Here is a 121,896-nt window from a genome sequence, read left to right on the forward strand (position 1 = left end):
AAGTATGGAAGACCGGATATTGATCTTTTTGCATCCAGGTTAAACCACCAGTTATTAAGGTATGTATCATGGGAACCAGATCCTGGGGCAGAAGCTACAGACGCTTTTTCTCTGCACTGGGGGAATTGGTTCATATATGCATTTCCTCCTTTCTGCCTCATCAATCGGGTACTAAGGAAAATTCAACAGGATTCGGCATCTGGGATTCTCATAGTACCTGATTGGCCTACTCAACCATGGTTCTCGGTGATACAGGATATGGTTTTGGAACCATGTATGCACTTGAAACATAGTAATAAGTTGCTGGTGCATCCAGTAACCTACGATAGCCATCCGTGTTATAAATATATTAATTTGTTGGCTTGTAGACTTTGAAGGAACCTCTACGAGACATGGGGCTATCCAGTAGAACGGTGGATATGATTACTGCATCCCAAAGAAAGTCAACTCAGAAACAATACTTATCTCACATTAAAAAATGGATTAATTACTGTTGTTATAATCATCTGGACCACAGGGATAAGAATGTGCCAGCAGTGCTAGAGTTCCTCACTAGTCTGCACTACGAAGGACTTGGGTATAGCACCATTAATAGTGCGAGAAGTGCTTTATCTACCTTTTTGTGGCAAGGATCAGATCACCTGTCAGTGGGGTCTCATCCACTGGTAATAAAATTGTTGAGAGGAATCTTTAACACCAGACCTCCGAAACCTAGGTATACCCAGATCTGGGATGCAGGAGTGGTCCTCAACTTGCTTAGAACTTGGTCGCCGGCCACAGCATTGACGCTGGACATGTTAACTCGGAAAATGGTTATGCTGATGGCGTTGGTTACGGCACAGAGGGTCCAGTCACTGCAAAAGTTGAGACTGGATAGTTTCTCTAAGATGGCAGGACGGTTGGTCTTTGTTATACAGGAGTTGGTTAAACAGAACAGACCAGGATCAGCAGGACAAGTCCTTGAATTTCTGGCTTACCCTCAGGACGAACGTCTCTGTGTAATGACACATATTTTATTGTATATTGAACGGACTAAGGCCGTTAGAGGCAAAGAAATGGGGCTGTTAATCAGCTATAGGAAACCTTATAAAAGAGTGTCTACTCAGACTATTTCTAGATGGATAAAATATGGTTTACACAAGGCAGGAGTGGACACTAATGTTTTTAAATCTCACTCCACCAGGGCGGCAGCTACATCCGCAGCAAAACGCCTTGAGGTCTCCATGGACCAAATCCTCAGGACGGCAGGATGGTCGTCGGAGAGGACATTTGAAAGATTCTATAATAAACCACTTAGTGGTATAGAGTCGTTTTCGGGGAAACTTTTAAGTTCCGTGTTATAATTTATCCCTGAGGAATAAGGGTTATGATTTGATTTAATAAATATGATTTATTGTTACGTTATACAATTTGCATTAAGTTTCTGGTTTTTGAAATCATTAACAATTTCTCCCAAACTACCAAGGCAGTTGTGAAGCATGGACTCGGATTTCCAGGGCGTGAGGTCACAGAGCTTTGAAATCTTCATGGAGTCCCTCACGTGACTCCGAAGTAAAATAGTAAGATTAAACGAGAACTTACCAGTTTGAAGTTTGATCTGTATTTTATGAGGAGGAACGTTGAGGGAATACATGCCCTCCGCTCCCACCCTCATAGGGTCAAATCTGGAGCTGGTATCTCTTTGTAATCTTGCTATTTTAGGTCAATATTGGGTATCTGTGACCTCACACCACTGCTTTGAAGGATGACACGCATGCGCTGTGGGCGGGCTTCTTCATGTATTCCCTCAACGTTCCTCCTCATAAAATACAGATCAAACTTCAAACTGGTAAGTTCTCGTTTAATCTTACTATTCTTGCAGCATATTGATTTAAGAAAAGAAGCATTTGGTTTTTTCACACTTCTTTGGAGATTTCAAGATACTGACTAGAATTTACGCAGGATCCAAACCATTTTGGAGTAGCAGGAGTCCGAGGTTTGCAATGTCATTGAGACCAGCATTTATTGCTTAACCTTATTTGACCTGAAAAAGGGGTAAAAAGCTGCATGCTTGGACTACTGCAGAAGCTCTGCTGAAGGTACAGTCACAATGCTGTTGCCAGGGAGATCCAGGATTTAGACCAGTCACGATGAATGATCAGCAATATATTTTTTAAGTCAGGAGGATGCTTGACTTGGACGGAAACCTGCGGGTGTCGATGGTCTCTTGCGGCTGTTGTCTTTGTCCTTTATGATGGCAGACTTGGGCATTTTGGAGGAGCTGTTGGTGTGGCCGGGGCATGTTTGTGGTAATGTGCTTGGCAGCAAAGCTGCACTGGCAGCAGCAGCAATGAATGTTGGGGCTCCAGGCAGGCAGGCTCACAGGGTGTCAGGCTTCCCAAGTCATGTTGGAGAGATTGAGAGAAGTGGGGAGTATTCCTTATATTCCAGGTCCTAATGCCCTGGACATGCACCTTTTTTCTCCAGTGGGGGACATCATGGCAGAAGGAATAAGGAAAGGGCACAGAGAGGGAAAGCTTGTGCTTGTTGGATGTTAATCATCTTAGTGTCAGGCATTGCTCCATATCTTCCTCAGAGCAATGTCCTTGACTAACCAAATTCAACCATTTGAACATCCTACCGAGGCTGTCTGTCAACTAGGCTGATTGCTCAACATAGGTGAATGTACATATTCACCAGTGGTCTCCTAATATCTGCTCCATCAAAAGCCCTCACCTGAATTCTCAACATTGGATGTGTAGAAAAGAACTGCAGATGCAGGTTTATACCGAAGAAAGACACAAAGTGCTGGAGTGACTCAGAACGGGTCAGGCAGCATATGTAGAGAAAATAAATGGGTGACTATTTGGGTTTGAACCCTTCTTCAGGCTGCGATCTGAAGAAGGCTTCCAACTCAAAAAGTCACCCGTCCTTTTTTTCCAGAGATGCTCCTTCACCCGTTAAGTTACTTCACCACTTTGTGTCTATCTTCAGCATTGAAGTTCATTTGTAACCTCACCTTTCCTTTGGACCTCCGTTTTCAACTGCTGCAACCGAGGACATCACTGTTATCTGTGGTTAACAGATGGTAAAATCTACTGCCAAATGTAATTGTTTTCTATGAATTATTCATTCTTCTCCTTCTTGCGTATGGCGTGCACAGCCGAAAGTTGTAAGACAACTTGTTCCGTTTGATCTTCTGTTTGTGCACGCCAGGTTGATTGCATGCGTCGAAACAGGGCGGACCACGTGAAGGTTGCAATCTCCCACCCCATTTATTCATTCATGTGATGTGGGAGTTGCTAGAATGTTGCCAGTCATTGCCAGCATTTATGTCCATATCTTAATTACCTCTGAACTGAGGAAACAGTTAAATGTCAGGTGTTGATGGGTCCCAGGTCATTGTTAGTCTAGGCTGCTTAGAAAAAGAGATATCCTTCCTTGAAGACCCGGGTGGCGCAGCGGAAGAGCTGCTGCCTTATGCCTCTGTCCCACTTAGGAAACCTGAACGGAAACCTCTGGTTTCCTTGCGGTTCCCGGAGGTTTTTGTCAATCTCCCTACCTGCTTCCACTACCTGCAACCTCCGGCAACCACCTGCAACCTTCGGGAACCACACGGAAACCTTGGGTGGGGCGCAAAGTCTCCAGAGGTTTCCGTTCAGGTTTCCTAAGTGGGACAGGGGCATAACAGCGCCAGAGCCCCTGTTTCGATCCTCACTACGGGTGCTTGTCTGTACGGAGTTTGTACGTTCTCCTCCTGACCTGCATGGGTTACCTCCCACATTCCAAAGACATACAGGTTTGTAGGATTGGTATAAGTGTAAATTATCCCTGGTGTGTGTCGGTGCTGTTAATGTGCGGGGATCATTAGTCAGTGCAGCCTCGATGGGCTGAAGGGCCTGTTTCTGCGCTGTATCTCTTTACGAAACTGAACTCCATGTCTAAAGGACATTAGTGAACCCAATGGGTCAGGATGCCAATCCACTAATTTCATGCTTATGGTGTCTGAACATGTTGTTTGGAAGTTCCAGGCTGATTTAATTACTTGAATTTAAATTCCCAGGTTGCTATTTTGAGAATTGAGCTTGTCTCTGTGTCAATCATCTGGGCTTCTTAACTGCTATGCTGCACTATCCTTGTTGTGTTATTTTTCATGCAAGAGAAGGAAGTGAGAGATTTTTGATTAGTTTAGTTTAGTTTTAGTTTAGGGATACAGCACAGGCCACACCGGGTCCACGCCGACCAGCGATCCCCGCACATTAACACTATCCTACACACACTAGGGACAATTTTTACATTTACCAAGCCAATTAACCTACACACCTGTATGTCTTTGGAATGTGGGAGGAAACTGAAGATCTCGGAGAAAACCCACGCAGCTCACGTGGAGAACGTACAAATTGCGTCCAGGCAGCACTTGTAGTCGGGATCGAACCCGGGTTTCCGGCGCTGCATTCGCTATAAGGCAGGAACTCTACGGCTGCGCCACCATGACGTGTGAAGGGTGTCAGGGGTTACGGGTAAGAGCAGGAGAATTGGGTCGAGAAGGGGAGATAGGTCAGCCATGATTGAATGGCGGCCTGGACTTGGTGAGTCGAATGGCCTAATTTGCCCCTGGAACATAAGAACTTGTGAAAGTGAGTGACTTGGGTGATGTGACTGTCATGGTTAAATAGTAGGCAGTGTATAAAAGCTATGGAGTACTGTCTGCATCTGTGTTACAACTGTGAGCACGCAATGGAGCTAATGAACATTAATTATAGATGTGTGGGAAGGAACTGCAGATGCTGGTGTAAACTGAAGATAGACACAAAAAGCTGGAGTAACTCAGTTGGACAGGCAGCATCTTTGAAGAGAAGGAATGTGTGATGTTTTGGGTCGAGACCCTTCTTCAGGGGTCCATGTCCTTGTTCATCAGTCAATGAAAGTAAGCATGCAGGTACAACAGGCAGGGAAGAAAGTGAATGGCATGTTGGCCTTCAAACAAGAGGAGTTTAGTATAGGAGCAAACAAGTCCTACTGCAGTTGTACAGAGCCCAAGTGAGACCAGAGTATTGTGTGCAGTTTTGGTCTCCAAATTTGAGGAAGGCATTCTTGCTTTTGAGGGAGTGCAGCGTAGGTTCACAAGGTTAATTCCCGGGATGGTGGGACTGTCATATGCTGAGAGAATGGAGCGGCTGGGCTTGTATACTCTGGAATTTAGAAGGATGAGAGGATATCTTATTGAAACATATAAGATTATTAAGGGTTTGGACATGCTAGAGGCAGGAAACATGTTCCCAATGTTGGAGGAGTCCAGGATCAGGGGCCACAGTTTAAGAATAAGGGGTAAGCCATTTAGAACAGAGATGAGGCAAAACTTCTTCACACAGAAAGTTGTGAGTCTGTGGAATTTTTTGGAGGACGATTCTCTGGATGCTTTCAAGAGAGAGCTAGATAGGGTTCTTAAAGATAGTGGAGTCAGGGGATAAGGGGAGAAGGCAGGAACCGGGTACTGATTGTGGATGACCAGCCATGATCACATTGAATGGCGGTGCTGCCTCGAAGGGCCAAATGGCCTACTCCTGCATCTATTGCCTATTGTCTATTGTCTTCAGACTTGAGTGGGTAGAGATGGCCGGTTGTGAATGATTGTGGTGTGAAGTATTGAACCTTGTGGGAGGCTAATCGTTCAGTCAGTGAGATTTAGCATTTGAATTAGTACTCATTCAGTTTTAACCAGACATGTGATGTGATGGTTTTTGTTTTGACTGTGTATCTCGCTACTTGGCATATGACTCCGGAATATACATGTCCTAAAAAATCCTGTTACCATCTTTCCGGTCTTTCCAGGGTGTTGTGTCCCTGAGTTGCCACCTTCCCTGTCAGGCCCAATGCCACTGAAAGGATGCACTTTACCACATTCCATCTCCTCCACTCGGGAAATGCACAATAATGGGGACCACTCTCTTTCATGTGTGGGAAGGAACTGAAGATGCTGGTTAATACTGAAGATAGACACAAAGTGCTGGAGTAACTCCTAACTGGAGTCAGGCAGGATCTCTGCAGAAGAAGGATGGGTGATGTTTTGGGTCGGGACACTTCGTAACAACATGAGTGTTGCATGGTGACGCCTTACAGTGGCAGAACCCTGGGTCCCCAGTTTGATCCTGACTATGGGCGCTGTCTGTATGGTGTTTGTACGTTCTCCCTGTGACCAGCGTGGGTTTCCTCCGGGATCTTCGTTTTCCTCCCGCACTCCAAAGTGTTAATGTGCAGGGATCGCTGGTCAGTGCAAACTCGGTGGGCCAAAGGGCCTGTTTCTGCTCTGTATCTCTAAATTGATCTGCCAACAGTCATAACAACTTGAAATACATGAAACATGAAATTAAAGTGACAAGCGGAAAGAATTGGGGATGCGCAAAGATTGGGGTGGGGAGGAGTCAGTCTATTCCTCGACAGAAGGGGAGAAGTTGTACAGTTTGATAGCCACAGGGAAAAAGGATCTCCTGTGGCGTTCTGTGCTGCATCTTGGTGGAACCAGTCTGTGGCTGAAGGTACGCTTCAGGGGAGAGTGGACTGTCCCCTGTGGTGCCCCTGTGTTGCTTGCTGCCATGTCCGAGACACAGTTCTGTTGGCTGACATATTGTGGTCATCCAGACAGGTAGACCACGAGGCCCACTGAGTTACTCCAGCACTTTGTGTCTATCTTCACTCTTCACTCTTCCATATCCTATCATAAGTGTTTTTCCAAGCTGCATTTATTGCCACATTTCCTTTTGTCGGGTCGTTCTGCAACAATGCATCTCCCTGTTATGAGACGTGGCTGGCTGTCAGCGATAAATTTGCATCAACTCGTGCTAGTCGCTCGGTAAATTGAGCCCCCTGTTGAAGTGCTAATAAGATTAACAGCATCATTAGCACTGGCTGGTGCTGCAGCGCCCACCAAGTCCGCATCACCCAGCGATCCCCACACATTGACACTACCCTACACAAACTAGGGACAATGGTGAATCGAAGATAGCCAACTAAGTGTCATTTGTAAAGTTAGAAATATCAATACCAATACCAATACCAATATGTGGCGTCAAAACTTTACGAGTAACTTCTCAATATTGGGCATGTGTCATTAGAGATCATTGATGATAAGGTATCAGTAGTGTTCAAGGAATATTCTCTGGATTGTGTGATCCAAGATGTCTATAATCCCTTTGCTTCCACAGATGTTTCTTGACCTCTGAGTTCCTGCAGCAGTTTGTTTTTTTTGTTCAAGATTCCACCATCTGTAGTCTCTTCTGTCTCCAAGATGTGATCTGGTTGTAGTTACAGTAATATTAAAGCTACAGTTTGCCTTAGGTGGCACGGTGAGAGCTACTGCCTTACAGCGCCAGAGACCCGGGTTCGATCCTGACTACAGGTGCTGTACGCGGTTTATACCTTCTCCCCGTGACTTACATGGGTTTTCTCTGAGATCTTTGGTTTCCTACCACAATCCAAAGACGTACAGGTTTGTAGGTTAATTGGCTTGGTATAAATGTAAAATTGTCCCTAGTGTGTGTAGGATAGTGTTAGTGTACGGGAATCACTGGTCGGGGCAGACCGGTGGGCTGAAGGGCCTGTTTCAGCGCTGTATCTCTAAAGTAAACTAAGGTAAACTAAACTAATATGCCTCAAGTACCTCAAAACTAGCGGCTGTCCATAATAATAGCAACAAAAATAATACTGGAATGTATACCTCAGATGCTGACGTCTGAAAGGGAGACCTCACCTCATGGAGTGGAGAAAAGGAACATCAGTTCAAAAACTATTCATACTTTGAATTCGTTAATGTTTTGCTTTTAAAAAAGACTCATGGATGACGAGTGTTTCTAGTTATTGGGAGATAAGCACGTTGATAATAAATCTCAAAACTTCACCCATTCCTTCTCTCCAGAGATGCTGCCTGTCCCGCTGAGCTATTCCAGCTTTTTGTGTCTATCTTTTTTAATAAAAACATATTTCAGGACTCATGTTTCTTCCAGCGAGTGAGGCAGAAAATGAATTGAGGAAATCGGGGGAGAAAAGAAATGTATGTGTTTTTTGGTAAGATTGCTAATTCTGAAGCTTTTTTTAATTTCCTGAATTGCGATTGTATAAATATACTGTGAAAAATCTCATGAATGAGTAGTATGAAAGTATTTTATATTCTGAAGACGTTTTAAGTTATGTGGAGGCAAGACAAAGATATTCAACGTAACATATTTATGATGACAACAACTTTCCTTATTGACCACGAAATACTTTTCTCACACGTGCAAACTTTCTTTGTGCTTTTGATGTGTAAAAAAGGGTTAATCAATACTTTTTTTTCTATTGCTAGTGCTGGAATTTAATGACCCACTTCTTTAGAGCATTTGTTTTGAAAGAAATGGGAGGTAACGTCATTGGTGAGTGTAAGGGCATAGAAAGTTCAGAGAGTCGCAGGTGTCAGAGGTTTGTGGCACAGCAGATAGTGCAGCATTTGCTCACAGTTATTGGGATAAAATGAGCTCAGTCGAGAAACTGGGAAGTTTGGGAATCACACCCAAGAGGAGAAAGCAGAAAGAGGAAGAACTTTGTGGTTCGCACTGTCAATATGAAATAAGGTTTCAAGATCTGCTCATATATGTTGTGGAAAGAAAAATGGGATCGAGCAGAAGAATGTTTCTGATGGATTTAGCACGTAAGAAAGGATTCAGAGTCGCTGATATCATGAGGTACGGCTTTGTGAGGCTCACTTGGCACTTTCTAGGTGGTGTTCGCTTGAGGTTATACGGGAGGAGACGCAAATGCTCATCAGTTAAACTTCAAAACTTTATAGTATAAAATTGAAAAATATTTTTAAAATCCGTGCAAATGTACAAGTTCAAATTCAAGTTCACATGTATTGTCACATGCACCAATTACGGTAGTGATATTTGAGTTACCATACAGCCATACAAGTAAAAAGAACACAATACTTGATAGAGTTTAACATAAACATCTACAGAAAAGGCATTACTTCTGTTTAATTGTAAATTATTTGATATATTTTGTAAACCAATGTATGTTCCATTGTCAATCTTACAGAAAGTGAATTATCCCCTGACTATAATAATAACTGTAAAATAACAATAATAATAATATATACTTGTTTTTCAAATAGTTGAAGAAGATAGGTACATTGTGCGCGGCACAGTAGCTCAGCAGGTTATGTTCCTATCTCGCAGCTGTTGAGACCCAGATTTGGTCCTGATCTCTGGTGCTGACTGCGTGGAGTTTGCATGATCCCGCTGTGATCACATGGGGTTGACTGAATTGCTCAAAGAACCAGCACACAATAGAAGGGCCAAATGGCCTATTAAGAAAAAAAAATTTTTGGAAATATGAAAAATGTTCAACATATTTATGATGTTATCAGCTTTCCTTTATGACCAGGAAATATTTTTCTCAAAAATACAAACTTCCTTCACATTTTTGATGTGCAAAGTAACACTCAAAATCCAACAAAACATTCAAATCTGACAAAGGGTGTATATATATCTTGAAATATTGGTTCGTTTTTTCTCTTTCCACAGATGCACCCGAGCCTGCTGAGTATTTCCTGTATTTTCTGTATTTAATTTATCATTCATGTTTGGTCATTATAGTTATGGATCCATAAATTAGATTGGACCTGATATCTAACCCCCAGATTTACTTTTCAAAACTGGGTTTTAGGATTAGGAATAATTCTGGAAATTGTACTGAATTGTATTGAATTACAAGGAAATATTTTTCCAGTTCAAGTTCAAGTGAGTTTATTGTCATGTGTCCCAGATAGGCCAATGTAATTCTTGCTTTGCTTCAGCACACAGAACATAGTATGCATTTACTACTATGAATGTTCATACACAAAAAAAGGCAGTTTAATTTTATTTACCAGCTTTTGTGGAACGTAATAAAAAAAACTAACCATGCCAAACATCGCTGACATAAGCAGCAGATCAGTTATGTTGCCGATAACTATGTTGGCAATCATCCATTGTATTGCAGTTATTCAACATCTTCTGAGCAGTGTTTTCTTCTGAGCAGTTTAGCTTGTTGCCACAATGCTGTATTCTCTGCCAAATATAACCACAAACATAAGTCGTACAAAGAAATGATGGTACCAAACCAGATGTCAAAATCCCCAGTGATACCAAGGGTGTATGTGACAGGAAGATAGAGCTTAATTATTGTAGATTATTTGTCTCCAAATAAAACCACAGGAAGAAGATCTATGACATTTCAAACTGTAATGTTACACATGAAGTATTATTCCAAACTGAAACAATTATTTTTTGATGTCAATTTTACCATCTGTTAATCAAGGTAATTTAAGCAAATGTAATCTCGATAACTAAGGTGATTTAAGTAACCATGTACAAGAATGAGGATATTTAAATGTGTGGGAATGAGGCAGACTCAATATTCTGATTCTTTGTTTTCCTGAAAATGTTACTATTTATGAGGTTTATCCGGGGTGTGAGAGGGTCATGAATGGGAGTTAAGGGCCTGTCCCACTTACATTTTTTCGGCGACTTGCCAGCGCCCGGCGTAGTCGCAGCAGGTCTCCGAAATTTTTCAACATGTTGAAATTCCAGCGGTGACCAGAACAAGGTACGATTCTTTAGGCAACTACTCACGACCATGCAGGCTTCACCCCGTGACATTTCACAAGGGTGTCACCTGTATGATCGTGAGTCGTCTCCTCAGTCACCCAAAGAGCGTAGCGTCTTTCTGGTCGCCGTGTTGAAAATTTTCGGCGACCAATGACGGGTACCGGCAGTCGCCGAAAAAGTCATGTAAGTGGGACAGGCCCTTCACAGTGAAGTGGTCACACCTGAGTTTCAGGTAAGGACATAGATTGATGACCAGATAAGGGAAACATAAAAAGATAGAAAATAGAGGCAGGAGGAGGCTCTTCGGCCCTTCGAGCCAGCACCGCCATTCATTGTGATCATGGCTGATCATCCACAATCAGTAACCCGTGCCTGCCTTCACCCCATATCCCTTGATTCCGCTAGCTCCTAGAGCTCTATCCAACTCTCTTTTAAATTCATCCAGTGAATTGGCCTCTACTGCCTTCTGTGGCAGAGAATTCAAGAAATTCACAACAACACTTTTTCTCATCGCAGTTTAAAATGCCCCCCCCCCCCCTATATTCTTAGACTGTGGCCCCTGCTTCTGGACTCCCCCAACATTGGGAACATTTTTCCTGCATCAAGTCCTTTTATAATTTTAAATGTTTCATTTAACTCTCGAGACTGACCAGAGACCACAGTCAGTGATGGTAGGTGACAACACCTTCTCCACGATAATTCTCCACACCATAGCCCTGTGATGGTGCGTTCTCAGTTCCCTGCTATACTCACTATACACTCATGACTGTGCCGCCCAATCCAGCTCTAACTGCTTCAACAGCTTTAAGCAGTAGCACCACTTTGGTGGGCTGGATCATTGATGAGCCAGAGTACAGCAATGAGATAGAGAACTTATTAACATGGTGCCAGGACAACACCCTCTTCTGTAATGTTAGTAAGATGTTTGCAGATAGTTGTGGATGTTGCCCAGATCATCACGCAAACCAACCTCCCTTCCGCTGCCTCGGCCAGGCCACCAGCATAATCAAGGACCAGTCTCACCCTGGTCATTCCCTCTTCTCCCCTCTCACGTCAGGCAAAAGGTACAGAAGTTTGAAAATGCACACCTCCAGATTCAGGGGCAGTTTTTTCCCAGCGGTTACCATGCAACTTAATAGCCCCCTCACAAACTAGAGTGCAGTCCTGACCTCCCTTCTACCCCACTGGAGACCATCAAACTATCTTTAATCGGACTTCATTAATCTTTATCTTGCACTAAATGTACCCTTTATCATTTATCTGTACACTGTGAGTGGCTCGATTATAATCTAGCATATCATCTTTGATTGGATAGCATACACCAAAACGGTTTTCATTGTAGCTGGGTATACATGACATTAATAAACTAAAGTAAATTAAACTAAATGAAGGAGCTAGTAAGCAACTTTCGAAAGTGTGGTGGATTACATGTCTCAGTCAGTATCATCGGTCCAGTGGAAATGGTTGAGTGAGTTCAAGTTCATTGATGTAAATATTACCAACGATCTCTTCACGGATAAACCACAGTAAGGCGAAAGCCAAGCATTGGCACTGGAGACTGAATCTGGCTGTCTCCAATGGCTTGATTGTATTTATGATTTAATTGGATAGCATGCACAACAACGCTTTTCACAGTACCTCTGTACTGGTGACAATAATCCTAATCTAAACCTTGCATGTGGTTACTCAAATGGAAAGCACTCCCACGTGGAGGAATTAACTGGGGTTTTGATTTCATCCAAATGACTAACTTCCCTGTACCCTTCATTGGGTAAAAACAAAAGGGCCTCTTTTATTGAATGCAAAATTAACTGAAAGCTCTATTGAGAGTAAAATTAGATTTTTGGATGTGGGGTTGGACAATTTCGACTGATAAGCTGAAAATAAATGACTTTAATAGCTGTGAATCCTTGGTACCTGTCATCACGGAAGGTTGTGGATGCTCAATAAATGTATTTATCATGAATGCATTCTTGGGATAATGGGACGTATCCTCATGGTTTAGGATGGCTAAGTAGAGTGTTGACTTTAGCAACTGCCAGACGCTACATGTAGGTAACGTTCAACTGAAACCCTCGGCAACAAAAGACAAGAAGTCACTTTAGTGAAAGGGATTTGCTGGCGTCTATCATGGCAATGAATGCCAACTGTTTGAACTAAAACCTTGTTGTCTTAATAAAGGTTTTCATTTTCACTTTTAATGTGAGATACTCATGCTTCTGAAGCCTTTGCTTCTTAAGCTTTGATAGAGAGCGAGAAAGAAAAATGGCTTTTGTAATGTGAGAGAAAATAAAATAAAGAAAGGAGCTGAGGAGCCACATTTCATCACTGGTGACAATTCTATAATGCTACATCAAAATAAAGTCAAGGCATACACCAATGGAGACATCTAAATCAATAAAATAAATTTATGATTTATGGGCTCACCAATAAGTTTAGGAAACATAGTTGGATATCGATCTTTAGTTCTCATCGCATAGTGCCAACTATTTAATTAACCCACTGCATCAGTGTTTTCTTTAATGATCCAAATATTTATCAGGAATAACAAGCATGTATTGGCTTTGCATATTTACAGAGACATTTATTATATCTTAAAAAAAACAGGCTGAAAATCTCTGTACAAATATGTTCTGTTCCCATGTGAATTATGGACAGGTTGCAAGTACCGTGTAAAGAGACTTGACATTTCTGTACACATCGTTTATAATACTTAATGGTTTAGTTTAGTTTAGTTTAATTTGGTTTATTGTCACGTGTACCGAGGTACAGTAAAAAGCTTTTATTGCGTGCTATCTAGTCAGCAGAAAGACAATACATGATTACAATCGAGCCATTTACAGTGTTTAGATACATGATAAAGGAATAACGTTTAGTGCAAGGTAAAGCCAGCAAAGTCCAATTAAGGATAGTCCGAAGGTCACCAATGAGGTGTTTAGTTGTTCAGCATTGCTCTCTGGTTGTGGTAGGATGATTCAGTTGCCTGATAATAGCTGGAAAGAAACTGTCCCTGAATCTGGAGGTGTGCATTTCCACACCTCTATAATATTTGGCTGATGGGAGAGGGGAGAAGAATCGCCAGGGTGCGACTCGTTCTTGATTATGCTGCTGGCCTTGCCAAGGCAGCGCCAGGCATAAATGGAGTTAATAGAAGTGCTTTGTGTAATATTCTGGGCTGCGTCCTCAATTTACTGCAATTTTGTGTGGTCTTGGATGGGGATGTTTCCAAACCAAGTTGTGATGCATCCTGATAAAATGGGTGACTTCATGGTTATTGGTAAAGTATTTAGTATTAGGGATGTTCATCAAGTTCGAGTAACGTGTGGAAGGGATGCCATTGTTCAGATACCATCCAGTTGCATATTCTTATCCGTGAAGGACATACAGTAAGTGAAACAGCTGAAATGTTGTGACAATCTATGAGGTCTACAGTCATCGCTAGTGAGGGTATTTGAAATATTTAAATAAATCTACATTTCTTAAAAAAAAACTATCAATGGAAGTGACTGTAGAACTATTAGATTGTCAAAAAATATCTGGTTCACTGGGTGGGGATTGAAATGGTGGTTCCTCATCATTTGATGCTAGTCTAGTGCTGTACGCACAATGCTATGGTGGGTTTCTAGTCAGCCTTGTGATGATTGTTTATCTGTAGGGGCATGTTACCTGTACACGATCTACATCAGGACCTACTGGGGATATGACATCCAGTTTGATTTGCTTAGAATGAATGAATGAATGAATGTACGATTGAATAAATGAATGAGGTGATATGATGGATTTGGAAAGGATAAAGAGCAAGACCACTGGATAAATCCCTAGATTAAAGTGTCCTAGCTGTCAGGACATGTGTAATTGGAATGCAGTCTACAACATGACAAAGAGAAAAGATTGTGTTAAGGTTGAACATTCTTTCCAGCGTAATAGGTGAGAGATCATGAACTGTGTAAGGCCAGTTAGTTTGGAACTCATATGGGGCATTCTTCACGGAATGACAGTGGTCATTCAGAGGAAGTTGGTGCCTCTTCTGATTAATGATCATTCCTCAAATTCCTTTGAGTGGGAGTTGAAACCACCTCCAGCTGGATTGGAGACCTTCGCAGTGACAGGCAGGTTCTGCGAAAATATGCAGCATGAATGCATGCATTAGACTGGTTTATCATCAACTGCGACACGGTGGCGCAGTGGTACAGTTGCTGCCTTACAGCGCTTGCAGCGCCGGAGACACGGGTTCGATCCCGACTACGGGTGCTGTCTGTACGGAGTTTCTACATTCTCCCCGTGACCTGCGAGGGTTTTCTCCAAGATTTTCAGTTTCCTCCCACACTCCAAAGACGTACAGGTTTGAGGTAAATTGGGTTGGTATGAATGTAAAAATTGTCCCTTTTGGGTGTAGGATAGTGGTCGGTGTGGACTCGGTGGGCCGAAGGGCCTATTTCCGTGCTTTATCTCTAAACTAAACTAAAGGGGCTGTCCCACTTGGACGACCTAATCTGCGAGTTCTTGCGAGTTTGCCCTTGACTCGTACTCGCAGCATGGTCAACATGAGGCCGTAGGAGGTCTTTGTGACTCTCCTTCATGCTTGAAAGTGGTCCCCGTGTGCTCGAGGCCTCAACTAGGTCGCTGCATATTTTTCAACATGCTGAAAAATGCCCGCGAGTAAAAAATAGGTCGCCATGAAAAAAATCACCACTGTTTTTACTCGTAGGTTTAGTCGTACTAAGTCGTAGTAGGTCGGCATGTTAGTCATGGGTAATCAGGGGGTAGTCGAAGGTAGTCGTAGATAGTCTTCATCATAGTCGAAGGGAGGTTGAAGGAGATTGAAGGAGGTCGTCTTCACTCTCCACTATTCGGTGTCCAATTTTCCCGAAGTTAGTCGTAGCTAGTCGTAGCGGGTCTTCAACAACATAGCCGAAGGACGTCTTCAACAAGACATTTTTCAAACGCTCCTAAACTCTTCTGAACTCGCCAATTAGGTCGCCCAAGTGGGACAGCCCCTTAAACAAAATCATCTGATTGAAGGGTAATTTCTAAGCAAATTGTGGCAGGAAGATCTGTTCATGGATTTTTAGAGATTTGATTAAATCTTTGATTTAATTGTGCCGTTTTGAATCTGAGATAAGGATCCAGTTAGCAAAGGCAGCAGAGAGTTCTCACCTGCAGCAAGAATTCATACAGTTGCACAAAGAGCAGCGCTCATCCCAAGTCTACCATCGGGAACAAGGTGCAGGAACCTGGGAACCATTTTCTTTGTGTTGAAGAACGGTTTCTTCACTTTAAACAACTGGTTCATGCACTGCCCTGTCAGTCCTACCCCAGCAACAAGCTACTATGGACTATGCACCACTAAGCCCACACAACACACTTTGGCCTGAACTATCTTGGCTGTGTTTACCTACGATAACTCTGAATTGATTGTATATTTATTTGTGTAGGAAGGAACTGCAGATGCTGGTTTACATCGAAGTTAGACACACAATGCTGGAGTAACTCAGCGGGACAGGCGGCATCTCTGGAGAAAATGAATGGGTGACGTTTTGGGTCGAGACCCAAAGAGGGGTCGAGATCTGAAGAAGGGTCTCGGCTGGAAATGTCACCCATTCCTTCTGTCCCCAGAGATGCTGCCTGACCGGCTGAGTTACTCCAGCCTGTTGTGTGTTTATTTATTGTGTTGTTGCATTCAATGTCCCTGTAAAGCTGCAGCAACTAAGAACTTTATCGGTCTGGTCCCATCACACAAGACAATTAAATACTCTTGATCTCTGGAGCAGCAGCAGCAGCAGCAGCAGCAGCAGCAGCACAGGCCTTACATTAGCATCAAGGCCAACAGGGCCACCAGGAGCTGCCCCTATCAGCAGGAGAGTAGCAACAGCACCAGGAGCACCTAGAGGCCCTGTGCCCATCACCAGGAGCATGCACAACAGGACCAGGATTAACAGCAGCAGCAAGCCTTTAGTTTATAGATACAATGCCGAAACAGGCCCTTCGGCCCACCGAGTCCACGTCGACCAGTGATCCCTGCACACTTACACTATCCTACACACAATAGGGACAATTTACAATTATTCCAGGCCTATTAACCTTCAAACCTGAACGTCTTTGGAGTGTGGGTGGAAACCGAAGATCCCGGATCAAACCCACGTGGGTCACTAGGAGAACGTTAAAGCTCCGTTCAGACAAGCCCCCGTAGTCAGGATCGAGTCCGGGTGTCAGGCGCTGTTAGGCAGCAGCTCTACAGCAGCTCTACCGCTGCACCACCGTGCCGCCCAGCAGATGTACCGGCATCAGTATCAGCAAGAACAGTGATGTAATGCACGCTGCGGAAGCACCAAGAAGATGAGCAGATTCTACGCCGGAAGGATGAGCGGCAGCAACAGGCCTTGCACCAACAGAAAACACAGGCCTACACCTGGGGCACAGGTAGAAGGTCCAGGCAGAAGCAGCAGAGGCAGCAGTAGTGCAGCACCAGCAGAGAACACAGGTCTGCACAGCCGCACCTGAGGCCCGGGGACGAAGGTCCTGTATCAGCAGAGTTGCCCCCGGGAAGGGCAGGTCTGCACAGCCGCACCCAGATGATCGTCTAGCAGCAGAGGCAGCAACAGTTGGAGGGGTACCAACCTCGTACTCTGTGCCAGCTCAGTACCAGCCTCGGCAAGAATAGAAGCAGCAGCAAACTGGAAGCCAATTCAGGACAACCATGAGCATTTTGAGTATCCAAGCAGGACCTTCCAGCTTCAATATCAAATCTGCTGATGTTCTTATTATCCCCCCCCCCCTCCAGGCTCAGCTCCAATTCCCTGCAGGCAATGAGCCAGGGGACTCTAGGGGTTAAACACACATCGCTGGAATCCCAGCCATCCATATTCGCAGTTACTTTGCATCTAGTGTTGATCTACCCTGCATGTAGTTTAGTTGATGGCTGCATTTGATGCACCATGCAGACGGGCATTGCTTGCATAAGCAATGCCAATATTTCTTGGCCTGCTGCAACATGGCATGTTCAGGATGGAATAGACCAACCCCGCTGGAATTGTGCTGAATGGAACATGGGTCAGCCTCATCTTCTGCTTCATGAAGACTGCTCATCAATAACCCCGAGACACTCTTCATCATCAAACTGAGCTGATTTTGAGTCGGAAGGAACTGCAGATGTTGGTTGTAAGCTGCCCCAGCAAAATATGACTTGCTGTTGTTCCGGGTTGCTAAACAGTGTAACTCCCCCTCCCATTCGCACGCCGACCTTTCAGTCCTGCGCCTCCTCCACTGCCAGAATGAGGGGAAACACAAATTGGAGGAACAGCAGCTCATATTTTGCTTTGGCAGCTTACAACCCAGCGGTATGAAAGTGATTTCCCTAAACAAGTAATCCTCGCTTTCCCTCTCTCTGTGTCCCTTCCCCACCCTCTTGATTAATTTTACTGTTTGTCTGCCTTGTTGTCACCTTCCATTCATCCACCAATAAACCATTTTACATATCCTTGAACATCATCTGCTTTGATCTGTTCTTTTTCACACCGAACACATTCTTTGTATTCTTCCATATCTCGTTTCCCTCTCCCTTGACTCTCAGTCTGAAGACTGGTTTCATCCCTAAACGTCACCCATGCCTTCTCTCCAGCGATGCTGCCTGTCCCGCTGAGTTACTGCAGCAATTTGTGTCCATGTTGCGCTGACTTTGAAATTCCTATGGGATCTAACGTGACCTTTCCACGACTCATTCCTCTTTGAATTTCCTCACACGTGACGTGTCGGTCACCAAGTGAAACTGACGTGTGAATAGTGGAACTGTTGTGTGGTCTACATGAGTTCTGTGTCTGTGAGCGATATCCTCTATGGAATCATCATTGCCGTATGCAATCTGGATCCAATTCATTGGCATGTCTAAATGCACTGCAGGAAATCAAAGAATAAATGAAAGGAGACAAGGAACGAATATTTGAGGTTGTGATTATGTGGATCATTTTATTTCACTCAGCACTGACATCAAGTCAACATGAATAAGTAACCTCCACCAAGTGGCAGACAGCTACGGTATTTAATTCATTCTCCAGGTAGCTAGAAAGATCCCGTGTCTTCACCAGGCTGAGTATGGGCAGCAACCCAGTACTCATACACCCCCTCATTCACACACATTCCTAGAAATTGAACTTTGCAACAGAAAACATCATCGTTTTTATAGTCTGAAGAAGGGCTTCGACCCGAAACATTGCCTATTTCCTTCGCTCCATAGATGCTGCCTCACCCGCTGACTTTCTCCAGCATTTTTGTCTACCTTCGATTTTCCAGCATCCGCAGTTCCTTCTTAAATAGTTTTTATTTTGTTGCGGTTGATAACTCTCGCAATACCTGAAGACCTGATGTGTTTTCTCTTTTGCTCTTGAGCAAGTTCAATATGGAAGTCACCTCAAGAACAAATCTTTGGATAAAATGCATTTTTAAATGTATACTCTAAATTAAGTGCATCTGGCTTCCTCTCTGCCTCCACCATCTCTACCCTAGACATATTGTATTAACTAAGATAATCTGAGCACTTAAATCCTTCACATTATCTGTTGTATAATTTGTTATGCCCTGCCTGAAGCCTCTTTGTTTAAACCTCTTTGACATTGGGACTCTCCTGTACTCAAAATCACTATGTGCCAGCTCTCTGGCACTCAATCTAATGTAACTACCATTTGGTGTTACATGGGCACCAAACTCCTCAGATAGACACAAAATACTAGAGTAATTCAGCGGGATAGGAAGCATCTCTGGAGAGGAATGGGTGAAGTTTTGGGATAACATAGAACTTGGTTAACTGATGGTCGGTGTGGATAGTAGGCTGAACGGCCTGTTTCTATACTGTTTTTCTAAATTGAACTAAACTAAGCTCTGTGGCAGAGCTAGCATCTGCTGCTGTAAGGCAGCAACTCTACCACTGTGCCTCTGTGCCGCAGATAAGAAAAGCACATCAGTTAAAGAAATATGGAAAAGTGTAGTGAGTTGGTTTGTATTGTTTGTGAATGATAACTGCAAAGAAAAAAGCTATTTGTGTTGTTCTTCCCTGGTGCATTCTACTCATGATTTATTTGCTTTTAATTTATTAGATGCCAGTTAATTTAGTAGAAAATTAGTATTGAATCAAGATGGCCTTTATTTATCCCTTGAAGATCTGACATTCTGACTGCTTCAGGTGCGCTGCTCTGGAAAGGTGTGAAACTGGAGACATGCACGGACTACAGACTTTTAATTATAGAGATGAATAACCTATTTTTAAATGATGATACAGAAGGACATATTTTCAGGACTTTGCTATCAACAGGGAACATTGCCTGCCAGCTGTGCATATAAAGAAATCAGAATCATGCACCACTTCATCTTTCTCTTTGCATGGTTTGCTCCGGCAACGAGCTGGCACAAACCTAATGTGTCAAATGGCTTCCTTCTGTGCTGTGAACTTCTAAACTTCATGGTCCTGTACCTGGCAACATTCCCCGCTGACACTGTGGAATGGGGATTTTATTTCAACATCAGATGTAATTTGCATGCTTGTCGTTCTATCTGTGGAACACTATGAGAGGGGTAAGTAGATGAAAGATAAGTTTTTGTTTTTTATTTTGGAAACATCGACTGAATAAGTGAAGGTACATGAAGTGCCGCAGCCTAGGCTTCGAGCTGTTTAAGTAATGAATTCGGGAAGGATTTAGAGCACTATGGAAAGAGCAGTTCTCAAAAAATCTCCTTGGCATCTGTCTACCTTATATCGGGGCACTGTTGCTGCTTGGGCACTTTGGAGTTAAAATGGGAAATTAGGAAAAAACAGAATTTGTTCCTTCCACTAGGAACCACCATGACTCCAGAGATGGACACAAAATGTTGGAGTAAAGGGCCTGTCCCACTTTCACGACCTAATTCAAGACCTTTTGGACTCGTGGACATTTTTCATCATGCTTGAAAAAACGCCCCGACCTACTTGATGCCACGAGAACCTACAACTAGCATCACAGCCTGCTACGACCTTCTTACCACCTCCTACGACCTCGTGACGACCTTGCTGCGAGTATGAGTCAAGGGCAAACTCGGCAAAGGTTGTGAATTAGGTCGTGAAAGTGGGACAGGCCCTTACACACAGCGGACAGGAATTCCTTCTCTCCAGAGATGCTGTCTGTCCCGCTGAGTTATTGCAGCATTTTTCATCTATTAGCGGTGTAAAGCAGCATCTGCAGTTCCTTCCTACACCATGCCTCCAGCAGGAATGGGCTTCAAACACTCATACTGGTATATACATAAAATACTCTGACAGCTCTTCACAAATTTGTGATCCCTATTATCAAGAAAGACAATAATAGCAAGCACAAGACTCCTTCCAGATCATGCACTATTCTATTTTGGAAATAAATTGTCTTTCTTTCGTTGCTGTGGGTTTAAATCCTTGATCTCTCCACTTCAAAGACAATAGCGGTTCAAGCAGATGGTTCCCCATCACCTTCTCAAGGGCAATTAGGAATCAGAAATGAACACTGCTCCTGGCAGCTATGCCCACATCAGATAAATGACTGCATTTAAAGAAGGAATCGAAAGCCAATATATATTGATGCTCCCGACATGAAAAATGTGTGTCTCATGGACTCTTGTGTAAGTCAGATCTTACGTAATTTAGAAACAGAAGTGCTACTGCACAAGCATAAATTTACCATTCAACACGGAGACCACATGGGAGCTCCATCGCAGAGACCACGGGGGAGGTCTGACATGGAGACCACATGGGAGCTCCGCATGGAGCCCATTGAGGGAGCTCCATCGCAGAGGCCACGGGGGAGGTCTGACATGGAGGCCACATGGGAGCTCCGCATGGAGCCCATTGAGGGAGCTCCATCGCAGAGGCCACGGGGGAGGTCTGACGTGGAGACCAAGTGGGAGATCTGACATGTGGGCATCAGTGGACTTAAAGAATGCTTACGTAATTACAAGTTTATGTAAGTCACCTATTATGTAAGTCGGGAATTCCCTGAATTTGAACATATTAGTACATTTAAAATAGTATAATTTGCTAATATTGTATAATTTGTTTTCCATGCCAGATTATATATTTGGATTTGAAATATAAAATAAATTATGTAAAAATAATGAATGTTCTCATGCAATAGCAGCATAGCAGTAACAACAGGTTGCTAGACTCTATTTACATATATGTTGGGGGGGGGGGGGACTGATATATTAATGAGATGTTTTTTTTTTATCTTTTAATGTAATTCAGCATTGAAACAAACCCTTTGGCCCAACTCATCCATGCCAACTAGGTTTTATAGTTCAGCAAGTCCCAATTGCCAGCAGTTGGCACATCTCCCTCTAAACCTTTCCTAGTCATGTAGCTATGTGAATGTCTTTCAATTATTCTCATTGTACCTGCCTCCACATTGGCTTGGTAGGAATGTAAATTGTCCCTAGTGTGTGTAGGGTAGTGTCAATGTATGGGGATCACTGGCCGGCGTGGACTCTGTGTACCGAAGGCCCTGTTACCTCGCTGTACCTCTACACTAAACTAAACTAAAACTTTCATAAATTGTAATCCAAATGACTCATATGGGTGACAAACAACAGTGGACCCGACGCAGGCAGCTGTCAGCAAACTGCAGTCCTCTAATCAGAAAGACCATTCTTCAGCGTTGGCCTTTGACACCTTTCACCAAGCCTGGAGTCCAGTTGGTTGTCCCTCTGAATCCCATCCAGCCACATGCCCACCACTGATGCCAGGCTCATTTGTCTATAGTTAACTGACTAGTCTTTGCACCCCTTCCTAAAAAGAGGTACAACTTTAACCACCCTCCATTTTTTGGAACCTTACCATAGCTAAAAGTGTTGATACACATATCTCTGCTGGACCCCCCGTGGTTTCTTCCCTAACTCTCACAATATCTGAGGATACACTCAGTCAGGCCTTGGGGATTGATCAAGACAGGCAGCATCTCTGGATAGAAGGAATGGCTGGCGTTTTGGGTTGAGACCCTTTTTCAGACTGGGTCTTGACCCAAATCGTCACCCAATCCTTCTATCCAGAGATGCTTCTTGTCTTTGCTTCTTGTAGGAGCAGGGAGGTTCTACTGCAGTTGTACAGGGTATTGGTGAGACCACACCTGGAGTATTGTGTACAGTTTTGGTCTCCAAATCTGAGCAAAGACATTCTTGCCATAGAGGGAGTACAGAGAAGGTTCACCAGTCTGATTCCTGGGATGTCAGGACTTTCATATGAAGAAAGACTGGATAGACTCGGCTTGTACTCGCTAGAATTTAGAAGATTGAGGGGGGATCTTATAGAAACTTACCAAATTCTTAAGGGGTTGGACAAGCTAGATGCAGGAAGATTGTTCCCGATGTTGGGAAAGTCCAGGACAAGGGTTCACAGTTTAAGGATAAAGGGGAAATCCTTTAGGACCGAGATGAGAAAAACATTTTTCACAGAGAGTGGTGAATCTCTGGAACTCTCTGCCACAGAAGGTAGTTGAGGCCAGTTCATTGGCTATATTTAAGAAGGGGGTTAGATGTGACCCTTGTGGCTAAAGGGATCAGGGGGTATGGAGAGAAGGCAGGTACTGGATACTGAGTTGGATGATCAGCCATGATCATATTGAATGGCGGTGCAGGCTCAAAGGGCCGAATGGCCTACTCCTGCACCTAATTTCTATGTTTCTATGTTTCTGTGTCCCGCTGAGTTATTCCAGCATTTTGTGTCTATCTTTAGTGTAAACCAGCTTCTGCAATTCCTTCCTACACCTTACGGATTCATCCCCCTTAAGGGCCTGTCCCACTTAGGCATTATTTGCGCGTCATTTACGCGACATCATTTACGCGTCCCGACGCACGACGCGACATCATTTACTGGTCACGCGCGCGTGGAGCGTGGTGTAATATGGTGGCGTAGGCAGTGACGTGCGATCGCTCGCGGCGCCCCAGGACTTTGGGATTCACAAAATCTTCGCGCGCCACCTGCGTGACGTGCAAATGACGCCCAAGTGGGACAGGCCCTTTAGTATTCATGAAGACTGCCAGCATCTAGTCCTTTATAATTTAGATGTAGTTAAAAAAGAATCACTACTCATATACGTCCCCACAATACCTTCGCTTCCTTGACCTTCTTCACAGTAACTACAGATGAGAAGTACTCACCTAACTCCTGGCCCATCTCCTGTGCGTGACACTAATGTGACTATGTTGATCTTTAAGGGGCCTTTTTTCTTCTTTGTTACTTTTTGCTGTTAATATTTCTATGGAATCTCTTAGAACCTTTCTTTATCTTGCTGGCTTGAGCTATCTAACGTCCTCACTTTGCCCCAATTATTCTCTTAAATATAGTCCTACATTTCTTGTATTCCTGAAGCGACTTGTTTTATCCCAGTTGACGATACCTGACATATGCCTCCTTTTCTTAGACTTGATCCTCAATGGCAAGGAAGATACGATAGTGCCATTTAAGAGATGTTTGGATAGACATATGGTTATGTCAGGAAAGGAGGGATATGTTCCGTGTTCTATGTTCCATGTTCCATGTTCTGTGTTCCATGTTCTACAGTATGTTCCATGTTCTATGCTCTATGTTCTATGCTCTATGTTCTATGCTCTATGTTCTATGCTCTATGTTCTGTGTTCTGTGTTCTGTGTTCTGTGTTCTGTATTCTATGTTCCGTGTTCTATCTTCTGCATTCCGTGTTCTACAGTATGTTCCATGTTCTATGTTCTGTGTTCATGTGTTCTATGTTCTATGTTCGTGTGTTCTGTGTTCTGTGTTCTGTGTTCCGTGTTCCGTGTTCCGTGTTCTATGTTCTGTGTTCCATGCTCTATGCTCTATGTTCCATGTTTTATGTTCTGTGTTCGTGTGTTCTATGTTCTACGTTCTGTGTTCTGTGTTCCGTGTTCCGTGTTCCATGTTCTGTGTTCTGTGTTCTGTGTTCTCTTTTCTGTGTTCCGTGTTCCGTGTTCTGTGTTGTGTGTTCCATGTTGTGTGTTCCGTGTTCCGTGTTCTAACCAGCATCGCTCAGTCAACTTCTGCAAGTTCCTTTCTAATACACTCAAAATTGGTCTTGCCCAATTGCAGACTTCAACATGTGGACTAGTCCTAACTACTTCCATAATTATTAAAAAACAACTATGTTCGCTGGTTCCATTATGTTCCCCCAATGACATTTCAATCACTACCCAGACTTATTCCCTATTCAGAGGTCCCATGTTTCACTCTCTCTAGTAAGGACCTCTGTAGGTTGTTTCGCAAACCTTTCCTGCACATCCTTAAGAAATTCCACCTTGTGCAAGCCCTATGCATTATTGGATTCCAAATCAATATGAGGAAAGTTAAAATCACCTACAATTACAAACCTATTGTTCTTACAGCGATCCATGCTCTCTGCATATTTGTTCCTCTAATTCTTGCTGACTATTAGAGGTCCTATCATACAATGACTTCAAAAAAAATCATCACTTTTTTCCTTTGTTCCACCCATATAGCCTCATTGGATGATACACCAAGAATATCGTCTCCGAGTACTGCTTGGATGTCCGCCCTTATCAAAATCCCCCCCCCCCCCCCCCTCCCCCTCCTCTCCCACCTGCAACTCTACCATACCAGTAGCTTTGCCAATCCTGGTCTTCACTGAGCCATATAATGAATGAATGAATCTCTTTATTGTCATTGCACATGGTACAACGAAATTTAAAAGTCAATCCCACGGTGCGATTCACAAGAGCAATATTTAAAAATATAAGAAAAGGTAAAAATATATACATATTAAAAAAAAATTACAGATAAATAACAATAGCAGCTGAGGTAGAACCATTCAGTTGAATGTGAGTGTTATTTCTTATTTTGCATTGTTAAGTTCACGTATGGCTATGGGGTAGAAGCTATCTCTGCGTCTGTTTGTGCGAGTTTTGAAAGACCTGTACCGTCTGCCAGAGGGCAGCAGGTGGAACAGGTTGTGTCCAGGGTGGGAAGGGTCCTTTAGGATGTTGGCTGCCCTGCCAAGGCAGCGAGAGCTGAAGATGACTTTCAGGGAAGGCAGTGGGCAGCCAGTGATTTTTTGTGCGGTGTTGATGACCCTTTGAAGGGCTCTCCTGTCCGCTGCAGAGCAGCTGGCATACCATGTGGTTATACAGTACACCAGCACACTCTCGATGGAGCAGTGGTAGAAGGACACCAGCAGCTTCTCCTCCAGTTTGTTTTTCCTGAGGATCCTCAGAAAGTAGAGTCGCTGCTGGGCCTTCTTGACTGCTGTGGTGGTGTTTGTAGTCCAGGAGAGATCCTCCGTAATTTGTGTGCCCAGGAATCTGAAGTCTGAGACCCTTTCCACACAGTCCCCATTGATGAATAGGGGTTTGGGGGCTGCACTGTTCTTACGGAAGTCTATGATAATTTCCTTTGTTTTTGTGGTGTTTAGGATGAGGTTGTTGTCTGAACACCACGCTGCCAGTCTTTGGACTTCCTCCCTGTAGGCTGTCTCATCTCCTCCTGAGATACGTCCAACCACAGTCGTGTCGTCCGCAAACTTGACGATGGAGTTGGTGGAGTGGGCGGGGGCACAATCGTGGGTGTAGAGGGCGTAGAGGAGGGGGCTCAACACACAGCCCTGTGGGGAGCCGGTGCTGAGTGTGATGGGGGTGGAGAGGTGATGGCCCAGTCTGACGGTCTGGGGGCGGTTAGACAGAAAGTCCTTGATCCAGAGGCAGATGGGTTGGGAGAGTCCTAAATCCATGAGTTTGGTGACCAGTCTGCTGAGGATGATGGTATTAAAGGCGGAACTAAAGTCAATGAAAAGCATCCTCACATAGCTCCCCTGGTGTTCGAGGTGGGTCAGTGCAGTGTGAAGAGCAGTGGCGATGGCATCCTCAGTGGACCTATTTGATCTGTAGGCAAACTGGTGTGGATCGAAGGTGGGCGGGAGGCTGGCTTTGATGTGCTGCTGGACCAGCCTCTCGAAACACTTCATGATGACTGGTGTGAGAGCGACCGGTCGGTAGTCGTTAAGGCCGCTGATAACAGGCTTTTTTGGTAGTGGGATGATTGTGGCAGACTTCAGGCACGGTGGGATGATGGATTTGGACAGGGACAGTGTAAAATGACTTGATTCCACACAGAGTCTTTTACTATAACTATTTATTACATTTACTAATACACACTATGCAATAGCTGTCCGTGGTCATCACTGGAGCTAGAGAGCGAGCTAGAGGTGGGGACACTACAATTATACTGGAGACAATGGGGAGTGGTTAGTGGTGGGGAGGTCACTATGTTAAAGGAACATGCACTGATCTACAGACAGGTTGAAGATTTTCGTGAAGACCTCGGAGAGCTGGTCTGCACATTCCTTCAGAACCCTTCCTGTCACGCCATCCGGGCCGGCAGCCTTCCTCGGGTTCACCGCCCTGAGCACCCGCCTCACTTCATGCTCCTGCACAGTGAGGGTGTAGTTGTTGTTGTTAGGGGCTGGTGGGAGAATGGTGACGATCTCTTCTGGTTCTGCCTCGAAGCGAGCAAAGAAGCAGTTCAGCTCCTCTGCCAGTGAGGCGTGGCCGTCGGCCGTCGTGCTGTTGCTGGGCTTGTAGTTGGTGATGTGCTGGATGCCCTGCCACACCCGCCGTGGATCGTTGTTGTTAAAGTGGTCCTCTATCTTCCTCTTGTGGGCCGCTTTGGCATCCCTGATGCATTTCTTCAGGTTGGCTCTAGCAGCGCTGTACAGGGCTCTGTCGCCAGACCTGAAGGCGGTGTTGCGGTCCTTGAGGAGAGTTTGGACCTCTTTTGTCATCCACGGCTTCTGGTTGGGGTACACCCGGATGAAGTCTGTCGACGGTGACGTTGTCAACACAGTTCTGGATGTAAAAGAGTACCGTGGATGTGTACTCCTCCAAGTCCTGATTTCCAAAAATGTCCCAGTTTGTCCTTTCAAAGCAGTCCTGTAGCTGTGAGGAAGCTCCTTCAGGCCAAGTTTTAACAGTCCTGGTGGTGGGTTGAGCTTTTCTCCTGAGGGGGGTGTATGCTGGTGCTAAGTGAATGGATAGGTGATCCGACTGGCCTAAGCGTGGTAGTGGTGTGGCTCTAAACCCCTTCTTGATGTTTGAGTAGGCCTTGTCTAATGTATTTTCTCCCCTGATTGCACATTTGATGTGTTGTTCAAACTTGGGGAGAACTGATTTTAAGTCTGCGTGATTGAAATCACCAGCTATGATATGGGCTGCTTTGGGGTAGGTGTTCTCTTGTTTGCTGATAGCGCTATGGAGGTAGCCTAGGGCTATGCTAGCATTAGCATCCGGTGGGATATACACAGCTGTAACTATGACCACGGTAAACTCACGTGGAAGGTAGAAAGGCCTGCATCTAACTATCAGGTACTCCAAATCAGCAGAACAGTGTCTGTCTATGATTGTGGTATTTGTGCACCAGTTGTTATGAACGTAGATGCATAACCCCCCTCCTTTGCTCTTACGGGAGTCTTTGTTTCTATCCCAGCGAAACGCTGTGCGGCCTGCTAGCCCAATGGCTCTGTCCGGTACAAGTGCGTATAGCCACGTCTCTGTTATTAGCAGAATGCAACTGTCCGCGATGAATTTGTTTGCGGCGACCTGTAGTCTTAGTTCGTCCATTTTGTTGGTGATAGATCTGGCGTTGGTGAGAATGATGCTGGGTAGTGGTGGTTTATGTGGTTGTTGCCTTAGCCTAGCGAGTAGTCCGGACCAGCGACCACGCTTTTGCTTCCTGTGCCTCCTCCGTCTCCGGCGTTTGCTGGGGCCGACAACAATCCACGGAGAGCCCGGTGTCCTGGCTATCTCCTCTGGTATGTTGCGTGAATGCAGAAAAACGCACTTAACTGCCTGTTTACACTGTAATCCGATAATCAGAAGATCCTGTCGGCTGAAGGTGAGATTCGCACGACAAAACGTAACATTGTCAAACAGACATACAAACAAAAACACACCAAAAAAGCACCGAAAGGGAGAGCTTCGAGCCGCTGCGACTGTGCGCGCCACCATCTTGCCGCCATTCTCCTGGCTGTCACATTCCAGTCCCACATAGTAGGGACAATTACGTAGAACAATATATGTAGAACAATTAGGGGCCGGTGTGTAGGAGCCATTCTTGCTTAGGCTAGTTACTGTAAGCATATTTTATTATTGTGTCTAGAAATTTCTTGCAGAATGATTTTGTACGCTTGGGGTGGGCTTTTGATACGTTGATGGGTGTGACATACATGGGATCAGGCAAGCGAAACCACAGGGAGCGGAGCGGTCAGATGGACTGGAGCCAGTACGGGAGAAGGAATACAGTTTTTACCAGTTCAGATTGTAACAATGGAAAGCTGAGATAAAGAGGATCTGGAATGTTTAGTTTTTGCCTGTACAACTACTTCAATGAAAATCAATGAAGCTGGAAAGAGAGACTGGAGGATTAGTTTTTGTTATCGACTGTGTAAATTCCACTCCTCCCTGACTGTATAGTAACGGCAATTATGAGTTGGACATTGGAAAAGTTTAAACTTGCCATTACATAATCCATGTCCTGAGTTCTTGAATTTAAATAACTGCAGTTTACATTAATTCCACCTTCCTTTCTCCTTGTCCACTCTATTGAACTTCCATTAACTTCTACATCAGACTCTATTTGCCTATCTGCCATACTATCACTTTGGGTCCCAATCTTCCTGCTAGACTAATTTAAACGCTTCCAAGTAGCACCAGCAAATCTTCCCACAAGGATGTTAGTGCCCCTCCAGTTCAGGAGCAAATTGTCCACCTTGTACGGGTTCCAGCTTGGCTAGAAGAGCGCTCAATGATCAATATACTTGGAACCTTTCCCCATGCATCAACTCCTTCCCCACAGGTTTGTTGGAACCATCTTCCTAATCCTTGCCTCACTAGCTCATGGCACAGGGAGTAATCCACAGATTACAACCCTAGACGTTGTGCTTTTCAATTTACTGCCTCGTGCCCAATTCTCTTTGCAGGCCCTCATCTCTCTTCCTACCCTATGTTGTTGATACCAATAGAGACCATGACCGCGGGCTGCTCATCCTTCCCTTTCAGAATGTCTTGTACCCGAGACATCCATGACCTTGGCACCAGAAAGGCTGCCCCCCTTCCTCTTTCAGAACTTCCTGTCTGTGCTTGTCCAATCTTTGTCCTACTCGGTTTTACAGCAGAACCAGGTGTGGTGCCAGTGATCTGGCCGCAGCAGCTATTGTTCACCCTGGCTGCTATAATCCCACCACCCTTCCACCCTCAACAGTATCCAAACTAGTATAGACACAAAATGCTGGAGTAACTCAGCGGGACAGGGTGCATCTCTGGAGAGCAAGAATGGATGACATCGGGTGACACTTGTTTGAGAGGGGGATAGCCACAGTGTAGCCGTGAACTACCCACCTCCCTCTCCTGGTGGTTACCCAGCCCGCTGTCTGAATCTCGAACTGTGATCACCTTCCTGAAACTACTATTATCGGTCTCTCTGCCTTCCGTATAACAACAAAGTGCTCATTTTTATTTTGTAAATATCTGGTAACTATAACTATTCAGTCAAACATGTTCTTGGACCTTGATATTTGTTGATTATTTATCTTTAGAAAACTTTAGTACCGTAAAGATTGCTGATTTCAGTTCATGACGCGGATAGATCTACATCTCCGAATACAGATTTGAAAAATTCTCTTTTAAGGGGCCTTCTATTTTTTACTTTCGAGCCTGCACCTCATTCTTTTTCATTTTTTATATACACAGTATTCACCTGCCTTTTTACCCCCTGACTCACAAGGGCCACATCTAACTCCCTTTTTCCAATGATTTTCCTCTTTACCCTCTGTGGCTTTTTCCAGAGATTGTCTCTGTGTGAAAAAAGTTCTTCTCATCTCATTTTTAAAGGCTTTCCCCTTTATCCTTAATCTGTGACCCCTTCTCCTGGACTTCCCCAACCTCGGGAACAATCTTCCTGCATCTAGCCTAGTACAACCCCTTATGGATTACGGTAGTTACATAATTGGCATCCTAAAATTAGGTTCCACTGTACTGTTTTAGAGAGTATAAACCAAGTAAAATAAATAAATAAATAAATAAATAAATAAATAAATAAAAAGAAAACTTTGTATTGGCCTTTAGAAAATCAATTTTGTGCTGGTCTTTGGCGATCAGAGGTAGTGCTGGCAGTTTATTCCAAGATCTTGCTTAAGGAAGTGGAGAGTACAATTATAATGGTGTATATGTGAAAGACACTGATGTGGTGGAGAAGATGGTGAAAATGTGTCATTCATACTTGGGAGAGAGTGAAAGGGGCCAAAACAAAATTAGGAAATGAAAGAGGAAATTCAGTGATGAAGACAAATGAATGAGGGCGAAAAAGCATAAGTGGGGTTGGAAGAAAGGAAGGCAAGTGGCAAAATAGTAAGCAAAGACTTTTACTTGCTACTGGGGAAATGTGAAGAGACATTAGTTAGCATTGTCCTGTAAATAGAAGTCAGTTAAGTCTGCAGTAGTGCTAGTAATTTGGGCTGCAGAGACAGATAAACAAAGACTGAAAATAAACATTCATTTCTGTTTCCTTCCTGATAAAGATTGGATAACTAAAATGGAGTGAAGATGCCGCACTGTTCTGCTTGATGAGCAAGAAATTATATTTAGCGGGTTTCTTAGTCTGCCATTATTCTGCTTTTCTTCATGTTAATTATCAAGCATTTGAATATTTTTTTTAACCATCATCTGCTAAATATGGATCTTTGCGAAGCATTAATCTGCAACATTGCCCAATCATCTTTTCCAGTTCTAGCATAGCATGGCCTCATCTAAATTAAAATCATGACTTGTGTGCAAAATGCAGGCTGCAGCTCAGGTATTCTTCCTGGTTGGATTGCTTCAGCAACTTTTAATTCCAGGAATAAGAAATTGTATTTTTTATTGTGTAAGAAACCTCGATAAGTTTCACAGATATCGAATTGAAGATCACAAAATAAAATAAACCTGTAACTTACAGAGATGTATAATATCACGAGAGGAACAGATCGGGTAGATGCACAGAGTCTCTGGTCCAGAGTAGGTGAATTGAGAACGGACTTAGGTTTAAGGTGAAGGGGAAAAGATTTAATAGGAATCTGAGGAGTAACTTTTTCACACAAAGGGTGGTGGGTGTATGGAACAAGCTGCCAGAGGAGGTAGTTAAGGCTGGGTCTATCCCAACATTTAAGAAGCAGTTAGACATGTACACGGATAGGACAGGTTTGGAGGGATATGGACCAAACATGGACAGGTGGGACTAGTGAAGCTGGGACATGTTGGCCGGTGTGGGCAAGTTGGGCCAAAGAACCTGCTCCTACATTGTATCACTCTATGACTCTAACTGTTTCCATTTTCTTTCGACAGTGATTCAGTCACACATATTGTAACTGAGAATAACTCCTGGAATGAGATTTGCGACTGGATTCAAACCCAGAAGATGTCAGATGCCAACAAGTTGAATTTACTTGATATCTCCTGGTTTACAGATAGTATGGGTGCTGGAAAACCTGTGGACATAGAGGAACGGCATAGAGTGCAGGTAAATTTACTTTCCCTGCGAGATATATAATACTCTGCATGATTGTTTTATCACATTATTCTGCACTCTACTTTTTAATAAGAATAAAAATAATTGATTTACATCTTTTATATAATAGTTGCATTTCCCTTATTCAAGTAAGTTGATATTTTAAGGTGTATGATGATTCATAAAGTAGATTCATAAATTTATGGCAAAGAGGAACCTATCCAATTAGCATATTATCCAATATATTGCTTTCCCGTCTCGATCCACTTCCTAACCTAGTCTGTTGCCTTGTTTGGTTATGATATATTATTGGCTCATCCAACTACTTTTATCTTTGATAAATCTTTCAACCTCAATTGTCATACAGCAAAAACATTTGAAGATGGTGGTAACAATAAACACGTGAACTGGAGGAGGACCATTATTCTTACAGGGAAGTTTGCCAGTACTGCTCGCTAGGGTTTAAACTGGAAAGGCAGGAGGAGGTGGGGGTGGGTGAGAGTCAAAGTAGTAGGTCAGAAATTGGAAAGAGTGATAGGAAGATATATGTTAGGACCAGTAAGTCTTAAAGGAAGGACAGGCAGGGAGGGGTGAAAGAATATGGTGATGCTGATGGGCTGAAGTGTATTGTTTCAATACATGGATATTATGGAGAAAGCTGATGAACTTAGAGCCTGGATCAGTGCTTGGCACTATGATGTTGCGGCCAGTACAGAAACGTAGTTGGAAGAGGGACATGACTCACAGCTCAATGTTCTGGGGATTCGTGTTTCAGACGTGATCAAGAGGGAGGCACAAGTGGTGGAAGATTTGTGCTACTAATCTTCAACATTGTCAAGTGAGGATTTACGAGAGGATTCTTCAACAGAGGCAATATGGATAGAGTTTAGAAATAAGAAAGGTGCATACGCTCTAATATTATAATGAGGGAGTACAGCGTAGGTTCACCAGGTTAATTCCTGGGATGGCGGGACTGACATATGATGAAAGAATGGGTTCTGGGCTTGCATTCACTGGATTTAGAAGGATAAGAGGGAATCTTATAGAAACATAAAATTCTTAAGGGATTGGACAGGCTAGATGCAGGAAAAATGTTCCCGGTGTTGGGGGACTCCAGAACCAGGGGTCACAGTTTAAGAATAAGAGGTAGGCCATTTAGGACAGGTGAGGAAAAGCTTTTTCACCCAGAGAGTTGTGATTCTGTGGAATTCTCTGCTACAGAAGGGAGAGGAGGCCAATACATTGGATGTTTTCAAGAGAGAGTTAGATTTAGCTCTTAGGGCTAACGGAATCAAGGGATATAGGGAAAAAGGGATATGGGTGACTACATATTGATCTGTTTATTTATTTATTTATTATTTATCTATCTATTTTCTAGTTATTTATTTATTTATTTATTTCGAGCAGAATAAAAGAATAAAAAGTAAGTGTGAAACAGCATACAAAAAACAAAACAAGAATATTTATAAAGTGTCATAAACAATATCTATAAATAAATGAAATTGTATGTGTCTGAAAAGGAGCCAAAGCTTATTAATTCCCACCCCTTATTCAACTGCTTATAATTATCTTATAGAAATTCAGCAGCTATATGTACACCATTTGTACACCAGCAGCTATATGTACACCAAATTATTTACATTTATACACTAATCAAATATTTACAGAGCCATACAAAAAAGAGACAAAAAAATAAAAAAGAAAAGAAAAAAATCCTCATATACTATACATTGTCTTATTCTTATATACAACCCATTATATTCATATTCATATATATATATATACACACATATATATATATCTGTATATCTGTATATCTGTATATCTGTATATCTGTATATCTGTATATCTATATCTAGATAGATAGATAGATAGATAGATAGATAGATAGATAGATAGATAGACAGATATATCTATATATTCATATATACAACATATGACATGTTGGAGCTGGTTAAAGACCAGTTGATCAAGGTTCAGAACCGGCATGTTCCAGTGAGAGGGAGGGATAAGGATGGCAAAGGATTGGTCAACAAGGAAAAGGAAGTCCGTGCATGGTTGAAGAGGATGGAATCATAGAGGGCCGTTTATGGAATATAAAGCAAGGAGGAAATAACTCAAGTAGGTGGGGTCAAGGAAAGAGCGTTCATGTCGCAGCCCTGTTTCCACCAATCTTTCCACCACCGCGCACAAGAGCACAAGAAGCGACAAGACGGACACCATTGTGCAGATGCCGAGAGGTGTGTTCAGCTTTGGCTGAACAACTTCTAATCTTGTATGTGGAATCGATAAGAAGAAGAAGACTCAAGCAGGTGACTAGAAAAGAGCCAAAAGGGGCCTCAATATAGCTTTGGCCAGTCAGATAAAAGAAAATCCCAAAACCTAATCTTAAAATGAGGATCATCTTAAAATAAGACACCAATCTTAAAATGAGGGTAATTGGAGTGAGGGTAGAACCACTCAGGGATCAAGCAGGGTTTTTTTCACTTGGAGTCCGGTGATATTAACGAGGTACTAAACAAATATTTTGCATCTGTTTTCACCAAAGAGAAGGACGTAACGGACAATGAGATCAGTGTGGACAATAATAATATGCGGGACATTTTGAGATTAAGAGGGAAAAGGTGTTGGGATTCATGAACATCATTAAGGTGGATAAATCCCCAGGTTATTGAGGGGAGCAAGAGGGGAGATTGTGTGAGCCTTGACGAATATCTTTGCATCTTCTTTAGCCACACGTGAGGTTCTGACGAACGGTAGAGTAGCTAATGTTGTTCCTTTCTTTAAGAAGGGATGTAGAGAGAATCCACAGAATAATAGGCTAGTAAGTCTCAAGTCAGTGGTAGGGAAGACATTGGTGAGGATGCTGCAGGATAGAATTTACTCCCATTAGAAAGAGAATGGTTCCTGACTGAAGAAGGGTCTCGACCTGAAACGCCATCCATTCCTTCTCTTCAGAGATACTGCCTATCCTGCTGAGTTACTGCAGCATTTTGTGTCTATCTTCAGGTTAATTTAGGACAGTTAGCCTAGCTTTGTACACAGCAGGTCTTGTCTTACTAACTTGAAGGTAATTGATGAGGGGAGGGGGATGGATGTTGTTCACCTGGATTTTTGTTAGGCATTTGATAAAGTTCCCCATGGTGGGCTGATCAGAAGGTTTTGGTGCATGGGATTAGCAGTGACTTGGTCGTATGGATTGTCAGAACTGGCTTACTAGAAGTCTGAGAGTTGTGGTGGGTCGCCCGCTCCCTCCCCTTAGTCCACTTATCCCTTCACGGACGGCGCGGTGGCGCAGCGGTAGAGTTGCTGCCTTACAGCAAATGCAGCACCGGAGACCCGGGTTCGATCCTGACCATGGGTGCTGTCTGTACGGAGTTTTTACGTTCTCCCCGTGACCTGCGTGAGTTTTTCTCCGAGATCTTCGGTTTCCACCCACACTCCAAAGACGTACAGGTATGTAGGCTTGGTAAATGTAAAAATTGTCCCTAGTGGGTGTAGGATAGTGTTAATGAGCGGGGATCGCTGGTCGGCGTGGACCCGATGTGCCGAAAGGGCCTGTTTCCGTGCTGTATCTCTAAGCTAAACTAAACAAAACTAAATCACCCCCTCCCTAGATACTTTTTCCTGCAATCGCAGGAGATGTAACATCTATCCTCATACTTCCTCTCGTACCTCCATCCAGAGAACCCAGCAGCCTTTACCTGTGAGACAGAGGTTCACGTGCACCTCCTCTAACCTCATCTATTGCATCTGATGTTCACAATGTGGCCTACTGTACATCAACAAGACCAAACATAGACCTGGCCACCATTTTGCTCAACCTGCCAAGGCCTAATGGATCGCCCGGTTGCTATTCATTTTAACTTCTCTTGCCATTCCCACACTATCTGTCCTGCATCTTCTCCATGGCATCTCCTCCATTGAGGCCATGCATAAATTAGAGGAACAGTACCGTATATTCCGCTTGGGTAGCTTACAACCCTATGGTATGAACTAAATTCTCCAATTTTAAGTAATTGAAAACCCTCCCCCTACCCTTTCTTCCCCTAATCCCCCCCCCTCTTTCACCTCCCCACCCTTCCCTTGCGCCACCTGAACTCTCACCTACGCCTCCTCTCCCCTTCCACACACATTTCTTCCTCTTGCTTCACAATTTGCAACTTCAATCGTTTTGTCACACACCTTCTGTCTTTTCATCACTGGCCTTTGTCCAACCATCCACCTGTCAAGACCCCACCTCGCCTGTACACACATTACTTTTTAGGCTTTGTCCTGCCCTTTTTCTCTTCCAGTTTTGTCAACCCCTACCCAAAATCAGTCGAAAGAAGGGCCCCAACACAAGACATCACCTCTCCATGTTCTCCAGAAACGCTATCAGACGCACTGAGTTACTCCAGTACTTTGTGTCTTTTTTGGTCAACCAGCATCTGCAGCTCCTTATTTCCACTCCCCAGTTACCTTTCAACCTGAAGCCTTAATTCACTTTTAATTTCACTGATTCAGGTTGTTCATCAACCAGGATATACAAAGTTTTCTCTGAGGTACTTAGGATGAATCCACATGTATCTCCATTGAAATCCATTTTTATTTTATTTTGCCTGAACACGTAATCTATTAAAATTGCTTTATAATTTAATACTTTCAATTACACTGCTTCCAATGTGCATACTTGACTAGGTAGGTTTCTATCCCATAATCATTTACAAACATGTTGAATTGTTGCAGCCTCAACACAAATTGCAGTGTAGTCACATTTTGCCACTTTGAGATCCCACCTATCATTTTTCCATTTGCCTCCTGCCGCTGAGGCAATTCTGAGATGAATCACTAATTTGCCTTCTATTGTATGATTTGTAACTTTAGCTATGAGTTTCTTATTTACTTTTAGTTTTTAGTTTTAGAGATGCAGCGCGGTAACAGGCCCTTCGGCCCACCGAGTCCGCACCGACCAGCGATCCCCGCACATTAATACTATCCTACGCACACCAGGGACAATTTACATTTATACCAAGCAAATTAACCTACAAATCTGTACGTCTTTGGAGTGTGGGAGGAAAGCGAAGATCTTGGAGAAAGCCCACGCAGGTCACGTGGCGAATGTACAAACTCCGTACAGACAGGAGGAGACTGAAGAAGGTCCATCTGTCTCCTCAGATCCTGGTGAACTTCTACCGCTGCACCATCGAGAGCATCCTTACCAACTGCATCACAGTATGGTATGGCAACTGCTCTGTCTCCGACCGGAAGGCATTGCAGAGGGTGGTGAAAATTGCCCAACGCATCACCGGTTCCTCGCTCCCCTCCATTGAGTCTGTCCAAAGCAAGCATTGTCTGCGGAGGGCGCTCAGCATCGCCAAGGACTGCTCTCACCCCAACCATGGAGTGTTTACCCTCCTACCATCCGGGAGGCGCTACAGGTCTCTCCGTTGCCGAACCAGCAGGTCGAGGAACAGCTTCTTCCCGGCGGCTGTCACTCTACTCAACAACGTACCTCGGTGACTGCCAATCACTACCCCCCCCGGACACTTATTATTATTTATTCAAATCATTTGCTATGTCGCTCTTCCAGGGAGATGCTAAATGCATTTCGTTGTCTCTGTACTGTACACTGACAATGACAATTAAATCTGAATCTGAATCTGAATCAGACAGCGCCCATAGTCGGGATCGAACCCGGGTCCCTGGCATTGCAAGCGCTGTAAGGCAGCTACTCTACCGCTGCACCACCGTGCCACCCGTATGACTTCTAAAAATCAACAACATTATCAATTAATAACAACATCTGCAAAAGATTCCATCGTGCTTGTCTCGCATGTCATACCCTTCACAAATCCTTGCTGTTTTACTCTGATCAACTGGAAATGTTCAAGGTGTTCAGTTGCTCTATTCTTAATTATCTAACATCATGACAACAGATGTTCGGCTAAATGAGCTATAATTCCTTGCATTCTTCCTCTGAACAAAACTCAGCCCTTCTGTCTCCTGGAAGTCATGAAGCTCAGATTAGATCCCGGCTACTAGCATCCCAAGTGATGATGCAAATGATTTCATATTCCACGTTAAAAGCAATTTCTTCAAGCTTCAGTTTGAGTAGTTTGTAGTTTACAGCAGATTCCTGGTCTAATGAGAATTTCTTTTTTTTCCCCCTTCCAAGTCTTTTAAAGCCATCAACATATTTCCATTATTAATCACATGATGATACTGACATTGATATTTACAATACTTTGTTGCATATCATTCATTTGTTCTATAATCTCTCTGTATCACTGCCTATATCTCTCATAAGATCATATAATTGTAGAAGAATTAGGCCATTCGGCCCATCAAGTCTACTCCATCATTCAATCATGGCTGATTTATCTTTTCCCTCCTAAACACTTTCTCCTGCCTTCTCCCCATAACCTCTGATACCTGAACTAATCAATAATCTATCTATCTATGCCTTAAATATATCCACTGACTGCCTCCACAGCCTTCTGTGGCAAAGAATTCCACAGATCCACCACCCTCTGACTAAAGAAATTCCTCCTCGTCTCCTTCGTAAAAGAACGTCCTTTAATTCTGAGGCTATGACCTCTAGTCCTAGACTCTCCCACTAATGAAAACATCCTCTCCATATCCAATCTATCCAAGCTTTTCACTGTACTGTATGTTTCAATGAGGTCCCCCCTCATTCTTCTAAACTCCAGTGAGTACAGGCCCAGTGCCGTCAAACGCTCTTCATATGTTAACCTACTCATTCCTGGGATCATTCTTGTAAACCTCCTCTGGATCCTCTCCAGAGCCAGCACACCCTTCCTTATATATGGTGGCCAAAATTGCACACAATATTCCAAATGTGGCCTGACCTTATAGAGCCACACCATTACATCCCTGTTTTTGTATCCCTGTTTTTGTATACAAAGCCTCTTGAAAGAAATGCTAGCATTAAGTTTGCTCTCTTTACTACCGATTCGACTTGTAGACTAACATGTTGGGAATCCTGCACCAGCACTCCCAAGTCTCTTTGTACCTCCGATTTCTGGATTCTCCCCCCATTTATTTTATAGTCTACGCCTTTATTCCTACTAACAAAATGCATGACTCCACACTTTGTTACACTATATTACATCAGCCACTTCTCTGCCCACTCTCCCAACCTGTCCAAGTCCTTCTGCACAGTCCCTGCTTTCTCTACACTATCTGCTCCTCCACCTATTTTCGTATCATTCACCAACTTGGCCACACAATCTTCAATCCCCTCAATCATTAATATACAATGTGAAGAGCAGCGAGCCCAGCAACGACCCTTGCGGAACTCCACTAGTCACTGACTGCCATCCAGAAAAAGCCCCCTTTATTGCCACTCTTTGTCTCTTGCCATCCAGCCAACCTGCTATCCATGCTCGTATCTGCCCTTTGATGCCATGGGGTCTCATCTTCCTTAGCAGCCTCCTATGTGGCACCTTATCAAAGGCTTTCTGAAAATCTAGGTAAACAACATCCACTGAGTCCTTTGTCTGTCCTGCTATTTACCTCTTTAAAGAATTCCAGCAAATTTGTCAGGTAAAGCCTCCTCTTCACAAAGCCATGCTGACTTCAGCCTATTTTATCGTGAACTTCTAAGTACCCCGTAACCTTAACCTTTATAATGGACTAAAATCTTACCAACCTCGGAAGTCAGACTAACCGGCCTATAGTTCCCACTATTCTGCCTTTCTCCCTTTTTGTACAGCGGGGTAATACTGGCAATTTTCCTATCGGCTGGAACCACTCCTGATTCGTTTGATTCTTGAAATATCACTATCAATGCTTTCCACAATCTCTAATACCACCTCTTTCAGAATCCTAGGGTGCATTCCATCTGGTCCAGGTGACTTATCCACCTTCAGCCCTTTCAGCTTCCCAAGCACCTTCTCCCTGGTAATAGCCACTCCACTAACTACCACCCCCTGACTCTCTTGAATTTCAGGCACGTTGCTGGTGTCATTCACTGTGAAGACTGATGCAAAAAAGCTATTCAACTCCTCTGTGATTTCTTTATTCCCTATTATCACTTCTCCTGCATCATTCTCCAGCAGTCCAACGTCCACTCTTGCCTCTTTCTTACTCATTATATAACTGAAGAAACTCTTGCTATCCACTTTTATATTATTGGCTAACTTACCTTTGTATTTCATCTTTTATCCCCGTATTGCTTTTTTAGTTTCCATCTGCTTTTCTTTACAAGCTTCCCAATCCTCTGGCTTCCCACTAATCTTTGCAATGTTATATGCCTTCTCTTTTAGTTTTATACTGTCCTTGACTTTTCTTGTCAGCCACAGTCGCCTCTTTCTCCCCCTAGAATCTTTCTTCCTCTGAAGAAGGGTCGCGACATGAAACGTCAACTATTTCTTTCCTCCAGAGATGCTGTCTGACCCGTTGAGTTATTTCTACATTTTGTGTCTATATTTGATATTTAGCACTCTAAAGGAATACCTGAATCATGAGAATTTGTATATTTATACTTAGGACATTCCTCGGTTCTCACTTCATTTATTAAAAATCCTGGAATGAAAATCATTTGCTTCTGTTACTGCGGTTAGGCTGGTAATAATATTGATTTCGCTGTCTCTGATTCAAAATTAGTTAACTTGGAATATCTCATATGTTTTCCTCTATCCCTACTTGTAGAAAGTAACTGATGAACTTGCCCACATTTTGCCACAGATATAGTCATAGAGTCATGCTGACTATCAGACACAAGGAACTACACCTGCTGGTTTACAAAAAAAGACGCAAAATACTAGAGCAACTCAGCTGGTCCAGCAGCACCTCTGGAGAACATGGATAGTCGACATTTGAGTTCAAGACCCTTCTACAGTCTGAAGAAGGGCCCCGACCCGAAACATCACCTACCCATCTTCTCCAGAGATGCTGCATGACCTGTTGAGTTACTCCTGCATTTTTTTATTTTGTTGACATTAATCCCTGCCTGCATTAATTTGATGTCCCACCATGCCCTGCTAAGTCAAGTACCTGTCAAGATGCCTCATAAATATTGTTACTGTCCCTGTCTCCACTACCTGCTCTGGCAAGTGATTCTAGATAAGCACAACTCTACTTGCGATAGGTTTACCTCTCAGATCCCTTTAAACCTCCCCTCCTTCTCACACCAATGCCCTCAAATGTTGTATACCATTATCATGGGAAACGGACACAGGCCAAGGGGCCATGAACCTTTCTTCATCGATGGAGAGAGTAAAAAGCCTCCTGAACATCTCTGCACCTCTGAAGATATGACCTGGACTCAATACAGTAATACAATCACAAAGATAGCTCATCAATGCCCTTAGTTCCTTGGACGTTGCTGAATACTCAATCAAACTTCTACAAGTATCAGGTAGAGAGCATACTGACTGAATCATGGGCAGGTTCAGGAACATGGGAGGCAGCAGAAAGTGGCCATTTCCCAGTACATTACGGGAACTATCCTCCCCACAATGAATGAATAAGTTTATTGGTCAAGTGTTCACATACAAGGAATTTGCCTTGGTGCTCCACCCGCAAGTGACAACATGACATACAGTGACAGTTAAGAATGATACATAAAACATTGTTGATTAAACAATTAAAGTGATCTACAGGAAGGGCTGTCTCAGAAGGCAGCAAATATCATCAAAGACACACATCAACCTGACCATGCCCTCGTCTCGCTGTTGCCTCTGGAAGATGATACAGGAGCTTAAGAACTGTTATCTCCATGTTGAAGAACAGATTCTTTCCATCAATCACCAGAATCACTCTGCACAACCATAACTCCAACCCTTTCTCAGCAATGAATGACCAGGGATTGCTGTAGATTGCATGACATGCTTTGACATATAGACGGCGGAATGCAGGAGTGGAGCGCCATTGTGTATGGCAGCTCTCCCTGCAGTCCGCCCTTTCACCCTTTTTTATTTTTATTTTTTGTCCTGTTAAAAAAAAATGTTACTTGGAGGTCTTTTATGTGGGGGGTGGGGGAGGGGAAAGGGGAAACTTTGTTTTCTAGTCCCTACCTGGTCGGAGAGGCGGCTTCCCTCCGAGCTGCTTCTTCGCCCCTTCCTCGCAGCCTACCATCGGACTGGAGCGGCGTTTCCTGTCTGGACCGGCCGGGACTACAGCTTCAGCGGCGGCACAACACTATCAACAGAGCGGGCGATGCCTTACTGGGTCGCCGTGCAGTAAGCTCCGGAGGGCTGTGACTGCTGACTCCAACATCGAGGAGCTGCGGTCGGCTGGATTTAAAACACCGCGGAGCCTGGGATCTCTTGCCGAGATCGCCAGAGTCGGAGCTCCAGCCAGCGCGGCCTGTCGACTTCGGATGCCGCGGTCTCCGGGGAGGGAGCGGCCGCTCCAGACATTTTCCAAGCCGCCGAGGAGTGTTCACCCGACACCAGAGTTGCAGCTTTTCGGCAAGAGGGCCTGGAAACATCGGACTGGCTGCGGAGGCTACAAATAGGCCCCGACCTCAGGTGTTTCACAGAGGAAGAGGACTAAACTTTTTGATGCCTTTCCCCACAGTGGAAAATGTTGATTCTGTTGTGGGGGGACGTTCATGTTGAATTCTATAATTGTGTTGTGTTCTTTTTTTCTTATTTTTAATTTTTCTATGGATGTACGGAAACTTAATTATTTATTTTATGTAAAGCACTTTGGTTTAAACGCGAGTTGATTTAAACGTGCTATATAAATAAAATGTACTTACTTACTTGGCCAACATTATTATGGTTTGGCTACCTAATATGACTGATCATTTATTGTATTACTGTCTATTATATTTTTATTTGTTGTGTATTTGCATTAATGTACCTGTAAAAGTGCATCTAGTAAGAATCTATTTGTTCGGTTCCTGATGCATATGACAATTGAACACTCTTATTGACTATGCCTCTCATAATTCTGAAATACCTCGACCATATCATCTCTCAGCCACCTTCACTCCAGGGATAAAAGGACAAGCCTGATCAATCTCTGCTGATAAAGTTTCCAATCCAGGTCAAAATCTTTTTGAATCTTCCCAATGGTGACATTGATGATTACAATCTGGCCGATAGCAAGTTAAAACTTGCATTTTGTTAGGGCCACTTGGTTCCGGATCTTCTCACATATTCTCTCCTGCCACTGACTCTCAATTGGACCGATGAGCTGAATCCCAGGTCTGAGGTGAGAATGACAGCACCTTATATCAAAGGTATCAAAGGTAGACAAAAATGCTGGAGTAACTCAGCGGGTGAGGAAACTCTATGGAGCGAAGGAATAGGTGACGTTTTGGGTCGAGACTCTTCTTATAGCATTTGGCTTGTCATTGTCAAAGGCACCTTGGAAAACTGAAGTCAATGGTATCTGGGTAAATGCAAGTAAATCTAATGACCACCACCATCGATTCTCTGCTTACCGCATAATCTATCCGATTCACTCGAGACAATTAACTAGATTAAGCTTTACTTTGTAACTCCTTTGTAAGCTTATTGTATGTTCATTAGACTCACTTTATAGGATTGTGATTTGTCTTCCTTTTGTAGTTAAAGGATCGTGACAAAGAAGAAATCCCTGTAATAGATACTTTCACAATGAAATTGTACATTTCAAGACACAATGAGGTACCCCGCATTCATAGTTAAGTGGATCAGTGCCTTTGTTCATTTATGGTATTGATATTACTTTGAATAAGTATAACATTTCATAAAAGATATTAAAAGTATCATTAAGGATGCTGTGAAACAAATTATATACTATCAATAAATACCAGTCAATGGTACTGTAAAATGGGAAGCATTTAGAGACAGAATCTGTTACAGCAAGAATGTCTGAATGAACCACCATCTATTTCATGCAAGAAAATTCAATTTAAAATTCATCAAAATGTTTACAAACCAGAACATCAATGTTTCTAATATTAAATAATTGTGTCATAAAATAGTACCCACAATAGTAGACATTAAATCCTTCAAGGCTGTAATGATTTTCCTGAACCACAATCAGTTAGTCCCCTTTTCATGCTCTTTCTCTGTTTCTAAGCAGTGTTTCTCTCCTTTAAACATATATCTAATTATGCTTTGAAAGCTAATATTAAATCTGAATCCAATAGTCTATAACAGCGTTTCGTAACCCGGGGGTCATTTGGCGTTTTGCCGGGGGTCATGGAGGGGTCATAAATAACATATCAATTTGTTGAGCCCATTTTTAGGAACCAAACAAAGGTACATACCACTCACAGCATTTTGTTTGCGTATGTGATTACGTATACGCACACGAACCGTGTGTGTTGTGAACCATGTCTTCCAAGACGTGCACGTATAGTGACGCATTTCTCAAGTTCGGCTTCACAAACATTGTTCAAAAATCTGTGGTCAGGCTGCAAAGTGTTATCTGTGCCAAGGTTTTGAGCCACGTGAGCATGAAGCTCAGCAAACTGAAGATCCATTTGGAGTCTTGTCACAGTGACCTAGCGGCGAAGGGCGTGGACTATTTCAAATGAAAAGAAGCTGCACTCAAGGGTTCCCGCATCGATTCGATGGGTCACTGCAATCATCAAAATGAAGCCACGCTGGAGGCTTCATACCGGATTGCTTATCGAATCGCACAGACTAAGAAACCTCACACCATCGGTGAAGAGCTTATCAGGCCATGCCTTCTCGAAGCAGTGAAGTTGGTGCTGGGGGAACAGCAGTCAAACAAGTTTTCAGGCAGATTTCCCTTTCGAATGACACAGTCAAAAGTCGAATCTCGGATATGAGTAATGATATTCTGCCGCAAGTAGTGAGCGCTGTGAAGAGCAGTCCAGGGTATTCACTGCAACTGGACGAGTCAACAGATGTTGCCTAATGTTCCCAACTGCTAGTCTACGTTCGTTACCTCGACGGAGAAGCCATGAAGGAGGAGTATCTGTTCTCGGAGCCATTGGCCACTACCACGGGGAGAAGATGTGTTCAGAATGCTGGAAGCCTTCCTCATCAAACATGAGCTTGGCTGGGAATGATTTTTCAGGGGGTGTCCAGATGGGCCACCTTCCATGGTCGGATGCAGATCAGGCTTCAATGCCTTCGTGAAGGATGTTGCTCCTCATGTCTCCTTCACCCACTGCATGATACATTGCCATGCTTTAGCGATGAAGACTCTCCTTCCTGGTCTTCGAGAAGTGATTTCAGATGTGGTGAAGATTGTAAACCACATCCAAGGGAGTGCAACAAACTCAAGAATCTTCAAAGCGATGTGTGGCGATGAGGCCTAACATCTAGGACAGGGGTTGAAATCAACCGGCCCTCAGGTGTATTTTTTTTCAATTTGTTTTTGTGACCTGGAAACTGCAGCCAGTCCCGTGGCAGGTGAGCTGACCTGGGAACTGCAGTAATTTCTGGGGCACGCAGGCAACCTGGGCACTACAGCCAGACCTGGGGCAAGCAAGCTGACCTGGGCACTACAGCCAGCCCCAGGACAGGTGAGCTGACCTGGGAACTGCAGCTAGTCCTGGGCTATGAGATTCCAGGAGCTGGCGGCCTCCAACTGGAATCGACCTTGAGAGCTCCGGTCGCTGAGCCTGTGGACCTGCCATCGCGGAGCTGGCTGACTTCGGAGGCTGTGGTGGTGGTTTTGCTGCAACATGTTTCACAAAACATGGGAGGGATTGTCCCCCACCTCTCCATAGATGGGGGGACATCCTCCCCCACCCCCCCCCTGCCTTCAGGATTTCCCCCCATCCAAGATAATGACTCTCCTGGATGCTACGCCAGATGCTGAATGCCACTTCCACGAGGAGATCTCAACCCAATTAGAGAATCCATCAAACGTTACTTACCCGGACTGGACGCCCGCTCTCGTGATGAGTGAATCGTCTGACCCTTTTCCTGTTGAAGACGGTGTCATCAGCGATACTGACGTGGCTGCGAGGGTTGAATTTTACTTAATTTGTGAAGGTGCGCAGCTCAAGAGAGACTTCATGGAACAAGAGCTCGCCACGTTTTGGTGAAAGTGAAGGACTGCCCTGGTCTTTCGAAGAGGGCCCTGACCCTATTGGTCCAGTCCACCTCAACCTATCACTGTGAGGCTGGATTCTCAACCATGGTAACTCTGAAAACGAAGGCACGCAATAGGCTTGTGATCGACGCTGACATGAGCATTCGTCCTCATTTTGATCGCCTGATGGTTGTGAAGGACTTTCAGCCATCCCATTGACTGAGTGTTGGCAGACATGTTTTAATAATTCGGGCTCTTTTTTCAATTTTTGTTCCGGTGTCACGGTACTGACCAAGAATGTCTGATGAGGTCGTGGGGCCAAAAAGGTAAAGAACCACTGCTCTAACTTCATAATTCACAACTCTTTTTGTCTCACACCTTCTCTCTTATCATCTCTGGCCTTTGTCCAACCATCTACCTATCAATACCCTCCCTCACCTGTATCCACCTATCACTTGCCAGGTTTTGTCCTGTCCCACCTTTTCCATCCCCCCTCCCCCCGCCCCCACACACAATCAGAGAAGAACGGTCCTGACCAAAAATGTCACTGGACTGTCAAAGCTGCCACAGTCAGACATGAAAACAGCTTTTTTCCACGAGCAGTAGCTCTACTCAACAGCCAAAAGTCTGTAGCCTCCTTTTGCTCTGGTATTTTATTTCATGCTTCACATGTTTAAATTATAATGTTTTATTTTTAATTGTCTACTGTATATCGTGTTGTTACTTGTGAGCAAAGCACCAAGGCAAATTCCTTGTATGTGTACATACAAGGGTAATAAAATGTATTCAATTCAAATGTGTTTATTCAATTCAATTCTGGGTCAGAGGTGACCAGTACAAGAGGGGTGGGTTGCAGTTGAACAGGAGGGCACCCATTATCCTGGCAGGCAGGTTTACTAGTGCTACACGAGTGGGTATAAACTAGATTGGCGGGGGGAGGGGGGGATCCATAGCAGGAATGAGGAAGGAGAAAGGTTGGAAATCATTGTGGACTGTGATGAAAGACAGTTCAGTGGACAGAATAGGCATGACATGGAGCAAGGGAGGACTGTTGGATTGAGTTGCATTTATTTTAATGCAAGAGGCCTGATGGGTAAAGTGGATGAACTCAGGGAGTGAATGGGTAGGTCCTACTGGGCCGTTGTAACCATTATGGAAACCTGACTAAGCAAGGGGCAGAAGGTAGACAAAATTGCTGGAGAAATTCAGCAGGTGAGGCAGCATCTATGGAGCGAAGGAAATAGGCAACGTTTTGGGCCAAAACCCTTCTTCAGACTGATGTAGGGCAAGGTAGGGGGAGAAGAAAGGAGAAAGGATGAGGAGGAGCCCGAGGGCTGAGGGAAAGCTGGGAAGGGGAGGAGACAGCAAGGGCTACCGGAAATTGGAGTAGTCAATGTTTATGCCGCTAGGGTGCAAACTGCTCAAGCGGAATATGAGGTGCTGCTCCTCCAATTTCCGGCGGTGCTCACTCTGGCCATGGAGGAGGCCCAGGACAGAAAGGTTGGATTTGCAATGGGAGGGGGAGTTGAAGTGCTGAGCCACCGGGAGATCAGGCTGGTTAATGCGGACCGAGGGGAGGAGTTCGGTGAAACGATTGCCATTAGCTTACACTTGGTCAGACAGGCAGCTAATGTTCCAGGGTACAGGTGCAACAAAAGAGACAGAGGTGGGGGTAAAAGACAAGGGGGTGTTGCTTTATTGACAGAGGAGAATATCATGGCAGTAGTCTGCGAATACATTATTGATGGGTCCTTTGTCATATCATACAATGGTGGCCGACTAGGAAAAGGGGAGATGCAGCGAGACCTGGGTGTCATGGTACACCAGTTATTGAAAGTAGGCATGCAGGTGCAGCAGGCAGTGAAGAAAGCAAATGGTATGTTAGCTTTCATAGCAAAAGGATTTGAGTATAGCAGGGAGGTTCTACTGCAGTTGTACACAGTCTTGGTGAGACCACACCTGGAGTATTGCGTACAGTTTTGGTCTCCAAATCTGAGGAAGGACATTATTGCCATAGAGGGAGTGCAGAGAAGGTTCACCAGACTGATTCCTGGGATGTCAGGACTGTCTTATGAATAAAGACTGGATAGACTTGGTTTATACTCTCTAGAATTTAGGAGATTGAGAGGGGATCTTATAGAAACTTACAAAATTCTTAAGGGGTTGGACAGACTAGATGCAGGAAGATTGCTCCCGATGTTGGGGAAGTCCAGGACAAGGGGTCACAGCTTAAGGATAAGGGGGAAATCCTTTAAAACCGAGATGAGAAGAACTTTTTTCACACAGAGAGTGGTGAATCTTTGGAACACTCTGCCACAGAGGGTAGTCGAGGTCAGTTCATTGGCTATATTTAAGAGGGAGTTAGATGTGGCCCTTGTGGCTAAGAGGATCAGAGGGTATGGAGAGAAGGCAGGTACGGGATACTGAGTTGGATGATCAGCCATGATCATATTGAATGGCGGTGCAGGCTCGAAGGGCCGAATGGCCTACTCCTGCACCTAATTTCTATGTTTCTATGTTTCTATACTATGTTTGCATATTCGGTTGTAAGCATGTCATTGTTCTATCTGGGACATAAAACACTCTTGACTCTCTTGACCCCCTAAATAGTCATCAGGAATTTGAAGATTCCTGATGACTAGTTGAAGGTGGTTGCTGGAGGTTGCAGGTAGTGGAAGGTCTTACCTGCAACCTCCGGCAACCATTTTCAACTAGCATCGCAACCGGCTTTGACTAAAAAATTACTGGTTTTTAAAACAGCAACCTATTTTTAATCGCGGCCGGTTTTGAATTTTTTTAAATAATCGCCGGAACCTAGAAGAAGTGGAAACCACTTTCGACCATTAGGGAGACTGACAAAAACCTCCGGGAACCGCATGGAAACCTTGGGTGGAGCTCAAAGTCTCCAGAGGTTTCCGTTCAGGTTTCCTAAGTGGGACAGGGGCATTAGTGGAAATGGCTTGGGGACAGTCCGTATTTCAGTCGAGGAAATGACGAATGTCCTAAAGCGTATGAAGTAACACAAATCTATTGGGCCTGATCAGAAATATCCAAGGGCACCATGGGAAGCAAGAGAAGAAATTGCAGGTGCTCTGGCTGAGATATATGAATCATCATTAGACACGAGTGAGGAGCTGGGAGACTGGAGGGTGGCTAATGTTGTGCCTCTATTAAAGAAGGCTGTAAGGTAAAGCCTGGGAACTACAGACCAGTGAGTCTAACATCTCTGGTAGACGAAGATTAACAAATTGCTCATAAAGTTGAACAGTGCAGGACGATGATGGCTTGGTGTTCATTTAACTTCTCTCTAATAATGGTGTAGCTAAGGAACAACACAAGCAGGTGGGTAGGCCCATACCATAACTGTTGATTCCTCTACTGATACCTGCTGAAGCAGGGGTAAAGTACCAAAACCTCTCTTCCCAGCCATGGGGAAATATCACACCCTTGCTTTGCAGGAATTTGCCTTAAAAACATGTCACATTCTGCAAAGGACAGAATATGCTGACGAAATTGACAATAACATTTTATTTTTTGCAGTTTTTAATTTATTTAATATCTAATGTGGAATTTCTTTCCTGCTGTTTGGAAAATCAGGTGTACAGTCTGAATTTTTGAGTAGCTGATAACTTTTTTTTCTGAAACCAGCATGCTCTAAAATGAGTAAGTTGACGTCTTCATGCAAGTGGCTGCCTGCCTTCGTGCCAAAAATATAGACAACTGCTATCAACTCTAGTCTGCTTCACTGCACAAACCATCTGGTGCCACAAATCCCAGTCCCATAGTTTAAACATAATGGAAGAAATGAAATACACAGCAGACAACAAAGTATTGTGCAGAGTTCACAAATCAAGCAAACCAAAATTGATGAAAATGTTCCTGGCTGAATCATAAATAAACAAATCCTAATACAGCATCTAATCCTGTTTAGAAATACATTAACAGTTGGTAAAGGTGCACATATTCATTTAGTGACAAATCTCCAAATTACAAATTCACATTTTTTTTGGTGGTGAAATTCATTGCTGCTCAATGATAATTCATTTTATTTGATATAATTACCAACGAGCAGCAGAATTCAGTACCTGCTATTTCTATATTTATTTAACATCACATTCATTGAGAATTCTGACAGCGTAATTGAGAACCATTGAGGACGTGTTCTATTCTTAATTCCAAATTCTGACATTAAATCCCTCTTTCCTAATGAATTGTGGCCCGTCTCAAAAAATGTGTTCTAATATGTTCTTTGAAAAGGGATTTTTTTCTGTGTAATGTTTTGTGTGCAAAACTCATATTCTGTGCTTAAGTGGTTGTTTGGGTCTCTAGTAATCTCCCATATACATTTATTTACCAGTGCAATATTTACAAAGGTAATGGGGCAAACTATAACATGGAAGTGCCCACATTTTCGACTGCCTTTAGGGTTGTGAAATGACAGCAAATTGATTCTTATTAGACATGAAGTGTGGCAGGTACCAATTTGTTATACTGATTTGACATCTTTTAATTGGAGGTACCGTCTTTGGAACATATTCGGCTGAACATAAATGAGCAGCATTAAGTACAGATTTTTTCCCCCCAAATACCCACTCACAGGGACTATTTAAATTGTAATTAGAATTCAATACACTTTTTGGGCTATCCGTGGTTGCTTCAAGTTTGAAATCTGTAAATAAGTGCTGGTATTTTTTTTTGGCTACTTGCAAACTTTCTACCCAGTTTGCCTGCCAGTTGACCCAACACATAACAGCACTGATTAGATCTTAGGGTGGCACAGTGGGACAGCGGTAGAGTTGCTGCCTCACAGCGCCAGGGACCCAGGTTCGATCCCGATGTCGGGTGCTGTCTGTGTGGAGTTTGCACGTTCTCCCTGTGACTGCCAGGTACCCTCCAGGTGCTCCGGTTTCCTCCCACATCCCAAAAAGGTGCGGGTTTGTAGGTTAGTCGGTTGCTGTAAATTGCCCCTAGTGTGTAGGGAGTGGCTCTTCTTATCATCACAAGATTAGAAATCGTTCAGCCAGAGCTGAACACACTTCTCGGCATCTGCATACAATTGCACTTTGCGCTTCTTGTGGTTCTTGTGCGTAGTGGTGGAAAGATTGATGGAAACAGGGTCGTGACGTGAATACTATTTCCTTGACCCCAGGGAGTGAATGCGAAAGCGGGATAACATAGAACTAGTGTTAGCGGGTGATTGATAGTCCATGGGCCGAAGAGCCTGTTTCCTTGCTGTATCTCAAGATTCAAGATTCAAGATAGATTTAATTGTCACGTGTGCCTGATGGCACAGTGAAATGAATTTCCATACAGCCATACAATAAAAATCAACAGGACACAACACACTATAGGGTTTGACATAAAACATCCCCACACAGCAGAATCAAAGTTCCCCACTGTGTGGGAAGGCACCAAAGTCAGTCTTCTTCCTCCACTATTCCCCGTGGTCAGGGCTTCCCCAAGCCCTCCGCAGTTGCCGCTACGGGCGGCCCGATGTTCAGGACCGCACGCCGGGGTGTTAAATGTCTGACGTTGGGGCTGCGGGACGTCTCTAAACGATATTAAATTAAACTAAACTAAACAAAACTAAACTAAATTAAATCTTCCTTTTGGAACTGAGCATAACTGTGTGAATGAATAGAGACCATTGAAAGCACACAAGGCGAGAAGAGAGAAGAGATTCCAGCTGGATTACATGCCTACCTACAGTGGTCAAGCAGCCAACTCCTTCTTGAACACCAAAGGACTACGATTCCAGATGTCTGCATCAAGGTTGCACTGAAATTTACCCTCTACTGCATCTTGAAGTTTATGGCGGGACGTATTGCATTGCCAGTGGCTGTAAAGATGACGAAATGTGATATCTGAAGAAGGGTCTTGACCCGTAATGTCACCCATTCCTTGTCTCCAGAGATGCTGCCTGTCCCGCTGAGTTACTTGTAGATTAGCCATATTAGCTTGCGTTTACTATATCTATCACCACACATATTATGCATGCTGCACATTCCATATGTAGTCCAGTCCGGATCTTCATCCCTACCGGGACTATTGATAATGGTACATCACCATCTCACGGTCAGACTTGATGCTGACTACGGAGATGAAAGCATGTAATGTTTCCTCCGCTTGTGTTACAATGAAGACTAGGAGTTGTTACTCCTGTGTATGGGTCTCATTACACAACGTGGTGTCAGAAGTGAGATAGTGTGGTTGTTTAATGGCAGTGTTTAAAACTTTAGGATTGATACAAATCCGTATTTCTTCCTTGTTCTTTTTTGTTGCTACAATCATGGTTGAGACCCAGTCCGATGGATCAGCAACAGTAACAATCACACCTAGAGCCTCCATCCTGTTGAGTTATTTTTGAACGCGACCCCGCATGGCATGGGGAACCCGGTGGGCAGGACGGACAACTGGCATGACTTCTGGGTCAGCCGTGATTGTGCACTTGATGGGAAGCTTGCCAAGCTTGTCGTCAAAGAGATCTCCGTATTGTGAGAGAAACTGTTGAGTGGAGCCATGTGCGGGAGACAGTTGATGAACCGCTGTACCAAAGGTGACCAAGCCTAGGTCATTACAAGCATCAATGCCTAGCAGAGAAGTCATTTTCTCTCGGTCAATAAAGAAGTTCAGATTGTATATACATGACGGTAGGTGGCACTGTAACTTGACTCTTCCAACAGGGTGCATCGCATCTCCCCCAAAGGGGAGTAATGTAGCAGTAATTTGTATTCCGAATCCTGTGGAGCTCAGATAAGGATAGGACATTGCAACGAGCTCCTGTATCGAGTTTAGCAATAACATTCACTCCGTTAATGAGGAGGGTGACCATGAGATTGCGGTGTTTACAAGACAACTCCGACAAAGAATGTATGTTAATACTTAGTCCATCAATAGCAGGCAGCACATTCTCGTTAGGTAGAGGGATTGCTGTTGGAGTTACGTGAGAAAGTTCTGGCTGTAGCAGGTGCACAGATTGCTTTGTCTCAACTCTGTTCCCATGCAAGCAACAGCAGCGGATGAAGTGATTTCTATGTCTATAGTAATGGCAAATCTTTCCAAATGCAGGGCATTGTTCGCGAATGCCAACATGCAAACCTCCACAGTTCCCACATTTATTGATAAATCCGGCATTGGATCTGCCAGGCACTTCTGCAGTCCTGTGCGGTGTGCAACAGTTTGGCACCACACCAAGCAATGCAGTCACTTCTCTCACACCCAGTTCTGGATCTCCCATGGTCCACTGTGCCAACTGACATTTTTGATAGGCATGGCAAACATTACCTGGTCATAGTTGACTCGTACTCCGGATGGTTTGAAATTGATCTTCTCCATAGCCCCACCTCTGCAGTGGTAGTCCAGAAGCTGGCACGCCACTTCTCTGTGCACGGGGCTACCTATCAACTAGTTTGCAACAATGGCAGTCAATTTACCAGCCAGTACTTGAAAGACTTTGCTAAATGCTGGGACTGTCGTCACATCACCAGTACCCTTGAATACCCACATGCAAATGGGTTTGCTGAACGTCTGTCAGGGATGCCGAACAAGTGATGGAACGATCCCACAGAGCAGGATCAGACATTTTCCTAGACTTGCTCAACCCGTGCAACATCTCCTGTGACCCTGTACTGTGTTCACCTGCCCAGCGCCTGATGTCTGGTCAGACCCGTGCCACATTACCTGTGGCAAAACAGACACTAATACCGCAAGTTTGCGCACTGTATTTCATCACCAAAATGACTAAAACCTCCAGCTATCACATTAATCATTTCGAGGCGGGGACACTTCTTCAGACTAAAGGGTGTGGTAAATAATGATAGTGGCCTATTGATATCACACCTAAGGAATAATGTGATGTCTGAGGAAGGGTGCCGACCCAAAACATCACCCATTCCTTCTCTCCAGGGATGCTGTCTGTCCCGCTGAGTTACTCCAGCTTTTTGTGTCTATCTGTTGAAGGATTGGCATGATACAGACATCACTATATCAGCCAGGCACCACCAGTCAGTCGATATAATCTCTGAACTGCGCTGTATGGGCAATGGATCATGACAACCCACGATCCTGGAGAAACTCAGCGGGTGCAGCAGCATCTATGGAGCGAAGGAAATAGGCAACGTTTTGGGCCAGAACCCTTCTTCAGACTGAAGAAGGGTTTCGGCCCGAAACGTTGCCTAATTCCTTCGCTCCATAGATGCTGTTGCACCTGCTAAGTTTCTCCAGCACTTTTGTCTACCTTCGATGTTCCAGTTTTTTCTTCCAATAATGAAAGTTACACTGGGAAAATATCTCTAAATTTTAACTGTATCAGATGGGAATTATTTTGTTTGGGAAGTGATGTCAAAGTTATGTGGTGTCTGCAGGATGCAGGCCAAGTGCTTTGTTTGGCAGGCGAACCAGCTCATTGTTTATACCTTGTCAAGGATTAATTGGCAATGTAAACCTGATGGAGGTGTTGATTGCTATTTAATTCAGTTAGTACCATGATAGTTCATGCTGATTTTGATTGGCAGCCAAAATGTTGCACCGATGGCATGATATCTTTTTATAATTCATTGTGAAGACGGTTTAAAAATAGAAAGCCCGTCAGCTAAGATTCTTCCCTAATTTTTCATTGGTTCATTGTAAAAATTGAGAGCCTAATGACAGATTGAATGGTACTAATTTCTCAGGTAAAATTTCATGATGAACTGGTTAAAAATTATTGAACAGAATCTTGGAACCATCTTTGCTTTGAATTAGAAAATATAAATTAAATTGTTTCCCGCATCCTCAAAGGCTTGCTGGTGGGGTGACTTTGTATGATAAATGATCCCAAGTACAGATGGATGAGAGAAGGTTCAGGGGAGAGTTAATAGGCTAATCAAGGCCGGTGAGAAATATTTTGTAGAAGGGAATTAATGAGATTGGTTGGCGAGCTGTCATTGACTTAATGGGCCGAATAGCCTCATGCACGATGGCACTCAGGCGTAGCACCAGAGACCCGGGTTTGATCCCGACTACGGATGCTGTCTATACGTAGTTTGTACGTTCTCCCCGTGACCTGCGTGAGTTTTTTTCTAGATCCTCGGTATACTGAGACGTACAGGTATGTAGGTAAATTGGCTTGGTAAATGTAAAAAGCGTGTGTAGGATAATGTTAATGTGCGGGGATCGCTGGTCGGTGCAGATTCGATGGGCTGAAGGGCCTGTTTCTCTAAACTAAACTAAACAAAAATAAAACTAAACAATGTCAAAATGAAATATGACATGAAAATAATATTTGTTGAACTTTATTTGCTAAGATTTTTTTTTGCTTTTATGATTTTAGATCACTCTAAATATAAATTGATACATTTTTGTATGATATGCAGCAGTGAGATGCTTCCTGACAATGGGAAAAGATTTGATAAGAAGAACAATTATACTAACAGAGCTCATTTTGTATTCTTGGGACATGCTCAGGTGCTTTAGAGACTACGATTTAAAGCATTTAACATTACAATGAAACCTCCTGTATTTTCTTTTATCCTAATCTATTTCTAAAGTTCGAATTATATTAGGCACAGGCCTGCCTATTAGCAGAACAACAGCCTCCTGTTGTAATGCTTGGGCAGCAATAGGCAAGGATACCTCTGAATTCTTCAGAATATTTTCCCAAATAGTCAGAGCCAGAATAACGAGGGAGATAATAATGTAGTCATTCTCTAACTCTTAAAGAGATGAAGTCATAGTCATAGAGTGATACAGCCTGGAAGCAGGCCTTTCAACCCAACTTGCCCACATTGGCCAACTGCACTAGTTCCACCTACCCACGTTTGGTCCATATCCCTCCAAACCTGTTTTATCTATGTACATCGTCCAACTGTTTCTTAAATGTTGGGATAGTCCCTGCCTCAACTATCTCCTCTGGCAGCTTGTTCCATGCACCCCCCACCCTTTGTGTGAAAAATTCACCCCTCAGATTCCTATTAAATCTTTTCCCCTTCACCTTAAACCTATGTCCTCTGGTCCTCGATTCACCTACTCTGCCCGACCAATTCCTCTCATGATTTAATACACCTCTATAAGATCACCCCTCGTCCTCCTGCGCTCCAAGACTTAGACTTAGATCCTTTATTTGTCATTCAGATCTTTCGGTCTGAACGAAATGTCGTTGCCTGCAGCCATACATGTAATAATAAACAGCAAAACACACAATAAACACAAATTAACATCCATGCTGGGAATAGAGTCCCAGCATACAACCTCTCCCTCAGACCCTCCAATCCTGGCAACATCCTTGTAAATATTTTCTGTACCCTTTCCAGCTTGACAACACCTTTCCTATAACATGGTGCCCAGAACTGAACACAATGGTTGCTCAATTATTCTTCATTTGTTGGTCACCATCCAACCAATTTTACAAAGTCCCGACAATGCCCAAATGCTTCCACAGTTCTTTCTATCTAACTTGATGCTGCGATTCTTTACTTTGGACTGTTTCTGGTCTTCAATGTTTTTGTTTTACAGTCGTCACAAATGTCACATTCCCTGTGCTCATTAGACCAAGGTGCTCAAAGTCCCTCGGCAATGTTCCAGGTCTCCTAGGGATACACTTCAATGTAGAGACAGATCCAGCTGGATACCAAAATACATACCTTCATTTCAGGGCCAACCCTGATGGTAAAACGTCATGATTCCACATATTATTACTTGACAAAAGCTACCTTGGTGTTTGGAGTAATCTGCCTTATTTTATACTGTGTGATATATGTTACAAGTAGAAGCTAGAAGGAGATGGAAGACTCTTTTTTTTCTAAAGTGCAAGTGAAAATTCTATTTTTCAGTTGTGTTTTATCTATTATCCCAAAAGGATTCCTTGATTCTTTCACATTACCGTTGAGACAAAATCATGAAACGAGTGTTAGAATCATATTATTTTCTGCATTATTGTGGATCTTCAACTCTTGAACAATGTTGTGAGCAACATGCAGGCTTCACAGTATTCATTAGCTGAGTGAATGAATTCATTAACCCAGCTGATGACTGCTGTGAAGTCTGCAAATACTTGTTACCAGTATCGTACGTTAATAATTCAGCGGTTCCTATAAGAAACTAGACACCTTTATTTGAACTAACACCAAATTTGATTCACTTCCATTTCTGTCCCTCAGGTGCAGAAGACACAACTGCTTCAGTCAGTTGCACCATCAGCATCATCAGTCTCACACGTTTCTCGATATGCCTGTCAGAGGAAATCGACTCTCGACAACAAAAACAAGATTTTTACGGTAAAGGTCATCAGTTGTTTTTGTCTAATTTCTGACATTGGCATATATTAGCAAGTTGAGTAAAAAAAATAGTTTCTTTGTTAGCTTATTGGGAGACTGGTTTTAAATAAGTTGCAGATTCCACTGTAAATAGGCAATGGCTGATGACTGCTCCACACACCTCAAAAAGACTATAGCAGTCAAAGCCGAGGCTTTCCAAATATGTACCACACTTCATTTCACAAAAGTGAGAAAACGCACACCTCCAGACTCAGGGACAGTTTCTTCCCAGCTGTCATCCTACCACAACCAGAGAACAGTCGTGAACTACTATCTCTGATAATTGTCTCCTTACACTGTTGTACTTGTGTATGGCTGATTGTACTCATGCATGCTATGATGTCACTGGATAGCGCACAAAGTTATTCACGGTATCTCAGAACGCATGTCAAAAAACCCCCCCAATATCAGTACAAAGAATGGCCTATTTTAGTGACTAAAGTGCATTTTGTGGGTGATACAAACTCTTGCCACAATGTGCCAGAGGGGTGGGTTGGAATGTTGTCGATTGTATTCTTTGTCAAAGCGGACTGCTTTGTCCTGAACGGTGACACAAGAGACAGCAGATGCTGGAACCCTGAGCAAAAACGGTGTTGATCCTCATGAGCATTGCTGGAGTTGAACTCATGGTGGAAAGGCTTAAGGGTGAGGAGTGGTGAGTCTTTTGCTCCAGGAAACCCCGCCTTTGACTTGTGTTTGTGGCTGGTGCAGTTGAGTTTCTGTTCGAGGTGAGCCCCAATATGTTAGTGGTGCAGTACTCGGTGATGGTAATATTAAGAAATGTCAAGCATTGATGGTTAGACTCTCTCTTCTCAGATCTGGTCATTCTCAGTTACCTTTGTGGAGCAGATGTTATCTGCCACATGTGCAGCTCGGAGGCACAGCGGTAGAGTTGCTGCCTTACAGCGCTTGCAGCGCCGGAGACCCGGGTTCGATCTCGACTCCGGGTGCTGTCTGTACAGAGTTTGTACGTTCCCCCCGTGATGGCGTGGGTTTTCTCCGAGATCTTCAGTTTCCTCCCACACTCCAAAGACGTACAGGTTTGTAGGGTAATTGGCTTGGTATAAGTGTAAATTGTCCCTAGTGTGTGTAGGCTAGTGTTAACGTATGGGGATTGCTGGTCGGTGCAGACTCGGTGGCCTGTTTCCGTGCTGTATCTCTAAACTAAATAGCAGGTTAGGTTTTCGTGCACACAGTCATAGACTTGCTGGATTATAATGGAAGGAAGATAATTGATTAAACTGATGGAGGTAGTCAGCCCAATGCATTGCCCTGAGAATGTCATGGGCTGGGATGATTACCTCCAAAAAACATCATCACTGTCATTTTGTTTTATGCATGGTATTTTGGCAACATGTTCAGCACAGACATCGTGGGCCAAAGGGCCTGTTTCGGTGCTGTACTGTTCTATGTCCTCTGTTCTAAGTTAGGACCAAAAATTGGCACTTCCATTTAGGACAAAGACCAATGTTGGAATTGTTGAAAGTTGAACCCTTGGAGCATCACAATATAAATATACAAACCAGAGACAACAAAAAGAAGCAGTTAGACAGGTACATGGATAGGGCAGGTTTGGATGAAAATATGGACCAAATGCTGGCAGGCGGGACTAGAGTAGCTGGGACGTGTTGACCAGTGTGGGCAAGTTGGGCGAAGGGCCTGTTTCCACACTGTATCACTCTATGACTCTTTGACTCTAACTAAGGACAAGGACTGGACAGGATTTACTTTTACATTGAGTAGTGTCATAGAGTGATACAATGTGGAAACAGGCCCTTTGGCCCAACTTGCCCACACCGGCCAACATATCCCAGCTACACTAATCCCCCCTGCCTGCTCTTGGTCCATATCACTCCAATCCTGCCCTATACATGTACCTTCCTAACTGTTTCTTAAACGTTGGGATAGTCCCTGCCTCAAATACCTCATCTGGCACCCACCACCCTTTGTGTGAAAACGTTACCCCTCAGTTTTCTATTAAATCTTTTCCCCTTCACCTTGAACCTATGTCCTCTGGTCCTCGGTTCCCCTACTCTGGGCAAGAGATAAATGAATACATAAAAACAAAATGGGAAGCAGAATTAAAGATTCAAATAACAGAAGAAGAATGGTATCAAATGTGTGAAACACAATGTTCATCCACAAGCTCACTAGTATGGAGAGAAATTTGCTGGAAGAATCTATCTCACTTTTTTATAACACCCAAAATAAAAAGCAGACAACTTGCTGTCCAACAACACTGTTGGAGGCTGTGTGGGAGTATGGAGGCAGACCACTCGCATATTTTCTGGAACTGTGTAAAGATAAGGCCATACTGGGAAAATGTTAATGCAGCTGTAAAAAATATCTTGGGTTATAAAATCCCAAATACCTGCCCTGTGATGTATCTGGGGCGTATTAAAGATATTGTAAAAATAGAAGATACATATTTGATTACAGTTTTGCTTGCAGCAAGTAAGAAGGCCATTACCAGGCAGTGGCTTAATGAAAAAAGTCCAAAACAGGAACAGTGGTTAGAAATTGTGCGAGACATCTTTAATATGGAGAAATTGACATATTCATTGAGAGTCAAGGAGAATTCATTTGAGAAGATCTGGGAAAAATGGACCGTTTATTTGAGCCATGACACCAATTAGATAAATGCCGAGCTAGATATGGGAAGATTGCATTATATAGAACTAGATGGTATGTTTGTATGAATATTGAATTATCACCAGATAACTAATCAATGTAATGTGTTTTTTTTTTTAAATTTGGTAAGTGATCCACATGGTTTTATTCCAATATTTAAATTTATTTATTTACTTTTTTTTTCCCCTATCTACTTTTTTAAAATAAATTTTGATTGCTGTTTCTTTGTTTTATTTATGGTGATGGTGTTGCACTGTTTTGTATATATCTCTTAAAAATTAATAAAAATTTAAGTGAAAAAAAAAAGAATACATTTAACTTTTTATGCTCAGCTCACCAATGCTTTAGTGTCCCAGTGTCCCAGAGGACAACAAGGACCAGGCTTGCATCCAACTAGTTCTGGAGTGCAGAAATAAGCTTCAGCAACTGTGGGGATCTCAGAAGGAAGCTGAGATGGATCAACAATTCGACACATCTGACTGAAGGCTTCAGCTTTGCCTCCAGCACTCACATGCTGAGATTCAATATTGGCGATGACGGGGATATTCAGGGAGCCACCCCTCCTGTTAGCATCTTGATTGCTGCTACCTTTCACAATTGATGCGGCAGGAATGCAGACATCCATTGATTGTGATACCTCTTAGATCTATCTGTTACATCCTGCTTTGATTTTTACCAATCGTGTTATCCTGCATTGCATTTGCACCAGATTGGCACCTCATATTCCAATCTACTGTGTCTACATGTGTTTGGCACTGTTCCTTTATGCACTTCGACTCTCCTCATTCAACAAGGAGTGATCCTCTGTTGCGATAATAATGTTTGAGTGTTATGCCAGGTTGAGGCTAGAGTTCATGTTGGTGTCCATCTCTGCTTCCACCAATGGTCCAGAGCATCTGTTTTAATTGAGTCTATCGCATTCATTGCCATTCTAGTGCTGCATAACATGATGGAAGATGTCCTTGCTATGAGGGTTCATAACGTCAAATGTGATAGGAGCATTATTAGGACATTCAGACCATCAAGTCTACTTTGCCATTCAATCATGGCTGTTCTATCTCTCCCTCCGAAGCCCATTCTCCTGCCTTCTCCCCATAACCCCTATCACCTGCTCTAATCAAGAATCTATCTATCTCTGCCTTAAAAATATCCATTGACTTGGCCTCCACAGCCTTCTGTGGCAATAGATTCCACAGATTCACCACCCTCTAACTAAAGGTGGATATTTGTGTCCAAAATTAAAATATTCTACCAGTTCCGTTTTTTAGTTTAGTTTATTAACCATATACCAATTACAGCACGGAAACAGGCCATCTCGGCCCTACAAGTCCGTGCCGAACAATTATTTTCCCTTAGTCCCACCTGCCTGCACTCATACCATAACCCTCCATTCCCTTCTCATCCATATGCCTATCCAATTTATTTTTAAATGATACCGACGAACCTGCCTCCACCACTTCCACTGGAAGCTCATTCCACACTGCTACCACTCTCTCAGTAAAGAAGTTCCCCCTCATGTTACCCCTAAACTTCTGTCCCTTAATTCTGAAGTCATGTCCTCTTGTTTGAATCTTCCCTGTTCTCAAAGGGAAAAGCTTGTCCACATCAACTCTGTCTATCCCTCTCATCATTTTAAAGACCTCTATCAAGTCCCCCCTTAACCTTCTGCGCTCCAGAGAATAAAGACCTAACTTATTCAACCTTCCTCTGTAACATAATTGTCGAAACCCAGGCAACATTCTAGTAAATCTCCTCGTGTACTCTCTCTATTTTGTTGACATCCTTCCTATAATTTGGGCGACCCAAAATTGTACACCATACTCCAGATTTGGTCTCACCAATGCCTTGTACAATTTTAACATTACATCCCAGCTTCTATACTCAATGCTCTGATTTATAAGGCTAGCAAAAGCTTTCTTTACCACCCTACCAATATGAGAAGCTTCAGGGAACTATGCACGGTTAACCATATAACCATATAACCATATAACAATTACAGCACGGAAACAGGCCATCTCCACCCTTCTAGTCCGTGCCGAACACATAATCTCCCCTAGTCCCATATACCTGCGCTCAGACCATAACCCTCCATTCCCTTCCCATCCATATAACTATCCAATTTAAATCTGGTTTTCCCAGATCCCTCTGTTCAACTGCATTCTTCAATTCCTACCATTTACCATGCACGTCCTATTTTGATTTGTCCTGCCAAGGTGTAGCACCTCACATTTATCAGCATTAAACTCCATCTGCCATCTTTCAGCCCATTCTTCCAAATGGCCTAAATCACTCTGTAGACTTTGGAAATCCTCTTCATTATCCACAATCTTGGTATCATCTGCATACTTACTGATCCAATTTACCACACCTTCATCCAGATCATTGATGTACATGACAAACAACAAAGGACCCAACACAGATCCCTGAGGCACCCCACTAGTCACTGGCCTCCAACCTGACAAACAACCATCCACCATTACCCTCTGGCGTCTCCCATTCAGCCACTGTTGAATCCATCTTGCTACTCCTGCATTTATACCCAACAGTTGAACCTTCTTAACCAACCTTCCATGAGGAACCTTGTCAAAGGCCTTACTAAAGTCCATATAGACAACATCCACTGCTTTTACCTCGTCAATTTCCCTAGTAACCTCTTCAGAAAATTCAAGAAGATTAGTCAAACATGACCTTCCAGGCACAAATCCATGTTGACTGTTCCTAATCAGACCCTGTTTATCCAGATGCTTATATATATTATCTCTAAGTATCTTTTCCATTAATTTGCCCACCACTGAGGTCAAACTAACAGGTCTATAATTGCTAGGTTTACTCTTAGAACCCTTTTTAAACAATGGAACAACATGCGCAGTACGCCAATCCTCGGGGACTATTCCCATTTCTAATGACATTTGAAATATTTCTGTCATAGCCCCGGCAATTTCTACACTAACATCCCTCAATGTCCTAGGGAATATCCTGTCAGGACCTGGAGACTTATCCACTATTATATTTTTCAAAAGTGTCAGTACTTCTTTTACTTTGAAACTCATAGTATCCATAGCTACTCTACTAGTTTCCCTTACCTCACATAATTTAATATCCTTCTCCTTGGTGAATACCGAAGAAAATAAATTGTTCAATATCTCCCCCATCTCTTTTGGCTCTGCAGATAGCTGTCCACTCTGTCTCTCCAATTGACCAATTTTATCCCTTGTTATCCTTTTGCTATTAATATAGCTGTAGAAACCCTTTGGATTTACTTTCACCTTACTTGCCAAAGCAACCTCATGTCTTCTTTTAGCTTTTCTAATTTCTTTCTTAAGATTATTTTTACATTCCTTATACTCCTCAAGCACCTCATTTACTTCATGCTGCCTATAATTATTGTAGATCTCCCTCTTTTTCCGAACAAGATGTCCAATTTCCCTTGAAAATCACAATCACTACCTTGTGCTTACTACTAATATCTGCTGTCTCCTTACATATTTGCTCTTCCAATTCTTGATCCCCATTTGGCGGTCTATAATACACCCCTATAAGTGTTGCTACACCTTTCCCACTTCTCAGTTCCACCCAAATAGCCTCCCTAGATGAGCCCTCCAATCTATCCTGCCAAAGCACTGCAATGCTGTAATATGCTTCACCTCCAACTAGCAATGCAATTCTATCCACCCTCTTGCTACCTGGAATATCTAATTCCAATCATCACACCTGAAGCTACGAAATCCTGGATAATAATAATATTTAATTAATAATAATCTTATCCCACCTGCAACCATTTTTCAACTGATCGACCCCACAACATCATACTTCCAGGTGGGTGAAGTGTCTATGCCCCAAGGACACTCTACAGTATCATCCACCCGGCTACCTTCCATCGCCAGCTGAACACTTAGCCCATTGCGCCATCTGTCGTCCCTCAACATCATACTTCCATGTGTCTATCTAGACTCTAAGCTCATCCACCATTCTTACAATGCTCCTAGCATTAAAATATGCACATTTATGAAACCCCCTGCCTCTTATTCTCTGTTTATTTCCTTTTTCTTCTTTCAGGCAGTAATCCTGAGATTGTTACCTTTTTGTTCCTTTTCCTTAACTCTCCTCCCAACTCCCTAAATCCTCCCTTCAGGACCTCTTCCCTTTTTTTACCTATGTCATTGGTACCTATATGTACCACAACCTCAGGCTCCTCTCCCTCTGATTTCAGGATATCTTGGACGCGTTGAGACACATCCGAGACCTTGGCACCAGGGAGGCAGACCACCATCCTGGTCTCCCGACTGCGTGCACAGAATCGCCTATCCGACCCCCTAACAATAGAGTCCCCAATTACTATTGCCCTCTTCTTTTTGTCCCTACCTTTCGGAGCAACAGGGCCAGTCTCTGTGCTGGAGGCCCGTCCGCTGTTGCTACCCCCGGGCAGGCTGTCACCCCCATCCGTACTCAAACAGGAGTACTTATTTGCAAGGTGTACTGACATTGGAGTACTCACTTGTCCCTGCCTCTGCCCCTTGCCCTTCCTTAGCGTGACCCACATGTCTCTCTCCCGTGGTTTTGGAGTGACCACCTCCCTATAATTCCTCTCTATGATCTCCTCACTCTCCCTGACCAGACAGGGGTCATCGAGCTGCTGCTCCAGGATCCTAATAGCCTTAGGAGTCCCATCTCGATGCACCTGGTGCAGATGTGGATGTCTGGAGGACCATCCGACACCATGACCTCCCACATCTGACATCCAGAACAGTACACTGCATATTATTGTCACCTACACCAAAATACAGTGAAAAGCTTATGTTTGCCTGCTATCCAGTCAAAAGCAAAGACAATCCATGAATACCATCAAGCTGGCCTCAATATCTAATTGAAAGAGTGGTGAAGGCCATGTTTGATAAGAGGTTTGGGAAGTTTAGGTCATCCTTTTATGACATTAATCAGCCCTTGGAGCTATTAGATGTAAGCTTGATATCATTTGGAGCTTCCTGGTCTTTTAATCTCACAGAGTTGAACGTTCTTTCAAAGGCATAAAGAACCCCTACCAGTACTGTCTGGAGACAGCATCAATTATTCATTGGCTGGTTGATTCTCCTGGTCCCTGCTGTGATCCTACCCATTTTGAGTACTATTCCATCTGTGAAAATGTTCTGTTATATTCAGTGAGCGTTCAGGCTGCTGCTGAGGTTTTTTTTAGGTGGCCTCAAGCTTGAAGCAAGTTGTATGAAAGAGGAAGATTGAAGCACGCTGAGAGACTCGTCATCGATGTCTTCAACCCTGCCAGTGACTGAGCAATGGGCCTTTCAGGAATGATCTGGACGGTGCCCTCCATGGCAATTGAAACAAAAACGTCGCATCTTTCCCTGCAATGGTTTTTGTTGGCTCCGGTGTTGAGATGTGAGCACAAGGCTCCAATATTGCTGAATGCATGCGGCTTGAGGCTAAGTTGAAAGCAAGAATAGTAGATGCGAATCTTCATTGATTAATGTTGTTGCGCTGCATGAATTAAGCGCTGAGAGAGGGCAGTGGTGCAGTTTGTGGACGATCACATTTGTAAATGCAAGGGGAAAATATATTTTTATAGGATCTGAGGGGTATCTTTTTCACACAAAGGGTGGTGGGTGTATGGAACAAGCTGCCAGAGGAGGTAATTGAGGCAGGGACTATCCCAACATTTAAGATATAGTTAGACAGGTCAAGACATGGACATGGACAAGACATGTTTGGAGGGATATGGACCAATTGCTGGCAGATGGGACTAGTGTAGCTGGCCTATGTTAGCCGGTGTGGGCAAGTTGGGCTGAAGGGCATGTTTCCACACTGTATCACTATGACTCTATGATGAATTGGCCCTGACTGCACCGTGTGAGATTGTTAAATCTCTGTTGCTCAGTATACCAACATTGACCTCTGTTACTTCTCCTTGCCATATGTTTTTGATGGCTAAATTATTTAATTCTCACTGTCTCCAAGATCTATTCCAGTCCTTCCACAATTGTTCTTCTGAACACCCAACCGCCCCCCCCCCCCCCCCCCCCACCCTTCTCCCCCACACACACCAATTTCTTAAATTGAGACCCCCCCCCCCCCCCATTTTTGTTTCTCAAGAGTTGCACTGATTCTCCCCAAGAGATTGCTCTGTATCTCAGGCCTTCCATAGAAACACAGAAACATAGAAATTAGGTGCAGGAGTAGGCCATTCAGCCTGTCGTCATCGTGTGGCGTTGCGCACGGCAGCCACGCCTGCAGTGCGTTTGTCATTTCACCCTTTTTGTTATTTTTAGCCTGTTTAAAAGTATGTTTTTGGAGGTTTCTATCTTTTTATCTGGGGTAGGTGTGGGGGGACCGTTTCTCAGTCACTTCCTGGTCAAGGATGCTTCTTTTTTTTTGAGCTCGCACATCTTCATCCACATCCCCCCCCCCCCCCCCCTCGCGGCCTACCATCTAGATTGGTGGGGCCTTTCCTGCTAGTGCCCAGCCAGGGCTTCAGCGGCAGCACAGCACTGAAGTACCATCGCGGATCCCTTACCGGGGATCGCCATTTTCAGGCTCCGGAGTGTTGGGCCTGCGGCTTTAACATTGTGGAGCTGCGGTTTGCGAAGCTTCTAGCCGCGGGCGGTGCTGACTCTAACATCGTGGCGTCCTGGGAACTTTTGCTGGGGATCGCCAGTGTTGAATCTCCGCCCAGCTCGGCCTGTGCATTTTGGAAGCCACGGTCTCCGGTAAGAAGTGGCCGATTCGGAAACTCCAAGCTGCTGAGAGTGTTCTTCCATTCCGACGTCGGAGTTCCGATCATCCCGGCGTGAGGGCCTGAACATCGGGCCGCTGTAGCGGCGACTGTAGAGGGTTCAAAGGCCCCGACTACAGGTGAACAATGAGGAAGATTACTGAACTTTGTTGCCTTCCCTCACAGTGGGAAACGTTGATTCCGCTGTGTGGGGATGTTCATGTTAAATCCTATCGTGTATTGCGTTCTTTTTATTCGTATGGCTGTATGGTAACTGAAATCTCACTGCACCAATTGGTGCATGTGACAATAAATGTAACTTGAACTTTTGAGCCAGCACCGTCGTTCAATATGATCATGGATGATCAGCCAAAATCAGTACCCCGTTACTGCTTTCTCCCCATCTGCCCTTGATTCCATTAGCACTAACAGCTATATATAACTCCCTCTTGAGTACTGGGAAAGGAAGAATACTGCTATCATTATTAGTAACACTAATGAAGATTTATTGTGCTGGGATGTGATACATCTCTTTGCATTTATGTGCGGGAAGGAACTGCCGATGCTAGTTTAAACCGAAGATAGACACAAAAAGCTGGAGTAACTCAGCGGGTCAGACAGCATCTCTGGAAAAAAGGAGTAGGTGATGTTTCAGGTTGAACTCCATCTTCAGACAACCCTTGAATGATTGTTATGTTGGAGCAACATGCAGCTATAGAATAGATGGGTCACAGGAACTGTAAAAGGTATTCCACTTCCATGCAAAAAACAACAATACTGCAATAGACAATAGACAATAGGTGCAGGAGTAGGCCATTCGGCCCTTCGAGCCAGCACCGCCATTCAATGTGATCATGGCTGATCATCCCCAATCAGTACCCCGTTCCTGCCTTCTCCCCATATCCCCTGACTCCGCTATCTTTAAGGGCCCTATCTAGCTCTCTCTTGAAAGCATCCAGCGAACCTGCCTCCACCGCCCTCCGAGGCAGAGAATTCCACACTCACCACTCTCTGCGAGAAAAAGTGTTTCCTCGTCTCCATTCTAATTGGCTTCTCCTTATTTTTAAACTGTTGCCCCTGATTCTGGACTCCCCCAACATCGGGAACATGTTTTCAGCCTCTAGCGTGTCCAATCCCTTAACAATCTTATACATTTCAATGAGATATCCTCTCATCCTTCTAAATTCCCGAGTGTACAAGCCCAGCCGCTCTATTCTCTCAGCATAAGACAGTCCTGCCATCCCAGGAAACCTTGTAAACCTATGCTGCACTCCCTCAATAGCAGGAATGTCCTTCCTCAAATTAGGGGACCAAAACGGCACAAAATACGCCAGGTGTGGTCTCACTCGGGCTCTGTACAACTGCAGAAGGACCTCTTTGCTCCTATATTCGATTCCTCTTGTTATAAAGGCCAACATGCCATTCGCTTTCTTCACTGCCTGCTGTACCTGCATGCTTACTTTCATAGTGTTTAAGAGGGAACTGCAGATGCTGGAGAATCGAAGGTTACTTCAAAAATGCTGGAGAAACTCAGCGGGTGTGCAGCAAACATCTATGGAGCGAAGGAAATAGGCAACGTTTCGGGCCGAAACCCTTCTTCAGACTGATCGGGGGGGGTGGGGGGGTGGGTGGGGACAAGAAAGGGAAAAAGGGGGAGGAGCCCGAAGGCTGGGGGCTGAGGAAGGGGAGGAGACAGCAAGGACTAACAAAATTGGGAGAATTTCGATGTTCAAATTCTCAATCAAATTGAACATCGAATTCTCCCAATTTTGTTAGTCCTTGCTGTCTCCTCCCCTTCCTCAGCCCCCCTGCTGTCTCCTCCCATCCCCCAGCCTTCGGGCTACTCCTCCTTTTCCCTTTCTTGTCCCCACCCACCCCCGCCCCCGATCAGTCTGAAGAAGGGTTTCGGCCCGAAACGTTGCCTATTTCCTTCGCTCCATAGATGCTGCTGCACCCGCTGAGTTTCTCCAGCTTTTTTTGTGTAATCTGCTTACTTTCATAGACTGATGTACAAGGACCCCCAGATCCCGTTGTACTTCCCCTTTTCCCACATCGACGCCATTTAGATAATAATCTGCAGATTATAGAAATCTGAAATAAAGTTTACAAAAAGATCTGGATATGCACAACAGACCAGGCAGCATAAGAAACAGTCAATCTTCTTCTTCTTGCGAATGAAACATAAACCAAAGGAACAGTTAGATCTCAAGAGTCAATACTCACAACTTCCAAAGAGTGAATACTTCACATTAATAACCTTCAAATTAATGATCTCCCGATTAATGATCATCAGGAAGTCATGCCTTCTTTTACATTCAATGCAAAACTTTCTGTCATTGTATTTTTGAAAATGTTCTGCATATATAATTGAATTAGCCATCAGCAACATAAGCAATTAATGTCATGAATATATTACCTTACCAAGTGCAAGGTGCAATTTCTTTTTACACTCATTGTGTGTCATGATCAGACATGGTGACGATGTCATACTATTTTCTCTGTGGTTCTGTGTAATCATCAAGCCAGTTACATTTCAATAGACCTTAGCGCCATTTACAAGAGCCAAAGGGGTTTGCTGTAATGTTCTCCAGTTTAAAACATGCAGTATATATTGATTCAAAAATCAGCTGTCTTTGCTTAACTGGAAGGCAGCTGCTTAGAAGTGGTATTCTATAGATGGATGTCCCCAAATCCCAGGTATAGTAAAGTAAAGAGAAACTGCATAGGATAAATGTAATTTATAAATTAGTGTTTCATCTTTACAAAATATTTTACAATCATAACAGCATCATAACATGAAATAAAGACAGAAAACACTGGGAATACTTGGTCAAGCAGCATCTACAGAGGGAGAAACAAGCTGCCAGAGGAGGTAGTTGAGGATGGGACTATCCCAACGTTTGCGAAACGGTTGGACAGGTACATGGATAGCGCAGGTTTGGAGGGATAGGGGCCAAACGCAGGTGGGTGGGACTAGTGTAGCTGGGACATGTTGTGGGCAAGTTATGCTGAAGGGCCTGTTTCCACACTGTATTATTCTAGAAACTGTGGGTAATGCTTTTAGGTTGCAGAGAAAAGAAACTCTTGATCCTGATTAATTAAGGGATATGAGCCAGGACTTGCACTAAAATAGTCAAGTCAATTTTATTTCCATAGCACATTTAAAAACAACTCTCGTTGACCAAAGTGCTTTACATCAGTGCGGGTACTAACTTGCTACATACAGTGGTACATAGACCAACAATACATACATACATAAATACATACATACAGCGCTCCCTCAGAGGACCTCAAGAAACGCTTGTGAGTAGAAATACTTTTTAAGTCTAGACTTACAAGAGTTGATGGAGGGGGCAGTTCTGATGGGACGAGGGGTGCTGTTCCACAGTCTAGGTGCTGCAACCGCAAAAGCGCAGTCGCCCCTGAGCTTATGCCTAGACCGTGGGATGTTCAGTAACCCCAAGTCGGCCGACCTGAGGGACCTGGAGGTAGAATGATGGGTTAGAAGGTTTTGATGTAGGTGGGGGCAAGCCCATAAAGGAGGAGCTTGAAATTTATTTTGAACCCAGTGGAGAGAGGCCAGAATCAGGGTCATGTGGTCTCTTTTTCGGGTGCCAGTCAGAAGTCTCGCTGTGGCGTTTTGGACCAATTACAGGTGGAACAGGGATGATTGGCTGATGCCACAGTAAAGGGAGTTGCAGTAATCAAGGCGGGAGGAGATAAAGGTATGGATCATCTTTTCAAGGTCTTCAAATTGGAGGAATTGTTTTATTTTAGCTATCGTGTGAAGCTGGAAGAAGCTAGATTTTACCACGGGATTGACTGTTTGTCAAACTTCAATGTGAGGTCAAATATCACGCCAAGGTTTTTGATGTGAGGTTTGAGTAAGGGGGAAAGGCTTCCAAGGCTGCCTGCTATCGTTTTGATGGAGTCCGAGGGGCTGAGAAGGATGACCTCAAACTTGCTCTCGTTTAGTTGGAGGAAGTTCTGAGCCATCCAACACTTGATATCCTTGAGGCAGTGCATAAGGCTGAGTAGATATGATTGGTTGTTGGGTTTCTGGGTTTTTTAGTTATGTTAAATTGTTTTTTTTTTTTGAAGCCAAATGTCTTTGTGTGCGAGGGGGAAGACCGGCACTTGGTGTTGGATACCCGTTCGGTGTCGCTCGCTGGAGAGGACGGCCACTATTATTCGAGGGGCATCCTTACCGCCGCAGGCGCTCTTCGACCCCGCTACTGGGCGGGGGCAGCCTTTCCGCAGGGATCGACCAGAGCGGTTTCCCCCCAGCGGCGGGACAGCGCTGTAACATCGCGGGGTAGAGCGATGACTCTCCGGGCATCAGCCGCAGCTGCAGCCTGGAGCATCTGGACCTGCTGCACCGACATCATGGAGCTCCGGACTCGTTTGCGGAGCTCCGCGACGGCGGCGCTGAGTCAACAACCTGGGTCCTGTCTCTCTGTTGGAGCTGCGGCTCCTCCGGCAGCCTCAACGACGACTGAGATCAGAGAGGTCGGGGCCGCAGTGCAGGAGGAGAGATTCCGTCGGGGATCCCCCCTCCCACCCCACCCCCCCGGCCCCCACACTGAACACCCCAACATAAAATAACGGCTACATAAAACACAGACAAAAATAATAAAAAACGCGGACAGGCTGCAGAGGCGATGCTGCTGGCCAGAGCCGCGCCGCCTACCGGACTTGTTTGTCAAACTTCAATGTGAGGTCAAATATCACGCCAAGGTTTTTGACGTGAGGTTTGAGTAAAGGGGAAAGGCTTCCAAGACTGCCTGCTATCGTTTTGAAGGAGTCCGAGGGGCCGAGTAGGATGACCTCAAACTTGCTCTCGTTTAGTTGGAGGAAGTTCTGGGCCATCCAACACTTTATATCCTCGAGGCAGTGCATTTTGTTGTCTCTAATTGAGACAATGACAATAAATTTGAATACAATACAATACAATACAATACAGTATCGTCTGCATAGCAGTGGAATAAAATGCCGTGCCTTTGAATGTCTTGGCCTAAGGGGAGCATATACAGGGAGAAGAGAATGGGGCCTAGGATGGAGCCTTGTGGAACCCCGCAGGAAAGGCTAGCTGGGGAGGAGAAGAGTTGCCTATGTTTGTAGAGAAACTCCTATCTATGAGGTAGGAGACAAATCAGCTCAGGGCAGTGCCATCAATACCAACCCCGTACCGGAGATGGTCAATTAGGATGGTGTGGTCCACTGTATCAAATGCTGCGCTGAGGTCAAGAAGGAGCAGGATTGCACAGTCGCCAGAGTCAATGGCGAGAAGCAGGTCGTCATGTACCTTCAATTTTAAAGGCAGACTCTGTGCTGTCTTGGGCCCTGAAACCTGATTGGAAAATTTCCAGGATGGTATTTTGGTGTAGGTAAGGCATTAGTTGATTTAGAATTAGTTGATTTAGAAGATGGTTGTTTATTAAAATGTTTTATTAAGGCTACATACCTTGGTGTTTCTCATTTTCTAGTAGTGCAACTGAGAGCTAAAGGACTGATTGATGGAAAAGGTATTCATGGGACAGTAGATGGCGTGTGTGATGGAGGCTCCAGAATCAAAGCCCTCTTGTAATTACTGACCCCATCCCTTTGATCAGTGTTCATTTATTGATGACAGGTATCAATAATTCAGTTGTACCCCCACTGCAATCATTGCTGACATTCCTCAGAGTTCTCAACCCTGATATATCGCGGGCATGTCTCCGTTCTCTGACACCCTCCATGATCACTGGGTCACTGACACTGCCGTGTAACCAATTTCCTTTGTGATCACAGATCCCTCCCCTCACTGCTCAGCTGTCATCATTGAACCCTGTGATCACTGAAATGCCATTGTCCCTTAAACACCATCCCAAATACTCTTCCTGGACTCTTTGCTCATTCACCAATAAGGGCTCCCATTGCATTAATTTGTCATTAACCTCTGTCCATCTGCAATCGCCCTTTGTCCTGACAAACTTCCCTGTGTCTCCACTCCAATCCTCTTGCAAAGTGCAGGTTGTTCCTCAGATCCTCAGCTGCAGCCTCTTCTAGATTAATCTTCCCTCCTCAACAGAAGACTCAGACACTCCAACATCCTGGTTTTGGGATGAAAAACTTCCAAAATAAGATGCAAATTCCTGACCCATTTCCCAACTTGGAAATCCCTTCATAGTAAAGCCGTGGGACACGGTTTTCCATGATGAATTTCAATCAATCACGTCAACACCTTTGTAGTGGCTCCCTGTCCTCTCTCATATCGCCCCTCCCAGCATACGCAGAAGGTAGAGGATGTTTAATTGAGATGATGCTCCATCGAGGCTAACCCTGACCTTCCCATCCATGCTGACTTCAACAATCTGCTCAACATGCTCTTGAAGTCCTGCAAACCCTTCTGGATGTCCGTTAAATCCCTGGAAGACTTTGACTCCAAGACTGAGTGGCGCGGAGCCTGGAAAGATGCCAACACCAACAGCGGAGAGGACATCACAGACCCCACAGTGAAACCACCGGGATTTGACCTTCATCGCAAGCAATGGCTAACCCTGAACAGAATCCGCACCCTCCATGCAAGAACAGCCCATCACCTGCATAAGTAGGGGATGACAGCTTGCGACTGTGGACATCCAGACTAGACCATCCCACACATCGTGAATGACTGCTCACTGAGGCTTTTCCCTGGTGGCTCAAAGTCATGAGGCTGTCCTGGCCTGGATGTCTGCCCTTGACCTACAACTTTAGGCTGTGCATGCCGTAAGAAAAAGAAGATAGGCTTCATTAAATGTGGCTGAAATGTAACAGATTGCACCAAATAAAATAGATCATCAAATTTATTTTGAAGATAGACGAAATGCTGGAGTACATCAGCAGGACAGGGGACAGGGCATCTCTGGGGAGAAGGAATGGGTGAGATTTCGGGTCGAGACCTTTCTTCTGACGGGAAGAATGGTCTCGACTCGAAATGTCACCCATTCCTTCTCACCATAGATTCTCCCTGTCCTGTTAAGTTACTCCAGCATTTTGTGTCTATCTTTGGTGTAAACCAGCATTTGTAGTTCATTTCCTACACATCAAATTTGTTTTGCTATTTTGCTGTGTTTTGCTATTCTTCATTTTGACCAGAAGATTGATAAAGACTGTTTACAATGGCACCCTGCACATAATTGTACAATGGCCTGTAGTATACCTCCACCCCTCCCTACTCAGTTCACAAGGGCCCATCCTGCCAACCACTTCCTTCCCCATTCCTTGTGTGTTAAAAGGAAGGAACTAAAAGGAAAGTGCAGAACAGAATCAAGCGTTGGCATCAGCAGCTACTAATACAGTTATCATTTCCTGCAGCTGAAAGTAATCCCTTGGTCCTGGAACCTTCAAAGCATTTGCAAGGTGTGGGTTGGATTCACAATACATTCGGTAAAGATTCGGAAGAAAGTTCACCTATTAAATGGCCATACCACGCCTGATCTATTTTGCTCTCAGGTTCCTGTATGCCATGCTCTAAAATGGGGCATCAAAGGGTTAGATTCAGCAGAAACTTTTGCGGCAATAGAGTGGTTAAAATGTGGAACTCTTCACCAAACGAAATAGTTGATGCAGGAAGTACACAGATGTTTGAAGAGGAAGCTGGATAAACCGATGAGAGAGAAAGGCTACGTTGATTTGGTTAGAATTAAGTTTGGAAGGGGACTTAAGGGCCTGTCCCACTTTCCCGAGTTATTCACGAACTCTCCCGAGTTTTTAAACTCGCAGAATGTTCGTAACAAGTCCGTAGGAGTCCGTGGATATATCGTAGCGGCTTCCTTATGCCAGCCGTAGGTGCTCGCGGCTACTTTTTTACTCGTGGACATTTTTCAACATGCTGAAAAAAAGTCCCGACTTACCTGATGCCCCGAGTACCTACGGCTGGCATAACAAGCTGCTAAGACATATCCACGGACTCCTACAGCCCCCTACGGACTCGTTACGAACATTCTGCGAGTTTGAAAACATCGCACCTCCAATTTCTGAATCCTCTACACATTTAGTAAATAAACTATGCCTTTATTCCTTCTACCAAAATGCATGACCATACACTTTGCTGTACTGTATTCCATCTGCCACTTCTGTGCCCACTCTCCTAACCTGTCCAAGTCCTTCTGCAGAGTCCCTGCTTCCTCAACACCATTATCTCCTCCACCTGTCTTCGTATGATCGGCAAACTTGGCCACAAAGCCATCAATCCGTCTGAAGAAGGGTTTCGGCCCGAAACGGTGCCTATTTCCTTCGCTCCATAGATGCTGCTGCACCCGCTGAGTTTCTCCAGCTTTTTTGTGTAACCATCAATTCCATCATCCTGATTATTAACATATAACGTGAAAAGTAGAGGACCCAACACCGACACCCTGCAGAACATCACGTCACAGGGGAGCCAACAGAAAAGGCTCTCTTTGTTCTCACTTTCTTTGCCTTCTGCTAGTCAGCCAATCTTCTATCCATGCTAGTGCCTTGGCTGTAATACTGTGGGCTCCTATCTTGTCCTGCTATCTCATGTGCAGCATCTTATCAAAAGCCTACTCTGGACTCATTGGGTTTGTTTTAGTTCTTCCTGACTCGTGGGAGTTCTCAGTATATTTGTATGAATCTTATTTGACTTCTACAAGCCAGTTAGTGCCTCCCTCTGTCATAACACTCATTACGGATCTGGGGTAGTTTTTGAGTTGACATTGTATTGTTGATTTATAAAACAATCTGTTGGAGCAACAACAAATTGGATTGCATCTGTTGGGGGGAAAAGAATGAATGACGTTGCAGGTGGACACCCTGCATCAGGTCTTCTTGATACTGGCTATTTTCCCTTTCCACACTTAGGCCTGATGCAAGACCTTGACCTGAAACATCAACAATCCAAGTGAAAGGTACTGATTGTGGATGATCAGCCATGATCACATTGAATGGTGGCGCTGGCTCGAAGGGCCGAATGGCCTACACTTGCACCTATTTTCTTTGTTTCTATGTTTCTGTGCTTGGATAGAGTGAATATAGAGAGGATGTTTCCACTAGTGGGAGAGTCTAGGACCAGAGTATATAGCCTCAGAATAAAAGGACCTTTAGGAAGGAGATGAGGTGGCATTTCTTTAACCAAAGGGTGGTGAATCTGTGGAATTCATTGCATCAGAAGGCTGTGGAGATCAAGTCAGTGGATATTTTTAAGGCTGAGATAGATAGATTCTGGATTAGCAGGTGTCAGTGGTTCTGGGAAGAAGGCAGGAGAATGGGGTTGAGAGGAAGAGATAGATCAGCCATGATTAAATGATGTAGACTTGATGGGCTGAATGGCCTAATTCTGCTCCTATCACTTATGATCAATTCCTTTTTCTCCGCAGGTGTTGATCGATCCACTGAGTTCCCCTTGCAGTTTATGTTTTGTTCTTGTTTCCAGCATCAGTAGTCTCTTGTGTCTCAGATCCTTGACTGCATGCCATTGGATGGCATTAGACACTATGAGGAAGCCTGTGACTGAAAACATTATAACTTAACTGGCAAAGATTCCTAAGAAATTATCAACCATCCGAAAAGAGAAGGACATTTTTTTAATTGTTAGTCTGGACTATTTATATAGGTTAAGGCTGAGAATAAACAAAGGAAATTAAGGCCATGTGTGGCTGAAGCGTCTGAAACAAAGCATTATAGAAAGGAGCATTTATAGAGACTATTACAATGCTCAACACTCAGGTGCTGGTGTGAGTGTTTCACACTGATTTTAATGGGCACTATGCAAGCTTGGTGATGTAAAAGCACCATTATCAATGAAGATTGAATAGATACAGTAAAATCCATCTACCAGACAACATCTACCCCTGAGAATTTGTTTTTCGAAAAAAAATTTTGAACAAGCGATTTCATTTTGGACACAGCTGGAGTTGTGACCTCAAAAATCCAAGAACCCAGCTGTGTGATTTTTATAGCAATGAGGCAGGATTGAAAAATAAATCTGCTTAATAGTCTGCACCTGCTGTTAGATCAGACGTTTCTTGCTATTCTTTAATTTAATGTCGCTCATCATGTCTGGTGTTGTTCGATAGTAGCGGAAAAAATATTATTGAAATAAGCAGAATGTCAAAATGTTAGTCATTATGCTTAAAACAGTCACCAGCCTTTGGGAGGTCTATTTTCCATGATTTGCCTGTGACCTATTCTATCAGTGATGTTATATAAAATTACATGCACTTTGGTTTCAATCAATTCCTGCTTTGTTTTATCCTCTGAAAATAAATAAGTGATGAAAGCTTTCGTAACTACAGGATGAAAAACATTTTCAATTCTGTGGAAGGAAAGTACTGCAGATTAACATAATCTGGGCACCATGTCTGTGATTGTATCATACTGCGATTGACATGAGGACATCATTGTTAAATCCATCTCTCTATAACATTATCCAAAAAATAGGAAGTCCTTCAAGACTATTTGGACCAATTACTATCTTTGACTTAAAAAAAAAATCTTATTTCTTTTCACATGGAATAAATTGTAGATTATATTTCCAGAGCAACTGCATTAGTTGCTTGGAGGCTCGGGTGGCATGGTGACGCAGCGGTAGAGTTGCTGCCTTACAGGGCCAGGGACCCGGGTTCGATCCTGACTATGGGTGCTGTCTGTACGGAGTTTATACGTTCTCCCCACGACCTGCGTGGGTTTTCTCCAGGTGCTCCACTTTCCTCCCACACTCCAAAGCCGTACAGGCTTGTAATTGGCTTCGGTGAAGATTATCAATTGTGCCTAGTGTGTGTAGGATAGTGTTAATGTGCGGGGATCGCTGGTCGGCGTGGACTGGATAGGCTGAAGGGCCTGTTTCCGCCCTATATCTCTAAACTAAACTGAAAACTAAATTTTTAAACATGACAAATTTAACATATTGTCCAAATAGCTAGAGATACACAAAACCATCGCAAATAACCAGACCTGCACATGGTGCTTGTTGATATAAAATAGTGATGCTGCTTAAATTAGAAATAAATATATATTTGATCCAAATTTTACTATAGCAGAAAAATTATAAACATTTTAAATTTATAAGCTTGGTTGAAATTCAGATTTAAGAGGCACTGGCGACTGAATGGGAACGTGGCATAAACCAGCCAGAAAATCATGATGTGATCCATGGACAATCATTGCAATGTGAGAGCATTGCCAAGTGTTTGCTTCCTGTTCTCTTATAAGTTAATGCATGTAGCCAGAACTAGCTACAACATTCATTAGATATCGACATTACAGAAACAAAGAGTAGGGATTAACGGGTCCCGTTCAGAATGGCAGGCAGTGACTGGTGAGGTAATAATAATAATAATAATAATAATAATAATAATAATAATAATAATAATAATAAATTTTATTTATTGGGCGCCTTTCAGACATCTCAAGAACACCTTACATAGGTTAACAGGAATATAAACGTATAATCAGAAAATAAATAATAAAGACATCACAGAAACACAAATTAAAAACAGAATTCAGTCCAAAAACAAAAGGTACCGCAAGGCTTGGTGCTGGGACCGCAGCTATTTGCAATATATATTAAAGATTTAGATGAAGGGATTATAAGTAACATTAGCAAATTTGCAGATGACACAAAGCTGGGTGGCAGTATGAACTGTGAGGAGGATGCTATGAGAATGCAGGGTGACTTGGACAGGTTGGGTGAATGGGCAGATACATGGCAGATGCAGTTTAATGTGGATAAATGTGAGGTTATCCACTTTGGTGGCAAAAACAGGAAGGAAGATTATTATCTAAATGGTGTCAAGTTGGGAAAAGGGGAAGTACAATGGGATCTGGGGGTCCTTGTTCATCAGTCAATGAAAGTAAGCATGCAGGTACAGCAGGCAGTGAAGAAAGCGAATGGCATGTTGGCCTTCATAACAAGAGGAGTTGAGTATAGGAGCAAAGAGGTCCTTCTGCAGTTGTACAGAGCCCTAGTGAGACCACACCTGGAGTATTGTGTGCAGTTTTGATCTCCAAATTTGAGGAAGGACATTCTTGCTATTGAGGGAGTGCAGCGTAGATTCACAAGGTTAATTTCCTGGATGGCGGGACTGTCTATGCTGAGAGAATGGAGCGGCTGGGCTTGTGTACTCTGGAATTTAGAAGGATGAGAGGTGATCTTATTGAAACATATAAGATTATTAATGATTTGGACTCGCTAGAGGCAGTAAACATGTTCCCAATGCTGGGGGAGTCCAGAACCAGGGGACCACAGTTTAAGAATTAGGGGTAGGCCATTTAGAATGGAGATCAGCAAACACTTTGTGAGTCTGTGGGATTCTCTGCCTCAGAGGGCGGTGGAGGCCGGTTCTCTGGATACTTTCAAGAGAGAGCTAGATAGGGCTCTTGAAGATAGTGGAGTTAGGGGATATGGGGATAAGGCAGGAACGGGGTACTGATTGGAAGAGAGTTGTGAGTCAGTGGGATTCTCTGCCTCAGAGGGCAGTGGAAGCCGGTTCTCTGGATACTTTCAAGAGAGAGCTAGATAGGGCGCTTGAAGATAGCGGAGTTAGGGGATATGGGGAGAAGGCAGGAACGGGGTACTGATTGTGGATGATCAGCCATGATCACATTGAATGGCGGTGCTGGCTTGAAGGGCCAAATGGCCTACTCCTGCATCTATTGTCTATTGTCTATTGCTTCACTAGGGTGCCCGAGCTTTAGACTAGTTCAGTTTAGTTTATTGTCACATGTACCGAGGTACAGTGAAAAGCTTTTGTTGTGTGCTAACAAGTCAGCAGAAAGACAATACATGATTACAATCGAACCATTTACAGTGTACAGATACATGATAAGGGAATAACGTTTAGTACAAGGTAACCAAGAACTAAATATCAATAAGGACTGACAACCACCATGTGAAATGTAAGTGTGTCAGTTTAAGGAGAGAATGGATTGTGACTATGGTAATTGTGGTCATGTGTATTGACCAGTTTAACCTATTCAAGAATGGCATAAGGTGGGACAGACCAAACTCCATGGTATTCTGACATTGCTCTGAGAGTCTTGTGGAGGACGTACTGAATGGGAGAGATATTAACCTTCAATCACACCGTAAAAATATTGCATGAGGAATGTGTACAAAACCCTGGGACAGATTACTTTACATTGTTTTGTTTAGTTTAGTTTAGAAATACAGCACAGAAGCAGGCCCTTCGGCCCACCAGGTCTGCGCCGACCAGCGATGCCCACACATCCTTCACACACAATTTATCCATTTACCAAATAAACTACAAATCTACACGTCTTTTGAGTGTGGGAGGAAACTGAAGATCTCGGAGAAAACCCAGGCAGGTCACGGGGGGGAGAACGTACAAACTCCATACCGACAGCACCCGTAGTCGGGATCGAACACGGGTCTCTGGCGCTGCAAGTGCTGTAAGGCAGCAACTCTACTGCTGCTCCACCGTGCCGCCGTATGTGTGTGTCATCAATGCAATGTCCAGTCTGGTTAACAAATGAACACCAGTTCATGGGTTATATCAGGAGTTGCCTGCAATGGCTGAATAAACCTTGTATTGAGTACAGCTGTGTCCGCACCTTCTGAATGAAAAATGTTCGTTGTGACCAGCACGCTCCTGTATAAAGCTTTACCAAGGTAGCAGCAAGCCATGGCAGAGCAGGGATTGGAGGGGGAAGGCTGATTTTCCAATGCCAGGTTCATACTGAAACAGTGGGAGCAAGTGATTAAAGAGTGTAGTCAAAGGAGCAAAGCACTCAGGGCTAGAATGCAGAGTTGGGAATACAATGTAATAGCCTGACATGTGTGCTCAAGGTCAGTGAATACATTAGAAAATCCCTGACAAATGTGTCAGAGTGATCACACTCTGCTCCATGATATAGATCTCCATTAGCTATTTCACAATGATCTGTATCAATCAGAGTCCCATTTAAAATCCTAGAGCCTGCCACATAGTCGCATACTTACCATCACTCAAACAATCATATCCATATCTCACAGTTTACGCACACTCCTTGTTTATTCAGCCACGGATAACATTTTGCACATATCACACTGTAACAAATTCATTTACACTCTTCCCTTTTCTTGGAGCAAGTGGTGCCACAGATATAATGCCAGCAACAGCATTCTGACAGCAGAGAAAAAAACACTGTCCATAAGCTCAGTTTTCAGGACAAAGCTGTGCTGGCTGTTAGTGGGATGGACACCTCATGGTTTCACTGAGGACAGTGATATGCCAACATCTAACCCTGTTGGTTGATTAAGTGCACACCATTCACTTTTGATCTGTCTTCACAATAATCAAACCTTTGTGTCCTTCTCGCAAAGACTCGACAACTTCCACCTGTCTGGAGCTTGGCTATGAAAGAGGAACAAATCTAATTTCTCAACCTGGTTAGAAGCTGCCTGACTTGCCGACTTCCTCCAGCAGTTTGTTTTTTACCCCTCAAGATTCTAGCATCTACAGTTGCTTGTGTCTTTATTTCCCAGTCTATTGTTCAAACCCACCCTCTCAGATGCAGATACTCTATATAGTAGAGGTTCATAGAGTGACACGGCACAGAGACTGGCCTATTGACCATCTTGTCCATGCTGACCAGCAGGTACCTTTAGTCAGTATACAGTCTGGTAGCCATCCATGCCTTGGCAATTGAAGTGCTCAATGATAGTTGCTTAGATGTGATCTCTAAACATGATGAGTTACTGGGTAGAAGTGTAGTAGGGCATGTAGTAAGGTAGCTCATGTACCAGCTCCCTGGAGGACAAGACTACCCTGAACAGGGCAGTCTGCAGACAAAGACTAATAACAGGATGTTGCTATAATCTTCAGCTCCACCCTGGCTGTAATCAAACATAGTAAATATTCATAACCACTGCGACTTGAAAGGACACTGGCAATGTGATCTTTTCTCTGGACTGAAATTGTAGATCTCAGGGGTGGCACAGCGGCGCAGCAGTAGAGTTGTTGCCTTACAGCGCTTGCAGTGCCGGAGACCCGGTTTCGATCCTGACCATGGGTGCTGTCGGTACGGAGTTTGCACGTTCTCCCCGTAACCCGCGTGGGCTTTCTCTGAGATCTTCGGTTTCCTCCCACACTCAAAAGACATACAGGTATGTAGGTTAATAGTAAGATTAAATGAGAACTTACTAGTTTGAAGTTTGATCTTGATTTTATGAGGAGTTGCGATGAGCGATTACGTGAAGAAGGGCTGTCCGTCTGCGTGCGTGTCAATCTTCAAAGCAGCGGTGTAAAATCACAGATAAAAAAAAAACTAAGAATAGTAAGATTGTGAAAAAACTAGAACTTCCATATGACCTTGATAAATGAGGGTGGGAGCGGTGGGCACGTAATCACTCATCGTAACTCCTCATAAAATCAAGATCAAATTTCAAACTGGTAAGCTTGTTTAATCTTACTATTTTACTTCGGAGTCACGTGAGTGACTACGTGAAGATTTCAAAGCTCTGTTATTTCACGCCGGTTGCGAATCCAGGCGTCACACACTGATTGGATTGACTATGGATGAGTGTAGTCCTTAAAGCGTTCAGACATAACGTAGTTAATAACACTGGTGCTTTAAAGTGAAAAGAAATGTTTCAATAGTAACCCCTCCAATTCTGGGGGGAAACTAGGACACAGAACTTAAAACGGTATGTGCAAATACGCCCCGGTTTTATATTATTTTGTTAACCCATCTTTAGCCGCTAGGATTTGTAGGGGGTCCATAGCTCTTTGCCGACGTTATGTGGAGCACTTTGGGGTCAATGAAAATTGACTTCCGCCATTAACTTGTGCATCTATATAGTCGATAACTTATGATGAGGTTTTTTATGACTGATCAGGACAGATTGCTCAGAGCCTCTGAGGTTCCTCGTAAATCTCAGATATTGATGTAAATGTGTTACCACACACAACCGTGGGTCCTTAGGATATGCCATGAACTCTATCTTAACCCCTGGCATTCCTGGCCTGCTCTGTTTTATCAAGTCCCTGATGACAAAAGTTATTTTGTTGACATTGGTGGTCATGTAGTCAAGTCGCAACTTGTGCAGAGTCTGGACTCTTTGTGCTGTTACCAGCGCCATTAGCATGACCACCTTTAGAGTGAGTTTTGATAATGGTAAGGACATAGGCAGTGCCCACTGTCGAAGTAAAGTAAGCACCATGCTCACATCCCAGATGTCCGTGTACCTTGGCCTTGGTGGTGTAGAATTGTATATACCCTTCATACATTTGGTTATATGAGGGTGCGTTCCTATCGATCCGTGCCCTGCTTCTGGCACTATGGATTGCACTATAGCCTAATTTATGGTCATAGTACAGGGTGGATAGGAACTCGAGTATATCTGTGATCCGAACTGTGTCATATGAAATGTTGTTGGCCTTGCAGAACATTTCCCACTTCTTTATATGCGAGACGTACTGTTTTTTAGTACCATCCTTCCATGCCACTGTAATCACATCCACAGTTAGTTTGGACAGTCCAAGACCTTGGTATGGCCTCCTCAGAATCTGCAAACCAGTAAATTGATTTGGTCATGTAGTGGATGGTTGCTCCCCATAACTGGGTGCTCTAGGAGGTCCCTGCTCTTGGGTACAGCCATTAATGGCTGGGTTATTATTCCCAAGATCTTCGGGAACCAGGCTTGTGTAGGCCAATCCGGCACTACCAAAATGCCTGTGGCTTTGTCTTGCTTGATTTTTGTCAAACATCGGCTGATGAGGCAAAATGGAGGAAATTCATACATGAAAATTCCTCCCTAATTGAGGGAGAAAGCATCCACTGCCACTGCTCCTGGATCCGGCTCCCAGGACACATATTTGGGTAACTGATGGTTTAATCTAGATGCAAACAGATCAATATCTGGGATGCCAAATCGTGTGGTTATTTCATTAAAAACTGCACGATTTACCATCCATTCTGTGTTGTCATTAAATATCCGTGACCTGGCATCTGCCACCGTGTTGTATCTACCTGGTAGATAGACAGCTGTGACCCAAATATCCCTCTCGATACACCAGTGCCAGATAAGATTTGACAATCTGTCACAAGATACAGATTTAACACCACCTATGTGATTGACATATGCCACCTCTGTAGTGTTATCAATCTGAATCTGAACATGCATATGTTGCATGTTGCTGCAAAAAGCCTTGAACTCATAATGTGCCCCCAACAATTCTAGGTAATTGATTCCATGTTGTTGATAGAATTAAAGACTCCTGCTCATTCCATCTATCCCCGCAGCTGGTGACTGTGTCAGTTGCTCCCCATCCTAACCTGCTTGCATCAGTTTGTAAGACCACCGATGGGGTTTCCAGCAAGATTTCCCTTGAGCTATGACGTATATGTTCATCATCCACCATTCTAATTCAACAATGGCCTCAGCTGGCAATCGCATTGGTTTGCCGTATTGACTAGCGTGGGATCTGAGTGCTCGTTCCTTTGCTTGTTGTAAATTGTGATACTGCTGGAAATGCAGCTACTAATTTGCCAATTACACTCGCCGTCTGCCTGATAGATTGCTTATATTTGACTATAAGGTCATTGCAGGCTTTAATAAGATCTAGTTGTTTGCCCCTGGGCAACGTCACTAACATATGAACTGTGTTAATTGTGAACCCCAGGTAATCAATAACCTTGGTAGGTATCAATTTTGATTTAACTGGGTGGATGAGGAACCCAAGTCTTTCAAACATGGTTTTTGTTGCTATGACTGATGATTCTGCCAGTTCTTTGGTGACCCCAAATTATAAAAATGTCGTCCAAATACGCCATGCCTATGTGATTCTGAGATTGTAATAGACCCAGAATAGGTTTCAGTAGTTTTGTGAATAGTCTGGGGGCTGAAGTTAGCCCATTTGGCAGTGCCTTGTATTGCCATTCCAGGCCCATCCAGTTAAACTTCAAATAACTCCTGTGCTCTTTGTGAACAGACACCGAATAGCATGCATCTTTAAGGTCGATGCATGCCATATAACCATTTTTGGAAACCAACTGTATAGCTGTGCTAAAGTCATCCATTTTGAAATGTTTATATTGCACATATGTGTTGAGTTCCATAAGATCTAGAATGATACGACACCCTCCATCTTTTTTCTCATTTGAGAAAATATTGAATATGAATTGGTGAGGTTCTGTATGTGACCTCTCAATTACATTTTTTTCAGATAATGTTTGAATATCTTCTCGTATATCCATAGTTTCTTTTTGAGAGAAAACATATGTGCGATTAGGTGAATGTTGCATGAGTGGTAATGAATCCAAATTAAACTCAATTTTGAACCCTTGTATACTGTGCAGTATAAACCGATCAGTTGTGACCCAACACCATTCATTCAAGAAGTATTTCAACCTTCCTCCCACTGGTACTTGAGGCCTGTCTAAGGTGTTCCCCAAGGAACTAGGTTGACTTACCTCCGATGTTACTAACGGTATGGCGCTGGTTTCTTCTCGCGAGGCTTGGAGGGTTGAGCTGGTGGTTGCCCTTTCCACATCATCGCTGTGGGCCGGCTGGGGCCTGCCCCTAAAAAAGACCTTGATGCTTCTTGTGTCGGTCTTCCACTTGTGCCTGGGCCCCTGGGCGTGTATCGCCTGAAGCTGTAGGGTGCATCCTTTGCGACGGACCCTTTTACGTGTTCTGGCCTTTGTTATGAGGCGGACAGTTTTTGCCTCGTCGTCCAGATCCCGCACCTGCCTTGGCAGATCTTCACAAAATAGACAGTTGGCTGGCTGGACATTGCTGGCCTTACATAGCACAGCACATTTTGAGTTAATTGATGGTCTCATTGCATTTTTACGCAGGCAATTAATCTCAAAATGGGCATTACACAGTAACCGCTGGGAGGCCGCAATGCCCCTGCCAGTCGGTCGCTGTGCGTAGCTTTCAGACATAATGACGCTCATGCAGACGGACGGCCCTTCTTCACGTAGTCACTCACGTGACTCCGAAGTAAAATTGATTTGGTATAAGTGTAAATTGTCCTTAGCGTGTGTAGGATAGTGTTAATGTGCGGGGATAGCAGGTCACTGCGGACTCGCTGGACTGAAGGGCCTGTTTCCGCACTGTATCTCTAAACTTCTTTATTGCGTGTCCATCTTGTTACAAATGTTGACCTCGCTGTCATCGTCCGTCCTGAAAAGGACGCCAGCTTCCGGCGACAATCAGTGGAAGCCGTCACTTGTTGCAATAGATGATGGCGGTAGCAGAATTAGCTCAGGATACTTCCAGTTTCCAGCCCCGCGACGTGGACGCTTCTGCTATGGGGCCATCTCTAAACTAAAAACTAAACTCTGTGGAGGAGGAGAGAGGGTGGGGTGGGGGTGAGTGGTGGGAGCATCGGTTGTGGGCAAATGTGGGGAAGCGGATGAATACATGGTCTGCTACGAGGTGAAAGGACATGTTGATCAGTGGGTAAACACGGTGGAGCAGCTGGTAGTACTGCTGCCTCACAGCACCCGTGACGTGGCTTCAATCCAGACCTCCAGTGCTGCCCACGTGAATTTGCACATTGTCTCCGTTTTGTGCTGTGTGATTCTTTGACCTCTATGCACTCTTGTCAGAGAAGCTTGTCAGGGCGGCAGGGTGGCGCAGCGGTAGAGTTGCTGCCTTACAGCACCAGGGACCCAGTTTTAATCCTGACTACGGGTGCTGTCTGTACGGAGTTTGCACATTCTCCCCGTGACCTGCATGGGTTTTCTCCTGGATTTCTGGCTTCCTCCCGCACTCCAAAGATGTACAGGATTGGAGGTTAATTGGCTTAGGAAAATGTAAAATTGTCCCTAGTGTGTGTAGGGTAGTGTTAATGTGCGGGGGTCTCTGGTCGGTACGGACTAGGAGGGCCGAAGGTCCTGTTTCCACGCTGTATCTTTAAACTAAACTAATCTAAAGGTTTAGTGAGGCTTCAACTCTAGCATACAAATCTATGCTGTCAGGCTGATAGACAGCTGATGATGCTGCCTCCATCAACTGGAGCTAAGGGTGGGATCGGTATATACCAAGTCACATTACTGTCTCTGATAAAGACTGGGGAAATTATTTCCGGTGACCTGGACAATATTTACTCTCAGTCAACATTGCATGGTCATTATTACATTACTGTTTACTGCGAGAAGACTTACTGTTGTTGTGCGTCCTGTGCTGACTACATTTTAAAAGTCGAAGAAGCTTTGTGATGTTTAGAAAGGTGCAATAAAAATGCAAATCTTTATTTTGTTATCGTGGAGCTTGAGCTCCTTGGCATGATCTGTTTACTCGACATATATTTGGCAGCTTTTAGCTGTGCGGACGCTAATGCCGTTAGCAATACAGCAGCTGTGAGATTCATGCCATACAAATCAGTCACCATATTGGTACTGAATTGGCACCAGAGTGCTAGAAAAACAAGGCTATAGAGCCAATTTTTGTAGCTAGCAGAGTAATGAGTTCCGGTTTATGTTGCAAAATGTTTGCATTTTGAAACTAATGACAAAAGCTTTGCTATCATTTAATTTAGCTTAGAAATGTAAGAGGTATAAATTAGATTTTTACCGCGTCTAATCCAAAACTTAACATTAACCTAACCAAAATTTGGTATTTTGCTCAGTATGATAGGATTTGGGAAAGAGAATGGTCACTTAAGGGGCGACCTAATTGGTGAGTCCAGAAGAGTTTGAAAACCTCCTTCGACTATGTTGAAGATGTCCTTTGACCTCCTTCGACGATGTTGAAGACTAGCTTCGACTAGCTACGACTAACTTCGAGAAAATTGGACACCGAATAGTGGAGAGTGAAGACGACCTCCTTCGATCTCCTTCGACCTCCCATCGACTATGATGAAGACTATCTACGACTACCTTCGGCTACCCTCGATTACGTACGACTAACATGCCGACCTACTACGACCTACTACGACTAAACCTACGAGTAAAAAAAGCATAAATTTTTACCATGGCGACCTTTTTTCACTCGCAGTTTAACATTGTGAAAAAAACGTCGCGACCTAGCTGAGGCCTCGAGCACGCGGAGACCACTCTCGAGCATGAAGGAGAGTTACGAAGACCTCCTACGACCTCGTGTCGACCATGCTGCGAGCATGAGTCGAGGGCAAACTCGCCAGGAGTGGGACAGAAGTGGGTCACTAAGATAGGAATGAAAAGCTGGAGTAACTCAGCGGGACAGGCAGCATCTCTGGTGAGAAGGAATGGGTGAAATTTTGAGTCAAGAATCTTTTCTCGAAGGATCACCCATTCCTTCTCTCTCAAGATGCTGCCTCTCTCACTGAGTTACTCCAGCCTTTTGTGTCTATCTTCTGTTAAACCAGCATCTGCAGTTCCTTCATACACATTTCATCACTTATTCTCTTGTGTAGCCTCCATTGTCCATTGTAGGCTGGGATGATAAATGACTGTGAATGTCATGGAGCTTCAAAACATTTAATTTCAAAGAGAAATCCTGTGGCATCCTGTGATCCTGTGGCAGCAGTAGGCCGTTAATGCTGGTAAAGTCTCTCTCTGTACCAGATGAGTCACAAACAAGAAGAGGGAGCCGGCCGTCCAATGTGACACTGACCCCAGGGTCACGTTGCTCAGCATGGTCTAAAGCCCCCATGTGCTGGAAGGATCTGCAGATGCTGGTTTACATCAAAAATAGACACAAAATGCTGGAGTAACCCAGCGGGACTGGCAGCACATTCTATCTATCCAGACATGCTGCCCGTCCCGCTGTTACTCCAGCATTTTGTGTCTATGTTCGGTGTAAACCTGCATCTTCAGTTCCTTCCTACACCTGAATCTGGTGGTACATACCTTCATGCTTTTGTATCTGCTGCCATTCCGACCATGCCTAATAAACAGTGACCTTTAACGTCAAGAAGAACGAGAATGTCAGGGAGCAAGGCTAACTGCAGGTTCCTTTCAAATAGAATAGAATAGAATAGAATAGTTTCTTTATTGTCATTGTAACATGAACCATGTACAACGAAATTTAAAAATGTCAGCCAGTCAGTGCACCATTCAAACATTTCTAAAAGCTAACGATACATACAAGGTAAAATATTAAAAGATAAACAACTAAAATAAATATCACGAAAATCATCCTGTTTTAATTTTTTTTCACCATTTCTTTATCATCATGAGATCTAAATCCTGGAATTCCCCACCCAACAGCATTCATTCTTGAAGCAGTGGGAGATCGTCTTTGTATTATTTGCACAGAATTTTACTCAAAACTTTTTTCTTTAATTCACTTATGGAATATGGGCATTGTCACTAATGTTGCTGCCACTTATCAGTCCTCGTCCAAATACTGGCCACTCATTGCTGGATGCAGGAATGGACTTACATTGCTCAGGAGTCAGGAACGTAGCTGCACTCACCAACAAGCAGAGGAAAGACAAAACAGCTAAAGATGATCAGGCCCAGCACATTCTCCCTATTAACCCCTGCAACTTTGTACTGAGACTCACCCTTGCAATCCCTCTTCTTTGATTTTCCCTTTTAAAGTTAACTTCTACAATTACCAGTCAAAATATTTTTTTATGTTACTTGGTGTGAATATTTTCTTATGTTAATTACTTCATAATATTCCGCTGCTGCAAAGTGCCTCAAGACATTTTACTAACTAAAAGTCACAATATATACAAATTAGAACTGCCGGTGATAATAATACATGTTAGAATAAGATTAGATTTTCCATTGGAAAACTGATTTGGAAAACGTCACAAATTGGTTCAGTGTATTACCATCAAGTTATTTTAAAGGTGATTTCAAATGTTCATGTAAATTATAACTGCAGCTGACAGATATGAAGATTATTGAAATGTTGATTACTGAAATTCTATTTGTCTGGAAAGTTAAGCTCCCAAGATTTGAGAAGTGAGATTAAAAGATATTATTTGTGATGGATGGAGTGATAAAATTCATCAGGTCCCAACCTGTTATAGAACTGAACTTGATCTTGTTCTAACTATGTGGTCTATTTCATAAAAATATGAATGTACTGTCAAAATATCACTATGATATTTCACATCATTGTACTTGTGGATGGATTCTTAAAATGCATTCAACTTTTTTACATTCTTCGACTGATCTGAAATCCAAAGCTGACACTTGCACACATTTTAATTTGGTTTAATTTAGAGATACAGCATGAAAACAGGCCCTTCGGCCCACAGACCATCGATCCCCGCACACTAACAGTACCCTACACACTCTAGGGACAATTTTACATTCATACCAAGCTAATTAACCTACACACATGTACGTCTTACAGGGAAGATGGCAATTCAAGGACACAAAACCCTGTAAGGACCGCACACTATCCCCGCACACTAACACTATACTACACCCACTAGGGATAATTTACAATTTTATCATAGCCAATTAACCTGCAAACCTATACGTCTTTGAAGTGTGGGAGGAAACCGGAGCTCCCGGAGAAAACCTACGCAGGTCACGGGGAGAATGTACAAACTCCGTACAGAAAGCACCCATGGTCAGGATCGTACCTGGGTCTCAGGCACAGTAAGGCAGCAACTCTACCGCTGCGCCACTGTGGAAGAAAAATTAATTCAACAGATTTTATTGGATCAACACATAAATTTAACGTGATCATATTGGTTATAGAAAACTGCATATAGTGTCTGAGATTTAATATGTTGCAACATGGCAATGCTCATCATCCTGTATTGTTATTTGTTCTACAGGATACATTTGAGGTTTTGTCAGAAAACTGCGAGTTCGATGAAAACGCTGGCTCCTTTGTGGCATATTCACGGGCAACATCAATGTTAAAATCACTTCCTTATCCAATAACTGGAATGAATGACCTGGAGGGACTGCCTTGTCTTGGAGACCAAACAAGAGTTATAATTGAGGTACGAAACATTGTGAAAAGCTCTACAAGTCATTGTTGTTGACGTTGCTAGAACAGAGATTGAATATTACAAACCTCTTCACGTCAACCACATAATCTGAAGAGGACTGTATCTTCATTTGTTAATATTTAATTCTGAAATGCGGAGCATGACTACTGATATCAATATTTTCTCAATGATTTAGTTTGATCATGTCGACGGGGCTGACATTAATATGTTGTCAGTTTGAAGAAGGGTCTCAACCCGAAACATCACCTATTCCTTCTCTCCAGAGATGCTGCCTGTCCCGTTGAGTTATTCCGGCATTTTGTGTCTATGTTCGGTGTAAACCAGCATCTACAGTTCCTTCCTGCATAATGATATGTTATCCTTTCATTCATGCTCAGTGTGGATATCGTCATATTCTTTAACTTTTTAATGTATAACTTTCATACTCATCCTTTTGACATCCTAACCCTTTAACCAAAACAAACTACTGTCAAATTCCCGCCCCACATTTCTCCTAACATCAATTACGTCAAATCCTCCTCACCTCAGACTGAAGATACACTGCTTGAGGAAACAGGTACACAGCATTTCAAAAGTAGCCAAGTGAACACTTGAAATAGCATTGCATATGAAGCCATGGATCAAGTGCTGATAAATGGGACTACTATAGATGGATGTTAGATAGTCTGCATGGACATGCTGGGCTGAAGAGCCTGCTTCTGTGATATACCCCTATGATGTGTGGCACTTTACTTCCTCACACTACATTATTTAGTTAACTCTCTGCTATCACATGGTACCCACTCCTCAATTCTTGGTTTTACCCCCTGTAAAGAAGTGTTGAAACACACGATGTCTTCACAACTAGTTTTATTACTAACATTTATATTGCTAAACATTTGTGCCCTAGCTGTCCGTGGTCTGTCACTGGAGCTAGAGAGAGAGCTGGAGGTGGGGAGGTTAAAATTATACTGAAGATAATGGGGAGTGGTTAGTAGTGGTGAGGTCACTATGTTAAAGGAACATGCACTGATCTACACCCCCTTTTTCTTGTAAGATCATCTGGCTTGCCACATGCACTGGATCACACTTCTGGTCCATTTTGTGAAGAATACTGTGGTGCTTGAGTGCATCCATTTGTCTTTACACTGTGAGAAAATGAAATTGGTGGTGTCTCATCCTAGTTCTATGTGACTCAACATGTGGATTGTCGCTACGGAGCCATGTCCACCCCTCAACGGGTACCAACTTCTTCCTCCCTTTGCTCCTGAAACTTGGGGATTAATGTCCAGTCATCCTTTCCCAAAGAATCGTTAGGCATGAGAGGATGTAAGTGACGATGATGAGATTGAGAAATAGTAGGGAAGTTAACTCCGTTCAGTTCAGTTTAGTTTATTGTACAGTGTGAAAAGCTTTTGTTGCGTGCAAACCAGTCTGCAGATAGACAATACAAGATTACAAACAAGCCATTTACAGTGTAACATGATTACAAATGAGCCATTTACAGTGTACTAACTATCACCCATCACATTTGAGCACAGTACAGCAGGAGAGGGAGATTGGCGAATGCCTGGATCCGATCACGTGCCATCTTTTTCATTGCCCATTGCCTTCAGTTGCCCTCTCTGCCCCCCCTGCTCCCCTTTCTCATGTCACATTGGGCTTTTCTCCAGGGAAACACAACTCGAGAGCAATCTTTCAAATGCAGCAGAAAATAAAAATGGTGTTACAAAGGTTCGAAATTGCCAGCATAATTATATGGCTTGCTATTGATTAAAATTGATTTAATGTGTTCATGCAGGAACTTCTGGAAGAAGGAGTTTGCTCCAGGGTTGAAAGTTTGTTATGCGATGAGAAGTATAAAGCAAGAAAGGTAAATACTAGACAATGGGTGACAACACAAGGTTCAAATTGTTTACAGTGATTATAGAGAATGTACTGGGAAATATGAACATGTTGCAGGGCAGCAACCCATTGTAGGTATCAGTGGAAAGCAATATCATATTAGGTGGGCAACATAGGGGATGCTTAGAATGTCTAATAGGTGTTGGTATGCACCGGAGGAATGTGCATAATGAATGTTAAGGATTGAAAGTGTAATGAACAACAGTAAGATTAAACGAGAACTTACCAGTTTGAAGTTTGATCTGTATTTTATGACTAGTTACGATGAGGGATTACATGAAGAGCCCGCTCAGCACGCATGCTCGACATACTTCAAAGCAGCGGTGTGGAATCACAGACAGACACAGTTCTTGAAATAAACATAGTAAAGAAAAGGAGACCTTAGTTATCATTGACCCATATTATTGAGGGTGGGAGCGGAGGGCACGTAATCCCTCATCGTAACTCCTCATAAAATACAGATCAAACTTCAAACTGGTAAGTTCTCGTTTAATCTTACTATTTTACTTCGGAGTCACGTGAGTGACTACGTGAAGATTTTAAAGCTCTGTGATTTCAAACCGTGTAACAGTTCATACTTCACTCGCTGCCGAAGTCTTTCGAGGGAGGAAGTATGTTATCGTAATCAACCGTGAATCTGTTTGGAAAAACAATAATGGTGTTATTAACAATAACAAGACCAAATGCTCCCCCGGGCTTAAATTATATATTTTTTTGCAGATTCTTTTTCTGCAAACGATACAGGTTCTTTCAGTGGTTTTTTATAAAAGTTTGGAACGTATACTCCCTAGACCACCCCGCTTTAGCCAGGATGTGGTCCATTGGCACGTCCATCCTCTTAGTCACTGATGTGGATGCTGCCCTGGTGGAGTAAGATTTATACACGTTAATATGTACTCCAGCGACTCCCAGTACCTGCTTGAGCCACTTGAGATAGTTTGGCTCGTCACCTGACTATAACGTTTCTTGTGGCTGACCCATAAGGCTTTTTCTCTCCCTCGAGAATTACTTATTGTGTCGATGTAGTTCAATAAGTGGGTCATGACACATAATCGTGGTTCAGGTGGGTATGCACGGAATTCCATGACTAGACCCGATGTTCCTGGTCTGCTCTGTTTGCCCAGTCCCTAATGGTAATGTAACATGGTGTAGTGGACCATATTGTCCAATCGTAGTGGATGGAGGAAACTGGACTCTTTGTGCTGAGACAAGGCCATCAGCATGTCCCTTCAGGGTGGGCTGTTCCAGGTTGAGGGACCTGGCTGGTGACCATCCCCTAAGGTACGTCAGGTCCACACTGACATCCCAGATTTGGGTGTACCTGGGTCTGGGGGATTAACCTCTCCTGAATTTGATCACCAGCGGGAGTTACCCTATGGCCTGTGGTCCTGGTGCCCGAGTTAAGTAGGCTGACAGAGCACTTCTGGCTGAATCCTTTTTTGTGGTGAAGTCCTGCCAGAACTCCAGTACAGGTTTTTGTTGTAGTTGAATGTGTAGTTCCTGTGTTTGAGCAGTTTCTTCCCACTTCTTGATGTTCGTCAGGTATGTTCCCTAGTGGACATGCGATGGAATGCTGTCATCATGTTGACAGTGCTGTCTGATCCAGGCTGAGCAGTGGTCTTCCCAATTCTGCAATCCAGGCCCAGCAGTGGTCTTTTAATGGCCATGTCCAGGACCACTGGGAACCATGACTGTGGGTTTAGTCCACTGTATTTTGCGTAGTACCCAACTGATGAGGCCCTAGTACCTATTGATGAGGTAGAAGAAGGGGAGAACATAGAGATTAGACTACCCCCCCCTCCTCAATACGTGGGAATGGATCCATAGCCGCTGCCTTGAGTTTGGTTTCATGCGACATACATTGGTACGTGGCGCTTTAATTAGAATATAAGGAAGTTGATATACTGGTGACCATATTGCTTTGTAATCTCAGCAAATATTTTGGTTTAAATGTTCGTTTACAGTGTTTAGCTCACCTGATAGGTAAGTTACTGATGGTGAAACATGTTTGACGACATACGGTTACCAATTGTTAACTAAATTGTCACATGATATCGATTTTATTCCGCCCAATTGGTTTGGTATATGTCACCACTGTGATGTTGTTAGTTTATAAACGAACATGCAAAACTCAGGAATAAACCTGCCTGGGAAAGTTTGTATATTTATTCTTAAGGCTTAAGGGCCTGTCCCACGAGCATGCGACTGCATGCGGCAATGGCAACCTAACGTGGTTGCTTGAGCCGTACGGCCTCGCAGGGCCTGTCCCACTTCGATCGCCGGAGCTGTATGGAGTTGTGCGGAGCTGGTCCCGACAACGCGCGGGCTACGAAAAACTGACACTGTCCAAAAACTCCGCGCGGCAATGGCCTGCCGGTCTGCAGCCGCTTTGAGGCCGTACCCACCGCCTCGACGGGTGTGCGCAGCGTCTCGACACCGTACGCAGCGTCGGGATCACTCGACCTCCGCGCGGCCCCCGCTTCCAGTTTGATTGCACTCGCCGCATGCAGTCGCATGCTGGTGGGACAGACCCTATACGGTACCACTCGACCTCCGCGCGGCCACCGCTTCCCGTTTGGTCGCGCTTGCCGCATGCAGTTGCATGCTCGTGGGACAGGCCCTTTAGTTATTTTTGATATTTTGAAGCATTTATTAATATACTGTAAGAATGTATATATGAACCTTAACAGAGCAATTACCTCCAGTCAATGTAAATTATTTTACTGCAGCTATTCACCAGTGTCTTTGGTGTTGGTGTGAAGACAGCTGACAAGTGGTATGGACTAGGCTTTCGGACTTTGGAGGAAATAAAAGCAGCAAAGGATATTACGTTTACCAAAATGCAGAGGGCAGGTAATATTTGGAATAGTGAATTGTACATATAATGTGCACAGTATTAACACAATGGGCAAAACCATACTCGTCAATGATTATGTTTATTTCAATTCTCCCTTTGCTTCTTCCCTGCTTCTATATGGATTGTGATTAATATGTTGACACCAAGGCAAAGGTAAACTCAAATTTGTTGCAGTAGCATCTGTGTGTTGAGAATCGTGGCAGGTTGGTTTTGAATTTCCTTCCTAATCTTGATACAAGAATGTCATAAACTGATGCTATGAGTTTGCCTTTGTTTTCATAGAAACATAGAAAATAGGTGCAGGAGGAGGCCATTTGGCCCATCGATTCTTTGTGATCATGGTTGATCATCCACAATCAGTAACTCATGCCTGCCTTCTCCCCATATCCTTTGATTCCACTGGCCCCTAGAGCTCTATTTAACTCTCTTTTAAATTCATTCAGTGAATTGGCCTCTACTGCCTCCTGTGGCAGAGAATTCCACAAATTCACAACTCTCTGGGTGAAAACGTTTTTTTCACATCTCAGTTTTAAATGGCCTCCCATTTATTCTTAGACTGTGGCCTCTGGTTCTGGGCTCCCCCAACATTGGAACTTTTTTCCTGCATCTAGCTTGTCCAGTCCTTTTATAATTTTATACATTTCTATAAGACTTCCTCTCATCCTTCTAAATTCCAGTGAATACAAGCCCAGTCTTTCCAATCTTTCCTCATATGACAGTCCCGCCATCCCGGGAATTAACCTCGTGAACCCATGCTGCACTGCCTCAAATAGCAAGGATGTCCTTCCTCAAATTAGGAGACCAAAACTGCACACAATACTCCAGATGTGGTCTCACCGGGGCCCTGTACAACTGCAAGAGTCCATCTGTCTCCTCAGATCCTGGTGAACTTCTACCGCTGCACCATCGAGAGCATCCTTACCAACTGCATCACAGTATGGTACGGCAACTGCTCTGTCTCCGACCGGAAGGCATTGCAGAGGGTGGTGAAAATTGCCCAACGCATCACCGGTTCCTCGCTCCCCTCCATTGAGTCTGTCCAAAACAAGCGCTGTCTGCGGAGGGCGTTCAGCATCGCCAAGGACTGCTCTCACCCCAACCATGGACTGTTTACCCTCCTACCATCTGGGAGGCGCTACAGGTCTCTCCGTTGCCGAACCAGCAGGTCGAGGAACAGCTTCTTTCCGGCGGCTGTCACTCTACTCAACAACGTACCTCGGTGACTGCCAATCACCACCCCCCACCCCCCCCCGGACACTTATTATTATTTATTCAAATCGTTTGCTATGTCGCTCTTCAAGGGAGATGCTAAATGCATTTCGTTGTCTCTGTAGTGTACACTGACAATGACAATTAAAATTGAATCTGAATCTGAATCTGGAGGACCTCTTTACTCCTATATTCACATTTTCATAGAACATTGAACAGTATAGCACAGAAACAAGCCCTTCGACCCCCAATGTCTGTGCCAAACATGTGCCTCTGCCTGCATTCGATCCACATCCCTGCTTTCCTTGCACATCCATGTCCATCGATCATCATCGGCCACCCTTCCCTAATAATGTTAGTGGAATCTCAAACGTTGGCCTATTTTCTTCTCATCCATCTCTATGGCCTTTCACATTAGCAAAAACAGAAGAGCTGCTCGAGGAACCCAATGGATCTGACAGCATTTCTGGAGGGAAATCAGAGCTGGTTGACATTGCAGGTTGAGATGCTTCATCTACACTGAAAAAGAAGAGGGGAGGTAGCCAATATATTGGGGTATGGGAGGGGGAGGGCAAGAGCTAACACAATCAGGTGCAGAGGGAACGAAGGGTAAATATGTTTTGTACCTATTCTAGCCACAAGTTCCAGCATCTGTATCTCTTGTGCCTTATTTCACCAGGACTGGCTTGCGGAAGTTGACATTAAGTTGACATTGGCAAGAACACATCAGAATTCTTTACGCGCTCTCTGCTTTTCTGCTCTAGAAAATCTTCCATGTAGACGTCGGGATTAATAGACTTAGTGAAATCAATAATGTGCTGGTGTATAAGTAGCAGTGTTAAGGGCCTGTCCCACTGTACAAGTTTACCCAAGAGCTCTCCCGAGTTTAAAAATAAATCAAACTCATCGTAAGTACGTAGAATAGTAAGATTAAACGAGAACTTACCAGTTTGAAGTTTGATCTGTATTTTATGAGGAGTTACGGTGAGGGATTTCGTGAAGAACCCCGCTTCCACGCATGCGTGTCATTCTTCAAAGCAGCGGTGTGAGGTCACAGGAACCTATAATGATCTAACATAGTAAGATTATCAAAGAGATACCAGTTTTTGATATGATCATAAGAGGGTGGGAGCGGAGGGCACGAAATCCCTCACCGTAACTCCTCATAAAATACAGATCAAACTTCAAACTGGTAAGTTCTCGTTTAATCTTACTATTTTACTTCGGAGTCACGTGAGTGACTTCGTGAAGATTTCAAAGCTCTGTGACCTCATGCCGTGGAACGAGTCCATGCTTCACAACTGCCTTGGGTATTGGGAGAGAGCATCATTAGTAATTTTAAAACACAATTATACAAAGAGTTATGTGGTATAATGAAAAAATTATATAACATTTTTTTAAATTTGAGAATCATAGCCCTGTAACCTTTCGGGCAATTATTTTGTTGGACATAAAATGTCTTCTTAATACAAATGATGGCTCCAAAATTTAACTGGTTTATTATAAAAACCTGTGGAAAAACCCTTTTTGAATGACCATCCTGCCATTCTGAGGATTTGGTCTGTGGGTACCTGTACAAATTTTTGCTGCGGATGTTGCTGCAGCCCTGGTGGAATGAGAGTTAAAACATTAGTGTCATTTTTAGGACCTATTTGAGCCACCTAATATAGTTTGAGTCGTGACCCTTTCATGCGGTTTCTTTTAAGAGATAAACAACTCCATTTTCTGACCTCGAATGTTCTTAGTATATTCCATATATTGTTAGATGTGTCTTGCTATACACCGTTGTAGTTGAATTATCCCTAGTACCCCATTGATGGGGCCGAACGGGGGAAAAACATCACCCTATGGCTTTGTTACATAACAATGCCAAGCTGGTTTTAGAATTTTAGTAAATAATCTTGGAGCTAATGATTGCCCCTATTGTAAGCTCTATTGCCAAAGTTCCTCTTTTGAGTCAATGCCTGCCATATAGAAAACCCCCGTACTGACGGTACTGGTCCCTTGCGGTCGTTGCAGCCGGTCAACCCCACTCTAACGCCCTCAATTCTGGGCACTCCTACTTATATGGTCCTTAGCTAAGGAACATATAAGACATTAAAACTGATGATAACAGCTATTATAGATTTTATTTAATATATGGTCCCTAGATAAGGGACGTATCAGATATTAAACTGATAAGAACAGATACTACACTAGGTCTTAGCCAAAAGGCCTAGAAGCGATCATTGTAACTAAAACCCTGGTACTCACATACTGGTCCCTTGTAGTAGATTGCAGCCAGACAACTGCCAAGTCCTTTGCTGCTGAAAAATGAATTTTCTCACCGTGCTGGAGCGAAGTTGGGCACAGGTGTTTTCCTCCTCCGGGAATCGATGTGCCCATGCTGCTCCTGCCGTTGCCAGCTCCTGCCGTTGCCAGCTCCTGCCGCAACCTGCGCTCCTGCAGCTGTCAGTGCTCCTGCAGCTGCCGGCTGCCACTGCTGCTGCCCGTACTCCTGCAGCTGCCCGCACTCCTGCAGCTGCCCGTACTCCCGCAGCTGCCGGCTGCCACTGCTGCTGCTGCCGACTGCCGACTGCCGCTGCTGCTGCTGCCGCTGCCGCTCCTCCGCGGTTCTCCCGCCGGCCTTCTGCAGCTTACATGGACCCGGTCCATGTCTGCACCTAGAAGGTAAGTTGAAGGAAACGCAGGGTCTCTTACCTGCTGTTCCCGACTTTCCTTCTCCCGCTGGTGACCGTCGTTCCCTCCGTTGCGGGTTGGAGCCGCTCGGACCAAACCCCGGTGTTCACGGGCCTGGTCCTTCGCGGCAGTTCCGCAGCCGGTAACCCCGGCTGTTCCTATCCTGGTGCCTACCTTTTGAAGAAGGTTTTCGTCCCCAACGTCCCGTTCCGACTCCATAAGTGCCGCTGCACTCGCTGAGCGTTTCGAGCCCCGGTACCGCTGGTCCGTGCTGTCTGTCCCGCAGCCTCTGCGCTGGCTGCTAGCGACTGGTCCCAAGTCAGTCTCGCTTGAGACTGGCATACGGGACCTCTTTACTTTGCTTCCCGCCCGGCCGAGAGGTGAATTTTGCCGGTGCGGGAGCAAAGTCGGGCACAGGTTGTTCCCCTCCAGGGAACTCGTGCTGTTGCTGCTGCCGGCTGCTCGCCCTCCACGGGTCTCCCCGCCAGCTTTCCGCAGCCACCTAAAAGTAAGTAGTAAAAGAGGGAAACGCAGAGTCTCTTACCTGCTGTTCCCGACTTTCAAATTCTCCCGCTTGGGGAACGCCGTTCCCCCTGTGTGACTCGTTGCAATGCGTGTAGCGATATGACACGCATGCGTGGAAGCGGGGTTCTTCACGAAGTCACTCACGTGACTCCGAAGTAAAATGTACGTAGCGGGTACGTCAGAGCTCAGGACGCCTCTTAGCAGCTTGTAAGGCTAATGACAGGTACTCGGGAAATGAGGTAAGCTCGGGAAGATTTTTCAACAGTGCGAAGAGTGTCCACGAGAGTCCCCGAGTACCTACGAACGGCTATTACCGTAATTCTCCGAGGTCTAATCAGGGGAAACTCGAGAGAACTTGTGAATTACCTCGTACAGTGGGACAGGGGGCTTAACTGTGGGAGTGGGCTTGCTCTTGGTGTTTGGAATCCTGCTGTTGTCACCATTCGTCTGAGCTGGCCTCAAACAATGACACTTGCTCAGGGTTGAGATCGGTTTTAACTTGTAATGAGCTCACACTAATGAGGCTTAACATCTTGTGCAAGATGGCAGCTTTCATTTTAGTTTACTTTATATTATCACATGCGCCGTCGGTACAGTGCATAGTTTTTATTGCATGTGATTCAGTCACAGAAAAGACTGTATATGATTACAATCAAGCCACTACAGTGCACAGATAAAGGATAAAAGGTGCAAGATAAAGTACAATTAAAGATAATTCAAAGATCTTCAATGAGGTAGATGGGAAGTCAAGACTGCACCAACTGGTGAGAGGACAGTTCAGTTGCTGATAACAGTTGTGAAGAAACTTTAAAATGGAATGAGATAGGATATTAAAAATGGAATGATATTAGACTATAACATGTTCCATGACTGAAAGCCCTGTCCCACGGTCCGAGTTCATGCCAAGAGCTCTCCCGAGTTTGCCCTGATTCAAACTCGGAGATTTACGGTAATGGCCACTCGTTGGTACTCGGGGCTCTCGTGGACATTTTTCAACACGTTGAAAAATCTTCACTAGTCTTCCCGTGCTTACCTGCCGTTAGCGAGTCTTCCCGAGTACCTGCCGTTAGCCTTACGAGCCGCTAAGAGACGTCCCCGAGCTCCGACGTACCCGCTATGTTCATTCTCCGTGCTTACCACGAGTTAGATTTTTTTTTAACTCGGGAGAGCTTTTGGAATGAACTCGTACCGTGGGACAGGGCTTTAAGGAACATAATATGATCTAATTTGTCTGTATATAGCTCTTCGTGTTTTTGTTTTGATATTAGCTTTAATTTGATATGTCGTGCCTTCAATTTCACCAAACAAAAACACAGTCTTCTGATAGTTTAGTTGACTTTATTCATAGAAAGAGCTGATAAAAACAAGAAAATATCACATAACTATTCCTTTGCTCATTAATTAACAATATACTCAATTTGTCATTTGTCATTCTTTGACCAAATCAAAAGCAAATCAATTGTTATAAATATTTAATTGGATATTCTGATGGAATATCATTATAAGGCGTAATACTAATAATAAAAGAAAAAATAGCTATTGCCAGTAACTTCAAAGATGTCACCTCCAGACATCAGTCAGCGCCATATGATTTGTTACCTTCTCACCGATGTTCATAGTTCGACTAAAATGATTCTTCTAAACTAAACTGCCTTCAATTGCAGACACCTAAAAGAGACTAAAAGCCCTGTCCCACTGTAGGAGTTAAAAAAAAAAAATCAAACTCGTGGTAAGCACGTAGAATGAACGTAGCGGGTACATTGGAGCTCGGGAACATCTCTTAGTGGCTCGTAACGCTAACGGCAGGTACTCGGGAAACGGGGTAAGCGCGGGAAGACTCGTGAAGATTTTTCAACATGTTGAAAAATGTCCACGAGAGCCCCGAGTACCGACGAGCGGCCATTACCGTAAATCTCCGAGTTCGAATCAGGGCAAACTTGGGGAGAACTCTTGAATGAACTCGTACAGTAGGACAGGGCTTTTATGACTTTGGTCATCGGCAAAGATCAACAATAGAAATTTGCAGATATTAGCCCAGGTCATGCTTGCTGTAGGAAATTATAAGTTTTTATTAAAGAACTGAAGAAAAGGAGATAGCAATAGATATAAATATATTCATATTATAATGTAGCGGAATATAACATTCGTTATTTGACTGATTTGGGCAACAAAATTCCAGCAACTGGAGGCGATACTCCTTGGATATCAAACTGGCTGGAAATCAGCGGTGCAGTTCCTTGGACAATCAGGGACTATTCCCCTTCATTTAAATCTCATGTTAAACAAAAGAGTTGAAGGAGAATACTTATTACACACTGAAATAATGTAGCCCACTTTGATGGAGTTGACCCAATTTCACCTATTTAAATAAATCATACCTCCATTGAGTGAGGAAATGTTGACCTGATCTCCCTCATCATCACAGCACTCATCCATGCCCACCACCCTCATGCCCCTTACCTCACCAAAGACACCCTTTCTGGGTGTGGCCCATAGACCTTAAACACGGCCACACTGTAGAGTCTGAAGAAGGGTCTCGACCCGAAATGTCACCCGTTCCCTCTCTCCAGAGATGCTGCCTGTCACGCTGAATTACTCCGACATTTTGTGTGTATCTTCGGTGTAAACTAGCATCTACCGTTCCTGCCTACATACTGTAGATGTAGCTCCAACATCTTTATTTAGTGCAAGGCAATAATTGAATCTGGACTTGAGAGAAAGAAAACCAACTGCAAGTTTGGTTTAATAGCTGGGGACAGCTATAATAATGGCTGACAATGTGGAAGTTATTGAACTGCCTAAACTTAATAACCAGCCCCTTCCTGAAATAATAATATAATAATAATAATTTTATTTATAAAGCACTTTAAACAACTGCAGTTGCCACAAAGTGCTGTACATGAGAACTCATGGACAAGAAGTTATTACAAACCATTAAAAACCGTAAAACAAAGGACTATAAAACAGTAAAAATTAAAAGACATTAAAAGCACTAAAAACAGGAGCAATGTCTCAGCCAGTGTCGAAAGCCAGAGAATAAAAATGAGTTTTTAGGGTGGATTTGAAGATGGACAATGAGGGGGCCTGTCTGATGTGCAACGGCAAGGTGTTCCAGAGTGCCGGAGCAGCAACAGAAAAGGCTCTATCCCCTCTGAGCTTCCGCTTAGACCTTGGTTTACTGTTCTTTGTTGTCCATGGTTTTGCTGCTAATGCACTGTGCTTAAAGAGGCTGGAGGAAAGATTGAACTCTTACTTGTAGATGTTACTGAAACTGGCATTTTACCTAAACAAATGAGGTGAGATTTATATTCCAGTCTTTCTCATTCTGACAAAAAAGTCTTCAAACTGAGTATTTCGTGCATTTTCCTCGACTTCAGAATTTCAACAACTGCCATAGTTTGTATCTCACAGCTCCTGCATTGTTTCTCCTTGCTGTTCGCTATTCTCATTCATCTCCTTGTCTTTACATTTCCTCCAGACAGCCCAGCCACAATGAACAAGCCTTCACCTCCCTCTGTCTAGCGGGGAGCATCTTCGCTGTCTCTTGTTCTCCAAACTTTCACACCAATTCCCTTTGTTCTTTCCATTTCCTTTCCTTCATTCCTTTCTCTGCTCCATTCTCTCCTTCCTCTCCATGCTTGATTTCCAATTTCATTCTGTTCTGATGAAAGATCATTAACCTGTAACTTTAAGGTTACATTACCTTTTATGACCTATCAAAGGTCATTACCTCTCAAAGGTCCATTAAATTTCTCTTCCTGCAGATACTGTCAAAACGTCGGATAATTTACAGCTTTTCTTTTTCAAGTCCGATGTGGCAAAGTTCAATGTACTTTGGAAATATTTAACGAATCTTGCCTTTGTACTGCTGTAACCACAACATGAAACATCTGCATTACCTGGTGTATGGCCAGCAGGCGTATGTGTGATTGGCAGTGGCGTAATTCTCTGGAGACTGTTGCAACACTATGACCACCTTGAGATCCATCCAGGGATCCAAGCCCAAACCTAAAGGAGATGAGGAGACATTTATTTAGTCAGAGGGTGGTGAATCTGTGGAATTCTTTGCCATAGAAGGCTGCAGAGGCCAAGTCAATGGATATTATTAAGGCAGAAATAGATTGATTTTTGATTAGTACAGGTGTCAGAGATTATGGGGAGAAGGCAGGAGAATGGGGTTAGGAAGGAGAAATTAATGTCATGATTGAATGGCGGAGTAGACTTGATGGGCCGAATGATCTAATTCTACTCCCATCACTTATGACCTTATGACCTTATACCCTAAATCCTGCCGCTATATTCACTGAAGTGTGCTGTTTGGATGGGGCCTGTTGCGGTTCCCACTGATGTGTCCCATGAATTTGTGCATAATGTTCTGGCGTTAAGGGAATCCTCAGGAATATAGATTTCCGTACTTTTGAAAGAACACTTCAGAAGCAAGTGGTTAACAGCTATACCTCGGTAGATGCGGCAATAAACTAAACTGAAACTGCACATATTCTCATAATTGTTTCTCTCAAAACAGAAGGAAGCAATTTGGCACATCAAGTCAATGTCGACTCTCCGACCAACCCCATCAAACCCAGACCCTGCTCATTTTCCAATAACCTATTCTCTCTCTCCCATGCCAATTAATTCCATCCTGATTCGCCACCCACCTGCACTCAGGGGTAATTTACAGTAGCCAGTTAGTCTACACACTGGAACATCATTGATTGAAGAAGGGTCTCGACCTTGAAACGTCACCCATTCCTTCTCTCCAGAGATGCTGCCTGTCCCTCTGAGTTACTCCAGCTTTTTGTGTCTATTTTCGGTTTAAATCTGCAGTTCCTTCGTACACGGGACGTCTCTGGGTAGTGGGAGGACACTGGACCACTTGGTGGAAACCCACACGGTCCCAGGGAGAACATGCAAACTCCACACAAACAGCACCAGGATCAGGATTGAAGCCTGGTGGCAGGAACAGTGAGGCATCTGCAATTCCTGCTGCTCTAATACCTGTCGCCCTACTGCCCTCCCAGCTTCAGTCATGTCCTTGCCTGGAACTTCAGCACCAAGCCTCATGCAATGCCAGAATATATGGTGGGGGGTGGGATCAGATAGCCAACTGCCCGACCAAACCGTTCAAACCATAATTACCTCATCGTGTGTCATAAAGATTTACAGCACCTTTGACTGCAGGAGGCAGTAGCATTGTTGCTGTGTTGATATATGCTATAGAGACTCTGCAGGTAATGCCCTCTCATTTAAAGTTAATGGCTTCGGTGTGAACTCACTGAGCTTTGCATGATATTGCATGTCCTTTGGCTTGACTCCATTATCTGAAGCATGGACCGACACTGCCATATTCATACAGTTCAGATTACATTCCCTGCATACTTACTTCTCTAAAGATGAAAAAGTTCCATTCAAAAATGGATAAATTAAATTATATGTAGACATAAATGCTGGAGAAACTCAGCGGGTGAGGCAGCATCTATGTCTGAAGAACGGTTTCGACCCGAAACGTTGCCTATTTCCTTCGCTGAGTCTGAAGAAGGGTTTCAACCCAAAATGTTCCCTATTTTCTTTGCTCCATAGATGCTGCCTCACCCGCTGAGTTTCTCCAGTATTTTTGTCTGCCTTCGATTTTCCAGCATCTGCAGTTCCGTCTTGAAAATTAAATTATATGAATGGTTTACTGAAAAGGGTCCCTAACTGGAAATCTATTATTGGCATAAGACCTGGTACCACTCAGACTAATAAACTATGATGAATTTACTAGAAATTTCTGAATTTGTTGAAGTAAACGAGAATTCTTGAATCATAAATCAGTACCCATAAAGTTAACCTACCAACCTTATTATTTGTGCTATTTATTTTTAGTGTGGGGGGCACGGTGGTGCAGCAGTAGAGTTGCTGCCTTACAGCGCCAGAGACCTGGCTTGTCCGTTGTTTGTACGTTCTCCCAGTGACCTGCGTGGGTTTTCCTCGAGAGCTCTAGTTTTCTCCCACACTTCAAACACGTGCAGGTTTGTAGGTTAATTGGCTTGGGAATAATTGTATATTGTCCCTAGTGTGTGTAGGATAGCATTAATGTGATGGAATCGCTGGTCAGCATGGACTCGGTGGGCCGAAGAGCCTGTTTCCGTGCTGTATGTCTGAACTAAACTAAAGGCCGATAAATCCCCAGGGCCAGATAGGCTGCATCCCAGAGTACTTAAGGAAGTAGCTCCAGAAATAGTGGATGCATTAGTAATAATCTTTCAAAACTCTTTAGATTCTGGAGTAGTTCCTGAAGATTGGCGGGTAGCAAACGTAACCCCACTTTTTAAGAAGGGAGAGAGAGAGAAAATGGGGAATTACAGACCAGTTAGTCTAACATCGGTAGTGGGGAAACTGCTAGAGTCAGTTATTAAAGATGGGATAGCAGCACATTTGGAAAGTGGTGAAATCATTGGACAAAGTCAGCATGGATTTACGAAAGGTAAATCATGTCTGACGAATCTTATAGAATTTTTCGAGGATGTAACTAGTAGCGTGGATAGGGGAGAACCAGTGGATGTGGTGTATCTGGACTTCCAGAAGGTTTTCGACAAGGTCCCACATAAGAGATTAGTATACAAACGTAAAGCACAAGGCATTGGAGGTTCAGTATTGATGTGGATAGAGAACTGGCTGGCAAACAGGAAGCAAAGAGTAGGAGTAAACGGGTCCTTTTCACAATGGCAGGCAGTGACTAGTGGGGTACCCCAAGGCTCAGTACTGGGACCCCAGCTATTTACAATATATATTAATGATCTGGATGAGGGAATTGAAGGCAATATCTCCAAGTTTGCGGATGACACTAAGCTGGGGGGCAGTGTTAGCTGTGAGGAGGATGCTAGGAGACTGCAAGGTGACTTGGATAGGCTGGGTGAGTGGGCAAATGTTTGGCAGATGCAGTATAATGTGGATAAATGTGAGGTTATCCATTTTGGTGGCAAAAACGGGAAAGCAGACTATTATCTAAATGGGGGCCGATTGGGAAAGGGGAGATGCAGCGAGACCTGGGTGTCATGGTACACCAGTCATTGAAGGTAGGCATGCAGGTGCAGCAGGCAGTAAAGAAAGCGAATGGTATGTTAGCTTTCATTTCAAAAGGATTTGAGTATAGGAGCAGGGAGGTTCTACTGCAGTTGTACAGGGTCTTGGTGAGACCACACCTGGAGTATTGCGTACAGTTTTGGTCTCCAAATCTGAGGAAGGACATTATTGCCATAGAGGGAGTGCAGAGACGGTTCACCAGACTGATTCCTGGGATGTCAGGACTGTCTTATGAAGAAAGACTGGATAGACTTGGTTTATAATCTCTAGAATTTAGAAGATTGAGAGGGGATCTTATAGAAACTTACAAAATTCTTAAGGGGTTGGACAGGCTAGATGCAGGAAGATTGTTCCCGATGTTTGGGAAGTCCAGGACAAGGGGTCACAGCTTAAGGATAAAGGGGAAATCCTTTAAAACCGAGATGAGAAGAACTTTTTTTCACACAGAGAGTGGTGAATCTCTGGAACTCTCTGCCACAGAGGGTAGTTGAGGCCAGTTCATTGGCTATATTTAAGAGGGAGTTAGATGTGGCCCTTGTGGCTAAGGGGATCAGGGGGTATGGAGAGAAGGCAGGTACGGGATACTGAGTTGGATGATCAGCCATGATCATATTGAATGGCGGTGCAGGCTCGAAGGGCCGAATGGCCTACTCCTGCACCTAATTTCTATGTTTCTATGTTTCTATCTATGTGTGAGAATCTGACAGCTGGGATGGAATGATAAGCTATTTTGGATGCAAAACATAAAGATTTGTACTTTCTACTTTCTGCCTTAACTGTGGTTTAACTTCCAAGGTAGCTATGTATCAATGTGTAACAAAGCTATCTAATCCTCAGGGTTCTTGTACTATGAAGATATCCTACAAGCTGTAAGCAAAGCAGAAGCTGAAGCAGTGATTCAAATAATCGAAGATATTGTCGATCAATGTACTCATGATGCCAAGGTGACTTTAACAGGAGGATTCAGAAGGTGGGTAAAATGGAGAGAATCTATCATGTTCTAACACATTATTTTAATATGTACTGTGGTTAAGAATGCTACTTCCAGCTGTTGAAAGTCATTTGTATGAAGATGGAACAAGGAAGCTGAGAGTCATTTGAAAGGCCAGTGTTTCTCATGTACTTGTGTTATCACCTTCCCCACAGTCAACGATGGACCATTGTGGGCTCAAACTTGCCCTGGTCATCTGGCTGGCTTCGATATGTTCTTTTCATATTTTTCATTCTTTTGTTCTTTGTACCTTTTCGTACCTCTAGTTTCCCTCTCCCCCGACCCTCAGTCTGAAGAGGGATCTCGACCCGAAACGTCACCTTTTCCTTTTCTCCAGAGATGCTGCCTGTCCCACTGAAGTATTCCAGCATTTTGTGTCTATCTTTGGTATAAACCAGCACCTGCAGTTCCTTCCTACCCTGATTGATCATGTAATTGCCTGTTTGTTGATGTGCATTCTGAAATAATGATTGCATTTTATTATTTTTCAAGTGTTTTAAGAGTATTATTTGTTCTGATTTGCTTCTTATTTTTGGAATGTATATTTGAATGCCACATTTTAATTTCAGCAGCTGGCTGTTTTGCATTCTTAGGAATAATTAGGAACCTCAGTGACACTGAGGACATTTCAGGTCATGTGTAAAGTCTGAACTAGGCAGAGGAGATTAGCTGCTCTGATGTTTCTGGATATTCTGGGTGGTGGACTCATCCACCTATTGTGACCTGGAATTTGCTCTGATATTTCTGAGTCTTGGTGTCATCCATTAATGACCAGAGATTCTGGGTCAAATCCAGGAATTTCCCATGTACATCTTTTGGATTGGAGCTACTTTGCAGTAAGATGTGATGCTTTTCATTGGTATCATGCTTGTACACTGTATGCAGACCCATAACTACATAGCATTGTTGTCTTTCATAAATGGGCTAAATGTTCCTGTCCATATCATTTCAAAATTACTTTTCTTATTATCCACAACGGGATTATTTCTAAAAAACCCTACAAAGTGCTGGAGTAATTTAACAGGTCAGTCAGCATCCCCGGAGAACATGAGCAGAAGAAGGGTCCCGACCCGAAACATCACCTCTCCATGTTCTCCAGAGATGCTGCCTGACCTGTTGAGTTACTCCAGTACTGTGTCTTATTTTGTAAACCAGCATCTGCCTACAAGCATCTGCTTACATCTGTTTATAAGAATGATCCCAAGAATGAGTAGGTTAACCTATGATGAGTGTTTGTCGGCATTGGGCCTGTACTCGCTTGGGTTTAGAAGAATGAGGGGGAACCTCATTGAAACGTACAGAAAAGTGAAAGGCTTGGTTAGAGTGGATGTGGAGAGGATGTTTCCATTAGTGGAAGAGTTTAGGACTAGAGGTCATAGCTTCAGAATTAAAGGATGTTATTTTAGGAAGGAGATGAGGAGAAATTTATTTAGTGAGAGGGTGGTGAATGTGGAATTCTTTGCCGCAGAAGGCTGTGGAGGCCAAGTCAGTGGATTAACGCAGAGATAGATAGATTCTTGATTAGAACTTCATTGTTATTGTACAATTTACAGTGTAACAGAGTTTTATGTTTTACACTGCGTAAATAATCATAATCATAATCATAACAGTAATTTATTAGCCAAGTATGTTTTGCAACATACACAAGGAATTTGATTTGCCGTACAGTCACATCAATAAAGAGCAACAAGACAGCCAAATGCATTTTTAACATGAACATCCACCACAGCCGAACATCCACCACAAATGGAAAAAATATTCAGGCTTTCATAGCTTAAACTTTACATTAATTAAAATACTTCAGCATTTAAATTCATCACATTTCATACATTAAATAATTCCCTTTATTTTTGAGCATATGTTGATTTATTTTTGAGAGGAGGATTCCCATGTTTTTAGTGAGCCCAGTATGTCAGGGTTGTAGATATAAGCAAAATGCATCAAGGTAAATAATGCAACACTTGGATATTGGATCATATTTCTAGTTTATAATGGTGTGAATTACATAGTAGATTTATGTTAACACCACCATTTGGATCCAGCACCAAGCAGTGATATCATATAAAATGACCGGCACTGTTATAAATGCAGTTTATTGAAAGCTTCACTATTAATCATCAATAGTACAACATTTCACCTTCATTTACATTATACAATGAAAGGAGTTAAAAGGGTCATGCAGTGGCTGGTATTCCTGTTTCAACAGCTTCAGGGATCAGATACAGACTGCAAGGAAATATCCCAGTAACTGTGTTTGGCTTCCTCTGGGTGCTCCGGTTTCATCCCATATTCCAAAGGTTGATATAGTTGGTTACTACGGATTATGTTTTGGTATAGATCAGTAAAAAAGAGGTACTGATGGGGGTGTGGGATGGAATATGTTTCAAGGCTACAGGGAAATAAGGAAGGGAGGGGAGGTGGAGGATGGAACAGATTGACTTTCTCTGCTGAAAGCTAGCATGGACACAACAGACTTTATGGCCTCATTTGTGTTGCAGCGAATACATTGAAACTGTTGAAATATTAGCAGGTATCCCAGGGAATTCTGTCTAGACCAATGCGTCAGTGAAAGCAATCATGAACTGGCAGCACCAAATTAAATAACCTCATCCTTTTGAGAGGTGAGAAGATCTGTACCATGTAGGTAAGCATCAGAACATCTACACTACACATTTTTAATGTACAAAGACCAACAAAAGAGGAAGAGTCCCGACCCAGAATGTGACCTATCCATTTTCTCCAGAGATGTTGTCTGACCCATTGAGTTACTCCAACATTTTGTGTCTATCCAACTAAAAAGGCATTGTTTTGGTATGTGATATTGTTTTAAGTTCCGACCATCTTCACTCTCTTGGCTCACTGACCTGGACCTTTTCTTTCTCCTCCTTCTCTTCTTTCCCCATCACAAATCCTCCCTCTCCTAAGCACAAAGAGGAAGGATGTAAGTATAAAATAAATATGAAATTGTATTCCAGAAAGAATCATTCCTTGGCTAGAAGATGTAAATAATTTACAATACCTTGATTTCTGTTCACAGCTTTTTCAGTAGTTTAGGACTTGTGGTTCTATCACTTTAGCGTCATGGGTAAATAACACGAGGCAGGGTCTTACACGATTAATACGATGAAGAATTTGCTGGTTAATTTACATCACTATTTCTATCATGGATTGTGTGTATTCTTCAAGAACTGTAACTGAAACAACTAGATACTTAGAGACATAGAGAGATGCAGCGTGGAAACAGGCCCTTCGGCCCAACTTGCTGCACACCAGCCAACACGTCCCAGCTACACTAGTACAACCTTCCCGTGTTTGGTCCATATCCCTCCAAACTTGTCCTATCCATGTACCTCTCTAACTGTTTCTTAAATGTTGGGATAGTCCCAGCTGCAACTACCTCCTCTGGTAGCTTGTTCCACCCACTGAGTGAAAAATTTACCCCACAGATTCCTATTAAATCTTTTCCCCTTCACCTTAAACCTATGTCCTCTGGTCCTCGATTCATCTACTCTGGGCAAGAGACTCTGTGCATCTCCTTGATCTATTCCTCTCAACATATTATACACCTCCATAAGATCACCCCTCATCCTCCTGTGTTCCAAGAAATAGAGTCCCAGCCTACTCAACCTCTCCCTATAGCTCAGACCCTTTAGACCTGGCAACATCCTTGTACATTATCTCTGTACCCTTTCCAGTTTGACAACATCTTTCCTAGAACACGGTGCCCAGAAATGAACACTATACTCTAACCGCGGCCTCACCAACGTCTTATACAACTGCAACATGGCCTCCCAGCAGATGCTAGTTTAAACCGAAGATAGACACAAAATGCTGGAGTAACTCAGCGGGCCAGGCAACATCTCTGACTTTAAAGAATGGGTGATATTTCGGGTCGAGACCCTTCTTCAGACCTTCCTGAATTTTACCGATTCTCATCAGTTTATTTTTCTCCTCCTTGCAAAGTTTTCAGCTCCAGCTGTTTAAGGCCGGATCATATGGTAAAATAACTCCCTAAATTGAATGAGAATATCCTTAAAACATTTATGAGTAAAATTTCCTTTGACAATAAGAGTTTGTTGATGCTGCCTTCAAAATGGTGTGTGTGTGTGTGGGTGTGTGCACAGTTTTGCTGCTGACAGTATAATGTAGAATAACACATATAGTGGGTCTGAAATGTAGTGGGGCACTGCTGACTAATGAGGCCTGGCAAAGGCTACAGGCACAGAACAACAGCATCTATGAAAAGACTCATGGAATTAGCAGGATCATTATTTTTCATGCCAGTGGGCATTTTGGAGCAGTACCTCAGATGGCTGAGCTCACCAGCAGCACCTTAGCAAATAGCCTTCCAGAATCCTCATTATCTGCTGCATGCTGCAAAACTTTGTTATCCCAAGACCTCAACTCAAGGCAATATCAGAATGGAAGTGCAGAGCAAGAGGATGCAGCTGCGGTTACACATAGGAAGCCAGGAGAATTAATGTACCACCACTCAACCTGATGCATTCAATTTACTGTAAGTTCCCCTTTAAACAACAGTGTGCAACTCAGAAAGAGTAGGCAGGAAATCATAGTTCCCTTGGTGCATCCCCGTTTTGTCTCTAATACACAGAAGCATGCATACATATGTTACTCAACAGTGCTTCCTCCTCAGTATTTTGTAACATGTAATTCCCAATCTGTGGGCAGCCAGTGGAAAGAGTATGTGTGTTGTCATGCTTCAAGGTTTAAGTGAGAACTGGCTGTAATTCAAGAGGGAAATTAAATACTGAAAACATTGCAGCTGGAACAAAGGAGTGAGCTTGTGTGTGGATTCTTGAAACGGGTTGGAGAATGGAACGTTTCTGTATTCGGAATATGTTAAACAATGGTATCTTTGGAGAGGAGGAGGAATCGACAGCAAAGTTTCCTACAGCACCACAGTTATTCCCGGAGCTGAAAGCACCAGGATCCATTAGAAATGTGTAGGCAGGGTCTGCAGATGCTGGTTTAAACCGAATATAAACACAAAAAGCTGGAGTAACTCAGCAGGACAGGCAGCATCTCTGGAGAGAAGGAAGGCATAGGTGATGTTTTGGGTCAAGACCCTTCTTTAGTCTGAAGAAGGGCCTCAATCCTTCTCTCCAGAGATGTTGCCTGTCCCACTGAGTTACTCCAGCTTTTTCTGTCTATCTTAGGATCCATTAGAAGCTGGATCAGTGTCACAGTCTGCCCTCTCCTCATTCTCATCCACTTAACCTCCCAGTACTTTTCCACCGGTCCCACCTTCTCCTCGCCTGCCTGCCACTCCCCTCTCATCAGCCCAACTCTCCTCACCTGTTGCACTCAGTTGCCTCTGATCACCTATTAACCCGGTATATAGACTCTCCTCACCGTTCACACAGTGCCAGATTGTTCTCAGCATTCATGCAAGACTCCAGCGATTTCCCGACTGCCTACACGGATTCGAACCTGCCTGCCCCTGACCATTCCGTCTTGTCGTCTTCCCGGATATCACCTCAGCCTTCTGTCCCCGACCACGGCCTTCGTCCCGTACCTCCTGGTTTCTGTCTGCCTCTCTCCTGGGCTGTTTGGTGTATCCCTGCAACGGCTCCTCGACTTCCTGCTTGGCTTCGACTCTCCTTTCGTCTGTCCCTCACTGGTTTGTTTGCGTCGTGTGTTGGATCTCCTGGTTACCGGACCTTCCGCTACCCCGACTACGTCTCCTGCCTGCCCCTCTTCGGAACCCTCGCTCAATCCTGAGCCTCTGTGTGAGTACGGTGTACCCATTCCTGTGTTACTACTCTGTGTTACAGTATCGTAATTAAGTTCATTACCAAATATACCTGCCTGATTCTGTACTGCTATTGGGTCCAAGCTATACCCGTTACAATCAGGAATGATAGGGATATGTTGCCTTGGCAACCAGTACAATTTCTAGCACCTCATAGACTGCCACAAAAAGTTTAATGAGGTCACAATATTGACTAAAGTAAATGGAGACTCGGTTCTGTGTTCACAGCCTGAGTGACTGATCAGAGCATGATTCAGTCTCTTGCATGTTGTACTAATAACTGTCTGACAATCATTTTGTATGATGTGTGTAACTGATATAAATTCACATCATAAACATTCACGTCTTGGCCAGCTAGAAACATCAGTGCAATGCATAGTAATTGCTAACTAATTTTATGATTTATTCCAGAAAGGGAGAAAATTGAAATTATTTTGAATGTATTATCTGAGTCACCATCTTTTTTTTAAAATCTATTAATAAGTGCAGAAGTCACAGAACAGCTGTGGGGTGTGTAGATCCAGAAAAGGTTGGAAAGTATAGTTCTGCATAAGCATCCCTCACATACACATGGACACAATCAACAGCAGAACTTCCAGTCATTAGAGACGAGCAACCATTTTGAGCCATGACTTACAGAAGCGTAGAATATATAGGGAGCAGTCAGCAGACTTTTCCAACAACAATGAACTAACTTTTATGAGCAGTTCGTGGATGTTTCAGAACATTGTTATATCTGAAATTATATCAATAATATAATATATAATTCCAGGCGCTCCAGTTATCTCCCACAAGCCAAGGATGTGTGGGTTTGTAGGTTAATTGGCCTCTGTATATTGGCCTGATGTGTAGGGAGTGGACGAGAAAGTCTGATAACAGAGATGTGTTAACCCTAACAGGTTGATCGATAGCGGATCTTGTGGGCCAAAGGACCAGTTTCCATGCTGTATCTCTAAAACTAAAAAAATAAAATTTCTATTGATTAAAAATAATAACACTGGATGAACTGGTAGTCTGAAATAAAAATAGAACATGCTGGAAATACCCAGCATCTGAGGAGAGAAAAAACACAGTTAACCTTTCAAGTTGATGACCTTTTGAGTTGTGACAAAAGGTTTTCATTCTAAAATTCAAATTCCATTACTCACAACACAATGTTACCTGACCTGCTGAGTATTTCCAGCCCTGTCAACATTTACAAAAAACACATTGCTGGAGGAATGCAGCAGGTCAGGCAAGAAAATGGACAGACATTTCTTTGAGAATGAGAGGAAGGGGAAAGGGAAACGAGGGATATAGACGGTGATGTAGAGAAATATAGAACAAATAAATGAAATGTATACAAAAATGTAACAATGATAAAAGAAACAGACCATTGTTGTTCGCTGTGTACAAGGTGAGAACGAGTACAGACAATGCAAACGCATTCATTCCCATTCCCAATCCCACACTGACCTTTCTGTCCTAGGCCTCCTCCATGGTCCATTGCCAAATGAAAATTGGAGGAACAGCATCTTATATTTTTCGCTTGGGCAGCTTAGAGCCCAGTGGTATGATTCTTGATTTCTCTAACTTCAAGTAACCCTTGCACGCCCTCTCCCCACCAAGGTTGTGCCAGCTTCAAAGTCGTCTTATTGCGTCTCATTGGCAGAAAAGTCAGTGTGGGAATGGGAGGGGGTATTAAAGTTGGCAACTGATTGTCTGTACTCGTCTTCACCTAGTTACACAGCTAACAATGGCCTGTTTCCTTCGTCATCCTCACTTTTTTGCATATCTTTCAGTCATTTGTTCTATTTCTCTACATCATCACCTATATCTCGCGTTTCCCTTTGCCCTGGCGCTGTCTCCTCCCCTTCCTCAGCCCTCGGGGTGTCTCCACCCTAGATTTGTACCTGGCTGCACAGTGATGGGTGTACAAGGAGTAAAGATGGGAGCTGAGAACGCATCCTTGCAGTGCACTAGTGGATTATTGTGGAGGATGAATTGTCATCTAACCTCACTGATTGGGGTCTGTTGGTCAGGAAGTCGAGGATCCAGTTGCAGAGATGAGAGCTGACTCTAAGTCCCATGAGTATGGTATAATGGTGAATAAAGAGCTGTAGTCTCTGAAGTATGTGCCTCTCTTCTTCAGGTGTTCCAGGGATGAGTGTAGAGACAGGGCAAAGGCATTGTCCGTGGACCCGTTGTGGTGGTTGGTGAACTGCAGTGGGTCATGGGCATTGGGTAGACTGGATTTAATGTGTTCCATAACCAGCCTCTCAAAACATTTCATGTCAAAGCCACTGGACGGTCATTGTTTAGGCATGAGTTCTTGCCTTTCTTTGGCACTGGGATGATTGTGGTCTTCTTGAAGCAGGTGGGTACCTTCGAACGGAGTAGGGAGAAATTAAAGTAGCAATGTAACAACATTTTGAGATTTTAAAAATCAACTGCAATTTATCGCATCAGAGAATGCATAAAAAGAAGTTTAATTTGGCACCTAATTCACTTTCATATCTTCAGTATTAAACAAGATATGGCCATTTTCATAATCTTGTTCCCTTTTGCTTTTCCCTTGACGCCGTACGTCACGCGCGAACTTCCCGCGGACTTCGCTTGAACTTCACATCGCTCGACCTCCGCGTGGCCCCCGCTTCCGGTTTGGTTGCGCTCGCCGCATGCTGGTTGTACCGGCCCTGTACGGTGATCACTCGACCTCCGCGCGGCCCCCGCTTCCGGTTTGGTTCATGGGACAGGCCCTTAAGTATCCAAATAACAAACTAATCCCATTCACACAAGAATTCACAATATAACATGATTTTTAAATCTCACTGTCATGAACATATGCCAGATGGAAGGGATTTAATGTTTAATTCCCATAAACAAATCTAGAAACTTCCACTTTCAAAATGATCACAATTATTATTTTTTTGCACAATAAATGTGGCTCAAGCTGTTGTGTATATTTCGTATAAAAATATTGATTATGGATGGACTATTCACAAAATATAGACGATTTAGATGCTCTTATGACATGATTGTCCAATAAAAAGAATTTTAATCATCTTGCGTGATAAATAAATAAATGTTGTATTGAGTGGGTGTTTCTGGAACGCGATCGATTGGAATGTTGCGGTTGCGGTGAATTTGACCCCAATATAGGCAAGAAAGACACTGCCGGTTCGTGTGGGGCCCAAATCACATTTTCGCAACGTAAAATTAGATTAAAGCCACCCCAAGAAGCAAGATTATATGTAAAATAGACGACTTACCCTTTCTTTTGTCCTCGTATTGCGATCCGTGACGCTGCAGGTGTGGAGGACTTTTGAAGTCGCATTTTAAACTATTAAATTCTACAACGATTTAAAAAAAAAAACAGGGTAGTCAGATCGGTTTTTCTTCATCGACTCGCAGCCCGAGAAAATCTCGCTCTGATAAGCGATACAAACATACATTTTATCCCCCCCCCCCCCCCCCCCCCCCCCGCTGAATGTAGGTTTTGTAACATCGCTAATTAAAGATGTCCGCCAATACTCCCACTAACTGGTCTGTGCAGCTGCTAATCACACGACCAGGAACTCTGCCTGGGACAGTTGCTTTCCGTGGGTTTTCCCTCGGGAAGGTCAATCTGACCTTTGCTACAGTCACCCTGGGAAGAGGCCCACTGGAATCTGAAACATAGAAAATAGGTGCAGGAGTAGGCCATTCGGCACTTCGAGCCTGCACCGCCATTCAATATGATAATGGCTGATCATCCAACTCAGTATCCTGTACCTGCCTTCTCTCCATACCCCCTGATCCCTTTAGCCACAAGGGCCACATCTAACTCCCTCTTAAATATAGCCAATGAACTGGCCTCAACTACCTTCTGTGGAAGAGAATTCCAGAGATTCACCACTCTCTGTGTGAAAAATGTTTTCCTCATCTTGGTCCTAAAAGATTTCCCCCTTATCCTTAAACTGTGACCCCTTGTTCTGGACTTCCCCAACATTGGGAACAATCTTCCTGCATCTAACCTGTCCAGCCCCTTAAGAATTTTGTAAGTTTCTATAAGATCCCCCTTCAATCTTCTAAATTCTAGCGAGTACAAGCCGAGTCTATCCAGTCTTTCTTCATATGAAAGTCCTGACATCCCAGGAATCAGTCTGGTGAACCTTCTCTGTACTCCCTCTATGGCAAGAATGTATTTCCTCAGATTAGGAGACCAAAACTGTACGCAATACTCCAGGTGTGGTCTCACCAAGACCCTGTACAACTGCAGTAGAACATCCCTGCTCCTATACTCAAATCCTTTTGCTGTGAATGCAAACATACCATTCGCTTTCTTCACTGCCTGCTGCACCTGCATGCCTACTTTTAATGACTGGTGTACCATGACACCCAGATCTCGTTGCATCTCCCCTTTTCCTAATCGGCCACCATTCAGATAAAAGTCTACTTTCCTGTGTTTGCCGCCAAAGTGGATAACCTCAAATCTATCCACATTATACTGCATCTGCCATGCATTTACCCACTCACCCAGCCTATCCAAGTCGCCTTGCAACCTCCAAGCATCCTCCACACAGCTAACACTGCCCCCCAGCTTCGTGCCATCCACAAACATGGAAATGTTGCATTCAATTCCCTCGTCCAAGTCGGGGCCAGGTGTCACCACCCTGTTGGCCTTCTGCTCAAAGCGAGCTTAAAAAGCATTCATTTCATCAGGGAGGGTTGCACCATCACCAATAATGTTGCCTGACCTTGCTTTGCAGCCAGTTATAGTATTCAGACCTTGCCACATTCTCCATGTGTCCGAGTGATCATACTGGGATTCAGGTCTGACCTGGTACTGTTTCTTGGCATCCTTGATGGCTTTGAGGAGATCATTGCGGGCCTTCTTGTACTTCTCGGGATCGTTTGACTTGTGTGCAGCGGACGTGGGCCTTGACTGGTGAATGTACCTCGCGGTTCATATATTGTTTCCGGTTGGGGAACACTCGTATTGACTTTGTCGGACCACAGTCTTCCACGCACTTGCTGATGAAGGCAGTCGCGGCAGTGGTGTAATCATTCTGGTTAGCTGCGGGAATCCCTGAATATGGACCAGTCCACTGGCTCAAAGCAGTTGCGTAAGATGTCATTCATGTCCGTTGACTAGCATTTCACAACTCTCTGTACCAGATCCTCCTGCTTCAATTATTGTTTGTAGGCAGGGAGTCTCGGCATTCCAATGATATGTAGTGACAGATGAATCGCCACCTATTCTCTACCCCAGTATAATATAGTGACAGACCAGTGCCGGCCTGCATTGTACTCCTGTGTTGCACTGTTACAGACAGTCCACCAGTCTGTGGCAGTTCACTGGTCCACCCGTGCAGTAATCGAGAGATGTAATATGGGTAGACAAAAATGCTGGAGAAACTCAGCGGGTGAGGCAGCATTTGGCAAGATCCTTCGATTTCTCCAGCAAATGCAGTTCATTCTTAAACAGAGATGTACTGTGATTATTTTGTGTCCAGTATTTTGGTGCTGTACAATGACAGACATTAGATGTATCCCGAGGACAAGTCCCAGATTTAGAAACGTAGAAAATAGGTAGAGGAGTAGGCCATTCGGCCCTTCGAGCCAGCACCACCATTCAATATGATCATGGCTTATCATCCAAAATCAGTACCCCGTTCCTGCTTTCTCCCCATATCCACTGATTTCATTAGCCCTAAGAGCTATATTTAACTGTCTCTTGAAAACATACAGTCAATTGGCCTCCACTGCCTTCTGTGGCAGATAATTCCACAGATTCACAACTCTCTGGGTGAAAAAGTTTATCCTCATCTCGGTTCTAAATGGCCTACCCCTTATTCTTAAACTGTGACTCCCTGGTTCTGGAATCCTCCAACATGGGGAACATTTTTCCTTCATCTAGCCTCTCCAATCCCATAAGAATTTTAAATGTTTCTATAAGATCTCCTCTCATCTAAATTCAAGTCAAGTCAAGTTTATTTGTCACACACACATACGAGATGTGCAGTGAAATGAAAGTGGCAATGCTCGCGGACTTTTGTGCAAAAGACAAACAACAAAACAACCAAACAAATTATAAACCCAATCATAACACACATTCTTTTACATAATGCAATGAATATACTGTATACTGTCTATATATGGCAGTTCCGGCATCCCGTTAATTAACCTGGTGAACCTACGCTGCACTGCCTCCCTGGATTTGGCTGGACCTCAAGAAAATCGGCATTGTGAGGGCCCAAGGGACTCAATCCCAACATTGTATGGGCCCAGGAAACCCAGACCTGGCATCAGATCACCCCTAAAACCCAGTCTCAATGTTGTGTGGGACCTGGGGATTCATTTTCAATATTGGGTGGGCCTTGGGCACAAATTCAACATTGGGTGGGCTTTGGAGTCCCAGTACCAGTATTGATAGGGCCTCGAGGACATGGACCCAACATTGGGTGTGAGCTTGGGAGCCAGTATGAACATTGACCAGGGTCCAGCAATCCCAGCCAGGCAACCTGTCCAAATATTGGATGAGTCCTAGGTCTGAAGAAAGGTCTTGACCCAAAATGTCACCCATTCCTTCTCTCCAGAGATGCTGCCTGTCCCGCTGAGTTACTCCAGTATTTTGTGTCTACCGATTTAAACCAGCATCTGCAGTTCTTTCCTACACAATGACTTTGAACTGCATCTGCCAAAGTGACTCAAGCTCAGCTTGGGATTGGCACCTGGTCCTGATATCCGTTAGGCTCGGGAGTCTAATCGCAGCATAGTGAGGTAGTGGGGGACTATGCAGAGGCAAATACTTCCCATGATCTTTGAGCTGCTGTTCACATCAAGCTCCTCCTATTCATCCCCTGGCAAGGGGCTTTGGGGCAACTAAATGATCATGGCACTGTGATTGCCTTGTGAATTCCAAGTTCCATGGCTTCTTTTGCTTTGATGGGAAAATCGCTTTTCTGTATCAGTGTACTACTGGATGTCCACCTTTCCTTTGCCTATCTCAATTATCCATTCTACTGAAGACAGACCCAAAATTTTGTAGTAACTCAGCGGGACAGCCAGCATCTCTGGAGAGAAGGGATGGGTGACATTTCTGAAGTAGGGCCTCAACCCAAATTTTACCCACTCCTTCTCTCCAGTGATGCTGCTGGTCACACTGGGTTACTCCAGCATTTTGTATATATTTTTGGTGTAAACCAGCATCTGCTGTTCAAAGTCATTGTTTACAAGGACGAGCACTTTTTTTTGGGGGGGGCGATTTTTTTAAAAATCAAAAAATGTATTCAATGATTTAAAAAATAATATTTACACCACAATAAAACAAGCCAGAGCCCACCACCATAATACAATACAAACATATATCCATAGTAAACTATTGTACAATGATGATACAATCCTTATTGAGGATACATTCTACATCCTGCGGAGCCCAGCGGTCCCGGAACTCCCTCGGGGTGCCCACAGACAGGGCGTATTCCCTTTCTAATCCCACCCGGGCATGGACGTATCCCCAGATAAGGGGCAGGCAGCCGGCTCGGGTAGAGCCCTCCACCGCCTGGCGCCGTGACTCGCGGATGGCCAGCTTGGCCAGGCCCAGGAGCAACCCAACCAGGACATCTTCAGCCCTACCCTCTCCCCTACGCACAGGGTGTCCAAAGATGAGGATGGTGGGTGAAAAATGCAGCCAGAAGGCAAGGAGCAGCCCCTTTAGGTATTCAAACAGTGGCTGCAGCCTCACGCACTCCATGTACACGTGGTACACAGACTCTTCCAGCCCGCAAAAGTGGCAGGCGGCTGGCGAGTCTGTGAACCGTGAGAGAAACAGGTTGCAGGGAACACCTCGGTGCAATACCCTCCACCCCAGGTCCCCAATGTAGAGGGGGAGAATCCCTGCGTAGAGGGACCACCACTGGGGACCCCCCTCGCGACTGGAAGGCAACTTGGTGTCTGGACGGTGGATCAGGGCGAGGAAGTGCAGGGTTTGGAGGAGGAGCCCGTACAGGACGCGCCTCCCTGCATCTTGGAGGGAGACGAAGGGTGTCGAGGAAAGGCGGCTCAGATTGTGTGGGACCGGCTCCCGGGATGGATTACGGCGCCTGAGTCCGATGAGTACTTCCGGCTGAGCGGGGGCTTGCTCAACCACAAGTACTCCACACATTTGAGCCCCCCGGTCACCCGGTGGGGTGGGACAAGGACCGGCTGCTCTCACGTCCGGGCAGTCACCCTCCGCCGACGGAGGGGGGGCCTGGTCAACGGCAACCAGGTTCCAGACTCTCAACAAGTCCCTGTAGAAGCCAGGCATCCCCATCAGGACCACACGACTGATGCCCACCATCGGGATCCGCGTACCTCGTTGAAGGCAGCGGCTCCGTTGGAAAAA

General features: G+C 43.9%; 1 protein-coding gene and 1 pseudogene across 1 annotated transcript; one reads left to right on the forward strand and one right to left on the reverse strand.

The window, feature by feature from the left end:
• The first annotated feature begins 8,481 nt into the window (after positions 1-8,481).
• Positions 8,482-111,437, forward strand: LOC129704368 (DNA nucleotidylexotransferase-like). Its single transcript, XM_055647455.1, has 7 exons — positions 8,482-8,693; positions 31,959-32,133; positions 57,216-57,332; positions 90,384-90,554; positions 92,344-92,415; positions 95,177-95,300; positions 107,620-111,437. Exons 1-7 carry the CDS (start codon positions 8,482-8,484, stop codon positions 107,784-107,786), a joined length of 1,038 nt encoding a protein of 345 aa, XP_055503430.1. The 3' UTR covers positions 107,787-111,437.
• Positions 98,572-98,739, reverse strand: LOC129704416 (U2 spliceosomal RNA; annotated as a pseudogene).
• Positions 111,438-121,896: the final 10,459 nt, after the last annotated feature.

The sequence above is a fragment of the Leucoraja erinacea genome, chromosome 15 (assembly GCF_028641065.1).
Source record: "Leucoraja erinacea ecotype New England chromosome 15, Leri_hhj_1, whole genome shotgun sequence".
In the NCBI taxonomy this organism is placed as follows: Eukaryota; Metazoa; Chordata; class Chondrichthyes; order Rajiformes; family Rajidae; genus Leucoraja; species Leucoraja erinaceus.

Coding starts and splice junctions, on each gene's coding strand:
- LOC129704368 (XM_055647455.1), top strand. CDS start 8,482: ATGAGCTCAGTCGAGAAACTGGGAAGTTTGGGAATCACACCCAAGAGG. Junction 57,333..90,383: donor ACAAAAACAAGATTTTTACG/GTAAAGGTCATC, acceptor TTTGTTCTACAG/GATACATTTGAGGTTTTGTC. Junction 90,555..92,343: donor AAACAAGAGTTATAATTGAG/GTACGAAACATT, acceptor GTGTTCATGCAG/GAACTTCTGGAAGAAGGAGT.